Source organism: Phalangium opilio, unplaced genomic scaffold (assembly GCF_054372755.1).
Source record: "Phalangium opilio isolate 3A_F unplaced genomic scaffold, DU_Popi_V2 ptg000105l_1, whole genome shotgun sequence".
Classification (NCBI taxonomy): Eukaryota; Metazoa; Arthropoda; class Arachnida; order Opiliones; family Phalangiidae; genus Phalangium; species Phalangium opilio.
The window spans coordinates 9849167-9993345 of record NW_028324207.1 but is presented as its reverse complement, the minus strand read 5'-3'; the positions used below and the strand labels follow the sequence as shown (position 1 = coordinate 9993345).

Genomic DNA, 144179 nt, shown 5'->3' with positions numbered 1-144179 from the left:
GACGCCAATCGAACAATTTTGATAATGTTATACTCCAGTGAATGCATTTAATTCGATCATGAATGTGCGAAAAGTAAATTTACCCTAATTTAAACGAGAAAGCGTAGAAAATGAAGCTTTTATAGCAATTTATTTACACTAAAGTGATCTTCTGGTGGATGAGGCATTTTGAATTGATTAGTTATTATTAAAGCTCATCTCAAATTTATTAAAAATATTCAATTGAAATTATTATTATTATTAAAGAAATTTTTCATGATACTTTGAGATATATAGACCAATACGAATATTACATGCAGAGAAACAAACTTCCAGAGGCACGCCTCCATAATGGATAATTTCATTAATGTCAGGAGACACCGCTAGAGGCATGACCGAGTTGGCTAGCCTCTCAGATGCAGTGAGCTTGGGCTGCCTCTAGTGCTGTCTTGTGGCGACAGGGAAATTATCCAGTATATAGGCGTGCCCCTGGAAGTTTGTTTCTCTGTAGGTAATATTCGTATTGGTCTATTGAGCTCACTATGAACCTAGCGTCGGAACTTCAGCAGAGTATCCGCCCATTTCTCGGAGTATGATAATGAAGACAGGGAAATACATATTCCTAGTGTCTCTTCTAATTTTTCTAGGATTTAAACTATTAAAAAATTAAATGAGATTAGAAGTTTTTTGGTTATTGCGCAATACATGGTATCGCTGTTTTAAGTTGGGCATAGGCTTTAGATGCCACCTAGTTAGAGCAACAATAATTTCTATTAAAAACGTAACTATCGCAATTTAAAAAGTCAAAAGAAAATACGGCAAAAAAATTAACCTAGAGGTGGCAGCACTGACTGATACCTAACCATAAAAAGCATTCTGGGATTTTTAATGAGTTCCCCGACTATAAGCTACCATAGAAGACGGCTCTGAACACAGATGGAAGTCGAGTGGTATTTTTAAGGCAGCGCCACGCAGCGACCAGTTTTGAAACTTTTTCGACTCAAACCATAGCCATAACATGATCTATGAGTCGAAAAGTTTCGGGACTCTTCCGCTAGGGGCGACGACAATCGATGCCATTAAAAGCACGGGGGTTTCTGCTTCTCATTCAAATTCATCTGTATTTTCAAGCCACATATGAAGAATTGCTATATTTTAATTACCTCTGAGTCTAATTCGAATTCTCGAACTTTTCTTAATTTTTATTGATCAATGGTGAAACCCAAAGTCTGCTTCAAACATTTGCACTGGGTAGAGCCATTATACTTGGGCGTTTTTTAAAAAAAAAACCCTTTCGGAAAAATATTCTTGAGTGATTTGAACCATTTCGTATTTTATCAAAGTATACTGTATGATTTAAGCCTTGGGCTATGATAATACGTAATCGGATGGCCCTTTTTTCCGACGTGATTTTCGCGCGGTGCTTTTTAAAAGATACAAGGTATATTAAATGCCGCCACAAAATGGGGGCTTTTTTTATTCTTGATTTCTCACGCGACGGAGAAAGTTCGTCCCTCGACGTAATAATCAGCGTTAAAACACTTTTTCCATTCTTCGCTTTAACTCTCCGCATTCTTCTTTATAAAACAGACTCAAAACGAAATCGTTTTATGCGTCAAAGGGATGAGCTGCTCAAACCCCGTTTCAAGAAAAATTAATTTCAACCTAGTTTATTTTTTTTTTAATTTTACTCGGAAGAGGTAGGATTTAAATTCAAGTTTGTGCAATAAGCTAAACACGTGATCTGATCCATTCAATTTTAAATTAGCCTGTCAAATACTTCGATTTTAATTTAATGGCAATTAGTGTTAATTCATAACGTTTTTCAGGGTAAAAGAACACGAGTAATTTCTTAAAACCAGGGATAGATTTAATTTTAGAAGTAGGAATGGAGAACAGATCTAGTAATGTGGGCGCGCGTCAAAGTCCCGGACCCCCCTTAATTCCACGGGACGGGACGGGGGGTATGAAAGAAGAGGCGGGAGGGGGGTCATAGCGTCAGAGGTAAAAAAGGAATTACGTCACTATTTTTCACCACCGTCCCCATCAGCAACGTCATCAAAACGTAGTTTAAGTGAGCAGCCAATAAGGTAATTTAAACTTTTCGTTACGTGTTTGTTGGAGGGAGGGGCTCTCTATACTGGGTGGTCTATGAGTCGGAATAACTGTAAATACTAACCGTTCCGATCTCCATTCCTACTTCTAAAATTAAATCTATCCCTGTTAAACCCAACTTCCAAATTTATTTATTTATTTATTTTTACTTTTATTGGAAAGAACATTCCGATTTTCAAATCCCAATTTATCTCACATTTTACCTGCTCAATTTTCACAGGATTTGCAATCACTTAAAACTATCCAACAGTTTATGTCAAAGGGCAACTTAACGACTTCAAATTAATTCGTCATTTGGCCGCTTTTTGATTTCTTTTTCACTTTGAAACGGTAGCAGTCGTACAATATCAAATTGGAATTAAACGGCCCTTAATTATGGTTGAATCAGGAAGCTAGAATATTACGGGTCTAGTCTCTAGAATAGGTCATACCTAATAGGCTTAATAATGGCTAAGGGTTCACGGAACCTACCTTGAGTTAATATTAAAAGTTGTTTGTCGTGTTCATACTCAACAACAAACCACTTCCCTTTAGTGTTACCATAAGTTTGTAAGTGATATGTTCCATAAGTCAACACTTCCTATACTTCGTAATGCTAGAGACTTACAGCTCGAGCTAGTTCGAGAACGACGGATGCGAGAATTGCAGACTACACTCGGTGGTGATTAATTTTGCAGGACTTCCATCTAGGTCCTATTTAGTCTGCATTACTAAGCCTTTGACAACGTCTCCCCAGGCTTCACTTTACCTCGAATCTATGACGTTTCAACTACGTCAACTTCGCGATGTTTCAACTACGTCAACTTCGCGATGTTTCACCTACGTCAACTTCATGACGTTTCTCATGACAAACTCTCAGTAACCAGCGACAAACTTATGGAACACACCTTATGAAATCACTGATTTCAACCTTTATGCAGTTTGGTCAAATTTAAAAATTAGCAAATTGTGACGGCGCATAAAGAGTAAACGTACATACAAACAACCAACAACTTTTCAAAAGACTATCAAAACCTTATACGTTAATCAAAATGCTACTGTACTATCCCTTTAAAGAAATATTATCCCTATTCTTTCACGAATTTTTATTAGAGCCGTAGTTTAGTTGTATAGCTCGCGATGTGTAGAATATAATTTGTATAAACAGATCGGGGTTCTGTTTTGTGATCTTATTATATTGTATAGTGGTCGGTGTTCAACCCCTTTTTCCATTGTGATAAGAGGGCTAAACCGTGTTGTCGGCGCTTTTGCCGCTAATAACAGAACAAGTTCAACATGCACGTACGCGGTTCGCTTGATGGTCTTCAAACTGTATTAGATAATGGTCGAAACGATTTGCCCATTCAACTCTAAATACCCTTTTTTCTCGCCTTCACGCGCTACAGCGTCTATAGTTTACCAATAATAATTATTACTTTTATTTTTATGATCATTCTTAAGTGAAGTTTCGAGAGCATTTTCAATCTTCAAATTTTTCGTCATATTTACGCCATGGCTAAAGTTCACCCGCCAACTAGAATTTAACTTACACGTGAAAAATTACTTAAACGAATTTTGTGATGGGGTTTTCTGGCTTCTAGCACTGGATGTTTGCAACGAAGGTTTTAGCAAGGTTTAACCCGATTCTTGCAAGGTTAAATCCGGATTTTTGCAAGGTTTAACCCGGAATTTGCAAGGTTAAATCCGGATTTTTGCAAGGTTTAACCCGGAACTTGCAAGGTTAAAACCGGATTTTACAAGTTAAACCCGAAATTTGCGAGGTTAAACCCGGATTTTGCAAAGTAAAACCCGATTTTTGCAAGGTTAAAACCGATTTTTGCAAGGTTAAACCCTATTTTTGCAAGGTTTAATCCGATTTTGCTAGGCTTAATCCGATTTTTGCATATTTAACCCCAATTTTGCATGGCATAACCCGAATTTTGCAAGACCAAACCCGAATTTTGCAAGATCTAAAACGAATTTTGCAAGGCCTAACCCGAATTTTGCCCGATAAGTATAGCTCTAGTTACCTCATGGTAATTACACTATTTGAATTATTTGTACTTGTAAAATAATCTTTCAATTATAAAATAATTTTGTCTTGCTAATTAAGATGTCAAACGCGCAGTTCCGAACAAAGCGAAAGTTCAAGGTGAATTACCCGTTCCTCTTTGCTAGTTCATGTTCATAAATCATAAGATAACCCTAGCTTCATATAAAGCTCAATTTAGTTCCAAAAACTAAACCTTTTTCTACAAAATGGTAGTTATCGATGTCTTTTTCGCGCACAGATTAAATTAGAACGTTTTCAGAAAATAAATAACAACCTAACTATTAATTCCTTAAATCCTTTAAATAAATTTAACTGTTTTACATAAAACAAGTTGGGAAAACCAAAATATTACCTCTCCGAGTCAAGAGGTCTACTACTACAAAGTTTTTTACCTAGATATGGAATTATTTCTCTTTTTTGAAGTAAAAATTTACGAAATATTGAAACAGTATTCCAAGCATAGCGAATATACAGTAAAGCAGACGACATTTTACTTCCAATAAGGATAAATCTTGGACACATGGAAATCAGTTAATGGCAAAAAGAACAGGAAATGAAGTCCACGCTTCAGCTGTTTACCCTATATTCTGATAGCTACATTCACAACTGGTTAGCAGTGTAAACACCATCGTCTCGTCTCACCTCAACAATATTCTTAGTTTGCCAACATGAGTGTTAACGTTAAATAATACCAAAGCTAAATTGTAGCTAGACGCACTGATAGTCAATGCGCACCATAAAGAGAATAAAACTCTGTAGCTTAGCCCTACTAATCTAATTGCCACCATCATCTTTTCTTCTATTATAAAATCTTAACCTGATTAATTAAGAGTGTATTTAACTTTCGGCTCACTCTGAACCGTTGATGTCTCTTCATTTCAGACACGAAAATCAAAACCCAAAGCTTACTTCACCTCAGGCCTCAATTATTTACTCTATATTTCACTAAGCTTATTGCAAGTAATACTAGATATGACCACCGGAGTCTAGATCTTAGCTTTATTCATGAAATTACTAAACCAAGGATTATTCTATATACAGATGTAGTATAGCTTAAGTAATATATAAACAGCCATTTCAAATAATAATATTAAAAAACTCTTTGGAATATCAAAATGAAACAGAGCTTTAAAGCTACAAAAGCACTAAATGCATCATAATTACGAAAAATATTTCATCATATTCACTTTATATTAAGGATAAAGGGAATATTATGGTTCTGTAGGATTTCTTTACACATCAAAGCAAAACGAACTTCTAACGCAGCGCACTGCGGCACTAGTGTAATAACGGACGGACAAACACAGACAATAACATAGACTGTTTTTTAACTCTTTCCGTATTAATTTTGAATTGAGAAACAAGATTATCTTAAATATTAAAATAAATATAATTAATATTTAATATTTTCTTCGTTAGTTATTCGCCTTATTGAACGTTACATCGCTTTAAAAAAGAACAATTAAACATTCTTGAGAGACTTGACTAATATTGGCGTTTGAAATGAAGCATACGCCGGTTGCTTCGCCTTACTAAAATAGGTAGTATATAAAGGATTCGAACCGAAGCTGTAGATAAGAACATCGCAATTGCGTGAACCTTGGAGGAAGACCCCTCCATTGGAAGGCTAGACGTTTCTCGTAACCCTAGCCGATCGCCGCGTATGTCTTAACCTTAAGGATGGTGGTGGTGTTAGAAGCCAGGTGTACAGACTGGTGTCCATGTGGGACGGACAAAAACAAGGACCAGAAGATGGTGGTGTTAGAAGCCAGGTGTACAGACTGGTGTCCATGTGGGATGGACAAAAACAAAGACCAGAAGATGGTGGTGTTAGAAGCCAGGTGTACAGACTGGTGTCCATGTGGAATGGACAAAGACGAGAAGGTGGTGGTGTTTAGAAGCCAGTAAGTAGAAACTGGTGTCCATGTGGAATGGGCGAAAGACTAGAAGATGGTGGTGTTTAGAAGCTAGTAAGTTCAGACTGGTGTCCACGTGGGGTGGACAAATGAACAGAGTTGTTAGATAGGCAATGGAGTAATAACCTGTAAGTGGAATACAATTTCCGGGACTGTAAATGCGGTCTGGAAATTGAATACACGTTTGCTCCGATTTGCAAACTGCGAACGCGGTCACGTGGGTGTAACAACGGACAGACGGACAGACAGACGGACAGACAGACAGACAGACAGACACGTCGAAATTAGAACCTCTCCGTGACATACGTCACTCGGAGAGGTAAAAATTGTTATTTCGAAAGAATTTTTGTTAAATATACGATTGAAAAATTACTGGCTCTGATGTACGGCCATATCATTAGACTATGTTAGTTCTAATGGAGCGCCATCTGCGCTAATGCTGATGACCGCTAGGTGACAGTCTCTCTTGGGACATATCAAAGTTACGCGTTAAATGACTACCTAATTTCAAGTGTAATAAATACCTCGTTTACTAATGACCGTGTCATTAATGGTTAACATAAAATACACTACATCATGACAACCACAAGAGAAAAACAACCCCGCTTTATGGTGGCGTGTGGACTTTAAACTCGGCTTCTGTTCACTTTTAAATGAAGGTAATTTCGACGGGGTCCATATATGATCCGTTCGTGATCTACAACAGCATTTTGCGCGTGAGATTTTCACCAGAACTCGTAAATTTAACGTTAAGCGTCTTTTTAACACCTTTTTTGGTTTGGGTAAGAAGCTTGGCCGGTCGAATTAGTCTAGGTATAGTCTAAATTATAGAGCCATAACACCATTGTTCGGTTATGTGCTAATTTACGATGTTAATATATTTTTTATAAACTGGTAATTTTTAACATAAGACTAATGATGGTTGCTATGTAGGGTGTTTGAAAAAAGGGTGCTAGGATCGAAGTACAGTTGGTGTACCTATTGGTGATTTTGAATTACAAATTATCTATGGTATTTTTCAGCAATTAAGGGCTATCGTTTTTCAGTTATGATGAACATAAGTGTTTTATTCATGACCCCCTAATAAAATTAATCAAAAATGTCTTGATTAGAAGTCCTAAAAAGTATCGATAAGACTGAGGTTATCACTTGACTGAAGGATCAGATATTAATTTTTCTTTTTAATTGAAACTTAAAGGCATGCTTAAGAAAGAACAACGTTCCATTACCGTTTTCCGTTGAAATAAATTATTTTACTGGTAATCAATTTCAAAAAATTCAGTTTCTTCAAATTTTTTACTTCAATTTAAGGGGTCTTTCCTAAAACTCTCTGATGATAAATTTTTCTTTAGAATGTTCATTGCGAAAACATTTCTTAGAAATTTCATTTTACACACAAAAAGGCCATACATAGAACCAAGAACTGATATCCAGTTTTTTAGGGAGAAGGTATAAGATGGTTAAGTATTCGCCGAGTGCCATAGTCCCAGTCCCCCTTTCAAAACACAACAAGGGGGGGGGTGTAAATGGAGGCCAGGCTATTTCACTACACTCTCCTCAGTCGGAAAATACACTGTAATTTTCGTACTCATTGGCGTCGACACGTTGACGTGAGGAGTTTTCAAGAACCAATGATACGCTGCTGGTTGTAATTTAGAGGTAGCGGAGAATAACTCCGGAGTCCGGACAGGCTACGTTTGTTTGGATTGCAGAAGATAAAGAGCTGGAAATGAGGAGGCGAATTAATACCTTCTCCCTAATAAACTAGATATCACTTCTTGATAGAGCCATAAGTTTATATAAGATATGTTCCAGAATTGTAACAATACCTACACTTCGTAATGCTAGAGACTTACAGCTCGAGCTAGTTCGAGAAGAATAAACTAGACTCGGTTTCCTGTACTAAGCCTTTGACATCGCCTCACCAGGTATCGCTTTACCTCGAATCTATGACCTACCTCATTCACTTCAAAATTACAAGCTCCAGTTTCTAAGTTACCAGAGATTAACAAACTTATGGACAACATATCTCATAAACTTATGACAGAACCAATCCTACAACTCAACCTTTTTGAAACAACATTGTATTTTTGCCCAGGACACAGAAAAAGTATTTCGGGTCTATTCTTAAACGCTTTTCTAATTTCTTCCTAAGTATTTTTGGGCTTTGAATTACGAGTTTGTTCTTAATCAATGGTATTTTATTGACTTTTTTCCTAATTTTAAATGCGAATCACACTCCTAACTCGGGTAATAGTTAAGATTAATGGGTTTGCAATGCGCGAAATTGTATTGTACTGTGTTATTTGGCGACGCTGAATTTGGTTTGTGCTTAAAAGTACGTTGATTACTCAATTGAGACAACCTTGTCCTTTTTGACGAGGGGCTAGACTCTTTTGAAAAACGATTACTTTTTGTCTTTCGTTTTCATTTCCAAATATAGGCCTCGTTAAGGACGATTTGTGACAATTTTTTGTCGTCTTAGCTTTGTCTATAAAAGGATGTCCTATTATCACCGACTTACTTATGCCAATTTGTTAGAACTATGAACCACATTTTCTTCTAGTTTCAAGAGTTTACAATTGTAAATTGTTTTTTGAATCACAATAATTGGCTGTTTCAAAAAAGGATTGCAATATATATTTTTGGGTTCCTAAGCGTGAGTGTCTACCCCCTCTGTTTCAAAGGACATTTCTACTCATTATAAAGCGATCTGTCATTCTATTGGATAGGGGAACAGTGAAAAACTTGACAACTCTATAAACCTGAGACAACGGCTCTTGCTAAAACCACGCACGTTCTATTGCTGGCACGTCATATCCAAGGAGACCGCCCAAACAAAGCGCCCTCTCGCCAGAGACGGTTCATCGCGATTTAATCAGACATAAGGTGAATAATATACCAAGTTTCAACATCAATTCAATAAAGCCTAACGGAGATATCTTGACCCCGGTTAATATCTAACATAGTTAAAGCAACACGTGGTGACTAAGTGTTTTTTTGTTCATAGAGGCTTAAAAATCCCGATGTTGAGTACAAGTTTCCCAGTCCCAGGCTGGGTCTCTCTGGAACACATTGCCTACTTTCCCGTGATAAATAAATCTTGAACCGAAAATGTAACTTTTATGACATTTTGCAGCAAGTACCACCGTTTACAAGTTATGATTGGAGGGTTTTACGGATGACCCCAGCAATTTGCTCCCCATTCAACCAAATTTATCTGAAAAGGTTTGATTTGGTTACATTACAATAGAGGCTTGCTATTAAACTTGTGATTTGACCATGGTAAGTGTATTGATCAGAGACCTGCAGGGCCGAGTCTTTCAGGCCCGATTTGAGAATGTCCGAAACCCGGCCCGGGTCGAATATATATAGTTGGTTTTCCGGTCCGGCCCGTTACATGCATTAACCAAGCCCGGCCCGGCCCGACACATTGCATGAATTGAACAGGCCCGGCCTGTTACACGTAGTGCAGTTGTAATTTTCATATTTTTTTACATAAAATCAATGAATTGAATTGATATTTGCTTTAGCGTCGTGTATTATTCTTTCTTTTGATAATTGTTCGTCAAATTTGTTCTTAGAAGCTTATACTCATTTAAGTTATCTTTCATTTGAATTTAAGGAGAATTAAGTTCTGAAAATTTTGAAAAATTAAAAAAAAAGCCCGGCCCAGTCCGTTAATTTCCAAATTTGAAAAGCCCGACCCAACCCGGCCCGATAATATTTTCAAATGTGGAAAGGTCGGCCCGTGCAGGACTCTGGTATTGATGGACGCTAGCCAAAATGTTCGGTTTTTAGCCACATCGTAGAATACGATTTGGCGGTTAATTCAAATGTGGGTTTAGATAGAGCTAACATGATGTTAAATGAGCGTTATGCGTTTGATCATTTTGGCATTGCTAAAGGTAATTCGAGGGGGTAATCACTATAATTAAACTCCTCATTCAAAAGTATCTGGGCGTAAGTCCTTGTTAGAAATTTATAAGAAGCGATAAGTGTGCATCGGCATAAGTCTATCGAGGGGATTATCACTAAAACTATCTGTTCTTCGATTCGCCGGAATATTTGAATTACAGCATAACTATATTTATACGCTTATAATTTTATCATTGTTTAGAAGGGCATCGAGGGGCTATTAACTCTGATTCTATGCACGGTACATCATTTAAGCATTGAAAAAGATAGCGCTATTCACTCACTAGGGTAAGGTATAGAGGGGTTCTCCACTCATTAGGGTAGGGTATAGAGGGGTTCTCCACTCATTAGGGTAGGGTATAGAGGGGCTATTCACTCGTACGATGTGGCTACTACTACGAGCCCTTGGGCCGTCTTGTTTGATCATAAAATCGAACATTTTGGCTCTATTCGGTCCAATGGGCCAGCAGCTTAAATTTAACATAACAAACTGATAGACAATGCAAATATTTGATTTAAAATTCATAGAAGTATGCAATTTACGGTGCCGACGTCGCCCCACACAATTATGTGAACCCAGACACGACTAACGTCAACATTTCCGGTATAATAAATCAATTTTAATTTCATTCAAGGTTGTCTCTGCCCCCAAAAATTGTGTGTAATCGTAAAGAGACGCTGTGATGAGATTTAAAAACATGTTTATCATGAATGATTTAAGAAGCGTTCACAGGGCGGTTTACAACAGTGATTTATACTGTTTTTCATATTATAATTCATTGTTCAACAAAGGCTGTGCATGTTACCGAGATTTGAAAACGAAACTTGCTTTTGGGATAAACTTTCACATTTCGAGTAAAAAATTCTTAAATATTATTCAAGATTGACAAAATATATTACTGAAAAATGGGTATTTCACGTGAGTAAGTCTATTATTGGTCTAAAATTAATTTATGGCTGATTGTCTAGTACATGATTCTAGTGAATTTTTTTCTTGTGTAAAACACGGGTCACATTACAATCATATTTTCACCACCAAATTTTGATCATGCCAAATATAGAAGTTATTCAAATTTTTGTTCTTTCAAATTAAAAAATAACATTGAAATTAATGGCTGATAGTCTAGGATAGGATTCTAGCGACCTTTTCCTTGTGTAAAATACAGGTCACATTGCAATCATATTTTCACCACCAAATTTAGATCATGCCAAATATTGAAGTTATTCAAATTTATGTTCATTCAAATTAAAAAATTACATTGAAATTAATGTGTGCTCCCTAAGATAAAGCTTGATACTGCCTCTAATGTATAAGGAAGGTTTACTGATTGAATGTAACTTTTTTCGTATTATGTTTACAGTTTTGAAAAATTTATAATAAGGTAAAAGATATGAACTTTAAAATTTGCTTTGGTGGAAGCCATCTCTGGTAGTGAAAAACCTTAAGAAGCTTAGCATTTGTGAATTGCATTCATACTTTTACCTCTCCGAGTGACGATGACGTCATGGAGAGGTATTACACTGGACGTATCTGTGTGTGTCTGTCACCGCGTTGATAAATCGGAGTAAACGTGTTCGCAGTTTTTGGCTTCTACTTCCATCGTTAGAAGTACGCGGCGATCGGCTAGGGTAAAGAGAAACGTTTAGCCCCTCGCAATGTCAGGGCTTCCACCAAAGGTTCGCGCAATTGCGGCTTTTCTTATCATTTATTGTGAATCAATCGCCTTATATACCCTAAATATTCCAAAAATTGTTAAAGAGGCATACGTTAGAATTGAAACGTCAACAATAGCTATGTTTAAAATGATTTTGGGAATAAAGTTTCTTAAAACGATTTAACGAGAATTAAGCTAAATTACTGGTGATTAAAATAATCAATATCAATTATACTTATTTATTTATAAATTTAATTATTTAAGAAAAACCTCTCAATTGCGTCTCGACTTGGAGAGGTTTATTTTGGTTGCGTCCCAACTTGTTATTATAGCATATTCCACAACAGAAGAACAGTGGATTCTAGGTGAGGGATTTTCAGTCGATGGTCTATTTCCCCCCCCCCCCAGGGAGTACTCCTAAAAAAGCTGTTTAAATTGTTAATTAAATTAGCATTATCTTTCAATATCTTACTGAAATGAAGCGGTCATACGTAAAATACTCCAATCAATTCAAAACTTGTTTCCCCTGTGACAAAATGTCAGAGTAATTTAGACTTCAAACTGTCCATAGCACCTTCCCACTGTACCACCCCTTTAGAATCAACCTCTGTATGTATTACATAAAATAATATTTTTTAACTTACCCTTACTGTAAAATAAGTCTCCGCAAAATAGGGATGTATCACTCCGCGCGTTATAAAAATAAGCCGATCACCTTCACCTCCGGGACAGCTGGAGGCTTGATCAAGTTTTATTTTAAAATAATTTTAAAGAATAACTGAAATTTAGCCGAAGTAGATAGAGACGTTCAGACTCCGAGATATAAATGGATTGATAAAGATTGGTATCAGAGGAAGGGGAAGGGGGGATGATTGGGAAGGAAATGATTATCTTATCGATGGTGATTTCCACGCCGTCGGTCTTGTTTGATCTACAGCGTATGATGGAAAAGGTAAATTTCCACCAGAATTAAACAACAGACGCCAGAAAACAGTTGTTAAACGGCGCGATCCAATCTTCAAGTGGAATTGCAACCAATAGACCCGCCGAGAAATAAGGCGGTGGCACAGGGCAAATGACCACCTTGCTCCAAATGTAAAATGATGTTGGGAAGAATCATGTTACATTGTGGGGTGGCGTAGCGGTTAGCGCTGTCACCTCACAGCAAGAGGATCGCGGGTTCGGTCCCGGACTGTGGCACCGGGTAAAAAACCTGGGAAAAAATCCTTCTGCGTAGAGTTTGCAAGTTCTCTCCCCGCTTGTTAAAAGGAGTTTTCCTCCGCGGTCTAACCCGGTTGGTTTCTCCTTTTCATCAAAACTTGCAGAGGTTAACGGTAATAGTTAGTATAGGGGGCGCTGTAGGTTAGCTGTGGGGCAGAAGGGCTAGCCCCTGCACCCCTCTATGCATAGTAAAGGGAACCACCTGTAAACAAGCCGCAGGCTTAGTGTGGAAATCCCTTCATAGACAAAGCTCAGATTATTATTATTATTATTGTTTTCCTCGCTTTATGCAGTACACTTCTCTCGAACGGAAGTATTACGTAGTTCTGGTAACACTATAGTGAAAATAAGCTTCATTGGAAGTTGATCCGAGGCTGGTTGGGAAGGAGCCATTAAGCCTGCTAAGAACACTGTCCTATCCTCGTAACACTTTAGCTTTGTCTTTAGCACGAGATTAGACATCGTTTAATAAAATTTGAAAGTTGTAAAAAGTTAGCCATTGGTGGTGAAATTCATAAACTCAGGACGCAACCGAATTTAGTACAGACAAGGGTAGGACGTTGTGAGCAATTCACATGAAACTGCGCGATTACCTTTGCCTGTACTATATTGCGTTGCTTTCGACTTTTATGAATTTCACCTTAGTCTTCCAAAGAAAGTTTCATTCTAGACAAGTAACGTGGAATCTGTATCTTCACAGAATTCAATTCAAATCAAAATATTGGTGTTGCATTTCTACTTGAAGATAGACAGCAGTGTTTGCTATCGTGTTATTGTCGGTTCAGTCGTAGTTTACCCTTAGATTTAGTTGCGAAATAGGTGATATTTGAAGCAAATTGCGAGTGACTTTTGGCATTTGAGAATGGCGAAGTGGGAAAAATGGGATGCACGCAAATCGCGGATGCATCATCGGCCTATCAGCTAGCCAAAAAAAGAATCGCGTGAAAATAAGCTTAACGCGCCAAAGGAAGCTAGGCCTAGTGTTCAAATTTAAAGCCGAAAGCCGATGCAATACTTAAAGAGCTACTCAACGCCGTAATAATTAAGCTTTCTTTCTTCCTCAATTTTTACGGCTAATTTAATTGGCTTAGTCATAAGTACACGACCATACGCAAGTCGAATAATGCCTCTATTTATGCTAAGCTACCCGGCGTTGCCCGGGTGTTTTAAAGAAGGAATCAGTGTGTAAGTCAAAAGTATTTGAAATACGTCACAGGTACCACGTGACTCCAAGATTCATAGACTCCACGTGAAGCTATAATTCCCCAAGTGCTAGATTCAAAATAAACCAAAATCTAAGTTACTTTGAACCACGCCTGCCTCCAGTCACGTGTCTCTGACGTATTTCAAATAATATCAGCAATATAATATATCTGCTTGATGTTTTTTGTCAGAAACTATAGCTATTTTTCATGAGTTTCAATTTCATTAAAACGATACTTCATTAGGCGTTAATTATGAAGTGTTAGGGTCCAGGATGAAGTGTTCTTAACAGGCTCAAATGAAGCTATTGAACCTAATAATTTCAACCGCCCTTAACTTACCAAACACTGCCATAATTTACCAATTTAAATAACACCGTAATTTTACAATGGTAATTTACCGCTGTTCATTACCAAACAGTTTCCGAATTTTGGCGCTCTGAGTAAAACTGAATGTGGCAGATATTATAAACACTAGCCCTTTTTACTAAAGAGAGTCCAGTTTTTCCACAATTTCTCATTAATTCACTCTAAACAATTCTAAATTGATCATAATTCAACGTGGTTTAATAGACTAAATACACGTTAAAATAAATTAACATAAACTACCGTCAAAACTTTATTTTTCCCAAAAATTTTAATCGCCAAATTACCATTATAAAAAATTACCATAATTTCGCATATAGGGAGCTGCCAGAAAGGTGTTGCTTAAAATGGCCACTCCCCTTTCCATCAAAATGGCGGAAAACTTCACAGAGGGTAAGGCTAGTTAGGGAAGGCTCCTGATTGGCTATGGGAGGGTCTGACGCTTAGTAGTGGAGATTTCCATCCCTTTGCTTACTCCCTATTATCCGAGTTACTTTAGTGAAAGGTTGGAAAGGTGTGGCTTAAAATGGCTCCTCCCCTTTCCACCAAAATGGCGGCAACTTCACAGAATGAAACCCTAGTTAGGGATGGCTCCTGATTGGCTAAGTGAGGGTCTGATGCTTATTAGGGAAGATTTTCACCCCTTTGAACACTCCCTAAATAATTGTGCATAAAAAGCAAACAAGCAAACCATACCCCCAAAATGGCGGTAGGATCGAAGAACACTGGGTGATTTTGAACGGGGAAGGCTCCTGATTGGGTAAGTGAGGGTCTGACGCTTAGTATAGGAGATTTTCACCCTTTTGCTTACTCCTTATATAATTGTGAATTAAGAGCAAACAAACAAGCAAGCAAAACCATACCCCCAAAATGGCGGTAGGACCGAAGATAACCTCAACGTGGATGAAGTTAAGACATGATACAAGCGAGTACTTGAGTATCCCTTGAAGAGGAGGTCGGTATTGGTGGGAATGTGTATATAACTGTATGCGTAATAAGTGACAATTTATCGATGGTTTAATTTTTGGGCTTCTTGCCTCCCAGCGAAATTTGAATCTTTGTATTATGTAAGAGTTATAATCGCGTGTATCAAATCTCCCTGATGGTCTAAGCTCTTTAATTCCCCACTCGCTATTACATTGATTATCTCACCGTTCAAATCACAGGTGAGAAATTTAATACCTTCCACTGTGAAGAGGCACATTGCCGTATTCTTCAAGCTGCTGGTGCATGGGGTAGGTGGGTGCACGCCAAGTACTATTCGCCAAATACCGAGTAGTTACTTAAGGTTTGTTAGCCCGTGTCTTAATGCCAAAGATACGACTGGACTTAACACTTAACTTTGTGGGTTATCCGCATGAATATTCGTTATTCGGGGAATCACAAGTAGTTGGGATGGATTATTCTGTGTTTGAAGGCGAGTGATATGACTCAATTTAATCTTTAAGATAATTGGTTCTATATATTTCATATTTAGGGAGTCCCGAGCAACTATTACAAGGCGAGCACATATCGTTGGTAATCTTCAAGGGTTGTACTGTTTAACATCGAGAAATTTGGTAACCTTAGCTTGTGTTTGAAGGCCAGTGATATTAGTCTTCGAGTCGATTCAATCCTGAAGATAGTGGGCTCTATATATTCGGTATTCGGGAAATCCCGAGCAACTATTTTACCAAAACCATGGGCCATCACACATCTTCGGTTATCTTAAGGACTTTTTGCATATCCCGAGTAGTTTGAATTCTAGCAATAAGTGTCTATGATTCGGGAAATACTTAGAGAATATTTATCTGAATTATTTCGGACACACACCTTCGGTAATCCCCAAGTACTATTCCCAAATTCACAGATATTTGGCATTCCGGGAATTGCAAAATATTATTTACCTAATTTCACTTATTGTCGATCAAATACCTGTCTATTGACCACTGGGCAAAGTTCACTTTGCATACTGTGCAAATACCTCAACGAAAATTAAAGACTACGATTAACAGATTTAATGTTAAATCTGGTTTAAGGCAAATTACATTAACTTGTCTAATTTGCAGCCTATACTTGGATCTTTTATAGCTATCAAAGATGCATGTACTCTAATTTGTATGAGAGCTAAAAACTTGTGACCCTTTTGATCCGGAAACAATTCCAGAGTAAAATATTTTCTATTTCAAAGCTAGCTTCCACTTCAACGATGTTTTTAAACCAATGACCCTTGACCTTTAGTATAAAATTGTTACAATTAGAGAGAAAAGAACAATCTCTTTCTATTAAAAAATAACTTAAATTGACAAACATAGATAAGCCTCCAAAACATAAGTTTTTTCGTGCATATTTTTTAGAGAAAAATTAACTTTTAGACACAAACCGACAAATTTTCATCAAAAGGAAAGTAGTCGCTAGACATTTCAATGTGAAAATTTTTCAACATCTTTATTTCAAATTTTCTTCAGTATCTAGAAGTTTTTTCTTCGCAATCGCAAAATAAACCATTCAATAATTTATTTCTCACGCGTGAAATTGCTATTTACAATTTCGTGGGAAATTCTACAAAAATGTATCTTTTTCAATTATTTTCATTTCGATTTCTTTCATTAAGTCAATATCATCCATAAGTAACAATATAAGTGTGATACGCTTTTACATTTGTAGTAATTTCTTATAAATTATTTTTGCCAGTTGGGTAAAATCACAGCTCCATTTTCGTATTTCAATGATGCCACGTTTACAATAGACGCTTTGGAACCGTTTACAACCATTTTTTAAAGATCAAAATGTGAAATGTTGCTGTTATTCATGAGAAATTGCAATTTATATTTAGTAAAATGCAATTTATGTTTAGAAAAATGCAAATTATTTTTATAAAAACGCAATTTTTATTTAGAAAAACGCAATTTATACTTAGAAAAATGCAATTTATATTTAGAAAAACGCAATTTATATTTAGAAAAACGCAATTTATAGTTAGAAAAACGCAATTTATAGTTAGAAAAACGCAATTTGTATTTAGAAAAATGCAATTTATATTTAGAAAAATGCAATTATATTTAGAAAAATGCAATTATATATAGAAAAACGCAATTTATATTTAGAAAAATGCAATTTAAATTTAGAAAAACGCAATATATATTTAGAAAAATGCAATTTATATTTATAAACATGCAATTTATATTTAGAAAAATGCAATTTAAAGCCTTTTCAAAACTGCTCATAGTGCTTTCATAATTTGAAGTCCAAACAATCCATCATATCATACTTACTGTCGTTACGTTACTAATCTAAATCCACGGAGTTACGTAATATGAACTGAAACATATCGCAAAAAAAAAATTGATCGTGTATACATTCTGAAAGTGCAGATACGTCGATGGGAAAATATTTGTAAAATTTCTTCTTGGAAATTGTTGAAAATGAAATTCGAAAGTTGAGAAAAATTTTGTTTGCTCGGAGACGTTATGTCTGTTTTGGACGAATGAGCGACCATGCGATTACAAAAACCTTTTGTAAACTTTCTTTTTCGTTTCTTTGCAATATAAACTTTCCGAGTCTCAATTTTATCACCTTTTTTTTCCTATGAACATTATATTATACTTTATTCAATTTCCGATTCGTCCGTCTAATTTTAATTTTTCTACCGCTGGGTGGTTACCAATCTTTTAAATCGAATTATTTTTAACACATTTGATTTGTTATCTTTCGAATCATTCGCGGTCGTTCATGGAAACTATTAAATTTTGGGAATTGGTTACTCCCATTACGATTTGGTTTGCGTACTGTACATCCTTTGATTTTTCACGGCACGGTTGTTGTGGATACGTGGAATTCAATTTATTTCTTTATTTATTTCAAAGTTACCAGAAGTGAGATGAGACTAGAAGTGAAGAGCTCTAGCATTGATAGTAGATCCTGGCACTAGTGAACAAATTTGAGGATTTTATGCCGCTTCCCACGCGCCTACACAACTGAGAAAAAAATTGGTCGAGTCCCAAAAACATTTCCAACCCCTTCCCCTCAACCTAAAGCCGCGGAACACGGACGCGGCTCCTTGAATATAGTTCGGCCGTCTACCACCGCGAGCGTCTCACGTTTTGGAGGGAAAATTCAGAAACCGCTACTAGAGGGCCAACCGTTCTTGTGTTATCAAGAATATTCACTTTCGCCGAGTGAAGAATTTGGTTAGCTCAGTACTTCTGGTCTCATCTCACTTCTGAAGTTACTTATCTCGAGTTTTGTTTGATGTAGGATCGTGTTTTTTGTATCGTTCGATACAGAACATTTATGGCTATTGTACCTCAAAAGAATTAGTCAGGAACTGTTGTTAACTTATAAGTTGTCTTAAAAATAGACTTTAAGTCATTACTCAGGGAAAACATAACACATATGTTTGTACTTATTGCTGATTATCCATCATAATAATGGATCTAGGAGCATTTATTAAGTATTGTTGGATAGAGAAGAGTAAGGGTTATTTTGTGCGGAAAGGATTTCCTTTGTCAAACTGGAGTTACAAAATCTTAAAGTTGGAGTTACTCCTGTTGAACATGATGTAGGCCTACAGGTTTTTATTCAAAGCTTATTATATCTTGCCCTAGTACATGAAGGACCAAGAAATTAGCAGAGCACTGGATAGGCTATAACATCCTGAAAGGTTGAACTGTTGTTTAACTGAGTTTGGACATACTGAAATTGAGATTCAGGTTGTATTTACCATCTGATCCTAATGCTTAGATTTTAATAAAATTTGATAACCTCTAGTTTAGGTGATCTTAAAGGGAGGGTGAAGTGGAAAATTAACTGATTTTTTCATCGATTCTTCTACTAATTATAAGACCATTCAGCATAGTGAAGCATCCAGGATATACCTCCGAATAATTTTAAAATTCAAATTCAGATTTTATGGATAATTTGAAATAAGGACCTCCGACCAATCGCGTAACGCCCTGCCTTTTTGTTAACAAAATTCTCGTGGCACGCTCCATGCCGAATGAAATTCAGAGCGAGATTTGATAAAAGTTGCTCGCGATGTGACAATCGTGACGCGAGACATGGAACTTGCCACGAGAATTTTGTTAACAGAAAGGCAGGGCGTTACGCGATTGGTCGGAGAGGCTTATTTCAAATTATCCTTAAAATCTGAACCTAATTTGAATTTTAAAATCATTCGGAGCTGGTATTTCCTGAATGTTTCACTATGCAGACTGGTCTTAAAATTGGTAAAAAAATCGATAAAAATCACTTGATTTTCTACTTTATTCTCCCTTTTAAGTTTATGCTAAAATTAGAAAAATGCGCTTTTAAAATAATTTTAAGATAATATTGAAAGATTAAGTCTCTTAGTCGATAGCGTCCATCGGCTCGTCGAGAACGCTGGCGTATTTCTTCGGCGGTGACGGCGGGCGCCTCCGCCAATGTGTACTGGTTCCTGACCCGTGAAGAAATTGCCCTTTTAAATCGATGAGTCTTCGACATTTGCCAATTTCGAATGAAACCCCGGTGCTCTCACGACAATATCGACAAATAATAGGGCGAGTTTAGGATTGTATCTTTATTCATTCTCCCAGTGTATTTATTTTTCGATTAGTATAATCAGTAATAATGGCAGTAGCTTTCCCCAACAGGACCTTAACTTGATCTTGCTGTTGTTAATTTTAATAATTTGGAAGGAGGGTGAAGAAATTTTTAGCCTGGTAAAGTTTAAATATCATAATGTTTAATAACTTAACAATATTAATTATGTTAATTATGTAATTTATGAATTAATTTAATATTAACTAATTCTTGAATATAATTGATCAAATATTTAGTATTTTTGAATTTAACTATTATCAAAAGTGGATGAGAGGAAAAGTATGAAAATGGCCAAAAGTCGCGAGTCATCAGAGTTTCGCCGTAGTTGACCGTTTTATTGGCGTAGCTATACTGCTGGGCCTGTTCACTCCCTTAAAATAGGTCTTGTGTTAATTCGCGGTTACACGGTTACCGTCGTCTGCTATTTTGTATGCTAGAATTTCCTCGATTTGTGTTTGTAGTCAGGACAGAGTAGCTGGTAATGTTTTAAAAGGTATTTGAAGGTATAATATGAATTTAAGTATAAGGTTATCGAAGCAATAGAAGAGCACATAAAACTAGATACGTTTAAAACAAATCTCGGTAATTTAGCTATAGCGCGAGCAGCTTGCATCGTGATTCGCGTGATCGAGTGGGTTATGGTTAAACCAAGGAGCATAAATGTCTGAACTACTTTCAGTCGCGAGTTTGCAAGTCCACCAGTCACTAGTAAACTAAATAGTTATTGGCGAAACTTTGATGTCCATGTTTTTTAAGACAGGCCCTTTCCCTCTCATCCACATTTGCTATTATTAAGTTCTTTACGAATTTAATTAAAAAAATATTAATTAATGAACACTTCAAAGATAATTTATACTAATTAACTGGACTGTTATGTAGTTACAGCTGCTGATTCAGCTGTCTTGATGTCCAAAACTTTGCTAAATCTCAATTGAAACATTTTCAAAATAAGGCCTGACCTGGGATAGATTTAATTTTAGATGTAGGAATGGAGAACGGAACGGTTACTATTTACTTCAGTTATTCCTACTCATAGCCCTGCAGTATAGAGCCCCTAGCTCCCTCCAACCAACACGTAACGAAAAGTTCAAATTATCTTATTGGCTGCTCACTTAAACAGCTACGTTCTGATGACGTTGCTGACGGGGACGGTGGCGAAAAATAGTGACGTAATTCCTTTTGTACCTCTGTCGCTATGACCCCGCTCCCGCCTCTTCTTTCATAACCCCCCCCCCCTCCTCTTCGTGGAAGGGGGTCCGGGACTTTGACGCTGTTCTCCATTCCTACTTCTAAAATTTAATCTATCCATGGCATGACCAACTCGCGTTCCATGGCTATTGAGTATTAAACTAAAGACCCTAGAGGCGAAACAAAATTACTTTTTAATCGAAAATTCCTCCTAAAATCATTGATAAACAAAACTTTTTAGGATATAAAATTATGTTTGATTTTAATTTACGATAAGATTAAATGTTTACGTTCACAAAATTGCTACGCGGACCTTGGGTGAAAAAATGTTTAAATTAGTATAGTGGTCAAGGGCAAATATGTGCGCATGAAAATGGTTTCCTACGCTTTTAATGATGTGGTCAGTTAAGATATATATAGATACAGCCAATGACGATCCTTCAGTCAACATAATATATATGAGAAAGTAAAGCGTTATGCCTGACTGGCGAAAATAATATTTGACCACTGGTTATCTACCCAAAAGGCTATTATTTCTACCTGGAAAAATTTAATCATAGATAAAATAATAACGCGGACAACGATGACCACTATTCGAAAACTGTCCCCTGGACTCGGCTCTTAATACATAAAAGTAAGGGACTCCTTTGGATAAAATTTGGGGGCCCCTTTTGGTGGTCTGGACTTTTACATGAAGGCTATAACCTACTGAGCCTGCCCCCTGGTGTCGCCAACGGCTCGAGCTGATCTAGATCTAAAAATGAAGAGGAACAAGTTGGTAAACCAAAATAAACCTCTCCGATTCGAGACGAGGGTTATCTACCCAATTAAGACGTTTTTCTTAAATAATTAAATAAATATAATTGATATTAGTTATTTTAATCAGCAGTAGTTTGCATTAATCCTAGTTAAGTCGTTTTAAGAAACTTAATTCCTAAAATTATTTTAAACATAGCTATTGTTGACGTTTGAATTCTAGCCAATGCCTCTTTAACAATATTTGTAAATTTAGGGTATATAAGTAAATGATAAGAAAAGCCGCAATTGCGTGAGCCTTGCCATTGGGAGGGAGCTAGACGTTTCCCATAACCTTAGCCAATCACCACGTACATCTTAACCCTAACGATAATAATGGAGTAGAGAAACCAACATTGCTTTCTGTGAACGGCGAAGGCGGCCCGGATATCGCGAATACGTTTGCTCCGATTTGCCAACTGCGAAATCGGTAACAGACACACAGACTCGTCCAGTGCAATACCTCTTACTCGGAGAGGTAAACATTTCTCAGAGCGCCACAGACCAGTAAATGAAATACGCTATTTGTAAAGACAACTGCGAAATCGGTAACAGACACACAGACACGTCCAGTGCAATACCTCTTACTCGGAGAGGTAAACATTTCTCAGAGCGCCACAGACCAGTAAATGAAATACGCTATTTGTAAAGACAACTGCGAAATCGGTGACAGACACACAGAAACGTCCAGTGTAATACATCTCACTCGGAGAGGTAAACTTTTCACAGAGGCACCAAACCAGTAAATGAAATACTCTATTTGCAAGGCAATTGCGAAATCGGTGACAGACACACAGACACGTCCAGTGTAATTCCTCTCTGTAGGAGAGGTAAACATTTCTCAGAGCGCTCCAGAACTGTAAATCAAATTAGTTATTTTTAAAAACAGTTGCTATATTGTATCTGCGTCCATAATTTCTTTAGTCTATGGAGGTGGTGTATGGAATCGCTTAACTTTAGTGGATGTGATCTCCGCTTCGGAAACAAATTTCTATTTGACCATTAAGATGGACAAAATCAAATCATTAGCTATTATCGTTTTTTTTTTCTCTCGGACCACGACGTTAATATTCTTTTTAGTGATTTTATATCGTGACTCGATGGATTGAAACGGCAACGTTACTTCCTAGGTCTATAACATTACATTTTTAAAATTTGCATATTCTCTTATAGTAAAATACTTATTTTTCAAATAGAAAGCTTTAGGATATATATTTAATGTCTTTTCGATGGCCTGAAGTCGCAATTAAATCAAGCGTGCAAAAATGACTCAACAAAATGACCCAAAACATAACGTCCAATTTCAATCTTATGTATAGTCCTATATTTGAGAAAGTTGCGTTTTGTTCTTTATGCAAAATTAAGTCACAATTCGTCAGTTTTTCAATTTGATTAAGCAAACTGTATCCGCCGCAACTGTTCGATTACCGGTCGTAAAGGATTGAAGGTAAAGGCCAGGTAAAATAACTGATTATCATTATACCTTAAAAGAAGGACCTTTTTCTAAATATGAAAGGAATTAAATATTAAAATTAAAATAAATAAAAGATGTTTTATTACAAAATTAATTAGCTTTAATTACTCTTAAAAATAGTTATGGACTACTGCGCCATCCACCATTTTTAGTGCCGTCTGCTAAATAGAACCACTTATCCCTGAAGGGATTAGTTGAATTCTCACATGCTGAGAGAGGTAAGGGTAAGGTAGGGCATAGGCCACTTGATCACGAGAGTAAGAGGTTCTGAATAGCAGATGTCGCTAAATCAAAAGGTGGCGCAGTAGTCCTTGATTAATTTTTAAGAGTAATTTAATGCTAATTATTTTGTAATAAGAAATCATTTATTTATTTATTTTTTAATATTTTTCCTTTCATATTTAGAAAAAAGCCGTTTTTTAAGGCATAATGTTATGTTACCTGAACTTTTCCTTTAATAAATATAAAATTCGTTATGCCACCCATGAGCTATTATGTGAAATGGAGAAGAAATTTGAGTGAAAAAAAAAGCTTTTGAAATTTGAAATATGGGGACCTTTTTTATAACACCAAAAACCAGCCAGATATGGTCTGAACAATAGTTTTCCTGCCCTAAAAAGCGAAAAAGTAAAAAAAAATAATTCTGAAATGAACATAAGTTAAAGAAATATAAAAGATATTGTTTAAGTTTGGATACACTTCTGTTTATCATTATAAGTTGTCTATATTTCCAATAAAGTCAGCATATACTGAAATTTTAGTTACTGAAGTGAATTTCAGTTTGTAAGATTTGGAAAAGCCATAAATCATATTTGTAAAACATCAATCGTCATGTTGGAAAAAAATCAATTTACGCATACGTCGTTTAAATTGGAATGAGATTTGTGAACGGGATTTAAATAAACATCATTATATACTTTAAGCGTACCTCTAATATCTTCATGGACTTTCTTTTCGGGTTTAACGTTAAACGATGCCTATTTAATAAACGTAATGGTTCCCGGGGGACGGGGACGTCGAAACGAAGGGGACGAAAAAAGACCAAGGTGTACGATACTCTGTTATGAAAGTTATATGAAGATTAGGTGTTTTTTATTTCATTTAATTCGTAGTATTTCTATTTTTCTAGTATCTTGAAGGGAAGTCGGGGTTTTTGGAAAATGAGTGTGAATATTTGGAAAAGTCAGGGGATTTAGAAAATGGGTGTGAAATGACTGGGAAAAGGCAGGGGATTTTGGAAAATGGGTGTGAAATATGTGGGAAGGTTAGGCAATTTTGGAAAATGGGTGGGAATATCTGGGAAAGCCAGGGAATTTGGATAATGGGTGTGAAATATCTGGGAAGGTTAGGAAATTTTGGAAAATGTGTGTGCATGTCTGGGAAAAGTCGGGGTTTTTGGAAAATGGGTGTGCATGTCTGGGAAAAGTCGGGGTTTTTGGAAAATGGGTGTGCATGTCTGGGAAAAGTCGGGGTTTTTGGAAGATGGGTGTGCATGTCTGGGAAAAGTCGGGGTTTTTGGAAAATGGGTGTGAATATCAGGGAAAAGTCGAAGTATTGGAAATGGGTGTGAAGTATCTGGGAAGGTTAGGGAATTTGGAAAATGGGTGTGAAATGTCTGGGTAAAGTCGGGGTTTTTGGAAAATGGGTGTAAATATCTTGGTAGGTTAGGGAGTTTTGGAAAATGGGTGTAAATATCTTGGTAGGTTAGGGAGTTTTGGAAAATGGCTGTGAAGTATTTGGGAAACGTCAGAGAGTTTTGGAAAATTGGTGTGAAATATCTGAGGAAAGTCGGGGACTTTGGAAAATGGGTGTGAAATATCTGGGAAAGGTCAGGGAATTTTGGAAAATGGGTGTGAATGTCTGGAAAAATTCAGGGAATTTAGAAAAATGGGTGTGAAATATTCGGGAAAGTCAGATAATTTTGGAAAATGAGAGTGAATATCTGGGAAAGTCGGGAAAATTTGGAAAATGTGTGAAAAATATCAGCCAAAACTCATTTATTTATTAGGGGGCTACTTGACCTTAGTTAAATAACCTAAGACGCACCTGTGTGTTTGCTTATCTTCAGGAATTAATGAAATGATCCATTAGCATGGGACTAGTCATTTTTACAAATCGGTGGCAACTGTGTGAAGGCAGAATAATGGAAAAAAATGTACATACATAACCGATCTGTACCAAACTCGCAGCCATAACAGTGATTTGATCTTGCAGGTATGTTAACTAACTTACCCATGCAAATTTGAGAATTTTTAGCTCTAATTTATCCTTTAATGGGAGTAAAAGAGATAATCTTATACATTTGTTAGTGGGTTACCCCTTGTCTGTTGGAATGTTACGGCTAGTCTGGCGTTGTAAGGGCGTTGATTTTTGCTAACCGGTTCCTCTTTGAAAAGCTCCGTACTCACATCTTGGGACTAACAATGTTACGTCCTTCTGGGTAATTCTTCAAAATTTGAAAAAGCTTCAAAGATGTATGTGGAATTAGCTAATTAATTTCTAGAGAGAGATAGAGAGAGGGATCGCGCGGCGAATCTCCCTTAATTATAAGGAACGAAAAAAAAATATTCACCAAAGGGAGCCCGATCAGGAAAAATATAGATTTTCATTTTACAACATTTTATTTGATTTAATAACTTGTTGATTTTTAGTTAGTTAGTTACTTTTTGGTTAGTAGAGTATAAGTGGCATAACATAAATAAGTATGATATGTGCTCAAAGAAATGCACTAATAATCCAGAGGAAATCACGGTTATTTAGCTAGACGTACTGTTTTCAAAATTATGCAAAAATTTCATAAATTAAAAAATTTTTACTGAAGAAATTTTGTTGAAAAAGAAAATTTTTTCAAATAATTAACGTTTTATAATCATGTCTTTTAAACTGAAAATTTCAGTATCTGTTACATCAGGGAACCAATTTTCTACAATTTTTTCTGAAGGAGTGAGTATTGGTGAAAAAACTGGGATTCGTATTTTTTAAAGATAATTTATGTTTTATAAACATGTTTTAAAAACAGAAAATTCTAATATCTGTTACTCCAGGGAACCAATTTTCTACAATTTTTACTGAAGGGGTTTTAGTGAGAAACTGGGATTCGTATTCTTTTTTAAATAATTGATGTTTTATAATCATGTCTTTAAAACTGAAAATTTTAATATCTGTGACTTCAGGCAGTTAATTTTATACAATTATCTTTTGCACTTTTTCGCGTCTTTGTCTACAAAGACGTGTCATACTTAATCTTACGATGTTACTCTTGAGTTCAAATAGAACACTTGGAGTATAAGTATGTTTAAATGTATGGGGAGGCTACTTCGTCCAAACACGCCGTTTCCATTTTCTTAGAGGGAAAGGTGAGAACCCGATTGAAAAGAAACGAGATCGCGTGCATGTGTTTTCTGAAATTCGCGAACCCAAACTCCGCTCGCAAAGTTACATCAAAGAGAATGTACAAAGAGGAGTAGAACGTTAAGTATTATCAGAAGAAAATAGGGGAAGTACGTATTCTTAGCTATTTCGCGAGACGTCACTTTATCGGTTTTTTCGCGCCACTGAATATCCGCTTTTTTTGGCGGGAAACCGCGGATGAATACAAGAAACTATTTTCTTCGAAGGTTCGTCTGCTATCCAGCTGAATGCTGATTTTGTTATGGTACCTGACTTCTTGAATTTACTATGGCCGAGGCTTAACGAGTCACTCGAATTTGGCGAAAATTCTACTTGAATACCTTTAGTTTTGCCTTTAAAACTTGTCTGGCTTTTCTTGTCACTAGTTTCACGATATACTAAATTACACTGGACAGAACTATCCATTTTTAACTCTTAATTGAACGATAACTTTCAATGTCAATCTACCCGGGCGAAAGAAGGACGGAAATCGTCGTCTATACTCTGTAGTTCGGTTTCTCACGGTATGGTGGCGCACCTTCAAAAATTTATATCGGTTCTCTGCCTATCTCTGATTGGCCAATTTAAAGCCATAGCTTGTTTCTGGGAGAGAAGGACGACTTGTACTAGCTAAAGGTACGAATACGTACTTCCCCTATTTTCTTCTGGTATTATAAAGTGACGCTGTCACACGCCCAAAGCTTTAGGGTTCTTGTATCTAGTTCCGGTGAGCAGTCTGAGAAATAGCAGCACACTTCATCTGGTCCAAAACCAGTTTATTAATTGCTTGGACTAGTTTTTTAATTCGAGAAGTGCATGGGCTTACTGGTCCTCGGGACCAGTTTATTAATTGCAAATCTATAGGAGAACAAAGGCTGGGACCAGTCTGTCCGGAGACCAGTTTATTATTTCGGACTCTAGAGGGTCACTGGTCCCAAGGACTAGTTTAAAAAATATCCGTATTTCCCAGACTGCCATTGAGTAACTCGATTCGCGTCGTCTGTTTAGTAGTCTGCTTAAGCAGACTGCGGTATTTTACCTCTTTTAAATTTACTAATCCAAGTTGATCAAGTACTGATTCAAACAGAACTGCTAACCTTTTAATTCTCTCTGCATTTGATTTGGCTCACAAACTGCCTGGCAGCACTGGGAATTAAAACTATTTATATTCATTTATTATTTTCGGAAGCTTTAATTGTAATAGAGATTCAATATAATAATCTGAGCAAAACATTTTCGTCACTTCATTTTTAATTTTTTGATTTTTCTCTAAGACACTTTTGCTCTGGTAACGCTAATACCCGGATCTAAAATGATTCCAGTCTTTAAGCAGACGACATATTCCAATCAATAAGAGGTGTAGCGAATAAGCCCAACACCAGAAACCAACCAATGAGATGTAATTCCCTTAAACATTTTGGCACTTTTTTTAAGCCTTGACTATGACTAAAACTTCCACTTCCCTCGGAATATTCTCTTTGTTTCTATAAATGTATTAACGGACTTCGGTCTTTCTTTACATTGCATTGTGGGCCTTGGTTGGTTTGAGGCGAGAGTGAAAGTCTAATAGTTATTAGATATTATTATATTGCATGCAGTGTGTTTGAGCGGGATTGCGGGCGGCTCGGAGAAAATTACGAGATCACATGCTTCATTACCATTTATTAAAAGTCCACCCGACGCCTACATCATGCCTCGAAAATGAAAAGGAAAACAATATGTCAAAACCCAGTTTAACTTTACGGGGAAAGTCCATCTGTTTCGTTTAAGGAAGGAACTATAAATTGGAAATTTTAATATATTGTATTTATTATTTTACTAAAAGCAAAGGCCTCTCTGCCCATTGGGAAATCCTTATTAGTTTCTGGGCCGCCATTTTGAAAGAGAGCTGTAAATCGAAGCCCAAAAACCATAAGACCCGTCTATAGGAACAGGTTTTTACATTTCTGACCGACCACCATTATTTCAATTGGACAAATCTTTATTGCTGTGTGCCTAATACTTAAGAGTAACGTTCCTGCAAATTTTCAGACTTGTAGGTAAGTACTAAGTACCATGTAGACTCTACTTTTTTAAAACACCGGGCAACGCCGGGTAGCAGGCTATATTGTACATAAACCTCAACCAGGGATAGATTTAATTTAAGAAGTAGGAAAGGAGAACGGTTAGTATTTACTTCAGTCCGACTCATAGACCACCCAGTATACACCTAAAAATAAATTCTTTCAAAATTTACAACGGCCATACGAGTTTCTAAGCCGGGCTTTCACGAATGAGGGGTGATCTTATTGGTTCGCTTAGAAATGCGCAGAGGCAGAATTTTAGTGTCAGAATGTTTTCAGCCAATGAAAAAATGTCACCTTTGAGTTTGTATTTCTGTTCACTAGATGGCGCTTGCTCCATTTTCAATCTGCCCCTTAACGGGCGTATATATATGGCCAGCTTGTTTATTTTATTTTTAGGTCTATAGAGCCCCTCCATCCAACACGTGACGAAAAGTTTAAATTATTTTATTGGCTCAGTTTTAAACTACGTTTTGATGACGTTGCTGGTGGCGAAAAATAGTGACGTAATTCCTTTTGTACCTCTGTCGCTATGACCCCGCTCCCGCCTCTTCTTTCATAACCCCCCCTCTCCGTCCCGTGGAAGGGGGTCCGGGACTTTCACGCGCGCCCAGATTACTAGATCTGTTCTCCATTCCTACTTCTAAAATTAAACCTATCCCTGCCTCTGCTTTCAAATCTATTGAATTACATATTGAATTTAATCTCTTTTATATTACGGCATCGGAGTGAAACATTTTTAAAGCCACCCTGCCGTGAAGCGTTTGACTAAATAAGTTTCGTTTTCAAAATCACTGAAAAGTAAAAGATAAAAAAAAATGATTCGTCGTTTTAACGACATAATAGCTGTCGGAAATTATCAAGATATTAAAATATGCACTCAAAATTCTATTCTGGATAATATGCTCTTTCTATTTGGGCTATTATTTTTCTTTAGAGTGGGTTTTCAACGCCACAATTAGAATACCTTTTTACCTCTCCGAGTGACGATGGCGTTACGGAGAGGTATTACACTGGACGTGTCTGTGTGTTTGTTTGGCCGTCTTTTAAAAAGATTGCCACATATCGAACCCGAAAGACCATTCAGCTCGTCTATAGGTTAAAGGAAACTAGTGTACTAAATATTTGCGAAATCGGTTGAAACGCGCGGACTTTGTAGCATAGAGAAGAATTTTGACATTTCGGGGCGCCATTTTTAAGATGGCGGCTGATTGGGGGGAATCTTTTTAGTACGCGCCTACTACTTACGAGTAACGTTCCTGCAAATTTTCAGCCTTCTAGGGCGAGCGGTTTGGACTGGGCGTTCAATATCAGTCAGTCAGGACTTTGATTAAAACCGAAAATTTTAATATCTGTCACTTCAGCCAATATATTTACTCCACTTTAACTTTTTACGATAACGGTGTTTAATTGTCCATCTGATAAAAAGTTATTTATTTTGCTAATTCAGTGAGAACTAATATGAGTTAAGCCTTGGCGTTTAATGTTGTCGCCAAATGATTGTTTTTATTAATGGTGTCTCGTTTAGCTGCGGCCTGATTTGTATGCAAACGGTGTCGTACCGCTACAATGGCTGGTGCTGAAAAGCCTCCAAACTGCGGCGGCGAGTTTGTGTGTATTTTAACGCGCCAAGTGTATAGTCAGTCGAACACGCAATTATACGCTCGCTTGAGTCTTGACGACGTTGTTTGAAACAGCAAGACGTGTTTGCGGCGGCTCTTTTAATGTCTTCTAGAACTTTACATCATGGATACTTTGTCTCTTAACACCAAGATTTCCTTGTTTTGATTGCCAAATAAATATCTCTAGAATTTCAATGTCTTCATTAGAATTGAAATTGAAACAATTCTTGTCCCATGAATGTACAGTAGCTATAAATTTGGGGGCTTAATCTGGGAAAATTATTTGAAGGTTTTTATAACAAATTAATAACTAAATTTTGCGTAATTGATTCATTGGAATATGTGTAGACGAAAATTAGTGTCAACGTGAAATAATTATTATTATTCTATTTTAAAGATACACAAACTTTTATTGATAAAAAGTACGGAACCGAATTATTGACTATGAGGTCTACAATTGTGGATGAAGGAATTTCACCCGTCTTAAGTTTAGTTTGCTTTTAGTTTTGGTTTGCTTTTAGTCGCCACTACTAAAATTTTGAGTCCAAAATGTTCTATCATATTTTTCCAAATGGAACGCCCCTAAACATGTAATGAACTTCGTTCAGAGTGAATGACCCCTTAAATATTAGTGCTCAAGAAACTGAACTTGAAACGTAAATTTAACGAAGGGATCATCCCTAAAACACTCCAATCCTAGCTTGAATACGGTGGTGACCTTTCTGTGGCAGAATGTCATTGAACATTTTCAACTCAAAAGTCGCCTATTGAGTAGACAGATAATTTATCTAATTTATTTTAGGCCGTGTTTAAAAATATAAAACTATTTTAAATTATCTAATCCTTATAGCAACAATTTTCAAAAGTTCATAAGATAACTGGAGCTTGTCATGAAGTGATTGAGGTAGGTCATAGATTCAGGTAAAGCGACACCTGGTGAGTGAGGCGCTGCTGTCAAAGGGGGCTTAGTAATGCAGACTAAATAGGACCTAGATGGAAGTCCTGCGTGTAAAATTAACCACCGAGTGTAGGACTTCAATTGACTCGCTTCCTTCGTTCTCGAACTAGTTATCTCGAGATGTAAGTCTCTCAGTAGCATTACGAAGTATATTTAGTGTCATACTTTTGAAACATATCTTTTAAACTTATGCAAAAATTGCTACATATTTTCTACAAAAATAATAATATTATTTTGGTTTTTCGATTCCTTACAATTTAATTAGGAAATAAACACGAGGTGTTGTGGGATAGATTGGCGTCCGTGAAGTTTGAAATTACACGGTTGTTCATTGGTTAGAACGAGACCTCGGTTACTAAAACAGAATTGATTTTCCATAAAACTTGGCCAGGTTTTAATAGTAAAAACAAAACAATGGGCAATATAATGAAAATTAGTTTGTTTTTTAAAAAAAATAAAGTGTGATATCAGGCCATCAACTGGTGCCATTATAGAGTGAAAATAAACCTGTATGTGTAAAGCGATAAAAATATTTTAATGGACTTCATGAAGTCATCAGCCATATCTCTCTTCCTCCAACTCCACCACTACTACAGCTGCAATTTGCAAAAGGTAACAACACTTTAATAGTACAACAACGCCTCTATCCTATTTTAAAAAAATAAATAAATTTTCATCAAATTTGGTTTTTTAAAGGTGAAATCTAAGTCACAAAACTTGAACTCACTTTGTCTTTAAAGGGATGTACTATGCGTTATCAAGGAGCGATATCTAGTGTTACTAGGGTGAAGGTATAGAGCTATTTCAGAGGGGGTAATGGCTACGTCACCAATGCTATTTGCCCATAGAGAAAACCCTCACAAAATGTCCGCCCTACACTCAAAGGCAGGCCCAATTTTCGTAGCAGACGAAATTTTTCCCCCACTGAAATAGCTCTATAAGATGCCTAAGTATTGGCGCGCGCCATAGTCCCAGTCCCCCTTTCAAAATACAAGGGGGGACGTAAAAGGAGACCGCCAGGCTATTTCGCTACACTCTCCTCAGTCGGACAAATACAAGTAATTTTCGTACTCATTGGCGTCGCCACGCTGACGTGCACGAGTTTTCAAGAACCAATGAGATGCTGGTTGTAATTTAGAGGCGGCGGGGATTAACTCCGGACTTACGTTTGGACTGGAGATATAGCTGGAAATGTGGCGAATTTATACCTTCTCCCTAATAAACTAGATATCACTTCTTGGCGTATGTAGGGGCGTGTCAAGAACCATATTTTAAAGTAGTACTGTTACTATTACAGTCTCGTGACTGTAAGAGCATAAATTGTACGTGAATATCTTAAATCATATTTATGTTCTTGTCTTTCTTAAATAATTACTATTTAAAATCAAACATAAAATTTACAGAAAAGAATTAACCTATTAACGATTTATAGCGTAACGTATTTTCACCATGGTAATTTACCCTGATAATTACCAGCAATTTTTATAATGATATCTGTAATCTTTGGAAGTAATTAGGGGCCAAACGGTAATTTAATGTTTGAGTAAAGTACATGTACATACTAATTGCGGTAATTTCACATACAGTTAAATATATATGCGCAATTAAAAATTACCAACCCTAATAATTAAAAAGGTCCAAAATTTAAATTTTGATTTATGTATGAATTAAATCTTTTCAATTAGCATTAAATATAAAAGATTAAACCAAGCCAATCAAGCGGTATATACCGAGTGTTCGTTTTCGATTCAATATCACCGTAAGTTTGTCACTGGTTACAAACTGGGGCTTGTCACGAAGTGACGTAGGTCATAGATTCAGGGTAAAGCGACGCCTGGTGAGTCGCTGCTGTCAAAGGCTTAGTAATGCAGACTAAATTGGAATATCAACTGCAACGTTAACCGAATGTAGTCTGCAATTCTTGCTTGTCGTTCTTGAACTAGCTCTCACTAAGAAGTCTCTAGCATTACGAACTTGTATAGTTAGTGTCATATTTATGGAACGGAACATATCACTTATAAACTTATGTTATTGCCCATAGAACCCCCTGTACTTGTTCTACCATCTTTTTGGCGCACCCTGTACATTAGTTTGCCATATTTAATGATGTTAAACCAAATTCAACGTTTGTGTTTTGAAAAGCGATTTTAATCCCCTCTCAAGTATAACATTAGGTAAACCGTATGGGAAAATTTGTAATGGTTAACACGTGTGTCCAGGCGGTGGCACAAGCAGCGCTAATGCCGGGTCGAGCAAAAGAGGGAGGGGGTGGGGAGATTTTGTCATTTGAAAATGTTGAAGGGACAATATATAATTCGAGGGTAAATACTGAGGTTAAACGCGATTTGACTCTTGTGTCCGTTTCTCGTGTTTACAAGCTGCGTGCGTAGCGTTTTACACCAACATTAAAACTTATATGTTTTTCTACTTCGTGTTATACTCACTGTTAAGGACATAAATTTTAAACATTAGCTCTAGGTATGTGTACAGGGTGTTCCTTCCAAAAAGAATGGCAGTACCAAATAGACCAAACCAACAAAAAACCTTTTGAATTTTTGAGTTGAAAGGGATAACCAGATTGGCTTTATTTTGCCATGCGCAGAACCTGTTTTACCCCAAGAGTCAGACTCTAACCCAATAAGAAAAATAAGAGATTTATTTTCGTCGCTGAACGACAGATGGTACTACAGTCAACTTTGTTAGTCACGTGATCCTATCCCTTAGATGGAGACGAGACCAAGCCTACTTGTGTTTATTTGTTGGTTGGGTCTATTACAGTTTAATGATTCTATGGGGAAAAGTTTTGAGTTTTCCATAACATTTTGCAACAAGGGACATCGTTTTAGGGATTACCCATTAAATTTAAGAAAGAAACTTAAACACGGAATGCCATTTTAATTAAGGGGTCACCCCTAAAATAATCTAATGTTCATAGCTTAATTGTGTTAAGGGGGAAAAAATTGGTCATATAAATTATAGATTTTCGACTCAAAATTACTCATAGAGCTTACTTCATTTTGAAACGCCCTGTATAATACTATATATCAAATAACAAAAGAGGTTTAAACGATTACCATGAATTTTTAACGTCAGTTGGGCATAAATAAATAGTGAAAAGGGAATTGCGTGGTTAACATGGTTGCTTGTTGTTATAAGTCATATTAGGATGATGGTCGAATCAGGCTTTATTCTCTATACCTATATTATCGGGAACTATAGCAGAAGTACCCGGTGGTGCCCGGGTGTTTTAACGGGAGTGGTAAAAAATCCACCGTATGCAGTTTGGTAAATCCAATTGGGAAATTTAACAATTTTTCACTTTGCATTTAGATCAAACAAATATACAAACAAAACATTATATAAAATATGATTAAGATTGATAATTTCTCTATTGCTTTACCTAATATAATCTGATTTGTGGTAAGGTATATTTGTTGTTGAACTAAGAGCATATTTCATGGTGTTGCACCTCAGACCAACTAACCATGGACGGTCCAAGCCTTATTAAACCCGCGTGAACAAATAGCAATGCGTTTCACGCGCAATCTATCGCCGATAGGGTTTCGTTCTAAACTTCAGACACATGCCGCTACAGCGCTAGTGTCTATGGTTAGGTGGTCTGAGATTGAACCTAGAGCACCCTTTAATGGTGTCGAACCAAGCGCATACCTTTCTTGGTGTCGAACCAAGAGCACCTTTTGTTGGTGTCGAACCAAGAGCACCCTTTGTTGGTGTCGAACGAGGAGCACCCTTTGTTGGTGTCGAACCAAGAGCAGCCTTTGTTGGTGTCGAACCAAGAGCACCTTTTGTTGGTGTCGAACCAAGAGCACCTTTTGTTGGTGTCGAACCAAGAGCACCCTTTGTTGGTGTCGAACCAGGAGCACCTTTTGTTGGTGTCGAACCAAGAGCACCCTTTGTTGGTGTCGAACCAGGAGCACCCTTTGATGGTGTCGAACCAAGAGCACCCTTTGTTGGTGTCGAACCAAGAGCACCCTTTGTTGGTGTCGAACCAGGAGCACCCTTTGTTGGTGTCAAACCAAGAGCACCCTTTGTTGGTGTCGAACCAAGAGCACCCTTTGTTGATGTCGAACCAGGAGCACCCTTTGTTGGTGTCAAACCAAGAGCACCCTTTGTTGGTGTCGAACCAAGAGCACCCTTTGTTGATGTCGAACCAGGAGCACCCTTTGTTGGTGTCAAACCAAGAGCACCCTTTGTTGGTGTCGAGCCAAGAGCACCTTTATTGGTGTCGAACCAAGAGCACCCTTTATTGGTGTCGAACCAAGAGCACCCGTTTGTTGGTGTCGAACCAAGAGCACCCTTTAATGGTGTCGAACCAAGAGCACCCTTTAATGGTGTCGAACCAAGAGCACCCTTTATAATGTTGAACCAAGCGCATATCTTTCTTGGTGTCGAACCAAGTACATATCTTTCTTGGAGATAACTAAGTGCACCTTAATTTTTTGGTGTTGAACCAAGATCACTTTTCATACGTCTCTTTGAAATGTACATTGAATCAAGATACTTCTAAACCTTATCATAATTACAAGCACAAATGCAAATAACCAACCCATGTAATTAGTTAAAGTAAACTTTGTATTGGGCGATAAATATAATATAAATTCGAAACCGAAATCTATGCACGCATAACCTTTCCCTGAATAGGAAAAACAAACTTCTCACGACTTTTACAAGAAAATACCGGGACCTAAAACACACACGATTTTAACGAAATTCTTGGAGAGTTATTGAAACGGAGCACGAGAGTCAGTGAGTGCGTGCTATAGCGTATGCTTCGAGCTGAGTTTTAGCTCTCAATTTTCTAACCGCTCTCTTTTGTAAACATAGCGTGTAAAACGAAATAGTGGATTGCAAAATTGGAAACGCGAACCAACCTGTCTCCCTTGTACAGATTAGACATAAGCAACATTATTGTTCGAAAGTGACCAAAAATAGGTAAAGAGCTTCTGTCTATTGAGATGGGAATAATTAGTTTGTGGAATTAAATTTTCATGTATTGGTAAAAATAATTTGAACAAAATTAAATGTGGGTTTTCGAACTATTTTGGTTTTGTCTGAGTGTATTTAGTTAATAATAAAGACTTTTAAAATAGTCTGTTGTTTAAGCACCTTAACTAAAGAAATCATTAGATGCGGCTTCAAACAAAGGAAAGATTTTAGTGGGACTGGTAACTAGGGAGCCTTATCTAACGTCTTTGGAGCTACATACCGGAAGTTTCGCCTTAATCCTTACCAGCAGACGATACTGCTTCCCCTCTCCTTTCCAAAAGACTCAATTAAAAAGAACTGAAAAGGAAAATGTAATGAGCTAAATGGCCAGGTGCTTTACTGATTCCATATATGTCATCTTGAAGTCAGACACGAAGTAAGTCAGGGAATTTGGTTTTGGTATAGGAATTTGTCTTGCGATTACGAAAATTCCAATTTTGAACGTTCCAGCGTTGCATGTTACAATAAATAAAATTTCAAATTTTACTTGAAGAGTTAATTTGTATTTAGAACTAGCTGAGTTAGCCGGAGTATTGGTCAGTGTTTTAAGGGAGTCGAAACCTTAAAGAGACTCACACTAAATAATCTGTACCTCCACACACCTTGAAAAATGTGCGTGACAATGTTTTAAGAAAAAACCAATTTTTTTCAATTTCAAAAAAACGATGTTAAATTTGGGGTTTATCATAAGGCCATAGTGTTACGGGGTCTGATGTTACTGATATCAAGCATAATGCAGAATGCTCAAATTGAGAAATTGAAATGTCACTGTGCATAAAGAACATCCAAACAAGCAACCAATTATCTGAAATATATTGCAAAACTGGCACATTTTTTCAGGGTTCAAAAAACCCATGGTTTTATTGAAAAAAAAAATAATCAACCCACCGGGTTTTATTGGGTTTTTTATCTTTGGCTGTTGAGTGAATTGTACAAATTGTCATTCGAAAGTCACTGCTTACTAAAAAGAAGCCTTAAAATGTTTCATAAAAATAATAAATATTATCATAAGTGGATGAGCGAAAAGTATGAAAATGGACAAAAGTCGCGAGTCATCAGAGTTTCGCCGTAGTTGACCGTTTTATTGGCGTAGCTATACTGGACCACTGGTTCACTCCCTTAAAATAGGTCTTGTGTTAATTCCAGTCTTGGAAATAAGGATTTTTTTGAAACTAGTCCTCAGGACCAGTGACCCCCAGCGTCTACAATATTAAACTGGTCCTTGGGACCAGTGACCCTATCCCTAATTTTTTTTACTAATCCTATTGAAAAATTAAGGGAGTATTTCGTTGACGCACAGCCCATTCGATCGGGCTATAGATGCAAAATTATGTCAAAAATCAGAGTTAACTCCGTCATTGGGGGGAACACCGGTTTTTGGTCCTAATTTTGAAAATACTGTTTGAAATCTTTTTAAATTTTAATGAGATTTGCAAAATAATGTTTGGTATTTTTGTGCAAAGTTTTTCTCTTACAAAGCTTTTTGTAACAACATTAAAACGAAAATGAACCATAATTTAATGGCTTAGTCTCAAACAGTTTAAATTTGTTTCCTTCAGCTTCACTGGTTCGAGTCTCTTGAAAATTTAGTGAAAGGCATATTTAAAGGTTTTAAATTATTGTGGAAAATTTCGAACTTTTAAAACGAATAGTCCTTTTCCTAAAATTTCCCTAAGCGACTAAATAGGTTGTAGGATTATGCACAAGCACAATGTTAATGAATTTTTTGGAAGTGAATTGTTTCTTTGAAAACTTTGAAACTTTGCATCATAACTTAAAACCGTTCAATGTGCCTCTCACTAAAATTTCAAGAGATTCTAACAAGTGAAACGGAAAAACTTATTAAACCGTTCCAAGACCAAGCCCTTTAAGTAGGGCTAATTTTCGTTCTAATATTTATACAAAAAAACTATAGAAGGGAAACTTTTTAAAATTTCCAAAACATAGCAAACGTTGTTTTGCACATCACTTTAAAATTTCAAGAGGTTTGCACCAGTAGTTTCAAAATTAGGGCAAAATAACTGTGTTCCTCCCATAGCCGGTCATGTTAAAAGCTGGCTCCATGGATTTTTCGAGCGAAAAAGCTCATAATTACCAACACGCGCTTTTACATAGGAAAAACATTGTGTGAAGCCAAAGCGTGATCGAGTGGGCTGTGGTTGTAGCAAGGAAGGCAATTTAGGCAAGAATGAGAAAATGTCAAGGCTAGGAGACTATATCCATGGAGTAGAAATTTATAATGACTAGAATTTTTAAACTGGTCCCTCCTGAATTTTCATAAAAATTCTCAATTAATAAACTGGTCCCAAGGACCAGTAACCCCCGGATTTTGAATAAAAAAACTGGTCCGAGCAATTAATAAACTGGTTTTTGACCTGTGGACCTGTGCTATTTCCAAGACTGGTTAATTCGCCGTTACGCGGGTACCGTCGTCTGCTATTGTGTATGCTAGAACTTTCTCGATTTGTGTTTGTAGTCAGGACAGAGTAGCTGAGAGTTGCTGGTAATGTTTTAAAAGGTATTTGAAGGTATAATATGGATTTAAGTAAGGTTATCGAAGCAATAAAAGAGCACATAAAACTAGATACGTTTAAAACAAATCTCGGTAATTTAGCTATAGCGCGAGCAGCTTGCGTCGTGATGCGCGTGATCGAGTGGGCTATGGTTAAACCAAGGAGCATAAATGTCTAAACTACTTTCAGTCGCGAGTTTGCAAGTCCATCAGTCACTAGTAAACTAAATAGCTATTGGCGAAACTTTGATGTCCGTGTTTTTTAACACAGGCTCTATGGCCATTGTCATACTTTCCCCTCTCATCCACATTTGATATTATTAAATAATACTTCTGAAGTTCAAACAATAAATATCTTAAACTATCTTCAAAGTGAAATTATTCTAGAATTCAAATTCATCAAAATTGCAGATATTAGTGATGGGTTTTATTTGGTGGGTAAAAACCAATAAAACCCGTGAGGTTTTTTTTTTTGGGCTGGGTTTTTTTTAATACGAACATTGCATTACTTCCTTTCTACACTAAGCCCAACAGTATAAAAATCTATATTATGTTCTTATTGTTTCATTCTTAAAAATGGAAAATGAAAGATGAACATAAAGAACAAACAAATAAGCAAACATCTTACGAAGTATATGAATAAGATTATGTTGCGCACTTGTGACGAGGCTTGATACTTCTGATATAGGTATGCATATCCGTTCGAATAGGTAGCGAGTCCTTAGAGTCCGGACTTATTAAGTGCGCTAATAGCCTCAGTGCCGCTAGGGGGAAGGTAATGTTGGTGGTGGTAGCAGAGAGTGGTTGGTTGGTAATAACTCGGAGCTCAATCTCCTCTCGGCTTTGTTAAATCTCGTAAGTACATGGCGATGTGTGTAATAATCTAAAGCCACTCGCGACTCTAGACTTTTATATTAGAGCGTATTATGCGCGGCATTGCTAACGTAATGGTCTAAGTCTTGGACTATTTAATCGTATGGAGGTTTTACAGCTTGTAATTGCGTTGCGTCTTTGAGTCTTGTACATTTTATGCTTACGAATTTTGGGGTAAATAAAAACATAATTAAAATCCACTGTTTGCATCGTTAAATTTAATTTTATTTTTTATTTTAAAATGAAGACTCATTTGGGTCTCTATAGTAGCTTTAGTATCTTCTAAGGATCTATTGGATGGCGTTTAATAAAATTGCTATGGAACCAGTCAAATTTCACGCAGATATGTAGCTGCGTGAAATTTGTGAGTCGGTACATATAGTAGTATTTGGGAATTTGGTTTTCGTTTAGGTGGCCATTTTCCAAAATGGCCACGGATTTAAATCAAATTCTATACAAGTAGGGTATATGGAATCATTGTTGAAAATGCTATTACGTCATGTTTACTTTTAACTTCTTTATAATCGGCCATTTTATACTCAATATTAAAAACTCAATATTCAAAATCCCAAATTAAGGATGTTAGCGCATCATGACGTTCTTAATTTCTTTATTATTCATCATTTTGTTTCCTAGAAAGCCACAAATATAGAGAGATTTCAGTTGGCTGAGTAGTACGTCACACCCTCCTAAGTCTTGCCAAGGTTCTGGTAGCCATATTGGTGGGTATCAGCTTTCCTTCTGTATTCAACCCACCAGTATGGCCGTGAAAATTATCTCACGGATCTTAGCTTCTCCTCCAACCGAAAGCTCCCTATAAACCTTGGAGGAGAGAGGTGAAATGGAGTAAAAAAAGTCGAGATAGAAATGAAGGCTTGCCATATTTATAACCAGGGAAAAAGATGGGCACTCTCAACTTAAGGCTCTTTCAGACGATCCAACTTTTTGACTCAGCTCGATGGGTCAAAAAGTTGTATCAACTTGACCAACTTTTGAAGGGAAAAGTGAAGTAAATCCTTCCTTTTCACACGACTAAACTTTTACCGAAAAATGGAAATTGATCCAATTTTTCCTAGCCAACTTTTTTGGTGACTCAACTCATCCAGCGTCTATTCACACCATCCAACTACTTGATTCAACTCGAGTTGACACATCAAGCTGAGTCAAAAAGTTGGAGCGTCTGAAAGAGCCTTTAGAAAATAAACAGTTTTGGGAAACACCATAAGTTCATAAGATATGTTCGCCAAAAGTTTGTTAATCTCTGGTTACAAACTGGAGATTGTCACTAAGTGAGTGAGGTAGGTAATAGATTCGAGGTAAAGCGAGGCAGGCCTGGTCAGGCGCTGCTGTCATATTTGGGCTTAGTAAGTTCAGACTAAATAGGAGCTAGATGGAAGTCCTTCAAAATTAACCACCACCGAGTGTAGTCTGCAATTCTCGCTTCCGTCGTTCTCCCTCGAACTAGCTCGATCTGTAAGTCTCTCAGTAAGCAATAATAATTACGAAGTATAGCTTATGTCTTACTTATGGAACATATCTCATAAACTTATCTTAGTATGAAAACGCCGTTAGTTAATTTCACCGTTGCTGTTGCAATATTGGCTCACCCGTAAAAGCTGCTGTGTGTGTTATAGTTATATACTGCATACTTTTATTTAAAATCAATATACGGGGTTCTCTCTGGGGAAAGATTTCCCCCTGTAATCGGTAGCCGCATAGGGGACCATTATACTAGCTGTTATACTCTAACATTACACGCTACACTATACATATATCAGAAGTAGGATGAGACTAGAAGTACTGAGATAACCAAATTCATCACTTGGTTAGCGAAAGTGAATATTCTTGACAAGGCAGCAACGGTTGTCCCTCTGGTGGTAGCGGTTTCTGAATTTTCCCCTCTCCAAAACGCGAGACGCTCGCGGGTGGTGGTAGAAGGGGCCGAACTAGATTCAAGCAGCCCCGGCTTCGTCCGTGTACACCCCCGGCTTCAGCTTCAGGGGAACGGGGGTAGGAAATGTTTTTGGAACTCGACCAATTTTTTCTCTCTAGTGTAGGCGCAGGGATGGAAGCGGCAAATAAAATCCTCAAATTTGTTCACTAGTGCCAGGATCTACTACCCCATGCTAGAGCTCTTAACTTCTAGTCTCATCTTACTTCTGCTAGCTGTTATACGCTAACATTACACGCTAACATTATGCTATATATATAACTTACAAACGATGTAGGTAGTACCAATGTATTTACTACAAAACACACATTAAAATGCAACTAAAACAAAGCAAATTAGATCTGAAGGGCCGGGACAAACACAAATAAAGTTATACGATATACATTCACTGTTATGTTGTGTATACTCGATTGACAAATTGAGAGTGCTTTTCAAACTCAAAGAAGTGGAACACTGCATTTTGAACTTAAAATCATTGTTACGTTAAGGGGCGTCTAAGAGGTGCGGTTTAAGTGGTTTTCATTTCGGTTCCAATATTATTAGTCTGTGTTCGAATCGAAACCAAGTTCGATTAATCGAAAAAAAATCGAACTAGTTCTTGTTGATCGAGCAACAATTTGAAAGCACGATTAATCGCCTATTAAAATGTTTAGGCGATTCAAAATGTTATTGATTTGATTATTCAAAAATGTTTTGGACCTATTCACCTATGATATCATAACTTATCCTATACCATTAAAATCTTGCATTTTTAACCTATCATATATTAAAATATTGCATTTTAACCTATCCTATATTAAAATATTGCATTTTTAACCTATCCTATATTAAAATCTTTTATTTTTAACCAACCCTATAATAAAATCTTATATTTTTAACCTATCCTATATTAAAATCTTGTATTTTTAACCTATACTATATTAATATCTTGTATTTTTAACCGATCCTATATTAATATCTTGTATTTTTAACCGATCCTATATTAATATCTTGTATTTTTAACCTATCCTATATTAATATCTTGTATTTTTAGCCTATTCTATATTAATATCTTGTATTTTTAACCGATCCTACATTAAAATCTTATATTTTTAGCCTATCATAAATTAAAATTTTACATTTTTAACCTTTACTATGTTAAAATCTTATATTTTTAACCTACACTGTAAATTCTATTATTTTTAACCTATCTTATATTAAAAATCTAATATTTTTAACCTATCCTATATTAAAAATCTTATATTTTTAACCTAAGAAATTAAAAACATGGCATATTGAATTCTTTAAGATTTCGCTGTAATGTCAACGTAGCGTGTGTTTTTTGCAAAACGATTTAATTAATGAATTTGTGAGGATTGAAATTTTGCACGTTGCAGTCAGAGTAGTCATTTCAAGTATGTAATGTGCTTACCGCATTTTTTATTTATTTATTTTTTTTTCAGTGTGTACACTTGTTTTTTTAATATGAATTATACGCTAAGTGTTGAAGTAGGCTGAGTACGCGTTACGCTATTGTTCTAAATCATCCTCGTGTTTATGTTAATTTTCAATTTGAAAAAAAAAATATTTTTGCAAACTCTACACATTCTAGTGAAATGTTAAAAGTTATCTCTTGACGAATAGTGGTCAATGTGTTATGTAACAACCCGCTTGAGTGTTAAAAATAACTATTCATTTGACAACACACAATGATGTTTAACCAGGGTTCATACAAACCTAGAAAACCTGGAAAAATCACGGAAATAAATAGTTGACAAAAACCTCAGGGAAAATTCAGCTAAATTTAGAATTCTTAGTAAAATTCAGGGAAATCTGGGATATTTGCGTCAAACAGGGGCCGAGTAATTAAGCAAAATATTGGTAAACATACCCCCCTGCATAGGATTAACATTACACTAAACTTTGGAGGCTCATAACTGTGGTTATATTAGAGATACGGGAATGTCCTTTGATTATGTAATAGTCATAATTACCCCCCCCCCTCCTTCGTTAACATTTGCTCCATAGAATACTCCATGTACGGGAAAAACCTGGAAAATTCAGGGAAGTATATGGGAAAAAACCTGGAAATCTCAGGGAAATTTGTTTTCCAAAAGATGTATGAACCCTGTTTAACACTATCAAAATATTGGTCCTTTTTTGGAAATTATGTCAAGCCATTAAAATTTGATAAGTTTTCAATTGGAAGAAAGAAAATTCCAATCCAGAAAAATGCAAAGTGAAATTTCAACATTTGCTTCTTTTACTTTGGAGTTTGGAAACTCAGCGGGCACTGTTCAACAGCGTAATGATATTAACTGTTAAAACCCCATAGAGAAAAAGTAGTTGCATACACACAATTCCAAGTAAAATTTAGTACACGCTTCGAGATTTGATATGTAAACCTATATGTTTATTTCAATCCTTAAGGTGTTTTACGTGGGAATGGCACGCGATCAAAGGGAAGCGAACTGCAACCCTGGACTTCAATAGACCATTTTAATTTGAATTTAAAATACAACACGCAGCTGTGTTAAGTAAAAACAGACATAAGCTATCGAAGGGGCTCGAGTTCTCCACTGGAATGGTCCATTGGCCCGCATTTCACGCACGATTGTTAGGATTAAAGTTCGCGCCAAGAGGATTATCGAAAGAACCTCAAACGGGAGGATGATAACAATTCTGTATTGGATGCCTTTTTACACCGAAGTTTACTGACTAGAAGCTATCAAAACTAATTAATAGTACCAATCAATTGAAAAAATAGGTTGGGTATAAGATTTGATTTAGTTTTCTCCTATGATTGATTCATACTTCAGCAGCAAAGGGGACAATCTGTTATGTTCGTTAATTAATTTTTAGGAAATAATTATTACCTGAGATAAACAGCGTTGACCGGGTCGAAACGGGAAGACACTATAGACCTATGAAATACCTGAATGATAATGTTGCATTGAAAACTTTACCTTTTCTTTACAACTTCAAAATTAAGTAAACGATGCTTAACTAGGGGTTAATCATAAAGCTACAATGTTATCGAGGGGGGCGGGTCTAAAATATCACGTCCCTAAGAGGCTTATTGGCAAGGGACGAATCTCCAACTCAACCTTGAGAAGACACTCAAGAACTATAGGCTATTTCTAATTTATAAACCGGAATTTACCCTAGTGTTACACTGTTTGTTAGATCATAGTTCCACAAGATATGTTCCATAAGTTAGTCACTGGTCACAAACTGGCGCTTGTCATGAATTGAGGGAGGTAGGTCATAGATTCGAGGTAAAGCAAAGCCTGGTCAGGCGCTGTCCAGGGCTTAGTAATGCAGGCTAAATAGGAACTAGATGGAAGTTCTGCAATACCGAGTGTAGGACTTCAATTCTCGCTTGTCGTTCTTGAACTAGACTGTCAAATTTTTAATGAACGTGAAATATTCGTTTTTCAGTAATATATGGAATATAGATTCCTTACTAAAACCTGGTTATTTTCCATGCTCGATGGCTTCTCGCTAGTTTTGGAGATTTTCCATAACCCACACCTGAGGAGCAAGGGGTTAACTAGAGCTTTCCATAGAGATGGAAAGCAACTGATGTTATCATGAACACGGGAGCAAGGGACTTTACAGTGTAAGCCCTTGCTACCCCTTTTGTATATTTCTTTAGATTTGGTTTGGCTCTCCTACAAGATAATCGAAATTAAGTGTACTATTTTTAAACTTACCCCAACCGGCTTGATTATTATTTAAACTTAGTCAAAAACTAAGTAAATACTTTGTAGCTAAGTTATTAGTTAGCCTGTGGGCATAAAAACACTATCGACCGCTACAATATTATGTAAATTTTGCATACCAACAATATTTATGAATTTATTTTTTACTCGGAACGTAAAATTTCATTTGATATCTTTGTGTTAATTTACTTCTTACGTATTGGCATTGTTTGGAGTAGGGGATGAATCTATAATATGATGTGGTTGGGATTTTATTAAGCCAAAAGATATTTTGTATATTGGGTGTTGTTTCGATTACGCCCTATACACCTCATATTTCATTTTTCTTTAGTTTCAGTTAATACTCATTTGCATGCGCGTATAGACTCTTTGCTCAATCAATTCTTCATTTTAAGTCGTAAATTTTGTGTCAGATTAATTTGGATACTCCCCTAATTACCGTTTTGATTGATAATAAGGACATAGCGGTCTCTTTCAACCTCTTATAGTTAACTCTTTCTATATAAGTAGCTATAGTTAATTGGAAAATGAAAGTTTTCGATTCGAAACATGTTTTAAATAAATGGTATGTGTTCATTTATCTGCCTCTATCATCAACGGATTGAAAGTTTGATTATTGGTTCTTTATTTGAGTAGGGATAGATTTAATTTTGGAAGTAGGAATGGAGAACCGAACGGTTAGAATTTAGCCCACCCAGGATAGAGCCCCTCCCTCCAACACGTACGTAACGAAAAGTTTAAATTATCTTATTGGCTGCTCACTTAAAGGCCGGGAAACGGCGAAAAGGGTTCTTGTCAAACTGAAAACCGTGCATCGAACTAACAATGGGCGACCGTGCTTCAAACTTTTTAGGGGTTCTTGTCAAACTGAAAGCCGTGCAAAGCGGTTCTTGTCAAACTGAAGATAAACAATGGACAGTCTCTTAAATGGGGGATGCACAAAGTCGGGGAAACAAAATTTAAGAGACTGTCCATTGTTTATCTTCAGTTTGACAAGAACCGCTTTGCACGGCTTTCAGTTTGACAAGAACCCCTAAAAAGTTTGAAGCACGGTCGCCCATTGTTAGTTCGATGCACGGTTTTCAGTTTGACAAGAACCCTTTTCGCCGTTTCCCGGCCTTTAAACAGCTACGTTCTGATGACGTTGCTGATGACGGGGACGGTGGCGAAAAATAGTGACGTAATTCCTTTTTACCTCTGTCGCTATGACCCCCCCCCTCTCCGTCCCGTGGAAGGAAGGGGGGTCCGGGACTTTGACGCGTGCCCACATTACTAGATCTGTTCTCCATTCCTACTTCTAAAATTAAATCTATCCCTGATTTCAGCAGAAAGGATATGTTTATAATTTGGAACTATTTCAAATCCATATTGGAAAATGGCGGACTAAAAATTAAGTTGCCTTGTTCTTACCACCATTAACGTCCAATATAAAATACTTCATACTAAAACATTACGAAATTCTCCTTGTTTTTGATACAATATTTCAAATCACTGACATTTTCCTGATGTTATTGAGAAAACTACCTTATAAACTCTCCTGATTTAATGACAATAATAATATAATTCACTGACAAACTTTCCTGACTTCTATTTCAATTTTAAAATTCCCTGAAAAAGTTCTCTTGGTTTCAATGACAATTTTAAAATCCTGAAAAAGTTCTCTTGGTTTCAATGACAATTTTAAAATCCTGAAAAAGTTCTCTTGGTTTCAATGACAATATTAAAATCCCCTGATAAAGTTATCTTGATTTCAATGACAATATTTAAATTCCCTGATAAAGTTCTCTTGGTTTTAATGATAATATTAGAATTCCATGATAAAGTTCTCTTGGTTTCAATGACAATATTAAAATTCCCTGATAAAGTTCTCTTGGTTTCAATAACAATATTAAAATTCCATGATAAAGTTCTCTTGGTTTCAATGACAACATTAAAATTCCCTGATAAAGTTCTCATGGTTTCAATGACAATATTAAAATTCCCTGATAAAGTTCTCTTGGTTTCAATGACAATATTAAAATTCCCTGATAAATTTCTCTTGGTTACAATGACAATATTAAAATTCCCTGATAAAGTTCTCTTGGTTTCAATGACAATATTAAAATTTCCTGATAAAGTTCTCTTGGTTTCAATAACAATATTAAAATTCCATGATAAAGTTCTCTTGGTTTCAATGACAACATTAAAATTCCCTGATAAAGTTCTCATGGTTTCAATGACAATATTAAAATTCCCTGATAAAGTTCTCTTGGTTTCAATGACAATATTAAAATTCCCTGATAAATTTCTCTTGGTTTCAATGACAATATTAAAATTCCCTGATAAAGTTCTCTTGGTTTCAATGACAATATTAAAATTTCCTGATAAAGTTCTCTTGCATTCAAATGACAATACTAAAATTCCCTGATAAAGTTCTGCTGGTTTCAATGACCATATTAAAATTCCCTGATAAAGTTCTGCTGGTTTCAATGACAATATTAAAATTCCCTGATAAAGTTCTGCTGGTTTCAATGACAATATTAAAATTCCCTGACAAAGTTCTCTTGGTTTCAATAACAATATTAAAATTAACGGATAAAGTTCTCTTGGTTTCAATGACAATATTAAAATTCCCTGATAAATTTCTCTTGGTTTCAATGACAATATTAAAATTCCCTGATAAATTTCTCTTGGTTTCAATGACAATATTAAAATTCCCTGATAAAGTTCTCTTGGTTTCAATGACAATATTAAAATTTCCTGATAAAGTTCTCTTGCATTCAAATGACAATACTAAAATTCCCTGATAAAGTTCTGCTGGTTTCAATGACCATATTAAAATTCCCTGATAAAGTTCTGCTGGTTTCAATGACAATATTAAAATTCCCTGATAAAGTTCTGCTGGTTTCAATGACAATATTAAAATTCCCTGATAAAGTTCTGCTGGTTTCAATGACAATATTAAAATTCCCTGATAAAGTTCTGCTGGTTTCAATGACAATATTAAAATTCCCTGACAAAGTTCTCTTGGTTTCAATAACAATATTAAAATTAACGGATAAAGTTCTCTTGGTTTCAATGACAATATTAAAATTCCCTGATAAAGTTCTCTTGATTTCAATGATAATACTAAAATCCCTATTAAAGTTTATCCTTGTCACTCCAATTAAGTTTTTCAAAGTCTGTAGCAACCCTAATAATAAAAATAATAATTAGGCTTAACAGAACACAGTAATGGCAGCTCCAAGTCTCTGCCGTTATAAAAACAAGTACGTGTTGTCACTACTACGTTCTCACCACACAGACTTAAATACATATTTAAGTAAAATTAGCTATCTGACTAATGCAGATCAGAGATAAAAAAATTAATTTGCATATTAAAACAGATGCTGAGAGGGGATTGGGTCGGAAAATTTCAAAAGAGATGAAAAGATCTGTCAGCTTTTCTGATGCGGATGATCCGTCCTCTTAATTTGATATTGAACTTGAATCTCAAAATCTGATGCATGATTAATAAACCAGAAAGATGCCCCACTCCCTCCCTACCTCCCTCCTGTCTTTCTTCGTTTCCCCCATCTGTACAGCATTCCTCCCGAGAGTGTATAAAACAGAGTATAAATAACTAAAACATTCCCAATTTTTTAAGTTTTATCATTTTTTTTTTTTTTTTGCTTTTCTTACGACATTAGTTCTTGGTCGTTCATATAATGACACTACTAGGGGTATTTTAATAGTATTACAACGGTGTAATGGACCTCATTTGTAAGATAAATATGCGTGAAAATGTGAATTCATTGGAGGTTCTTATGCTCATGGCAGACCTATGTTTAAAAGGCCCTTATGTTCATGGGGGCTCTATGTTTGCAAGGTTCATGGGAGACCTATGTTCATGGGGGCTCTATGTTTGCAAGGTTCATGGGAGACCTATGTTTAAAAGGACCTTATGTTAATAGGAGACCTATGTTTGCAAGGACCTTATGTTAATAGGATACCTATGTTTGCTAGGCCCTTGTGTTCATGGGTGACCTATGTTCGTAAGGACCTTGTGTTAATAAGAGCTCTATGTTTGCTAGGCCCTTGTGTTCATGGGAGACCTATGTTCGTAAGGACCTTATGTTAATAAGAGCTCTATGTTTGCAAGGCCCTCGCCGCCCTCATGTTCATGGTAGACCTATGTTTAAATGGCCCTTATGTTCAAGGGAGACCTATGTTTAAAAGACCCTTATGTTCATGGGAGACCTATGTTTAAAAGACCCTTATGTTCATGGGAGGCCTATCTTTAAAAGGCCTTTATGTTCATGGGAGGCCTATGTTTAAAAGGCCCTTATGTTCATGGGAGACCTATGTTTAAAAGGTCCTTTTTTCACTGGAACCCTATGTTCGTAAGGACCTTATGTTAATAGGAACCCTATGTTCGCAAGGCCCTTATGTTAAAGGCCGGGAAACGGCGAGAAGGGTTCTTGTCAAACTGAAAACCGTGCAACGAACTAACAATGGGCGACCGTGCTTCAAACTTTTTAGGGGTTCTTGTCAAACTGAAAGCCGTGCAAAGCGGTTCTTGTCAAACTGAAGATAAACAATGGACAGTCTCTTAAATGGGGGATGCAAAATGCCGGGGAAACAAAATTTAAGAGACTGTCCATTGTTTATCTTCAGTTTGACAAGAACCGCTTTGCACGGCTTTCAGTTTGACAAGAACCCCTAAAAAGTTTGAAGCACGGTCGCCCATTGTTAGTTCGATGCACGGTTTTCAGTTTGACAAGAACCCTTCTCGCCGTTTCCCGGCCTTTAATAGGAGCCCTATGTTCGTAAGGACCTTATGTTCACAGCTGGAAGCATTTGCTGAAAAATAACAATTTTTGTTAACTGCATTTTCCATTTTATAGAAGGTAGGGTTGGTACCGGTAATTGGGAACGATTCTAATTGGGAACCCTTTTTCTTTAAAATTTTGTAACAAATTTTTGGATGGCTCAAATTCCTTTTAAAAGGGCTCAATTTGTAGATTGAATATCGAGGATTACGATAAAAATGGTCCGAATATTGTAGGAATACGTGGATGAAAGATACGGACCAATATACGCACCAACTCGGACTCATCAACTTAAGTTGATGCCAATTTTAGGTGTTTCTTGATACAATACCGTCGGGGAATAAGCTTTAGCGAGAGTTACAATAATCCCACGATAACAAACCTTTAACCATTAGATAGATCACGTTTTTAGCTATAAAATTGATATTAAAATCTCTCGTTTCGATTCGGAATTCGATTCAAAAATAGAGTTGGAAAAAACCAAGTAAAAATTGCAAATGGGAACACGACGTTTCGAGGATAATTAGAATCATTTTTAAGCTATTTTACTAAAAGATTAAACGTAAAAGTGGTGTAAACAAGCTACTTTCGGATAATATTAACTTTAAAATACATCATTGACCCAAAAAATACTCAAATTTCGCGCCTTTAGCAAAGTTTTCAATTTAGCCGTAAGAGGGCCATAGCTACCACTACATATTGGGCGGGAAAACGGCAAACCGAGTCAGCTGTTATGCTAGAGGCGAATAAAATGTGACTTCTCAACAAATTAGTGAGCATTTTGACTCAGGTATTGTTTTTAACTATATTATCCTATTATCACTTATCAAATCTGCGTAAACTTTAATCCAGGTGCATGAATTTAGGCCCTACGTATTGGTAGCTTTTTTCCTAGGGCCTTTTTTATTCCTCCCATTTGATTAGCATTGGTGTTCCCATTTGGGTCCCGCGTTCACTATTTAGAGTCAGGGTGTTCCCATTTACCAGCGATTGTTCACATTTGGGGTCCTCTAAGGGGTTTAGGAAATAGGATATTGTGCAAAATTTAAAAGAGTTAAAGAGCTGAAATCATAGCGAATTGTGTCTAAAGAATCAAATTTCATGTCCTGAAAGTTTCAGGTGTCTAACGTTAGCGCCACGAAAGTTATTCAAAGATTTGTAAAAAGTGTTCCCAATTACCAGTACCAACCCTAGTTGTGGTTTTTGGTGAACCTTAATTATTTTAAAATAAATTTCATTTTAAATTTTGTTAGATAGCGCTTTCTAGTTGTAAGAATGGAATGTTTAAAAGACCACAATAGAGAGATGACGGCCACTTTCAAGATAGCTAATAGGTCAAGACTCAAGAACAGAAATTGCAATCGTTTTAAGGTGAAATTTTGAGAAGAATAGAACTACTTAAATTTAACAATGGCAATAAACTTTTAAGTAAATTATAAAATTTTATATTAAAATGAATTGAAAGTAGATTTTTGAATCTACAGGTAGCGATAGCTGTTGACGAATAATTTCTTAAACTAACAGCGCTTGCGAATTTAACAAGCTCGCCCCACGTGGCCTAAATTTAAAGACGCTTTTGCCTTAGTTTCATTAATGATTTATGAAAATATTATGGTAATTAAAGACCGACACGGTTTTAGTACAAACTTAAAAATTATATTTGAGTAATAATTACAAATTACGAAAATAATTATGAAGTCCGATATAAGAGTAATTAAGAAGGATCAAGAACCCTTGGCTCGAGGGACCCTCTAGATCTTCACAATGAAGAGTGATTGAAATATTATCATTAGCAGTCAGTCAGCGGGCCCTTTTACAGTTAATGACCCAAAAAACCCCGCGTGTTTAATTGGGTTTTACCCACCACAAAAAAACCCACTTAAAAAAACCATCACTAAGATGTTCAATTTTGATGCTAGAATAATTTTATTTGAAAGATTGCTTAAGATATTTGTTTAATATTTGTTGTTTTAACTTTAAAAGTACTTTATTGTTTATCATTTTTAATGAAACCTTTTAAAAACAATTTATTAAGCAGTTTCCTTTGAATGACATCACTCAACTGCTAAAGATAAAAAACCCAAGTACCCAATAAAACCCAAAAAACCCAATAAAACCCAGAAAAAACCCAGAAAAACCCAATAAAACCCAGAAAACCCCAATAAAACCCAGAAAACCCCAATAAAACCCAGAAAAACCCAATAAAACCCAAAAAACCCAGAAAAACCCAAAAAAACCCAATAAAACCCAAAAACCCCAAAAAAACCCAAAAAACCCAATAAAACCCAGAAAAACCCAATAAAACCCGGTGGGCTTGGCTTTTTTTTAAAAAAACCGGATTTTTTTTAACTCTGTTACACTAATTAATAAAGAACTAAAAATTTACTCATAATTTATCAACTCCTGTTACTTAGTATATCACGTAGGGAAAAGCACTTTCTAACTCAGAATTGAATAACACTAATAGTTTTAGAGCGGCAACTCCTTTACAAGTTTGACTTTAAATATCTGTTACCGGTAATAGTTTTATAAATAGTTTTTCCTCATTACGACAAAAATATATTTCATTTTTAATTATAGGGGCTTGTTTATCCATGCAGACGCTGCATAATTTGGGATGTCTTTTGTACAATCTTTATCTTTAATTTGTACTACACTGTTCAATTACTTCACTCTGAACTGACCGTGACATTCTGAATGAAATTGTATACACGGAATATGATGGGGAGTTTTGATTGTAAGGGTAAATATTTGCAAACTTAAATGTACGTTTTATAATGAAAAACTTGCTATAGTAAATTCAGGGCTTTGTCGTTCTTTGGATCTTTGCGTGTAATTCAGATTCTAGTTATTTTCCATCATCCCAGCTTTCAATTAATATGGAAATATGTGACCAAATTGTGAAATAATAGATGAAATCACAAATTAATGTATGAAATCACTAATTAATCTATGAAATCACAAATTAATGTATGAAATCACTAATTAATCTATGAAATCACAAATTAATCTATGAAATCACAAATTAATCTATGAAATCACTAATTAATCTATGAAATCACGGATTAATCTGTTAGTTAAATCACGGATTAATCTATGAGCTTTTTGGCGAAATTTCGAAATCATTTTCGAAACTGCTCAATTTTGTACTAAATTACGGAATCCTTTTCGAAATTGCGCAATTTTGTACTAAATTACGAAATCATTTTCGAAATTGCGCAATTTTGTACTAAATTACGAAATCATTTTCGAAATTGCGCAATTTTGTACTAAATTACGAAATCATTTTCGAAATTGCGCAATTTTGTACTAAATTACGAAATCATTTTCGAAATTGCGCAATTTTGTACTAAATTACGAAATCATTTTCGAAATTGCGCAATTTTGTACTAAACTACAAAGTCGAAAAAGAAATGTACTAATCTTTATAAATGTTTCTAAACTTCAAAAAAAATCACAAAATTTAGGTCGAAATCATGAAATTTACTACAAAATCCCGAGTTTTATGAGAAAAATCACAAAATATATATCGAAATCATGAAATTAACCACAAAATCACGAATTTTATTAGAAAAATCACGAAAGTTATGATAAATCACGAGGTCAAAAAGAAAAATCACTAAATCTCTATAAATATATCTAATCTTTTGGAAAATACAGAAATTAATATCAAAAATCACGAATTTTATGAGAAAAATCTCGAATATTATTAGAAAAAAAAATGACGAAATGTTTGTTGTAATCTCGAAATCCCTTGAGCCTTTTATGTGAATGTCGGTATCGTACTGTTAAAAGTCATAACACGGGGTGTCGCGTCTCCATATACGGTTGCGTTAAACACGCGTTTCCACATATATATATGTCCGTAAGATTAATGGTTTAGAGTCGGTCCCCAACAGAACAAAACTATACCTAGTACTTAAGCGTAGAGGGCTCGAGGTCGGCCGGCATATAGCAACATTAATGTTGTAATTAACCGTGCTAACAACAACTAAAAGAGGTTGTGTACTATTTTATTATGTTCCGCCGATAAATGTAGCCAAATTAAGCTAGGAACTTTAAATAATATGAAGTAGAATCTGCATAGTTAAACAGCAACAACTTGATAAATAAAATAGCTATTATTGGAGATGTGAAATTACCGTAATTTTTAAAAATGGTAATTTACCGGGTAAGTTACGGAAAAATTACCAATTAAAATTTTGAAATTACAAAAATTACCGTAATTTTTTTAACAGGCTTATTACCGCGGTAATTTTGTAATTTACCGGTAAATTACCATTCTGAAATTACGGTAAGATATAAATCTGTAATTTACGCGGTATTTGGTAAATTACCGGTATTTTGAAATTACAAAAATTACCGTAATTTATGGTATTTTATATTTTAACAGGCTTACTACCGCGGTAATTTTGTAATTTACCGGTAAATTACCATTCTGAAATTACGGTAAGATATAAATCTGTAATTTACGCGGTATTTGGCAAATTACCGGTATTTTACCGACTCACATCTCTAGCTGTTACAATTACGCCGCTTTGTGGTGCACTTCTCTCTTAGAAGAGAAGTATTATATACTTCTGATAATTCTAATTAAATTTAGGGGTTACACTTTAATCTTAAATTAAAACTGTCATAGAAGTTACATTTTCACGAGTGGCTAAAAGTGCGCCCCTATTTAGGGTAGAAATTTAATAAAATACGAATATTGTGGGAAAAGGTTACAATAAACAAACTAAATAGCAATAATTTGGAAAAGTTGAAATATTTTGGGTTAAAACATACCCAATTTAGTAATATTTTGGAAAAGGGGGAAATTTACTCCTTCCACTGTACCACCCTTTTTGGATCACCCTGTTTATAAATCACACTTAAAATACTTAAATTACGTAATAAATGAAACGGACTAAAAATGTCAGGTTTGTTTTTAGCGTGTAACTTCGTTTTTATTTGAATCTTCGATCTATACAATTTAACCCCGAGCTATTTACATTAAGGAGAGATTAATTTTCTGCACACTATATTACACTTCTCCCGTACGTTCTGCGCACGCGTGCGCCAGTTCAAATGTAATAATAATATTAATAATAATAATTTTATTTTCGAATGTTTGTTTTAGAATTAAACACGTTTACTTTTTAATAATGGGGAAATTCGGTAGACGAATTTTAATTTTCTGTTTGGATATTTTACTAACTGCCGGCTGTACTTGTACTCTAATGCCTTTGTTTGTTTGAAGTTCAAACGAATTAGCATAAAGTTTTCATTAATTTTCAGTAACGCGCTCACACTACAGACTGTGTAAAAATACTGTCTTCCGGAATAGGGACTTTTAAAATTAATTCAAAGGAATTAAAGATTTTGAAAATAATTCGATCAGAGGATTAAAAAATAGTTCGATCTGGTTTTAGGGGATTTTTTCAAATTAATTCGATAGAATTGAAGAGAATTTTTCAAATTAATTCCATAGAATAATAGAGAATATTTCAAATTAATTCGATTGAATTGAAGAGAATTTTTCAAATTAATTCTATAGAATTATAGAGAATTTTTCAATTAATTTGATAGAATTATACAGAATGTTTCCAATTAATTTGATAGAATTATAGAGAATTTTTCAAATTAATTCGATTGAATTGAAGAGAATTTTTCCAATTAATTCGATCAAACTGTAGCGAATTTTCAAAATAATTCAATCAGATAATTTAGAGGATTAGAAATTAGTTCGATCGGGTTATAAAAGATTAATCAAATTAATTCGATCGGGTTTTAGAAAATTTTTCAAATTAGGAATTTTTTGAAATTAATTATAGAGAAGTTTTCAAATTAATTCGATCAAACTATACAGAATTTTTCAGAAATTAATTTGATCGAATTACGGAAACATTTTCAGAAATTATTTTGATCGAATTATAGAGAATTTTTCAAAATTGAATTTGATCGAATTATAGAGAAATTTTCATACTAATTCAATCGAATTATGAAGAATTTTTCAAAAATGAATTTGATCGAATCATAGAGAATTTTTCAGAAATTAATTTGATCGAATTTTGAGAATTTTTCAAAAATTAATTCGATCGAACTATAGAGAATATTTCAAATTAATTCAATTATATTATAAATTTCATTCCTTAATAACAGAATAACAACTTTCGAATGAGTCCAATAAAAGGAAACTTTAAAAATAGTTCTGCAGGAGATAATAGAAAAATTTCCAAATTAATTGTGGGTAATAGAGCATTTTCAAGTTATTTTTAGTTACAGTTCTTTCGCTCCCAAACTTAATTAATAATTAAAATGAAATGCGAGTTGCAATTAATCATCCGATTTTATAAAAAAGATAAGTCTGATTTGCATAATACATTTTTAAATTAATTTATTTAAAACCAAACCAATGGAGTTAATTTTCCTGAAATTTAAATTATGTTATCTTGAATTTATTACTAATAGGGTCAGTGTGCCTAACTTTGGACAGCTGCAACTTTAGACACTTTTATTATAAAAATCATATTTAATTACTGGATGCATCAAATTGATAATGAAATAGCTTATTTTAAAGCTTAGAATGTGAGGAATTTAGAAAAAAATACTTCAAAGTCGTAGAATAACATCCGACTACGTTACGAGCCAAATTAGCCCACTCCCCAAACTCGTCCATTTAAATTACGGCCAAATTTGACGGGGGTCAACCCTTTGGCCCCGGGAAATAAGGTTTGACGAAAATTAGAGAAATCATACCTGAACAAACTAGAAACCATTCGAAAGAGCAACTTTTTGACTTCATAATCCGTATTTTAAACACTGTCTTACGCGGGAAATTCGACGAAATATTCAGCTTTAAAAACACCTGGGCAAATTTCTAACTTTGGACACTTTCATGCTGGCCGATTTCTCCGTTTGTTAACACTAATTAACTCGCGATATTAGCCTTTTTTAGAGTTTAAAACAATAAGGGACACGTCCTCAGTTTGTTAAAATTGTTACGCGGCAAACAGCGCGCCAAAATTAAAGACTAGAGCAGACGGCGCGATTCTCTCCGCGGTTCGATTCGGATCGGATCTCTCAAAACCGTTACGTAGCGCTACAATAGAACTACAAATTGGCGCCAATTTCAATTCGAAGACTGCGAAGTTTTATTTAACAATTGTGATTCGCCTAATGCGTCCCCAAGTCACCCTTTTTTCGCTGTCCAAAGTTAGGAAGGGGTGTCCAAAGTTAGGAAGGGGGCGTCCAAAGTTACATAGAAGTGTCCAAAGTTGAGCACGAATTCGGCCTTTGGGGAACTCTACTTTGTGAAAAATGTATTCCATTTAAAAAGTTGAAAACTTGTGAGAATGTGTCTTAAGAATGCTTCTCTCCATTGCTTTTTTAATTTTGAGTCTAACATATAAGCAACGGAAGTTATTCAAGGTTATGCAAAAAGTGTCCAAAGTTATGCATACTGACCCTATTTATTTATTCAAACTGTTATAAAAAACCTAATAAAATTATTCAAATTTTTACCAAAAAATCCAGCTGTTTAATTTTGATATGCACCATTGAGAATTACCATTTCGACCTAATTTGCATATTGATTTTATCAATACTAATTTATTCATTTAATTTAGGTTTTAATTTTTATCCTTAAATTTCTGTGATAACTTGAAAATGCTCCATATTAATATTGATAAAATTATTTATATTTCGATCTGATTAACTTTAAGCCTGCATTGATTTAAAAATAAATAAAAAAAACTAAATTAATTATTCGAATTTTAATTTTGAATTTCTGTTTGGGAGGGGTGTAAGTTACGTTCTACACTTTTTATAGGTGACCACATGTCTAAAATTCTTCGCCAGATTAACCGACTTAATAACGTGAAAACCAAAACTGAAACTTGTGATGTGGGTAATTCTTGAACTCCAAATTAACTTTGGATTAAAATGGGAAATTAATTTTATTTATTTATTTTTTCAATATGGATAATTAATTATGTTTGGTTGTCACGTAATTAATCGGTTAATTTTTAATTACCTAAATATGAATAAATAGCCCTCTCTCATTTATGGCGAAGAAATTTTAGTCTTCTGGTTTCTGAATTTTGAATATTTATAATTAGGGATAAACCCATGATGATTTTAATTAAACTTTAATGGCTGAAATTACTTATTTATTATATAATTGAATGGCCAGCTCTACCTGAGTAAAAAATCTCTCCGCTTAGGCCTTGCTTGATGCGTACGGTGATGGACTCAACGCATTTGTGTCCAAAGACAGTTTTCGGTAAGTCCGGCTCCCGCGAGTACGGTGTGTTGCCGTCCCGGGACGTTGGGGGATCTATTTTGACATTGAATCGTCTGAAACGACGTCGAGGGATTGCGCGGACACGTCGCTGGACACACTGTCTACCCTGGCAGGTGGTGAGAAATTATTACAGGCGATTCTTCCACCGGAAGCCGCCAGTCCGAGTAATTGTTGATGATCTAATTGCATCTGCATGCCCGGATGAAACTGATGAGTTCCTTGTAGGAGCGCACTTTGTTTCATGGCAGCAGGATGTAAGGGATGTCCCGCGTGTAAGGCCTGCATGTTAGGCATCCCCATGGATTGTAAAGCCGCGTTTAGAGACGGTGATGCCTTTTGGTGATGGTTATGATGATGGTGGTGCGCCGCCGCGGCCGCCGCGAAAAAGTGTTCGGCACCCATTAGACTCGCGGCCGGGTGTCCGAAGGTGAGCGCCGTCGAGCCGTACGCCGGCCAGCAAGCCGAGGTAACGGGGACGAACGAATTGGCAAAATGGTTGGCTAATGTCCTAGGAACTACGGGTACGGGTTGAGGGATCATCCCTAATTGACTGGTACAACCGCCACTCGACTTGTTCATATTATTACTGTTGTTGTTGTTATTGTTGTTTTCAGGGGCGATTAAGTTCTCGATTGTGAACGGTTGCTTATAAGGTTGCGTTGGACGACCCTCGGACAAAGGTTGAAGGTGACTCGGTGCCGCCGCTAAGGCATTCAGCCTCATTTTGGCTTGTTCTTGTATGGCGTTCTGATTAGCCGTTTCTAATTGCTTCAGTTCAGCCAGGGCCGCCGCCGTGGCGTCTTTGATGGGTTTGGGTAACTTGAAGCGTTTCCTTCGTCGTAGGAAACTACCATTCTCGAACATATCACCGCAGCCCGGATGTAGCGCCCAGTAGCTTCCCTTACCCGGGCGATCGGGCCTTCTCGGGATCTTGATGAAACAGTCGTTAAATGAGAGATTGTGTCTGAGTGAATTCTGCCACCTTTGAGTGTTTTTACGGTAATACGGAAAACGGTCCATAATGAATTTGTAGATGTCCGATAATGTTAACATTTTTTCGGAGGAACTTTGAATAGCCATAAAGGTTAATGAGATGTAAGAGTATGGAGGCTTCTGATCGCCGTACGTATTACGGCCTGGTCTTGGCATGGCCTAGAAGACCCTTTAAAGTCGCGCAGTTCCCAGAACCAGAACGCAAAATGTATTTCAATTTCAAGTTTCTTCTTTTTTTACTTTTGGTCCCGCGAAATACGCCGTAAACAAAATTATTTACTATCCCGTAACTGGCAGGCTGGCGGTTTGGTTGGTACGAGTTTGAACACCAAGAAATACGCTACGCCTCGTGTTCCGCCAAACGCGTACTGATTTAATTTAAGACTCGGGCCTGGGTTGACCCACGCTTGTACAAACGTTACTTAACATATTACGTTCGCGACTCTGACTCTGACTCTTGAGTTATATTTAAAAAGGTAAATATTTAAACAAGGCTTAGGGGGTACTTGCCGTGCGTTATCGTACGCGATGCCGACTACAGCCGAACGGATTCCGGCCGGTCGTAAAATCGGTCTTCGGCGGTAACCTCGACGGTTCCGCGTTAACGTCTCTGTACGTGCGTGCTGAAAAACACTGGAGAATTTTACCGCAATCCTGAATCTCAGGTACGCGTTGTCGAATCCAACCTCCGGAGAGTAACTAGGAGGGGATACTCGCGGAGAGGAAAAAGTCGTGTACGGTTTTTCCGTTCCCCCGTTTTAGTCCTTCTCTCCATTGGATCGCGGAACTCTGCCCATAAACCAATAAAGATTTTTCCCGCCCATGGGATCCGCGTGTATAACACCCTCCAACCAGAGTTCCAGTTTTGGGTTTAGGCGGAGTTTTGCTTGTGTTTTGACAGCATTAAAGATATGTTAGGCGATCGCGGGTGAGACCCCAAATACATTAGAATCCTTAAGACCCTTAACTATACACCGAGTTCACTTCTAAATATTGTTCTTTAATTCCATCCATTTCTTCTTGACTAAGTAGATTTTTTAAAGGGGAGCATCGAGGGGTAAGTCACTCAATGTTGCATGCACTCTTGATAGAATAAGTTGATTCTAACTCAAATACCAAGACGCGCAGACGGGTTAATTCAATTTGGATTTAGATTAATGTTATAATCTTCATCGAATTAGTTAGATTTGTTGCATGGTTTGTTTGTTCATGCAATTAAATAAATAGACAGATTTGTGTGTTCAAAGTTAATTGGGGTGCAATTTATGGGCTCCCCGTGGAACAGGTCTGTTTAAGCTATGAAATACGTAGACAGACTTGTGTGTTCAAAGTTTGGGGTACAATTTACGGGCTCCCCGTGGAACAGGTGTGTTTATGTTATTAAATAAGTAGACAGACTTGTGTGTTCAAAGTTAATTGGGGTACAATTTATGGGCTCCCCATGGAACAGATCATTTTGATTTAATCTCGTTGCATGCGTAATACAAGTGAAATCAGATTTTACTATTGTTTTAACTATATTTAAAAGTAGCGAAGTAAGTCTGAAATTTTTCATACTGAATATATTTCCGTCGGCAGTACAACTACACCTTACTTAAAGGAAAAGTTCAGGGCAAAAATATTATTTATACCTTACAAGAACGGCATTTTTTCAAAATATAAAAAGAGTTAAACATTAAAATTAACATAAATGATCTGTTATTTAGAAGTAATTACCATTTATTATGTCTTAAATTAAAACGCTGACTACTGCATCCTCGCCGTGTTTAGACCAAGGCTTAAGTATTTTAGATCAGTGTATAATTTAATTTAAGTTATTATCAGTTTGTGTGAATATTGAACGGTTACTTAGAGCGGTTTAACCATGCACTACAGAATGAAAAGGGCTTTGATATATTAGGATTTCTGTATTAAGAGCTAGTGATGCCCAACAACACTCAGCTGTACTCTACTTAGAGGTTCATATTTTTAGACAGTGCTTCAACTCTAGGACAATATTGCCAGGTTCTGTTACAATCAAGCTCAAACCTTAGCTACCTAGATACTACCATAAGTTTATAAGTGATATGTTCCCAATAAGTATGACGCTTACAACACTTCGAAATGCTACTGAGAGACTTACAGAGATAACTAGTTCGAGAAGGAGAACGACGGAAGCAAGAATTGAAGTCCCAAGTCTACTCGGTGGTGTTTAATTAATTTTGCATGCAGGACCAAGTTCCATCTAGGTCCTATTTAGTCTGCATTACTAATTAGGCCTTTGACAACAGCGCCTCACTCACCAGGCCTCCCCCGCTTCACTTCCTCGAATCTATGACCTAGTACGTCACTCACTCACTTCAAAATTACAAGCTCCAGTTTCTAAGTTACCAGAGATTGATTAAACAAACTTATGGTGAACATATCTTATAAACTTATGATCTAGGTATAGCTATGTTCAAACAGCTCCGCTTACTTTGCCTTGTATCTCTCCACGATCTATGCTAACTCTTAGCTCACTAACGGTAGTACGGTACCTGTTGAAAATTTTCCATGGAACGCAAAGAAAAACAGAGTTTGATTTGAAGAAAAGGCGGGTTAAAGTTCGAGCAAATAAAAACTAGGTTTAGGCCCCATTATATTTTAAAATCCTACCAGCTAGTTCTAGCTCGACCACCCCTAAAAGTTTTAACGAAAAAATCCAGTACACCCCGTTTACCCGATGAAGCTCAATGATGCTTATCTATGGGTTCTATAGAAATAGCCTACCAAGTTTACATGTATCAATATATGACAGGGAAAAAGGTCAAAAGGTCACTTGTAACTTGGACATTCACTCTCAAGGAGAGAGAGAGAACCGTGTTTTTAGTCGGTAAATAATATAATAAAAACTTTGGGAAAATGAAGTTGGAAGTATTTCGCTAATACCATGGATAAAGAATGCGCGTGAGCTTGAAATTTGTTTTCACGTTATAGGATAGGCAACTCCCTATCTCGGACGACAGCTTATTCTGTATATACTCTAGCTGATACAGCATCAGTTGTCAGCACGCGTAAAGCTAGTTCTCCATGTAACGTAGCTTTGTACGTGCTGTCAAGAGACCAAAAGCTTCAGGATTTAAAATATCCGCGAGTTTTTTTAGCTCGAGTGCATGCACGGACCTCTAGGCCTTAGTTTCAAATACACGTAGTAGGCTGTAAGCAATTTCACATGCTGTATTTGAAACTAAGGCCTAGAGGTCCATGCATGCACTTGAGATAAAAAAACTGGCGGATATTTAACATCCTGAAGTTCCTGAAGTTTTTCGTTCGTCTCTTGTCAGCACGTACAAAGCTAGGTTACATAGAGAACTAGCTTCACGCGTGCTGCCAACCGATGCTGTAACAGCTAGAGTATAAACAGAATAAGCTGTCGTGTGAGATAGGGAGTTGCCTATCCTATGGCGTCGTGAAAACCAATTTCAAGCTCACGCGCATTCTTTATCCATGGTAGTTAAGACAGTCCACGCTATAGTAACGGGCAAATTTTTTGGCTAAATTACTGTTGTGTTCGCACTTGATAGAGAATTCGGAATAATTCTAAGCCATAGTGGTTTATCCCTCGGGTAAAAGCAAGAAGGAGGTACTTATGTGGAGGGAGACTGCGTGTATGGTTAACTGAAGGCGTACGTCTCATCTTAAACAGATCTCAGGGGTTGATTAGAGCCATGCATCAGGATATAGCTTTTAAGCTATGGCTCTGCAAGGCCCGTTCACTTTTGGGGCCGACCACGACTCCACAAAGAACGCCCTCTTATTGCGCTCGCTTAGTTTCGTTGTCTCACGATTGTTTTCCCAAAAAGATCAGTTAATCATTCCTCTAGAGCCTTAATTCCACCCACCTAACTAACTAAGCCCAAGTTCTTATCGACTTCTTAATATTTACGGCAAGCTTCTTAAGTTCCCTTAAATGTATCCAAGGGAGGGTGAAACCAAATTTGTAGTTAATTTAAATAAGTCCAAATTTAAATTAAATATACTAGGATGATGTAAAATATTTAATGAATTAGGTGAACGTTAATTACTGCTTTTTAGATGCCTTATGGAAAAGGGGAATAATTGTATCTGTTATTTACCGTGATTATTATATACTTCGTAAACCTGCACATCATTAACAAAATAATGATTGGTAATTTAGTGCCTAAAATTCAAAATACATGTATTGGTAATTTAGTGGCTAAAATTCAAAATACATATGTATTGGTAATTTAGTGCTTAAAATTCAGAATAAATTTATTGGTAATTTAGCGCCTAAAATTCAAAGTAAATTTATTGGTAAATTAGCATCTAAAAGTCAAAATAAATTTACAGGTAATTTATCGTCGAGAATTTTCAAAGCATTTGTTACCGTTGTGGAGTTAACTAGAGCCGGCATTAACATACTAGTTATAGATTAAAAGATGTTTAATAATTATGGCATTAAAGGTCAAAGTAAATGAACTAGCCAAGGTTATGGAGCATGTATGAGCGTATCCTGATCCCACTAACCTCTCAAATATACACACTTTTGGGGTTACTATTATATCCAGCATTTTCAACTATAAAGTGTAATGATTACAACGTAATCGATTGTTTAACTTGCAACTCTTCAGAATAAATTACCAGCTACAAATTCGTAATTTACTGCAGGAAAATCTCAGATTCATTAACAAAATTATTTGTAATTTCCCAAAAACTAACTGACCAAGCAAATTACCACAGATAGTACGGTAATTAAGAACGATATTTCTTAAATTACCAAGTATGGTAATTATTAAATTACCAATTCAAATACACTCTGTGCCATACATATTCATCGATTTGGTTTCATTTAAGAAAACAATATATTTTTTAAAACCTCGATTCCACATATATATACATACATGAAAATTGAATATTTTTTGATATACTGAATAGATTCATTCTCTCCGCCTTTTTAATGTATAAATTCCCTTGATTACTCGAAGCGGACGTGATATTTTTCATAAAACATAAAAGATACACATATTTTTTCGCATCTTAATTTCGCAAAGCTTTTAAAACGTTATTATTATTATATTTACCAACTTAAATATTTTTCAATTCCCAAACCTATTTATAGTTCTAAAAACGCCCGCGCCCGGGATATTATACTTGATATTTGCATTGCAATCAACCACTATAGCTCGCGATACTGTTACTAACGTAAAAACTGCCCCCAAATATTGACACTTTAATATTAAATTGCCTTTTTACGTTTGCGAACACCTTTTTTCTATCTGTTGTATCATAAGTTGATTACGAAGATAAGTACCCATCGGTGCATGGTTTTTAGTTTACTTTTACGACTTCAGCGCTTCCAAGAGATCGGACGACTAAAATACAAGAGATATTCTTATTAACCACTCTCGTTTCTAATAGAAAAATACACTCGGTCGTGGAGGCAATTTTTAGTTTAGGGTCTATTTTTATAATAGGCCTTTTCTTCCTCTAACTCCAACCTGCATGTGTTATTTTACCCTCATCACACAGTATTTTTTTCACTCCTTACGCTACCGAAGTTTTTAAATTCTGAAAGTGAAACGTGGCTAAGTACAACATGTGACGTACCAAAAAGCATGCTGTGAAATGAGAAACTCGTTCATGTATTGAAGGTTTTGGGGGAGAAAACATGGCGATAGGAGAGACGCTTTCAATAGACCATTTTTGAAAGGGGTCCGCAGTGTCGTCTGCTTTTTATACAGTTATGACTGCTTTGATAGGGCTTCAACGTTACCAGTCCAAAGAGTCCTAATTGCTTGAAGATATAATGTCTTTGGACGAAAAGGTGCTCAAACATTATATTGCATCTAGAACGAGCTGAACTGAACCGAACTACCACAAACACCGAGTTCATACGTTATCACATAAAAAAATTATTGTGCTGTATAAGAAAATCTAAAACATTCTCTATTTCCAATGTAATATACTATTTTTATTTAAAACTCTGTAAGAGTAAATGACAATCAGTCTGCTAATAATATTTTTTGAACTACTTAAGTTTATTTACTTCTACCCTATACTTCGAACTTAATCCAACATCTCTTGTTTCATACTAAGGGTAGACTAGAGGGAAGCCTTCCAAGGCAGAAGTATCTCTTATAATCTAGTTCCAGGTCCATTGGAGTATAGGTGGTATAGATTAATAAAATCTGTCATTGTAGACAAAGACGGGAAAAAGTAAGGGATAAGTGTAGAAAATAAAGTGCCTGAAGTAACAGATATTCAATTTTCACTTTTGGACACATGATTATAAAAAATTCTTATCTTAGTTTTTTTTCACTAAAATTACTTCCATTCAGACATAGCTACTTACATCGGTTCATCTGCTTATGGTCGTATATATCGTTTTAATGAAATTTAATAGCTTATATTCGTGCTATCATTTTCAGTTCCGATCCGGTTGTGGGAAGTATTACTGTTATTCTATTTTATTTTTTTGTGTTTTTTGGTGTATTTTAATGGAGAATGCATTAAGGTGCTTTTTAGAAATCGCGTGAGAAAATATATAGCTGCAAAAGCATTTTATTGTTTTTTGAAACTTTTACTCTGAAACTCAATATAAGTGCTTTTTATCTTCGTTTTTTATGGGAGGATTTTTTAATTTTATTAAAGGGCAAGTATAATGAAATGCTATATTGTCCAGTCGTAGTTTGGTTAGTACAGAAGTAAGATGAGACTAGAAGTACTTAGCTAACCAAATTCTTCACTTGGTTAGCGAAAGTGAATATTCTTGATAAGACACCAACGGTTGTCCCTCTGGTAGCGGTTTCTGAGTTTTCCCTCCAAAACATGAGACGCTCGCGGTGGTAGACGGCCGAACTAGATTCAAGCACCCGCTTCGACGGTGTACACTCCCGGCTTTAGGTTAAGGGGAACGGGGTAGGAAATATTTTTAGAACTCGACCAATTTTTTTTCTCTCTAGTGTAGGCGCGATGGAAGCGGCGAATAAAATCCTCAAATTTATTCACTAGTGCCAGGATCTATTAGTACCAATGCTAGAACACTTTACTTCTAGTCCCTTATCTTACTTCTGGTTTGTATATACATAAGATATGTTCTGTAAGTTTCTCACTGGTTAATGAGAGCTTGTCATGAAGTGACGTAGGTGAAACCAAGGATGATGGGTAATCTAAGAGAAATCGGCCCATTAACTGTGGAACATCTTAGGTCTCGTGGGACTCTAGAAAATAGGGGAGGAATACACGGGAAAATGGAGGGCGGTCTTCCTGAACACTGATTTGTCTAACGTAGATAGCCTGCCATTTTCCCGGTATACGGACTAAATACCCCCAAGACAAAAGACCCCCGGTCATAATCCCCCCATTTTTAAAAACGTACAAAATCCCCCCTCTCTCAAGACAAAATCCCCCGGTCATTTTCCCCCCCATCCAAGTTAAGAGTACAAAATCCCTCCACTATCAAGACAAAATCCCCCCACTCTGTAGACAAAATCCCCCTACTCTCTTGTCAAAATCCCCCTACGCTCTAGACAAAATTCCCCGGTCATAATTCCCGGTTAGGTTATGTTAGGTTAGGTTAGGTTAGGTTAGGTTAGGTTAGGTTAGGTTTGGTTTGGTTTGGTTGGGTTGGGTTGGGTTGGGTTGGGTTGGGTTAGGTTAGGTTAGGTTCGTAATATTTTGGAAATATTGTAACAATGGTACGCCTTTTCCAAAATATTATTTTTTACATTTATTTTCTTCCGAAGAACACAGTTTGGGGGGAATTTGTCCCGGGGCTGGGGGGAATTTGTCCCGGGGCTGGGGGGAATTTGTCCTGGGGCTGGGGGTATTTTGTCTTCGGCATCCATTCGGGGGGAAATTGTCCGGGGGATTTTGTCTCCTACCTGAGGGGATTATGTCCTTTTCTTCTCAAATGGGGGGATTATGTCCGGGGGATTATGTCCAGGGGGGATTATGTCCTACATTCCATTTTCCCGAGTATTCCTCCACTATTTTAACCGTCCCACCAGACCTAAGTCGTTCCACAGTTAGCGTGCCGATTTCCAACCCCATCATCCTTGAAAAAACATCATAAATTCTAGTAAAGCACCTAGTGAGACGCTGTCAAAGGCTTAGGCTTAGTACAGACTAAATAGGAAAATGGACTGCAAAATTAACCGAGTGTAGTCTGCAATTCTCACTTCCGTCGTTCTCCTTCGAACTAGCTCGAGCTGTAAGTCTCTAGCACTACGAAGTATAGGTAGTGTCATACTTATGGAACATATATTATATATAAACTTATGGTTTTATGATTGAAAAACATGACGCAAATTAATTTAAAATATTCTTAAAATGTAGTCATTTTGTGTGTGTAAAATTTGACATTGGAGTTTCGTTGAAGCGGAACCAATACCCTGAAACTTTGCCTTCAAAATCTCGTCATATATTGCATATGTTTCTAACTTTATTTAAAAGTTTTCCCAGAGATTTCTGTAAAATTTTTAAAACCAGGTATTTTTTTTTAATGTTTTCATTAGATCATGAAAGTTTATATTTTTTAAATACGCTTTAGATCTGGGCCGAGGATTAATTAAGAACAAAAGTTTTTACACATTTTTAATTGCTATTTTCATCACGATTTTGAGCTTCGTGATCTTTTGGTGGCCGCGGCAAAAACTTGCACCAAAAGGGCGGTGTTTTAATACGCCATGTTTTGCTTGAAAACGCGTTAAAATATAAATTAACTCTCATAGCATTGACGCTATATGGACATTGTATTTGAAATAATGCATTTTTTATTCTAAATTTATTTTAATATCAAAATATCTCCAAGATAATATTGTTTTCTTGGAAATAAACGTTTGTAAGCTGCATGCCTTAATCCTCTAATCTACTTTTAAATAATACACGTGTTGTAGGTGAGTAAAGTCTGCGATTGTTAAATATTGCGTGAGACGTGATTTGCCAGGTCACGGATCGCAAGGTTTAATAAATACTTGAAATTTGTTAAATGGTACACAATTATATATTTGATCAAAAATAGCATATAATCCTATAATTAATTTGATCAAAAATAGCGTTTAATCCTACAATTAATTTGATCAAAAATAGCATATAATCCTATAAATAATTTGATCAAAAATAGCATATAATCCCATAATTAATTTGATCAAAATTAGCATATAATCCTATAATTAATTTCATCAAAATTGGCATTTAATCCTATAATTAATTTCATCAAAATTAGCATACAATCCATTAATTAATTTCATCAAAATAGTATATAATACCTTAATTAACTTCACCAAAAGTAACATGATCCTTTAGTCTGAAGAAATACTACAAAATTGGTAAAAAAAAGCTTAATTTAATGAACTTTCATAAAAACCACGTTATTCAAAAAAAATTGAAATGAAACCATATAATTTGATAAAGACCAAAACGAAACACAGTTTCAAAGAATAACACGCGTTTCATCCATAGATAAACATATTAATATATATCGTGTCCAAAGTTTGATTCCCACTTAGTCATAATATTTTCTAAATTTTTAGTAACCTCTTAAAATTTGATATAACAAGTGTGAACAAGTCTCTATACACTACAATCCCTCCTAGGGGGTTTAACTCGCATTACATTTAGACAAAACCCTAGGGTATAATAGCATAGGATCAACAATTATTACCTCTCCGAGATGACGATGACGTTACGGAGAGGTATTACACTGGACGTGTCTGTTAACTCGTTAGCAGTAGGCAAAGCGGAGCAAATGTATTCGCAACATCCGGACCGCGTTCGCGGTTCACGGAAAGCAAAATTGGCTTCTACTCCAGTATCATCGTTAGGGTTAAGAAGTACGTGGCGATCGGATAGGTTACAAGAAACGTCTAGCCCCCTCCCAATGGCAGCTAGGGCTTCCATCAAAGGTCCACGCAATTGCGGCTTTTCTTATCATTTACTGTGAATAAATCGCCCAAATTATGTACAGTCGCCGCAATTAAAAACTTTCTCTCTCGCGACGTCTTGTTTCAATCATAAGCCGCAAATTATTGATCTAATACAATGGGTATAAAAAACGTATCTTATATTGTTGTTTCAATAAATTTTTTACTAAGCGTTCTTTTTTGCACTCTCCACTTTCCATTTCCAACTGCTAAATAGGGGGTTTTGAATGATTGGGATGATTTTAAAGAGAAGGTGAACAGTTGAGCATAGCTCGTCCGAATTACCGAATGACATTCCAGTAAAGGGAGAGTGATGTTAATTGCAATTGTCTGAATACACGTCCCCCACGGAATCAATGCCTTGAGCCATATTGCACAAAGATATAATCAACAATTGTGGAATGAAACTTAAAATCTTCCTCCGGTGAAGATATGGCCACGGGTGCGACATTCTGTTCCACTATGGTTCGCAAATGCCAGGGGGTGGAGAAAGAATTCTATCTAGATTAGTGGGCGATTCTTGATGTCAGATTCAACATAAGTCTGCACGAACGTTTGGTTGAAAACGGCGCATTTCGGAGAGAACCATCTAGAATTTCAATGGCCAACCAATTCCCTCAATATGTCACCCATTGAAAACCGCTTGATGGAGGAAATAAAGGTTCACTGAAAAGGAGAATACCCACACTCAAAGTATAGCATGGGTCACAAAGTGGTGCCTACATTTGAGAAAGTGATTGTGTTCATTGTCTTCAACTAATTGGGATTCGCCATAATCAAGATGACGAACCTTTCTCAAGAAACCCTTTATTTACAATGCGAAATTAGTAGGATACTAGAGTTACACTAGTCTTAGCAGTGTATCCGATGGCAAATTATGGTCTAATTGACAATCAATGGAATCTGCTGAGCTGCACGAAGTATTAAATCCTTGAAGGTTAAGTAAGGACGCAATTAATGCAGAGTGTGTATATACTTTATTGAGAAAAACCCAACCAACATAACAAGTTAAATAAAGAATAAAGACACTTTGCTAATTACTATCCAACATTTATTCTTAATTATGAACATGATTAGGATAAATACATTTATACGTTTTCATTTTTAATTTCATTATGCGATTAATATTTGATCATTTTCCCGTTGGCGTTTACAACCTGTTGCATTCTCTGCGGCATTGATGAAAACAGATTGCTTATGTAATCGGGCCGCTCGCCAACCTCTTCCCATGCGGCCTGGATGATGGTGAATAGTTCGTCCTTATCATTGGGAATTATATTGTTCTGGGATACAATCCTTTTCATAATCGCCCAGACGTTTTCGATTGGAGATAAGTCGGGTGAATTTCTTGGCCAGTTCATTACATCTATTTCCGGATGATTCTCATTCAAATACGCCATGGTTGCACGTGACTTGTGTATACTCGAATTATCTTGTTGAAATATAAATTTACCGTCCGGAAAATGATTGTCTACGACATGAGGAAAAAAGGTATGTTCCAATACATCAATATATTTATCGGAATTAAGGTTCCCTTCTATTCGCGCTAAGGTGCCAATTCCATGTTTTGAAATATAACCCCACACTGGCACAGAAAACCGTCCGCTCTTCTGGATTGAATGAATGTTAGCCGCATCATATCGGGTCCCTTTCTCTCTCCACACTCTTACGTGATGGTCCGTAGATGAACAAAATGTTGATTCGTCGCTGATGACAACTTCATTCCATTCGTTCCTCATGTAACGCAACGAGCCCATTGCGTTCATCCTGTGATAATCTTGGCATACTGACTGGTGAATGAGTGAGACAAACTGATAGTCTTTATATAACAATTGAAGGTAAAAAATATATTCTAACACATATTTGTTCTATTTTAAAAATGCCACGAAAAAACCCAAATTGGGTTTTTTCGTGGCATTTTTAAAATATGTGTTGCCTGAATAAAATAGAACAAATATGTGTTAGAATATATTTTTTACCTTAAATTGTTATATAAAGACTATCAGTTTGTCTCACTCTCTCACCAGTCAGTATGCCAAGATTATCACAGGAAGAACGCAATAGGCTCGTTGCGTTACATGAGGCTGGTCGGGGTGTTCCTTTTATTGCGCAGCAACTGGGCTGTTCAAAGCCAACCGTGAGGTCATGGCTAGCCGCTTATGGTGAAAATGGGCGATTGACAGACAAACCAAGACCGGGAACTCCACGCGTTACCACTGCAGAAGAAGACGACGTTATTGCTGCTCTTGTTGTGAATAATCCTACCACCACTGTTCGATCTGTAAAATCCATCATGGAATTGGAAGCGTCGGAAACAACGATTAGAAACCGATTACGTGACGTTGGGCTACACAGTCGTATCGCCGCGGAGAAGCCATATCTCAAACCAGAGCACGAACAAGAACGCCTAGCATTTGCGCGCGCTCACCTTCACTGGAGGAACGAATGGAATGAAGTTGTCATCAGCGACGAATCAACATTTTGTTCATCTACGGACCATCACGTAAGAGTGTGGAGAGAGAAAGGGACCCGATATGATGCGGCTAACATTCATTTAATCCAGAAGAGCGGACGGTTTTCTGTGCCAGTGTGGGGTTATATTTCAAAACATGGAATTGGCACCTTAGCACGAATAGAAGGGAACCTTAATTCCGATAAATATATTGATGTATTGGAACATACCTTTTTTCCTCATGTCGTAGACAATCATTTTCCGGACGGTAAATTTATATTTCAACAAGATAATTCGAGTATACACAAGTCACGTGCAACCATGGCGTATTTGAATGAGAATCATCCGGAAATAGATGTAATGAACTGGCCAAGAAATTCACCCGACTTATCTCCAATCGAAAACGTCTGGGCGATTATGAAAAGGATTGTATCCCAGAACAATATAATTCCCAATGATAAGGACGAACTATTCACCATCATCCAGGCCGCATGGGAAGAGGTTGGCGAGCGGCCCGATTACATAAGCAATCTGTTTTCATCAATGCCGCAGAGAATGCAACAGGTTGTAAACGCCAACGGGAAAATGATCAAATATTAATCGCATAATGAAATTAAAAATGAAAACGTATAAATGTATTTATCCTAATCATGTTCATAATTAAGAATAAATGTTGGATAGTAATTAGCAAAGTGTCTTTATTCTTTATTTAACTTGTTATGTTGGTTGGGTTGTTCTCAATAAAATATATACACACTCTGCATTAATTGCGTCCTTACTTAACCTTCAAGTATTTAATACTTCGTGCAGCTCAGCAGATTCCATTGATTGTCAATTAGACCATAATTTGCCATCGGATACACTGCTAAGACTAGTGTAACTTTAGTATAATACTAATTTTGCATTGTAAATAAAGGGTTTCTTGAGAAAGGTTCGTCATCTTGATTATGGCGAATCCCAATTAGTTGAAGACAATGAACACAACCACTTTCTCAAATGTAGGCACCACTTTGTGACCCATGCTATACTTTGAGTGTGGGTATTCTCCTTTTCAGTGAACCTTTATTTCCTCCATCAAGCGGTTTTCAATGGGTGACATATTGAGGGAATTGGTTGGCCATTGAAATTCTAGATGGTTCTCTCCGAAATGCGCCGTTTTCAACCAAACGTTCGTGCAGACTTATGTTGAATCTGACATCAAGAATCGCCCACTAATCTAGATAGAATTCTCTCTCCACCCCCTGGCATTTGCGAACCATAGTGGAACAGAATGTCGCACCCGTGGCCATATCTTCACCGGAGGAAGATTTTAAGTTTCATTCCACAATTGTTGATTATATCTCTGTGCAATATGGCTCAAGGCATTGATTCCGTGGGGGACGTGTATTCAGACAATTGCAATTAACATCACTCTCCCTTTACTGGAATGTCATTCGGTAATTCGGACGAGCTATGCTCAACTGTTCACCTTCTCTTTAAAATCATCCCAATCATTCAAAACCCCCTATTTAGCAGTTGGAAATGGAAAGTGGAGAGTGCAAAAAAGAACGCTTAGTAAAAAATTTATTGAAACAACAATATAAGATACGTTTTTTATACCCATTGTATCAGATCAATAATTTGCGGCTTATGATTGAAACAAGACGTCGCGAGAGAGAAAGTTTTTAATTGCGGCGACTGTACCCTAAATTTCCAAGAAATAAAAAGGCATACGCTTGAATTCAAAAGCCAACAATAGCTACGTTTAAAATGATTTTAGGAATATAGTTTCTCCAAACGACTTAACTATAATTAAGGTAAAATATTGACGATTAAAATAATTAATATCAATTATATTTATAAAATTATTTAAGAAAAACCTCTTAAGTTTGTAGATAGCCCTGGTCTCGATTGGGAGAGGTAATTTATTTTGGTTTCCCAACTTGTTTTTTCTTGTATTAGCCGCCGCAAGTACACCTAATTATTGTAATCGTTTCTACGTCCCCCTGTGTTTTTTGAAAGCGGCCGCTGTATGCTATAGATGAATGAACGGCGTTTGGTAAAGGTCACGCCCGAAAGAGGCCCTTCTTAGAGCCTAATGGCACCCCACGTTATATCCCCGTGAAGTTTTATAATGCCAATTGTGGGGGCTGTCATTACTGCTTGCTCTCGACCGTTGAGCGCAACGCGGCTCTAATCAGACCCTCCCATTTTATAAGCTTAATTTGTTTCCTTTCTTCATTTTCTTGATTAAAATATTAATTTTTCTCGTCGCGCAAACATAATTAGTCACTATCGTGATATTTTACGACGCCTTTATAGTGTCTCAGCGGTTTGGTCTCCTCGATCCCTTCTTGGTTTATTAGTATTGTGATTGTCCTATGACTTACAGCTCAAGCTAGTTCTAGAACGACAAGCGAGGATTGCAGACTACACTCGGTTATTTTTGCACTCCATCTTCCCATTCAGTCTGTACTTGTTATGAATTTGTGTATATAATTCACGCGAAATAATTAATTTGTAAAATATGTAAAATTTAATGTCAAATTCCATTGTTGAAATCATTCGAAATATTTTGTAAACGCCTATTCAAACCTTAAAAATATAAGAGAAAAACAAAATTCCCAATCCTTTACAATCCAACACCAGTACGAAAACAAAAGTAAATTTATCCTGAAACGCCAAGACTCCTTAAAAATCATTGACGTCATGGGCCAAAAAGCGGTACCCCAAAACTTTCCAAATTGCACCTCGCCCGCGAAGCCACGTAGCGAAAAGCCCCCGTAAGACGGTGACTGTTATAATAGACTTATAATTGACTTCATAAAAAAGCAACTAGACTAGATAAGAACACGATAGAACAAAGGTCATGTTAAAGATGTTATATAAACAGACGTAGGTGTAATCTCACTAGTTAGTATTAGTATGTAGATCGAGACTAAAGTGACTCAATAAACTATGTCGTTATAAAGTGTTGCCTTTGACTTAACTCCGTACCGTAATATGGTGTCAGAAGTTATCGAACCGCGCCCCGCAAGTACCCATTAACCTAACGAAAAATGACGTCGACTTCCTTCAAAAGCCCGGTGACGTCGATGATGCCCTCTATAAAGACTTGGCGAGAAAGGGGGAATGTATCCATTCTTCACCTTAGCTGCATGACCAAAGGGTCTCCACTAAAACTCCTTAGTTTAGTGTAATAAATAATCTTTTTTGTAAATATAACTTAAAGTTTCCACCTCATTTGCACTAATACAAGTCCTTCAGACCTTTAAATTCGCCAAGTCCAAACAAAATATCTACCAACTGTTTCAGTCCGGTAGGTAGATTTCCAAGCCATTAAAAGCTCTTCCAGCCCAGCGCTATTCTTCAGTACTAAGCCTTTGACAGCAGCGCCTCACCAGGCGTCGTTTTACCACGAATCTATGACATACGTCACTTCATGCCAAGCTCTCAGTGACCAATTCGATACGAAAACCGACAAACAAGTAAACAAACTGCGAATAAGATTCGAACTATATCTCGCAGCTCGAGCCAAACCAAGCCGCTCAATAACTATACATATAGCTCTTAATACAGTTTACCATGCACGATGATAGCATTAGGCTTTATTAGGTATTTCCATCATGTAGGCCTACACAGCATTTTTAATTTGGTGTGTTGTTTTAATTGGTAGGACGAGCTAATTAAAGTAAATCCTTTGAATTTTTGGGTTTTTTCTACTGCATGCTATCGTTTTCAAAATGTTTACCGAAACGTGATTTTACGCCTCGAAAGTTTACCCATTTATTTGATTAATTTCTCTATAGTCTATGGATTGCATTGAGGCAACGAAAATATTTGATAATTTTTATAATTTAATGCAGTTTCGGGTTTGTTGCCTTCCTTGTAGGTGGATTTATTTTTTTTATTATGATTACATAAACTTGATAAACACTACTAATTAGTAAATTAGCCCGTAATGTTTTTGGTATAGAGAACCACACGATTTTTAAGTTAAACAAGATGACCCAAGGGCTGGGCCATAATAGTATCAACATAGTTTTCTAAAACTTAATTAGAACACATTAAATAGATAATATATAATGAACAAATCACAAATCTGTTTTTCATTTAACTTTGTTGACAACAAACAGTATTGGCAATGGCATTCATTGAAAACTTTTACTGATCTGTCGTTTGTTTAGCCTTCGTTCAAGGAAAATATCCTACGTCATTAGGCCTATTTATTTTTCGCTTAAATATATTGACAATAAAGAGTTTTTGAAAACGTATTTATGGAAAACTCTTATTAATCTGTTGTCTGTTTATACCTTTTCCATAAAAATACTCTAAACCAGTTTTTCACTTACCTCAATTCGCAACAGTATATTCAAAATACCCTAAAATGGCGGATACAAGGCCCTATTCGTATATATATCACCATAAGTTTATAAGATATGTTCCATAAATAAGTATGACACTTCCTATACTTCGTAATACAGAGAGCTAGTTCGAGAACGGCAAGCGAGAACTAATCTATGATAATAATCTAAGCTTTGTCTAGGACGGGGTTTAAACACTAAGCCTGTGGCTTGTTAACAGGTGGGTCCCTTTACAATGCATAGAGGGGTGCAGGGGGCTAGCACCTATGCCCCCACAGCTAACCTACAGCGCCCTATACTAACTATTACGTTTACCCTGACTACACTCGGTGGTTAATTATTTTTGCAGGACTTCCATCTTGGTCCTATTTAGTCTGCATTACTAAGCCTTTGACAGCAGTGCCTCAACAGAATCTGACCTACCTCACTCACTCACTTCAAAATTACAAGCTCCAGTTTCTAAGTTACCAGAGATTAATTAAACAAACTTATGGAATGAACATATCTTATAAACTTATGCAATACAAGTTCTGTGGCCAGCTATTGCGCCAGCAAATGTACAATCACCATCTCTATTGTAATCATAAATAGAAGTTTGCGTGAGGTTTGGGGGGAGGGCTTCCATTTTTATCGCCTATAGTTATTCAATAGTGTTACGTCAAGAGGGGTTCGGTGTTATACGTCAAGAGCCGGCGGCCCTATTTTTTTGTTGGCACTTAGCCCTGGAGTCAGTTTTGTTCGAGTACAAGAAGGACAACAGCAAAGGGACGTACGTCTGCTTCAATTGGAATAAAAAACTTGAGTTCGATTCGCCACGCGAGCCGAAAAAAATTCGCAAAATCAAAAATACTCGAGTTGAATTGAAGAACCATCGAACGATAAATCGGACACAGGAAACACGCCAAGGGGGCTCGATTTTCAACTCTGAAGCGCTGAATAGTGGCTCTGAGAATTCCATGAGCCATAATCCATCGTTGGGTCCAATGGTTCCTTGCCATCAATATTAACAATAGATTAAAAGGAATAGTGACATTGTATCTCAAATCTAGAGAAAACCTTGCTTTTTTGAGAGTTTAAACTCTTCTGATTCCAAAAATATGCCTGATCAATATTTAAATATGAGAGAAAACACAGAAAAGAAATTTTGGGGGCAAAAGCAAATTTGCGGAGTTGATTTTTGGCCGGTTTTTCTCCTCGATACGTCACTCACGGCATCTCGCGGAAAAGCCGAGTCTACTAATGCCGAGGCGCGAATCTGAATAAAATAGGCTTAACGCGGCGCGGAGACACTAACAGGCTCGTTACGTGAGCGATATCTAGAGAGAAAATGTCTCCTTACTACGTCATCAAACGAAACAAAATTTTAACTGGGCCTTTTTCAAACTGTACAATACTTTGATTGCAATTTTATAAATTGCTACGAAACCAAATAAACATTAAAAAGTAAACATATCATAATAAACTAGAATTTTCAAGGATTTTTTTCGCATTTTAAGTTTGTGGATGACGAAAATTATGGCACTAACACTTTAAGTAGCATTTCTATAACTTGGATTTGATAATGTTAGCCAACTTCCAGCAAAGACCAAGTAGGGATTTGCTTACGATATCTACACTATTCATGTAAGAAAAATAAATAAATAGACCATTGCGCTACCTTTCTTTTAAGGTCTCAAGGATACCCATACAGTTTTCGGACTTCAAAAGACTCCGATTGAATTTTTAAACACTTAGAACTTGCCTTTCAAAATTTTGTAAACACGATTTCACGAGTAGTTTCATATTGGTCTAATCCAAAAAAATTTAGTCATAGCTATCTGTGATTTGATCCTTGTTGCATAAGTTTCATAAGAATGACACATGGTAATGCTAGAGACTTACAGCTCGAGCTAGTTCGAGAACAACAAGCCAGAATTGCAGACTACACTCGGTTAATTTTGCAGTCCATTTTCCTATTTATTCTGTATTACTAAGCCTTTGACAGCGCCTCACCAGGCGTAGCTTTACCTCGAATCTGTGATGTTTCATCTACGTGACTTCATAACAAGCTCTCAGGAACCAGTAACAATGGAGCATATCTTATGAATTTATGCTTGTAGCAGAAGTGAGATGAGACTAGAAGTGAAGGGCTCTAGCATTGGTAATAGATCCTGGCATTAGTGAACAAATTTGAGGATTTTACGCCGCTTCAATCGCGCCTACACTAGAGAGAAAAAAATTGGTCGAGTTCCAAAAATATTTCCTACCCCTTTCCCCTCAACCTAAAGCGGCGAAACACGGACGCGGGTGCTTGAATCTAGTTTGGCCGTCTACCACCACAAGCGTCTCACGTTTTGGAGGGAAAATTCTGAAACCGCCACTAGAGGGCCAACCGTTGGTGTCTTATCAAGAATATTCACTTTCGCCAGTGAAGAATTTGGCTAGCTCAGTACTTCTAGTCTCATCTCACTTCTACTTGTAGGGATATCCTTCAACTCTTGCAAATATACTCATTTTTTAAGCGCGTTGTAAGAAATGCTGATGAAGAGTTATGAGTATGTGGCCCACGAAATATTCCGGACCTGCAATGAGCACCACTCGACGCTTAAACCTCTTCTCACATCATATTGAATTGATATTATTATTTAAACGTGAACGGCCATTTTGAAAATGGGTCCAGGAGCCGATCCTTACGCAGGGGTTACCTTAATGCCATTGTTGCATTGATAGCGAATTGTGGAGGGCCCTACTTACTAACTTGTGCAAATGTATGGGTCCCCTTCAACAGCCCCTCCATCGATGCCTAAGCCCTCTTACCCATAGTATAACATTTGCTTTGTAAACGTCCGATATATTGCAGGCTATCGTTCCCTTTTTAGATATTTTATATAATAAATATTTGTCGGTATGGCCCCCGTTCAAGAGTGCGCCCTTACAACATGCCACTTTTATATTTTCACACCTATTTTGTGGTGTGCGCGCCCATGTTGGACTAGTTCGCGCCTGAAACTTACCCTACATGCTTAACTTTCCTAGTATTGATTATCCGCCCATTGACATCATGGTGCGTTGTTCATCGTGATATCAAGCAGAATGAAAACAGTTTGCTTTCAAAAAGACGTTGCTAGGGTTGAGTTTGACTTAAGATCAAAACTTGCTCGGCTTAAGTCGAGTAACTATACTTGGGATTCGTCAAATAAAGCTTCACATTTACGTCAATATTCTTAATGCTATCTAATTATAATTAATTAACTTTGATTATAAATAAAATTTTAATCAAAATTATCAAAATAATTAGTTTTTCCGGTTTCATTAATTGATTCCTGTAATGTTTTATATAATCTATATCTATATAAATCAAAGTCCTGACTGACTGACTGACTGATAATCAACGTCCAGCCCAAACCGCTTGTCCTAGAAGGCTGGAAATTTGCAGGAACGTTACTAGTAATAAGTGGTAGGCGTGTACTAAGAAAGATATCCCCCCAATCCGCCGCCATATTAAAAAATGGCGACCAGAAATGTAAAAATCATCTTCTCTATACAACAAAGTCCATCCGCAATTTCACAAATATTTAGTGTACTGGTTTCCTTTAACCTATAGACGGACTGGATGCGGTCTTTTGGGTTCGATTTGTCGCCATTTTTTTAAATGGCGGCCAGAAATTTAAAAACCCTTCTTTATGGAATAATGTCCGCGTGAAAAGTAATAAAAAATGCATCCCTAGGGGCTGACGGGCAACGCCGAGTGCCTTCGCTCCTTGGGTGCTTCAAAAATATTAGTCGAATCAGTAAAATCTACCCATTCTTTGTATCATTTAGTTGGAAGTTCTTATTACAAGCGAGCGATGCCGCAGGTAATAGCTTGTTATTTATAAAGTTCGAATCTGTCGTTTTTGTTTATCAGCAATTGATTAGTAATTTATTCAATAAAATTACCATTTTTTAAAATTATATTGATATCACATCTCTAGTTGTAACAATATTGCAAATACAAAATTTCCGACTTTTGGTTTTCACTGAAATAAGAAACAGCTACTTCATGGAACTCATTAAAAATTAAAAGTTTATTTACAAACTAAAAAGTTATTTATTTTGATAGCTTTCGGACCTTGGTCATTCTTCAGCCAAATTTTAATCTACACTAATTTAAATTTAACAAGTAACTCTAAAAAGTTACAATTTAAACACGAAGGATCCAAAATTTAAAATCGATACAAAAAGGCTTCCGAAAGAAGTCAACTTTAAGAAGGACACCTCTCTTTTGTGGCTTCAGCAATTAGTAGGTCCAATATTTTGTTAAAAGAAAACATGCAGAACGGACGTGCATGAGGTAAAAATAAGAAACCATGGGGAATAATTATCGTGTATAGAGAACGCGATAAGAAAAGGCGAGGCGTTGAATTAGCGCCTCCTCGGGGCTATTTTTTGTAGCTCGACGTCTTGTCTTAATGAGTCCGTAGGTACGTGGGACGATGAAATGTTAAATTGCATGCATCTGGCCCATCGGCTCCTCGACTATATGTCGAAACAAACGCCACTCGTAAAAAGTGTCAAGCATATCAATGAGGAACACGAAAAGACACCAAGGTTAGTACAGTTTCAAAGGGAAGGTTAACGCGTACACCTATTAGGACGATTGGATAGGAGAGAGATGACTAACAGGTTATTTGAATATACACTGTAATAGTCCTAGTCTGTAAAATGTGGCCTCTACACGCTCAATGTTTTGCACATATTAAACGGAGAACATCTATGAAATTCATCATCAGCGTCCCTTGCGTGTAATAAGAACTTCCATCAAAATGATGTAAAGAATGGGTAGATTTTACTGATTCGACTAATATTTTTGTAGCCGTACCCTAGGACTAGCGAAGGCACTCGGTGTTGCCCGTCAGCCCTTAGGGATGCATTTTCGGTATTACTTTTCACGCGAACATTATCTTCCTTAAAGAAGGGTTTTTAAATTTCTGGCCGCCATTTAAAAATATGGCGACAAATCGAACCCAAAAGACCGCATTCAGCCCGTCTATAGGTTAAACGAAACCAGTGTACTAATTATTAGTGAAATCGGTTGAAACGCGCGGACTTTGTTGCGTAGAGAAGATTTATTACATTTCTGGGCGCCATTTATTAATATGGCGGCGGATTGGGGGGAAATCTTTCCTAGTACGCGCCTAATACTTATGAGTAACGTTCCTGCAAATTTTCAGCTTTCTAGGGCAAGCGGTTTGGGCTGGGCGTTGATTATCAGTCAGTCAGGATTTTGATTTATATAGATATAGATTGCCAAGACTTTTCACTAATTGTGCATCATGACGTTGAACACCTTAAAACCGTTCTCCATTCCTGCTTCTAAAATTACATCTATCCCTGGTAAAACTACAACATTCTCAATAACCCAGAGTTCTGACTACAGCCCAACCTACCCTGCGTTATCTAACCCACATCTTCTTAAAAAGCACTCAGCTAATACTAATTTGTAGCTAATTTCTCATTGTACAAATTGTTTTAATTGAAGAACCCGCGCTGCAGTTCAGTTTTTGTAAGAAAGAATAATTCCGGTCGACCTTTGAGTCTAGATACAGTTGTTCACCGGAAAAGGAATAATTTAACTTTTTTTAATCTTTAATTTAATAATTGCCACCAGAAAATTTAATTTGGGAAATTTAATCTTTTGAAGGTACCGCGTCTAATTTTAAATTAATTTTAACGTAAGGAAACTTGATTTTCTTAATTGCGTTTAAGTCGCTTTAAATTCGTTGTGCTAACGCCAATTACATTTGCATAAACCTACGAGTAATTTCCCCGGGTTATTTCATAAAATGTAATTCATAAAATTTAATTCAGAATTTTTATTCAAATTAGTTTTTATTGCTTAATATATTTATTTTCGTTGAATGAACGTTAGTTATTTTTAGTTTAAGTAATTTTAATTATTAAACTAGTCACCCCTTTCAACATTAACATTAATTTTAATTGTATTTATTAATGGTAAGTCGCGTAGCTAAATTATTATTTGGTTAATTATGATAAAATATTTCTAATTATATTCTGTAATATAATTATATTTTCGTAGATCCGCTGCACAAAATTTATTTCATTGCAAAATGTTTTATGAATTACGTAGTTTCATATAAAATCATTATCAAAATTAGTTTTGTAAAGTAATTATTAAGATATTGTAATCATATTGGTTAATGAATTAAAATTAATGCAATTACACATAATTAATCAAAACCGAATTTCGTAATATTCAAAAATAAGTTGGGATTTCACATTATTTTCTCGATTATAAACACACAACGTTTTTCGTAATTTTAATCTTTGGATTTGAGCAGGGATAGATTTAATTTTCGAAGTAGGAATGGAGAACGGAACGGTTAGTATTTACTTCAGTTATTCCGACTCATAGACCACCCAGTATAGACCCCCTCCCTCCCTCCTACACGTAACGAAAAGTTTAAATTATCATATTGCTCACTTAAACAGCTACGTTTTGATGACGTTGCTAACTGGGAAGGCGAAAAATACGTAATTCCTCTTTACCTCTGCGCCATCCGCCATTAGTTCAGTGTCGTCTGCTAAATCGAGCCCCTTACCCTAAAGGAATTAATTGAAATCTTAGAAGCTGAGAGAGGTAAGGGTAAGGTAGGGCATAGTCCACTCGATCACGCTCGTACGAGGTTCCCCTGGTTCGGTTTAGCAGACGCCACTGAATGAATGGTGGGTGGCGCAGTAGTCCTTGATTATTTTTAAGACTACTTAAATGCTAATTATTTTGTAATAAGAGATAGTATATTTTTTTTAAATATTTAATTCCTTTTATATTTAATGGCCGTTATTTTAAGGTATAATTAGATATGTTCCCTGGACTGTTCCTTAAGAAAACCAGAAGTGTTCAAACACCAGACTCTATTTTACCCTCGCAATTATTTTTTTAAGAATGTAAATTTTAATAATTTTTTTTGTAAATATCTGTTCCTTCAGTCAAGTGATTAACCTTATTCTTATCGATGCTTCTTAAGTCTTGGCAGGGATAGATTAAATTTTAGAAGTAGGAATGGAGAACAGATCTAGTAATCTGGGCGCGCGTCAAAGTCCCGGACCCCCTTCCACGAGACGGAGGGGGGGGGGGTATGAAAGAAGAAGAGGCGGGAGGGGGGTCATAGCGACAGAGGTAAAAACCGGAATTACGTCACTATTTTTAACCTCCGTCCCCGTCATCAGCAACGTCATCAAAACGTAGCTGTTTAAGCGAGCTACCCAATAAGATAATTTAAACTATTTTCGTTACGTGTTTATTGGAGGGAGGGGCTCTATGAGTAGGACTGAAGTAAATACTAACCGTTCCGTTCTCCATTCCTACTTCTAAAATTAAATCTATCCCCGGTCTTGGTCAATTCAAAAAGAGTCTAATCCACGCTGTAATGCGAACACGAACATTAATTTACGCCTCTCAGATTTCATTTGAGTTTTATACATTTCTTCTCCCCGCATAATATGGAACGAGACTTGCCCTCCTGTGAAGGCTTAACGCGAAAACGTAGGGTATATATTTGAAAAGGTGTTGTTGTACGTTTCTTTGGCGGGAGCTTTGACTTTGGTATTATGGTATTATCAATTCAGGGTAGGTATTGTGTCCGAGGGCCTGATTATTATCATCCCATCGCCATGCAAAGATACGTTTTGTAAAGGAGCGCAGATGTGTGAGCTCAATGTAGTGTACAACTACAAACACCTCGAAAATCGGGCGCGAGAATTCAAGCTCAATGCGCTCCGCATCGATCGCCATCAATACTGAGAGGGTATGGGCAGTTCTTCATCCCGTGTGTAACGGTTAAAGCGGGAGTTGCTGTTAGACCGTGTAAATAATTTTATCATAAGTTGCTAAGAAACTGTGTCAGCCTTGTTGAGATTTTAGGTTCCTATTCGTCAGATTTAGCAGACGACAGTGTATTGCATAGTATACGGAATGCGGGTTAAATGTCAGCTAAAGAGTTTTGTGGATAAGACTATGGGAAACAAATTTTCTTAATGAAGTACCTATGGAAGGTGTGTTAGTTTTGGTTAGGTTAGGTTTTGTTAGGGTTAAGTTTAGTTAGGGGTCATTCCGTTTGAGTTATTTGAGGAAAACACATGTGATTTTCCCTCCCCATACTTGCAAGATCTTACCTCTAAGGAACGCTATACTATTTCGCACACTTATCATGTTAGTTTCTTGTAAAACAATTTGAAACCATATTAAAGGTCTTTAAAGATGTTTCAACTTTTTAACACATTTGGTCATTGAGACTGGTTACAAATCCAAGTAGACCACTACATTAAAACCAACGCACAAGAGAGGGGCCGCCATATTAGGATAGTTTCCTTACGCCATGAGGAATCGCCAGATGGAGCTCGATTCACTACATTTGGGAGGCTAGGCGAATCGTGCTGCCTCAAGAAGTTGGTCCAGCCATCTGGGCTTCGATTTTCATGGAAAGATTTATCAACTTACAGAAGTATTATTAAACTTATGCTATAACTAAAGCAGCTCTCGAGGATGATAAGAGGGTTGGGGTTTTTGAATGTGCGGTGCAAAATTCCCTTTGAATGATATCGATGAAAATGGGTCCGAGAGATATCGCGGACGTAGCGGCGTTGTACCCAATGTGTTGAAAGTGGAAGAATTATTATCAGGTTTACATTTCGGGCTAAGAATGTCCGGTTTTTTATTGTGAGTGTGTGCGTGTCACGATTGTCCTCCAGGAGAGTACCTTGACTCCCTTGGTCCCCTTATAATAGTGACACCAAAAGTCCATAAGTTGAAGTGAAGTACGCATTTTCTTCAATGAAGACAAAGCTGAGGTGCTCTGAAGCATTTTGGGTGTTAATTTGTAGATCTGGATCTAGATAAGTTCAATCTTTTTTGTTCTCGACCCAAGTTTCGCTATAGCATTTACTGATCTGTATAAAAATACAGACGAGTACGGATGGGATAATATACCCTTTTCAAAAAGTTAAGGGGGGGGGGTCAGTATCGTCTGCTTGATATTGGGTTAAAACGGAACAACCGGTTTGTTGAACCAATTAAAGACCTTATAAGTCTAAAGTCCTTTTGTTTGAAGTCATATCTGAGGTCTTCAACAAGGTGATCAAACATAAGACTACTTAACCCCGACTAGGCCTATTGGAAAGGGTGCATTTCTAGCTAAATAACTTGTACAGGTAGCAGCGGAAAACACACTTGATTTTTTAACCTGCGAGAAATAGGCGCGCTAACTGTGGAACGGCTTAGGTTGGGTGGGACGCAAAAAATGGGGGAGGAACACTCGGACTCAATTATAATTGGTTCTTCTGTAGCCCTTGGGGAGAGTCAGGGAAATAAGGATATTTTTTAAACTAGTACTTGGGACCAGTAACCCCTAAGTGTCCGAAATAATAAACTGGTCTCCGGAGTGGTCCCCGGCTTTGTTTTCCTATAGATTTTCAATTAATAAAGTGGTCCCGAGGACTAGTAACCCGTTCACTTCTTGAATTTAAAAACTAGTCCAAGCAATTAATAAACTGGTTTTGAACCAGAGGAAGTGTGCTGCTATTTCACAGAATACTTCAGGACCAATTACAATTGAGTCCGACTATTCCTACCCCATTTTGTTGCGTCCCACCCAACCTGAGGCGTTACACAGTCAGCTCGCCAACAGACCTAACCAACAAATAAATAAATAAATAAACAAGTTGGCTGGGTCTTGTCCCCATCAAAGGGATAGGATCACGTGACCAACAAGGTTGCCTGTAGCACCATCTGTCGTTGAGGGACGAAAATAAATAAATAAATTTTTTTCTGATTGGACAAGTCTCGACAGAGTCTGACTGACTCTTGGGGTGAAACAGGTTCTGCGCATGGCAAAAATCGAGCCAATCAGGTTATCCTATATCACCTCAAAACATGAGAACGTAATCTGAGCCGTTATAAAAATTCAAAAGATTAGTTGCTTGGGTTATTGCTAATAACTTCAACTGATGGACTTCTGGTATTAGAGGTTGATTTTATACATTTCCTGGGCCTTGCCATGATACCGGTGATGCGAGTAATTTCTTCCCAAATTCTTTTGTTGTGGGTTTCGTATCAAATCTCTTGGAGTTGAATGTGATGTGATGTGAACACTCTTGAGTCTCGATGTATGGACACTCTGAAGATGAAATTTCGAGTGTTGTTATGATACACTTATATCCTGGTTATTCTCTCCAGGCTGGAAGATGCTAACACTTTGATAAGTGTTATTTTTAGATGCGAGTTTCTTTATCTTTATATTGTGTATTCGTTCTATGTTCGTGTGTGGTTTATTTCAAACGTGGAACATGATTTGTTTGTTGTGTTATGAAATTTTAAACTTTTAGTTTTTTTTAACTTGAATAGAAATTATTTTGTAAGAAAGGTTTGAATCATTTTAATCTTTAGAAGATGGAATAATTATTTTATGTGGGAAATATGCCTGTACTACTTTTATTGCTACTGTGTATTCAATTCATCCGAGTCAGCTTTAGTGAATTTAAACTAAAATTATAGACTGATATCATGTTTGAAATTAATTGTCTGATTTCTACATAACTTCATATGATTTTCAAAAGTTTCAATTTGGTTTAGCGCGAGTCTAGTCCTCATGTATGTACAACCATAGTTCGGTCTAATTTGAAAATATTTAAACTTATGTATAAAGTTAAATCAGCATGTTAGAAATGAACACTGTAGTTTGTTAGGTCTAGTTTGAAAAGCACTTAATGTCTACTGAAATGGTTTTTGTGATTTTGTGTGAGTTTTTTCATCAAAAATTCAGTATTTTCATCAAAAATTCAGTATTTTCATCAAAAATTCAATATTTTCTTCAAAAATTCGGTATTTTCATCAAAAATTCAATATTTTCTTCAAAAATTCAATATTTTCTTCAAAAATTCGGTATTTTCATCAAAAATTCCGAATTTTTCATCAAATATCGAGTGTTTACATCAAAAGTCAGATTTTTCATCAAAAATTTAGTGCTTTCATCAAAAATCAGTTTTTGCATGAAAAATCAGTTTTTTCATCAAAAATCGAGTGTTTTCATCAAATATCGAGTGTTATCATCAAAATGCCGAGTGTTATCATCAAAATTCGAGTGTTTTCATCAAAAATTCAGTATTTTCATCAAAATTATAGTGTTTTCATCAAAAGTGAGTGTTTTCATCAAAATTTTAGTGTTTTCTTCAAAAATCATGTTATTTCTTCAAAGATTAAGTGATTTTTTTTTATTAATTCGAAGATACTGTCATTAATTTTCAGATTTTGCTATTTCTTCCAAATTTGGCCATGAAACTGATTTAATTTCGTGCAAATATCAAACCCCCCGATCTGTAGAACTTCTCCGAACATCGGTACACTTAGCTACCCAAGTTTGAGAAACAGAGTTTAAACTCTAAAACCCTGTTCTATTTTGACAGTTGTTAATACCTACATTTTTCATTACCTTGTTTACAAAGAAACTCTCCAATGCATGCAGCTGTGTAAAGAAAGCTTACAGCCAACCCTTAAACCTCTCTCTTGCCTCGTAGCTAATTCCAATCCTAAATTGTCCTCCACATTCTGACGCCTTTCTACACAAAGGTCACGAAAGTGGCTTCTCACCTCTGTCCTACATGGCCCGGGCATGACCCCATCCTTGAGAAAGAAAAATCTACCTTGGCCATTGATACCCCGAAGTCAAACACCTGAAAAATGAACCACAAAGGCAAGAACCTTTCTTTACTCTGCGAACCAAGAAATCCATCGTGAATAAAAACAATTCTTCATGAATGTTGTTGAAGGACTTGACTTTCTATAAGGCGAAATTGAAGTATTTTAGGAAATCGTTTGACTTGATCTTTATTCATTTATTTGATTAACCAAAATTAATTAGTAACACCAACACCAGGGAAATCAAGTTTCAGTTCTTGGGGCGAAGTCGAACCCCTAACCCATTAAGCCTATTAGCTTTATAAATAACCCCTAACATAAGTTTATAAGTGATATGTTCCTTCCATAAGTATGACGACACTACCTATACTTCGTAATGCTACTGAGAGACTTACAGCTCGAGATAACTACACTCGGTGGGTGGTTAATTTTGCATGCAGGACCAAGTCCATCTAGGTCCTATTTAGTCTGCATTTCTAATTAGGCCTTTGACAGCAGCGCCTTACGCACCAGGCCTCCCTCGCTTTACCTCCCTGAATCTATGACCTACCTCACTCACTCACTTCAAAATTACAAGCTCCAGTTTCTAAGTTACCAGTGAGAAACTTATGGAATGAACATATCTTATGAACTTATGCCCTAATCATTATTATTGAAAATGAAAGTTGGGAAAAACTGCAATGGTGGGCGGGGCTAAACACTGTTTAGTTTGTTTGTTTCTACACATAGTCCCTTAAAACAAACACCTAGGTAACGCCAATTGGCTTAGTCCGTCTTTTTTATTGCATACCATTTTTTTAATTTCTAATAAAAAACCGAAATTAGTTTAATTATAACATTTAAAATCATTAGTATTCTGGTCCTATGAACACGTACCAAATTTCTAAATTCATATTGAACAAATATTTGTGAGAATGAAGATGCTACTGACCGTCAATATTCATGAATTCGGTACAATAAATTCATGACCTGTACCTACACCATCCTTTCACGGGGATGGTCAGAGAAGCCGCAAAACTCACTTTAGCGTTGTTTGCATCTGATAGGCGTGGTTTGTTGACGGTCCGGACTTCTTCAGGGTGTCCAAGACGGAAAAGCGAACGCACCTGCAAAATTCCAAAGGAGAATCATGGGAAAAAGTTTGCAAAGATTTACTTTGACTTTAGAATATAGAATTGTAAGCGCATTCTTTTTATTATGGCTTGGTCGTCCGTCGTTTTATAAACGTTTGCACGTGCAAATAGTTTTCAAAGTCCATTTTTGGTTTCTTGACTCGATTCTTTGTTGATAGAATCTGCTTGGAACCGAGGGGCTAGTCATTCGCCAAAATTTTGTACACTTGATTACTGATTTCTGAATTTTTATGGGAATTCCGATGATTACTGAATGAATTCCTTGATATCTGTGATTACGATTCTTTTCGGTGATTTCCAAAATCTTTTCGCTGATTTCCAAAATCTTTTCGCTGATTTCCAAAATCTTTACTCTGATTTCCAAAATCTTTACTCTGATTTCCAAAATCTTTACTCTGATTTCCAAAATCTTTACTCTGATTTCCAAAATCTTTACTCTGATTTCCAAAATCTTTACTCTGATTTCCAAAATCTTTACTCTGATTTCCAAAATCTTTACTCTGATTTCCAAAATCTTTACACTGATTTCCATAATCTATACACTGATTTCCATAATCTTTACACTGATTTCCCGTTATTGCCGCGGATTACTCGTGATTCCTGTTGGAATTCCAATGAATTCCGGTGATTTTTTAGTGAATGCCGTGATTACCACTGGATTCTTCGTGAATTTCGATGAATGCAGTGATTATTTCTATTTCAACTGATCACGATTTTCATTTTGAATTTTCGAATTCATCGATTGATTATGCGTGACTATTTCACGAAAGGCGTGATTACCGAGGTGATTGCGAAAGATCAAGTGATTATGTCTGATTTTCTCAAGATTTCACGTGATTTCCAGTGATTATCGGAGATTTCTGATTATCTTTGATTACCCACAACAATTAATGATTTTGATTACTGATTATTTTCAAAGAATTCTAGAAATCAAGTAATCGGATTCTGCGGTTTTGTACACCTGATTATTCAAGTGACCAACCCCTCGCATGGAACACTCCGTACCATCTATCTATACACAAAAGGTTTATGATGGAATTCATGTGAAACGTGATTTTTCACGCTCTTTACCTAGCCTAGATTTACCTTTCTTCAAACTGACGATGCTCGCATTATTGACGTGTGATTTGGGAAGCCTTTCACGAGGCTTAAAAGATTATAGTCTTAATTGCATAGAAAGAAGCCAACACACAGTGTCGAGGAGGCCATCTTGCCAAAAACCACCATTAGAGGCTAGCCACCTGCGTGCGGTGAACTTGGGCTCCATCTGGTGTTGCCTCTTGGCGATATGAAGATAACCTTAGATGGCGGGTCTCCTCCCTGTGTGTTGGTTTCTCTGCATGTAATTACTTAATGGAATTGTCTATATGCACGTTAATCTAAAGATTTACGTTGATCTTGGTATTTTTGGCGTTTGGGAGTAGCACACATTGAATTGCTTGTATTCGAAATGTTTGGCTACTCGATATGTCACAGTTTTTGAAAATTAACGTAATTTTACACCATAGCCAGCCCTCTTTAATTCTGAAACAGACCCGCATAATCCTACTCAGTTAACAATAATACACTTTGCTAAAAAAATACCATAACATATTATTTCGGGAGAAAAACCATTCTGTAAAATCCTGTTATATCTGAAAATAGCATATAAAATCCTGTTATATCTGAAAATAGCATATAAAATCCTGTTATATCTGAAAATATGATATGAAATCCTGTGTATCTGAAAATATGATATGAAATCCTGTTATATCTGAAAATATGATATGAAATCCTGTGTATCTGAAAATATGATATGAAATCCTGTGTATCTGAAAATATGATATGAAATCCTGTTATATCTGTAAATAGCATATAAAATCCTTGTTATATCAGAAAATAGCATGTAAAATCCTGTTATATCTAAAAATATGACATGAAATCCTGTTATATCTGAAAATAGCATATAAAATCCTGTCATATCTGAAAATATGATATGAAATCCTGTTATATCTGAAAATAGCATATAAAATCCTTGTTATATAAGAAAATAGCATGTAAAATCCTGTTATATCTGAAAAAATATCATATAAAATCCTGTTATATCTGAAAATATCATATAAAATCCTGTTATATCTGACAATATCATATAAAATCCTTGTTATATCTGAAAATATCATGTAAAATCCTGTTATATCTGACAATAACATAAAGTCGTGTTATATCTGAAAATAACATAAAATCCTGTTACATCTGAAAATATCATATAAAATCCTTATCTGTGACCGTTAAAAAAAAGAATTTCCATTCATGAAGCAAATTATGGATATAGTAAAATTATCAATTAAAGAAACTTAAAATAATTTCTTAGATTTTTTTATAACTACTTTCAAAAACTAATTCAGACATTTAGGCGCTTGGCAAGTTTAATTTTTCGGCCGTATGAAAGTACTAGCTAACATAAAGGAAAGGTCAGGAAATAATTTAGGTCGTCGAGGTCAGTGGAGGTCACCTCGAATTAGAAATATATAACTTTAGGCTGCGATGTTTTCTTAATGAGCATCGCGAAATTAGCCTAATTGCGTTTTGTGGGCAATTAACAGAATGTAAGCGAGGAAATTAAATAAAAAACTTGTAGTTTCGGAGGATTTGAATTTGGTTTTGTCTCGAAAACATTTTATGGTAATATCCCGAGGGTTTTGTTAAGTTTTAATTCTAGTTTTAAGGTAAGAGGTTTTAAATAATAATATTAATCACCGTTTTGCAGCATTGAGCGTGTAAGTATCGCCTCCGGTTAAATAATTAAGGGTTCCCGAATTATAAAAACAACCATTTTCATTTTGATAATGCCGTGTCGTGAGAAACAATAAAGGCGGTGCTAGAACAACACATTTCATTTAACGACAGAACCGAATACGGTCAAGGTGGATCGCCCCCAAAGGGATACTGCATGCCTAAAGATTTAACAATTCTATAACGCCTAACATTGTGAAAATTAAAGTAAGCAAATCTAAAGCGATAGCTCCTGGTTCAAACTAGATAAATAGTAATTTAATCAAAATGTGAAAATAGACTAATTCAATTCTTGTGTTATTTCCCTCGCGATAAAAAGCGCCGCTAGAGGCAGTGCGAGTCGGCTAGCCTCCTGTCTGACTTTGCTTTTAATTAGCCTTATTCCTGATCAGCGCCACCTACCCATAGCGGCGACTTTGAGAACTACTGTAATCGGCAAGCCAACCAGATGTCGCTAAAATCTGGTGATGTCACTGACCGGCACCCTCGGCCCGGGGTCTGACCAAAAATTAGCCCGATTAAAACTTGTTGAAGTTAATTTCAGCGTCATTGTTTGAATTAAATTATGAAATAGGACTAATTCGGGCTTCAAACTTCTTTTTCGACGATATCCAACACTTACCTAAAGGTAAAAACTATTTTATGGCGTTTTTGGAGCTTTTAAAGTAGCGCTATTCGCTAAGCCTTGGCGTGCTGCTTTAGATAAAATAAAGCGGGCTAATTTTTGGTCAGACCCCAGCCGAGAGTGCCCGTCAGTGATGTCACTGCGACATCTGGAGTGGTTGGCTTGCCCATTACAGTAGTTCTCAAAGTCGCCGGCCGCTATGGGTAGGTGGCGCTGATAGACTCTCTTTCTCTTTTTGTCTTCCATTAAAAATTAAATGAAAGATTGATAAGCTACCATCCCTTTGCCATAAGACTCTAAGAGAAGGCTCGGGATTCCTCTGTTAAGACTAAGGCCAAATTTGTTCGCCTAGCTCGATGCCGGCGTCTATAGAGAGTAATTATAACGTGGGTTCGTCTTTGATAGTGGGCTGAACCCCGGCTCCTCGGCTGCTACTCCTGGCTGATAATTCAGCGTCTTCTATAACAGTTTGTCTAAAGGTACGAGGAGCGAACCACTCGTCAAATCAGGTGTTCAAAAGTCGGGTTTAAAATACAGTCTGGTCTTTGCCCACCTTATTTTCTCTTGGGGGAACCAGTTTGACTGGAGGTGAAAAGATGGTGTGACATGCTAGGCAGCAGCATAAGTCACCCACTATGCTTTAGTTTATTTGGGCCTAAGATTGCAGCGCCATCTTTCGCGTACCCCAGTTTTTAGCCACATTGTATGTATGAACAATAAAAAAACCTGGCTATTTTGTCCACTAGATGCCACCTGAGGAGTCGGCCCACGCTAACGCGAAGTATGCTGGGTGTTTTGAACTGCCAATCATGGGTGCAAGACCTCTCTGTAATGGGTATAGGCTTTTCGCCTCCAGTCAAGCTGGTTCCTCCAAGGTTTTCTTAAGACAGATAAACATCCGCTATGTTGATCATACAAAGACGTCAGATATGCCTTCAAACAAAATCACTATGCTGGACTGGTAACTTTGAAGTTCTACATTTAATTAAAGTCTTTGTATCCACATAGCTTAACCCTTATAACAAGCAGACGAAATACCCTCCGCCCTTTTGAAACGCTATACATTATTTAAAGTCCCAATGAAGTCTTAAACCCCATTTTAGCAAAATGTGAACTTCTCTATTCAAATTAGCGGCGATAAATCAAAGCATCAAATATTTTCATTTAAAACTGACTTTGGTCTAGATCGGCTTTAACAGCACGAGGAGCAGATATATAAATCGTCTAAATATCAACTTTCCTTTTCAAAATTTTTTGTTGCTGACGTCATTACAAAATAAATCAACCAAACCACTTCTAATGATAATTACCCTAGTGTTACTAATATGAAGCGTGCAATTTTGTCAATGAAATTATGAAATTAAAGAAAACCAACAAACAGCTTTCTGAAACAAATACAGGGTGTTTCTGACAGAAATTAAGTGAGTGTTCTTTGGACGATTTTGGGTCGAAAATGTTCACTTCAATGACATAAGATTGAAGTGTTGTTAAATTAAAGTCAGTATGAAGTCTTATCAAGAGGCGATATCTAGTTTACTAGGGAGAATGTTTAAGATGCCTAAGTATTGGCGCGCGCCATAGTTCCAGTCCCCCTTTCAAAATACTAGGGGGGACGTAAAAGGAGGCCGGGCTATTTCGCTAGCTACACTCTCCTCAGTCGGAAAATACAACAGTAATTTTCGTACTCATTGGCGTCGCCACACTGACGTGAGGAGTTTTCAAGAACCAATGAGATGCTGCAGCTGGTTGTCATTTAGAGGCAGAAGGGGGATTAACTTCGTCCGGACAGGCTACGTTTGTTTGGACTGCTGGAGATAAAGAGCTAGATTATAAATGTGGAGGCGAATTTATACCTTCTCCCTAGTAAACTAGATATCACTTCTTGGTATTTTCTAAGAAAGCAGTAGCCCCGTTAGAATTAACGTTGTCTTTCAGTTTCTTCATTATATTTAAGGTGTATTTTCTGGAGAATGTATTTGAAGCCGCTGTAAAAAATCTTTGTCGAGGTGTTTGTGGTGTGCCCCTCGGTGTAAAGGCTGGATTGGCTGTAGGCGACATAACGCGGCGCACGCATCGTAATATTTCATCTATCTTCTGGCAATAATAATCAAGATATCAAAATATATCTCGCCCCGGAGCTATAACCGATAGCCTTGCAATTCATTTTCAGCTTCTGCGAATATGCATCCCATACATTATAAAAACACCTTATCCCTCTATTGCGGTAGTTTAATTTTAATTTGGGTATAAAATCCGTTTATGTTCAAGGCGGGGATTTTTAATCGCCTCTACTAAGTATTAAAGAGACACTTAAACACATCAAGTCATCAATAAAAAATAATAATGTTTTGCCTAACGAATTAGAAAAAATGTTCGGACTTAAATTTTCATATTCTTATTGAATTGTAAACATGTAACATAAGTTTATTAGAATGTCCCATAAGTATGACCTTTCGTAATGCTAGAGAATGAATTAAAGAGAGCTAGTTCGAGACCGACAAGTGAGAATTGAAGTCCTACACTCGGTGGAGGTTAATTTTGCATGCAGGACTTCCATCTAGGTCCTATTTAGTCTGCATTACTAAGCCTTTGACAGCAGCGCCTCACCAGGCCTCCCTTGCTCGCTTTACCCTGAATCTATGACCTACCTCACTGACTTCATGATGAGCTTCAGTTTGTAACCAGTGACAGACTCATAGAACATATCTCATGAACTTAAGATATAATAATAAACATTTCAAATTGGAACTACATGTGACATTAACATTGGGATGGCGTCAGATTTGAGCTAATGGATGTAGAGAAAAGCTCCGCTTCAATAATTTTCCTCCACGTCTTGGTGCATGGTCATTCTTACTGAAGGACACGACCTTGTTTCAATGAAAACAATGGTCGAAACAATTCGATGATCGGATCGGATTTCCTACGATTGTTCAAATCAAATCGAAATATTTATTCATGATTCTCTCTATTCGAAGTTTGCCGCGAATTCACGCCGTTTCGTGTGAATACAAATAACGGAAAATACAATGTATTTTATTTTTCTTTCTTTTAATGTCGATGCGTGTAAGAAAATACTTATTTCTAATTATGCCATACTCAAAGTTACCTTGGAATTTGATATTATTCCGAAGGAAAACCTTGCAGAGTTCGTGAACCTGCTCTGTACAGGGTGGAAACTTTCGTAGGAACTAGTAGAGAAATTAAATAAATGGAAGAAACCGCGAGTCCATAAAAACATCGGTGTTTTTTTTTTTCAGAACTGCTGTTTTAGAAATAGCTTCTGCGGTTTTGGGACATTGCAGTTATTGCCCTGAGTTTTGAACCGTTCTTAACCCTACAGTTTACATTGCCTATTAAGTACACAAGATCATCATACGTAAACCTAACCTTACCTGACCTGACCTAATAATATTCGGTTTGGAATTACAATACCTAAACTGGCCCTAATTCTACTTGGGTTCAAATAACCAAGCCAAGCCAAACCAAACCAAACCTAACCTAACCTAACCTAACCAAACCTAACCTAACCTAACCTAACCAAACCTAACCAAACCAAACCTAACCTAAACTAACCAAACCAAACCTAACCTAACTTAACCTAACCACACCTAACCTAACCACACCTACACCATCATAAACAACTTTCGGTTGTACTTGCTGGCGGACAAATAACTAAAGCTTACTGTAACGAGTTTTGAACACTGTTGCCTAGGGTATAGATATGGTAGGGCCAGATGTCGCTACAGTCGTAACGCGCAATATTTCAAACTCGTTCGCAAAACAACACATCTAAACTCGCTAATGTGTAGCAAGCTTTAGGAAAGAGTAGAAAAAGTCGATGAAGTTGTTCAGCGTGGAAAGTTGATCACAACTCAGATTACCTAACCATGGACATGCAAAGTCGTGTTAAACTCGCATTAACAAATTGTAATACGTCGCACGCGTCTACTACCTGCAATTTATCGCCGAATTTTACTATGATTTGGCGATGAACTTGCTACATCCGTAGCCACAACGCTAGTGTCAGGCGTTGCTCTAAGCAATCCTGGCTTCCTATTCAGTTGCCTGTCCATGCTTAGGTGGTCTGATGGTCTGGGATCATACCTTCTTTAACATAACCGATCTCTTTGTTACGCGTACTGAACGTCCATGCGCGGTGTCGACTGAAAACCGTAAACCACAGAATGACAACATGAACGCTGGATCTCCAAAGGGACCGGAAAACCCCAACCTTCCACTGTACAAACCTAGTCCTCTCTGGCATAGCATCGGGGGAAAGGATGGGGCTGTGAATTTGGGAACACTCAAGGCCATTAGGTATTTTGTCATTCTTCATAAACCAATTGAAAAATGTTTTAACAACCTTGGTTGCACCCGGATTTTTTTTAACAAAGCAAACGTGCTATAGAGAAAAATCTATCCTGTTTACCAGTCCCTTCAGAGACCCAGAGTCCATGGTATGACAAGCTTCGAATTTTACCAAGTCTTTTTCTCTTTATAGGGAGCTAACAGTTCTGACCGTGAAATGTCACACCCTTCTATCTCTTACTGGAATTTCATCCCCCCTAACGGTTGGAAACAGTATTCTACGCCCAAAAATGCCAACCAGAGAGGGGTGTACTGCGTGACGTCAGACTATCTCTTCCCCCTAGCCAGTTGTTTGCTCCCTATTGGCGCCTAGTAGAGGTTTGCCCTCATAACAACAAGGCTAAGACTAGACTAGTCGAAGTTGTAGAAGGTTTCCACCCTGTATATAGTGTCGGAATTGGGAGGGGGGATATAAATTTTAATATGGTATATGGGTTTAATATTGGAATTAATCTATAATCCTGACGGTGGCGTGTCCGTCCGGGGGAACCAATTTCAACGTCAATTCGCAGTTTGCCCAATCGATCATAACCCCCCCCCCCAATCCACCACACCTAAATGAATGAATGCCTTTGAGGGGGGGGGGAAGGAAGAAGTAGAGTTATCGGAATAATGAAGCTATATAGACTCCAAAAGGGGGGGGGCTTCTAGTTTAAAACAACAGTTTCTGGAAGAACTCTGTGCCGAAGCCTGCTAAGCGTAATTTCAATGGACGACTTACGTGAAGGACTGTCACGAACTAGGCCTAGTTGCAGCGTAAGTTCGTAAGATACCCTGGCCATAAGTTCGTAAGATATGTTGGCCATAGGTTCATAAGATATGTTGGCCATAAGTTCATAAGATATGTTGGTCATAAGTTCACAAGATATGTTGGTCATAAGTTCACAAGATATGTTGGCCATAAGTTCACAAGATATGTTGGCCATAAGTTCGTAAGATATGTTGGCCATAAGTTCGTAAGATATGTTGGCCATAAGTTCGTAAGATATGTTGGCCATAAGTTCATAAGATATGTTGGCCATAAGTTCATAAGATATGTCGGCCATAAGTTCATAAGATATGTTCATTCCATAAGTTCATAAGATATGTCGGCCATAAGTTCATAAGATATGTTCATTCCATAAGTTCATAAGATATGTCGGCCATAAGTTCATAAGATATGTTCATTCCATAAGTTCATAAGATATGTTCATTCCATAAGTTCATAAGATATGTTCATTCCATAAGTTCATAAGATATGTCGGCCATAAGTTCATAAGATATGTTCATTCCATAAGTTCATAAGATATGTTCATTCCATAAGTTCATAAGATATGTTCATTCCATAAGTTCATAAGATATGTTCATTCCATAAGTTCATAAGATATGTTGGCCATAAGTTCATAAGACATGTTGGCCATAAGCTTATAAGATATGTTGGCCATAAGTTCATAAGATATGTTGGCCATAAGTTCATAAGACATGTTGGCCATAAGCTTATAAGATATATTGGCCATTAGTTTGACACTAGTTACTAAGAGCTTATCATGAAGTGACGTAGGTGAAACGTCATAGATTCTTTGTTTATTTCTACATAAGTAACAAGAATAAGTACGACAATCTAGGAATATTTTGAGTAGAAGATAATTTCACCGAACTCAACTAGCCAATCAAAACTAGCTTTTGTAGATTCGACCCCTGGTGGAGCTGAGCCAATGGGTGTCTACATAAATTCATAAGATATGTTTGCCATAAGTTTGTCACAAATTACAAACTGGAGCTTGTCATGAAGTGAGTGAGTGAGGTCATAGATTCAGGGTAAAAGTGACGCCTGGTACGGTGCTGTCAAAGACTTAGTACAGAAAGATGGAAGTCCTGCAAAATTAACCACCACCGAGTGTAGTCTGCAATTCTCGCTTCCGTCGTTCTCGAACTAGTTATCTCGAGCTGTAAGTCTCTCAGTAGCATTACGAAGCATAGGAAGAGTCATACTTATGGAACATTTCTTATTAACTTATACTAATATGTAGCCTACAGTCCGCTATTCTTCATGTAAGCCTAATCTATTTAGGCCTATACTGACATTTTAATACCGCTAAAATATCAGATCAAGGCCCCCTGAATAATTCGTTCATGGTATGGTTCTGAAAATAGGAAAAAAAATGTTAGTACTTGGCGGGTTGCCGGTGCTACAACTCAATTACCGCGTGCGAAAGAGCTCACTGGTCAAGCTTGGGGTTTCGTGCCACAGCTCGAGAGCCCTTGTTTAAATAAAATTAAGTATTCATTTGCCTACATTATAAATTATAACGCACGCCTTGAGCGTAATTGTCTATCAGCCTGCGCCGTAAATGTCATATAATTATGCTAATTACTCTTATCAAATTGCAAATCATTTCTCACTGCTTATTCATTCTATACAATGTCCACTTCCGTTGGATTTGTTTTTTCAAATTCCATCGCTTTAGGTGTTTTCACACTAGTGCATGGAATGTTTAATGATGTAGCAATCTGACGATAAATGCTACTTTCAAATTATTTTACCAATTAAGAAAAATAAATCCAAGGATGATTTCACTGTTCGATGGAATGGGAATAGGTTATTTTTAATTTCATTTCCGAAAGATTTATTGAGGCGCTCGTGTACTCTGACGATAAATGTCAAAAAAGTAGAAGTTCAGGTAACAAAACATTATGCCATCTAGGCCTAGTAAACTAGATATCGCTTCTTGATTACATCTTAAAATAACGTCATTTTTCAAAATATAAAACGAAAAAATATAAAAAAATTAATTATCTCTTATTGCAGAATAATTAGTACACTTAATTAGCCTTAAAAATAATCAAGGACTACTGCGCCACCCGCCATTAATGAAGTGGCGTCTGCTAAAGCGAACTTCTTACCCCTGCCTCTCTCAGCCAATCCCATCGGAAAAGTGATTCGATTTAGCAGACACCTCAAAAAAGATTTCTTACTGAGAAATATGAAAGCTTTTTCTTGAATAATTAAGTAAAAACAATTGGTATTATTTATTAATTAACCTTAATTATATTTAAATCGTTAATTTGATGAAACGTTATTCCTAACGTCATTTTAAACATAACTATTCATGAAATTTGGTTTATAGCGTATACATTTTTCACGATTTTTGTAAATTATGAAGCGATTGGTCTCCAGTGAATGATAAGAAAGGTGAAGCGCAATTGCTTGAACGTTTGGTGAAAGACCTGCCATTGAACTGATCTGATTTGACCGTAACCCTAACGATGATAATGGAGTAGAAGCCAATGTTGCAGATTGGTGTATGTTTAATGCACGGAAGACCAGTTGATGGTGCATGGTGTTGTTAGAAGCCAATGAGTATTCATTCTAGATGTCTTGCTTTAATTTGCACTAAAGCTTTTGATAATTTTACTGTAGGGTCAAATGACACCTGACCTTTTCAAGGTAAACTATAACCTTAAAAACGCAGCGCATGCACCTAAACCCTTTTAAATATTCAGGATTAGAAACCTTTATTCGTTCTTGATATTCACGAATGCATTAATTCTTGTCGGTCTGTTTTGAGTGATTAGCCCTCTCGAATCTAATTGTTTATACACAATAGTACCTAGCTTTATATTAATAAATTCGTAGTGCTCAAATAATTCCACCATATAAATATTTATCGATACAACGATTGAATATCAAATAGTATAAAACAAGTTGGGAAAACCAAAATATTACCTCTCCGAGTCAAGAGGTCTACTACTACAAAGTTATTTACCTAGATATGGAATTATTTCTCTTTTTTGAAGTAAAAATTTTCGAAATATTGAAGCAGTATTCCAAGCATAAAGAATATACAGTAAAGCAGACGACATTTTACATCCAATAAGGATAAATCTTGGACCCATGGAAATCAGTTAATGGCAAAAAGAACAGGAAATGAAGTCTACGCTTCAGCTGTTTACCCTATATTCTGATAGCTACATTCACAACTGGTTAGCAGTGTAAACACCATCGTCTCGTCTCACCTAAACAATATTCTTAGTTTGCCAACATGAGTGTTAACGTTAAATAATTAACTTATGATAATACCAAAGCTAAATTGTAGCTAGACGCACTGATAGTCAATGCGCACCATAAAGAGAATAAAAACTCTGTAGCTAAGCCCTACTAATCTAATTGCCAACATGATATTTTCTTCTATTATAAAATCTTAACCTGATTATTTAAGAGTGTATTTAACTTTCGGCTCACTCTGAACCGTTCATGTCTCTTCATTTCAGACACGAAAATCAAAACCCAAAGTTTACATCACCTCAGGCCTCAATTATTTACTCTATATTTCACTAAGCTTATTGCAAATAGTACTAGATATACCCGCCGGAGTCTAGTTCTTAGCTTTCTTCATAAAATTACTAAACCAAGGATTATTCTATATACAGATGTAGTATAGCTTTAGTAATTTATAAACAGCCATTTCAAATAATAATATTAGTAAAACTCTTTGGAATATTAAAATGAAACAGAGCTTTAAAGCTACAAAAGCACTAAATGCATCATAATTACGAAAAATATTTCATCATATTCACTTTATATTAAGGATAAAGGGAATATTATGGTTCTGTAGGATTTCTTTACACATCAAAACAAAACGAACTTCTAACGCAGCGCACTGCGGCACTAGTGTAATAACGGACGGACACACACAGACAATAACATAGACTGCTTTTTAACTCTTTCCGTATTAATTTTGAATTGAGAAACAAGATTATCTTAAATATTAAAATAAATATAATTAATATTTAATATTTTCTTCGTTAGATATTCGCCTTATTGAACGTTACATCGTTTTAAAAAAGAACAATTAAACATTCTTGAGAGACCTGACTAATATTGGCGTTTGAAATGAAGCATACGCCCGTTGCGTCGCCTTACTCAAATAGGTAGTATATAAGGGTTTCGAATCGCAGCTATGGATAAGAACATCGCAATTGCGTGAACCTTGGCGGAAGACCCCGTCAATGGAAGGCTAGACGTTTCTCGTAACCCTAGCCGATCGCCGCGTATGTCTTAACCTTAAGGATGATGGTGGTGTTAGAAGCCAGGTGTGCAGACTGGTGTCCATGTGGGATGGACAAAGAATTGAAGATGGTGGTGTTTAGAAGCCAGTAAGTACAGACTGGTGTCCATGTGGGATGGACAAAGAATAGAAGATGGTGGTGTTTAGAAGCCAGTAAGTACAGACTGGTGTCAATGTGGAATGGACAAAGACGAGAAGGTGGTGGTGTTTAGAAGCCAGTAAGTACAGACTGGTGTCCGTCCATGTGGAATGGGCGAAAAACTAGAAGATGGTGGTGTTTAGAAGCCAATAAGTTCAGACTAGTGTCCATGTGGGGTGGACAAATGAACAGAGTTGTTAAACAGGCAATGGAGTAATAGCCTGTAAGTCGAATACAATTTCCGGGACTGTAAATGCGGTCTGGAAATTGAATATACGTTTGCTCCGATTTGCAAACTGCGAACGCGGTCACGTGGGTGTAACAACGGACAGACAGACACACAGACAGACACACAGACACACAGACACGTCGAAATTAGAACCTCTCCGTGACATACGTCACTCGGAGAGGTAAAAAGTAAGAGAGTATTTGGAATTGTTAATGGGCTACCGACAAATATAGCTCGGTCATAATGTACTCCGTGGTTTAGCTATTCGAGTGAAGAAAGCTGCTGTAGCAGAAGTAAAACAAGTTGGGAAAACCAAAATATTACCTCTCCGAGTCAAGAGGTCTACTACTACAAACTTATTTACCCAGATATGGAGTTATTTCACTTTTTTGAAGTAAAAATTTACGAAATATTGAAGTAGTATTCCAAACATAGCAAACAGTAAAGTAGACGACATTTTACATCCAATAAGGATAAATCTTGGACACATGGAAATCAGTCAATGGGGAAAAGAACAGGAAATGAAGTCTACGCTTCAGCTGTTTACCCTATATTCTGGTAGCTACATTCACAACTGGTTTTCAGTGTAAACACAATCGTCTCGTCTCACCTCAACAATATTCTTAGTTTGCCAACACGAATGTTAACGTTAAATAACACCAAAGCTAAATTATACCCAGACGCACTAATAGTCATAGCGCACCGTAAAGAGAATAAAAAGTCTGTAGCTACTCGTTTACCACTAGCCCTTTTACTAATCTAATTGCCACCATGATCTTTTCTTCTATTATAAAATCTTTACCTGATTATTTAAGAGTGTATTTAACTTTCGGCTCACTCTGAACCGTTAATGTCTCTTCATTTCAGACACGAAAATCAAAGCCAAAAGTTTACTTCACTTCAGGCCTCAATAATTTACACTTTGTTTCACTAAGCCTATTGCGGATAATACTTGTTTTACCCGCCGGAGTCTAGGTCTTAGGTTTCTTCATGAAGTCACTAAACCAAGGATTATTCTATATACAGATGTCGTATAGCTTAAGTAATATATAAACAGCCATTTCAAATAACAATATTAAAAAAAATCTTTGGAATATCAAAATGAAACAGAGCTTTAAAGCTACAAAACTACTAAATGCATCATAATTACGAAAAATACTTCCACATATTCACTTTATATTATGTAAAAAGGGAATATTAAGGTTCTGTATGATTTCTTAACACATCAACACAAGGCTAACTGCTAACGCGACGCACTAGTGTAACAACGGACGGACACACACAGACAAAAAAATAAGCTGCTTTTTAACTCTTTCCGTATTAATTTTGAGATGAGAAACAAGATTATCTTAAATATTAAAATAAATATAATTAATATTAAATATTTTCTTCGTCAGTTGTTTGCCTTATTGAACGTTACATCGTTTTGATATAGAACAATTAAACATTCTAGAGAGACTTGACTAATATTGGCGTTTGAAATGAAGCATACGCCGGTTGCTTCGACTTACTCAAATAGGTAGTATATAAGGGATTCGAATCGCGGCTGTAGATAAGAACATCGCAATTGCGTGAACCTTGGAGGAAGACCCCTCCATTGGAAGGCTAGACGTTTCTCGTAACCCTAGCCGATCGCCGCGTATGTCTTAACCTTAAGGATGTTGGTGGTGTTAGAAGCCAGGTGTACAGACTGGTGTCCATGTGGGATGGACAAAAACAAAGACCAGAAGATGGTTGTGTTAGAAACCAGGTGTACAGACTGGTGTCCATGTGGGATGGACAAAAACAAAGACCAGAAGATAGTGGTGTTAGAAGCCAGGTGTACAGACTGGTGTCCATGTGGAATGGGCGAAAGACTAGAAGATGGTGGTGTTTAGAAGCTAGAAAGTTCAGACTGGTGTCCATGTGGGGTGGACAAATGAACAGTTGTTAGACAGACAATGGAGTTATAGCCTGTAAGTGGAATACAATTTCCGGGACTGTAAATGCGGTCTGGAAATTGAATACACGTTTGCTCCGATCTGCAAACTGCGAACGCGGTCACGTGGGTATAACAACGGACAGACAGACAGACAGACAGACAGACAGACAGACAGACAGACAGACAGACAGACAGACAGACAGACAGACACGTCGAATTTAGAACCTCTCCGTGACATACGTCACTCGGAGAGGTAATAAGGGACTAGAAGTAAAGAGCTCTAGCATTGGTAGTAGATCCTGGCAATAGTTAACGAATTTGAGGATTTTATTCGCCGCTTCCATCGCGAGTGTCTACACTAGAGAGAGAGAGAAAAAAATTGGTCGAGTTCCAAAAACATTTCCTACCCCCGTTCCCCTCAACCTAAAGCCGCGGAACACGGACGAAGTGGGTGCTTGAATCTAGTTCGGCCCCCGTCTACCGCCACCCGAGAGCGTCTCACGTTTTGGAGGGAAAATTGAGAAACCGCTACCAGAGGGTCAACCGTTGGTGTCTTATCAAGAATATTTAATCACTTTCACCAAGTGAAGAATTTGGTTTCCTTTATACTTCTAGTCACTTATCTTACTTCTGGTTCTACTCAGGTCTTTAAAAGAAAAACACCCGCTTAGTTAGTGGAAAAATTCCACATCCACGCACGCATACGCGTAGCTAAACAACTACATTATATTATTAAAATAAAAAAATGTATTATTATGATTCCATAAAACCTTGGTTGGTAGCGAAAAAAACTTGTGTTTTAAGCCTTTGGTAGTATAACCAGAAGTAGAATAAGGAGCTAGAAGTATCGAGCTAACCAAATTCTTCACTTGGCGAAAGTGAATTAATATTCTTGATAACACACCAACGGTTGGCCCTCTAGTAGCGGTTTCTCAATTTTACCCTCCCTCCAAAACGTGAGACGCTCTCGGGTGGCGGTAGACGGGGGCCGAACTAGATTCAAGCAGCACCCGCTTCGTCCGTCTACACCCCCGGCTTTAGCTAAGTTGAGGGGAACGGGGGTAGGAAACCGTTTTTGGAACTCGACCAATTTTTATCCCTCTCTCTCTCTCTAGTGTAGACACTCGCGATGGAAGCGGTGGCTTAAAATCCTCAAATTTGTTCACTAGTGCCAGGATCTACTACCAATGCAAGAGCTCTTTACTTCTAGTCCCTTATTCTACTTCTGGTATAACTGTTATACACTTTTTCGTTTTTCCATAGTGGGCACAGTGTCGTTCCTATTACGGCCGTCAACTTGGATGATTAATGAGGTATATACACCCCTATTTTTTGCAGAACCATATGATTATATGTGAGTATATATATTTTTTTTGTTCATAACGACATCTCACTAGCAAACTCTAATTACTTCTACACTTTTTTTATTCATCAACCAATTTTTTGTCCCGTTTGATGGGCAAACAATGGATAAAACTACGCTGCTGTGTTTTGTGTAAAACGAACGTCCCATTGTCGTGTTTTCTATTACCACTGTGTGTGATGGCAATTAGAACACAAATATCATGCAAAGACACGAGAAGAAAAAGTGTATTTAAGATTTCGTTTGTAGGTCATGGAGTATTAATTGTTAGGGATGGAAGGGGCCCCATGCAGCATTGTCTGTTTGATATTGGGTATGTGTGTCCAAAGACGTTAAAGAGGGCTTCAAATTTGTCAGTCCACCAATTTTTTACATCAGTGTGATGGAGAATGAGCTATGGATTTTTTTCAGAAAGATTGAAAGGCTTTAAATCAATCCACACTGATCTCACCTCAGGCTCAAGATGAGCGATTTTGAGTCTAAAATGTAAGTTCTATTATAATTTGCCCACCTTATAAAGACACCTCCTAAACATGTTATAACTCTAGTCTATCTATATCTATATCTATATCTATATAAATCAAAGTCCTGACTGATAATCAACACCCAGCCCAAACCGCTTGCCATAGAAGGCTGAAAATTTGCAGCAACGTTACTCGTAAGTAGTAGGCGCCTACTTGGAAAGATTTCCCCCCAATCCGCCGCCGCCATCTTAATAAATGGCGCCCAGAAATGTAAAAAATCTTCTCTACGCAACAAAGTCCGCGCGTTTCAACCGATTTCAAAAGTATTTAGTACACTGGTTTCTTTTAACCTATAGACGGGCTGAATGCGGTCTTTTGGGTTCGATTTGTTGCCATCTTTTTAAATGGCGGTCAAAAAATTAAAAACCCTTATATATGGAGTAATGTCAGCGTGAAAAAATGCATCCCTAGGGGCTGACGGGCAACGCCGAGTGCCTTAATTCGCTCCTAGGGTGCGACCAAAATATTAGTCATCAGAAAAACTACCCATTCTTTATATCATTTTGATGGAAGTTACGCGAGCGACGCCGCGGGTAACAGCTAGTCCTAGGATAAAACCACCACAGAGTGATTAGGTTAGGTAAAATAAATACAAACTTGACACATAGTCTCAAGTAGGGACTTTTAAAAGATGTATCCAGTCTTGATGGGAAAAAATAAGCCGGGAGAAGAACGGATCCCCACCCTCTTACTGTTAGTCCTCGCTCCTTACTTGTTTACTATACCCTTGAAAAAACCCGACAACCAGAACTTTTCAACTTGACAAGGGTTGAAGGATCAAACATTTTTCTACCCGGGCAATTTTGAAAAGGCAATTTCTGGTATCGGGGCGGTGACCTGATCCTCCAACGCACACCCCTAATTTTTGATAATTGTTAAAGAGGCATACGCTAGAATTCAAACGTCAAAAATAGCTATGTTTAAATTGATTTTAGGACTAACGTTTCATAAAACGACTTAACTTGAACTAAGCTAAAATACTGGTGATTAAAATGAATGTAGGACATAATCCCCCCTGGACATAATCCCCCGGACATAATCCCCCGGACATAATCCCCCCATTAGAGAAGAAAAAGACATAATCCCCTCAGGTAGGAGACAAAATCCCCCGGACAATTTCCCCCGAATGGATGATGAAGACAAAATACCCCCAGCCCTAGGACAAATTCCCCCCAGCCCTAGGACAAATTCCCCCCAGCCCCAGGACACATTCCCCCCAATAAATGTAAAAAATAACATTTTGGAAAAGGCATACCTTTGTTGGTCGCTAATATATTTTGGAAAAGGTGGCAGCTAATTAATAGGAGAATATTTTAGAAAAGGTGCCTGCTAATTAATAGGAGAATATTTTGGAAAAGGTGCCAACTAATTAATAGGAGAATATTTTGGAAATGGTGCCAGCTAATTAATAGGAGAATATTTTGGAAAAGATGCCAGCTAATTAATAGGAGAATATTTTGGAAAAGGTGCCAGCTAAATAATAGGATTATATTTTGGAAAAGGTGCCAGCTAATTTATAGGAGAATATTTTGGAAAAGGTGCCAGCTAATTAATAGAAGAATATTTTGGAAAAGGTGCCAGCTAATTAATAGGAGAATATTTTGGAAAAGGTGCCAGCTAATTAATAGGAGAATATTTTGGAAAAGGTGCCAGCTAATTAATAGGAGAATATTTTGGAAAAGGTGCCAGCTAATTAATAGGAGAATATTTTGGAAAAGGTGCCAGCTAATTAATAGGAGAATATTTTGGAAAAAGTGCCAGCTAATTAATAGGAGAATATTTTGGAAAAGGTGCCAGCTAATTAATAGGAGAATATTTTGGAAAGGTGCCAGCTAATTAATAGGAGAATATTTTGGAAAAGATGCCAGCTAATTAATAGGAGAATATTTTGGAAAAGGTGCCAGCTAAATAATAGGAGAATATTTTGGAAAAGGTGCCAGCTAATTTATAGGAGAATATTTTGGAAAAGGTGCCAGCTAATTAATAGAAGAATATTTTGGAAAAGGTGCCAGCTAATTAATAGGAGAATATTTTGGAAAAGGTGCCAGCTAATTAATAGGAGAATATTTTGGAAAAGGTGCCAGCTAATTAATAGGAGAATATTTTGGAAAAGGTGCCAGCTAATTAATAGGAGAATATTTTGGAAAAGGTGCCAGCTAATTAATAGGAGAATATTTTGGAAAAGGTGCCAGCTAATTAATAGGAGAATATTTTGGAAAAGGTGCCAGCTAATTAATAGGAGAATATTTTGGAAAAGGTGCCAGCTAATTAATAGGAGAATATTTTGGAAAAAGTGCCAGCTAATTAATAGGAGAATATTTTGGAAAAGGTGCCAGCTAATTAATAGGAGAATATTTTGGAAAGGTGCCAGCTAATTAATAGGAGAATATTTTGGAAAAGGTGCCAGCTAATTAATAGGAGAATATTTTGGAAAAGGTGCCAGCTAATTAATAGGAGAGTATTTTGGAAAGGTGCCAGCTAATTAATAGGAGAATATTTTGGAAAAGGTGCCAGCTATTTAATAGGAGAATATTTTGGAAAAGGTGCCAGCTAATTAATAGGAAAATATTTTGGAAAAGGTGCCAGCTAATTAATTAACTACGCCACCAGATCGCTGAGGCTTCCAGTGTTTTAGATAATATTGATATTGTATTTTTTATTGTCGGGGGATTATGACCGGGGAATTTGTCTAGAGCGTGGGGGATTTTGTCTAGAGGGTGGGTAGATTTTGTCTAGAGTGTGGGGGATTTTGTCTAGAGGGTGGGGGGATTTTGTCTAGAGGGTGGGGGGATTTTGTCTAGAGGGTGGGGGGATTTTGTACTCTTCACTACGATGGGGGGAAAATGACCGGGGGATTTTGTCTTGAGAGAGGGGGGATTTTGTACGTTTTTAAAAATGGGGGGATTATGACCGGGGGTCTTTTGTCTTGGGGGTATTTAGTCCGTATACCGATTAAAATAGTTAATATCAATTATATTTTATTTAATTATTTAAGAAAACCCTCTTAAGTGGGTAGATAGCCCCCGTCTCGACGCGGAGAGGTTTATTTTTGGTTTCTCAACTTGTTGATATCTTTATGTGCGTGGTCACTTTGTCGCCTGACTGATGTACTCAAAATACTTGCTGAAGAAATTCCCTCACCTTAATTCACTTTAAAAGCGTTTGCTTATTATCCTTCTCTCTCTCTCTCTCCGTTGCTGTTCAGTTTTCGTTTTTACTCTTTTTGTACAGAATGTGTATGAAACTGTTGCGCCATCTGTGGGTAATATTAGACGATGTTCTGTAGCGTGGTTGTTCTATCGGTTCCGCTTGTCTTAATAGAAAACAAGCGTTAAGCTTATTTCCAACCCCTCTCTTCCCTTCCCCTCCTTTCCTCTCGTTTTCCCAAAATTAACGTCTTACCTATATAGAGGATGAAAATGATCAGTTCTGCTCTAAACACAGCCAATGTCGTTACGTATACCCCATTAAAGGGAAGGTGAAATAATATTGTTTATATATTTACGCAATTTTAAACTATAACCCTACGGTCAAAAGGTTTTGGTTGATGATATTGTACACTGACTGTAGCAACGTTTTCAAAAGTTTTCGAAGTTGCTAGTGCACGATTTTAAATACATGACACAATCTAAGCTTTTTGTCTACGAAGGGATTTCCACACTAAGCCTTTGTGGCTTATTTACAGGTGGGTCCCTTTACATTGCATAGAGGGGTGGTGGCTAGCCCCTATGCCACAGCTAACCTACAGCGCCCCCTATACTAACTATTACCGTTAACCTCAGCAAGTTTTGATGGAAAGGAGAAACCGGGTTAGACCGCGTAGGAAAACTCCTTTTAACAAGCGGGGATCGAGAACTTGCAAACTCTACGCGGAAGGATTCGAACCCGGGATCCTCTTGCTGCGAGGCGAAAGCGCTAGCCGCTACGCCACCCCACTAAAGCATTTAAGCAGTATAGCTTTCAAATCAACATTTTACTCAGAATACGTGTTCGTCTGTTCCGCAATTGAATTTTGCCCTATTCTTAGTTTCATTTCACCCTCACTTCAATCTAAAGTTCCTCCCACCCGCTCCCCCGAAATATTACCAATATATACTTTAATGGAGTCAATATTTTGGCCTGATAGCTTTCTCTCTCTATTTTTTTATGGCCATGCCGTGTTATGATTAATAACTGTAACTGGATATAATAGCCAAACTATATATATGGCATCCAACGAGTTTTCGAGGTTTTGCATGGTTGCCACTAAAGCTAAAAAAGAAACCGCCGATAGGGGGAGCTCGGAATGGCGTTATTGGAATATTGTACGCAACATTAACTTTTTATCTTTTTACATAGCGAATATAAATGAGAGGGGAAACCCAATAGGCGTGACATTTAAGTTACTATCCTTTTCGCCGCATTGTCACGCTTGCCCCTGAAAGGCGAGCTTCACCCCAAGATAACTTCGTGGAGTCACTAGAAGCTGGGGCGGATTGACACATAATGTTGAATATTGGTTGAAAGAAAGTAGTGTAGAGCTACTGATTTGATTATTGCATAAGGAGCTGTGTTATGCAGTTATGAATGATGTGGAAATTTTTATGAGTCGACAAATAAGATTTGCATAGAGATATTTCGGGGTTTATTTTTCTTCTTATTTTTCTGTTTCAATATTTGAATGGGGTAATTAAAATTTGTTAAGCGCGCGGTAAGCACATGGACTAAGTATTTTCTTGCGTGGCGATTAAAACATCGAAAAAGTGTTCAAAACACAGATTATATGTTCAAAACACCGATTATATGTTCAAAACATCGATAGTATGTTCAAAACATCGATAGGGTGTTTAAACATCGATAGGGTGTTTAAACACCGATTACATGTTCAAAACACCGATTATATGTTCAAAACATCGATAGGATGTTCAAACATCGATAGGGTGTTTAAACACCTATTACATGTTCGAAACACCGATTATATGTTCAAAGCATCGATAGGATGTTCAAAACACCGATATAATGTTCAAAACACCGATAAAAATGTTCAAAACACCGATAAAAATGTTCAAAACACCGATAAAAATGTTCAAAACACCGATAAAAATGTTCAAAACCCCCATAAAAATGTTAAAAACACCCATAAAAATGTTCAAAACACCCATAAAAATGTTCAAAACACCCATAAAACTGTTCAAAACGCCGTTAAATGTTAAAAAACACTGAAAAAATGTCCAGAACTACGTAAGAATGTTCAAAATCAAGTAAAATACCAGAACCACTGTCCGAAGCGAGGAAAAAATTTACAAGGAGACATCTTTCGAACCACGATAAAATCCATAACTCCGAGTACATCACACGATAACATTCCTCGAACAACTTAAATTTTAGGATAAAATCCATAAAACCCAGATAAAACATGAAGAACCTGACATGTACGAATGAACTGGATGAAAGATTATAAAAGACTTTGTTTACTTTTATACATTGCAATTGGTCAAAGGTAAAACTTTTAATTAATCAATGAAATCTGAAAACATTTTGAATTTTTAAAATCATTCAGAAAGAGTTCCTCGATATTTGACATAAAAATTTATTAAAATCACTTGATAATTAAGTCTCCCTTTAAAGTCTACTGTACAAATAAAGGTTTAATTATTCTAGAAGAAATTTCCAACGCATGCTCTGTGGATTATAGGTTACTTCTTTCTACAATCTTTGAGGTCGAGTCTATTGGATTATGATTGGCTGTTACGAGGGAGAGATTCCTTGATCAATATTTTTCCAGAAGCCCTCCGTGTGTGTATGGATGTTCAGGATAAAGCGGGAGTGTATGAGGTTGCTAAATGAGCCGTAACTTATCAAAGGCGTTCTACCGTGAAATTATCTAGCTCCAGTACTCATTATTATAGGCCTAGCATCTTCTCCTCTTGAGCCTCCGTTCTCTCCTCATCCTTATAGGCCTACGTACTTCATCATCCTACATTCCCCGCGTTATCATTATGTAAAAGCGCTGCTACTCAATCCCGCTTTTCAAAAGGACGAGTCTCACAAGTAGAGATGTGGATATTTTGTACTGACTGACCCACTATGTTCTTTTCTAATACTAGCTGTTATCCGCGGCGTTGCTCGAGTGTAATAAGAACTTGATAGAAGAAGAAATGATATAAAGAATGGGTGGGAGATTTTACTGATCATGACTAATACTTTTGAAGCGGTACCCTATAGGAGCGCAGGCACTCGGCCTTGCCCGTCAGCCCCTAGGGTTGCATTTTTTTTATTACTTTTCACGCGGACATTATCTTTCATAAAGAAGGGTTTTTAAGTTTTTGGCAGCCATTTAAAAAGATGGCAACAAATCGAACCCAAAAGACCGCATTCAGCCCGTCTATAGGTTAAATGAAACCAGTGTACTAAATATTTGCGAAATCAGTTGAAACGCGCGAACTTTGTTGCGTAGAGAAGATTTTTTTTCCATTTCTGGGCGCCATTTATTAAGATGGCGGTGGATTGGAAAAAATCTTTCTTAGTACACGCCTACTACTTACGAGTAACGTTCCGGTCAATTTTCAGCCTTCTAGGGCAAGCGGTTTGGGTTGTGCGTTGATTATCAGTCAATCAGGACTTTGATTTATATATATCTAATATTGTATGTGCTGGCAACAAATAGTATTTAAACCTTACTTATGGTTGTTGTAACAGACTAAATAAGCAAAGTATTATCTTATGGAAGAATTTTTGGTTTTGGATATGGTTAACCCATTACATTAAACAAGGTGATGAATGGAGAGTTGTGAAAATGAAAGAGCAGTTTCAATTTAGAATTGGGTCATTGTTACTCGATAGATCATTATATGTATACCAAATTAGAAATGTATTCATCTTCTTTTTTATGCAAAGGCCTGATGGATTAGCTGATTAATAAAAAGGCTAATAAGCCAAAACCCTTGATTGCTTTAATTTGGAAGCCGAACACTGTAGCTTTATTTGCGTTCTCACGATCATTTCTCTTAAATTGTAGTCCATAAGTTTATAAGGTATGTTTCATAAGTCTGACACTGCATATACTTCGTATTACTTGAGACTTACAGCTCGAGCTAGATCGAGAACGACGGAAGCGAGTCAATTGAAGTCCTACACTCGGTGGTTAATTTTTGCCGGACTTCCATCTAGTCCTATTTAGTCTGTACTAAGCCTTTGACAGCGCCTCACCAGGCGTCGCTTTACCTCGAATCTATGACGTTTCACGTACGTCACTTCATGACAAGCTCTCATTAACCAGTGACAAACTTGAGCACACTTCTACCTTTACAAGTACACTTTTGCTAGAAAGATTCTCATTTATGTTCTTAGATTGGAAGTTATTGAAATTGTCTAAACAAGATGGGCAGGCTGGTATGTTTACCCCACATTTTATTTTTGGAGCCAATGTTTGGGAACCCGTACCTCCAAAACTAAATGTTTTAGACCCCATGTTCTGTGACACTTTTCACTCAGTCTGACTCAAAGATCGCACCCTTCAACCCTTGGCCCACGAATCAAGAATTTTAAAGACGAAAGTAGTATAATTGGACGGAAACATATTTTTGGTGTGAGACTTGTTCTTTGAAAAAGTAGCTCTTAAACTTTGGGGATGGGATGTGATGTGTTGGGAATGCGGTTGGGTTAGCCATCATTTACAAGGCTAATAAAGCTCGTGGAGAGGGACTTTATTTTTGAAGCACGCTATATTATACGCTATATTATCCTTGTGTCTAGATCCCAGTTAACCCCCGAGTTGACCTTTGCTGTTGGGGTTAAAACGAGAGTACTATTACCTACACCCAACTCCTTCCCATAGTGGTTATAAACTATTTTGACACGCAGCTTTAATTCGGGTTTCACGCAAGTTGTTTTAGAAATATATGCTATACAAGCTCCGTTTCTAAATTACCAATTACAATTTTTGTAGAATTTCAATACAAGTTTTATGGTTTTTTTTTGGAATTTAAGGTTTAGTATGTTGTCAGGGATAGATTTAATTTTAGAAGTATGAATGGAGAACGGTTAGTATTTACTTCAGTCCGACTCATGGCCCACCCAATATAGAGCCCTTCCCTCCAACACGTCACGAAAAGTTTAAATTATCTTCTTGGCTCACTTAAACTACGTTTTGATGACGTTGCTGACGGGGACGGCGAAAAATACGAATTCCTTTTTACCTCTGTCGCTATGACCCGCCTCTTCTTTCATACCCCCCTCCGTCCCGTGGAAGGGGGTCCAGGACTTTGACGCGCGCCCACATTACTAGATCTGTTCTCCATTCCTTCTTCTAAAATTAAATCTATCCCTGATGTAGTTCAAAAATATACTACTTGTTAAATGAAATCGTTGTCAAATTTTGCACCGTATTAACAGGTAAATTAAACAGCTTAAGTTACAGTATTTTATTAATTTTCGTGGTAAAACTGCAGTGTTTTTAATTTAGCATGGTATAATTACAATGTTTGTGTAATATCCATACTGAAAATGAAGGTTTTTTTGCTAAATATATCGAAAACTGTCAAAACACAGCTAAAAATATCCCTTACGTACAAAATATAAATTCATTTAGAGAAATAAATTCTTACATCAAGTGTTTGTCTATTTGATTACTTCAATTCTCCATTAAAATCTGATTTATTATTGTAGTCATATTAATACTCGGAGGTAGGCCCATATTGCGTTTCTCTTAAACGAAATTTGTATCTTGTTTGTTCAATATAGTGAAAACAATACGTAATCCACTCAATATAGTTAAAAGATTGTATGTACGCTGGAAAATACATATTTCTCGTTATACTAAATATTGGAAATCGAACTCTCCTAAACCGCTACGCTACCACCACTCGGCTTCTAGTTTACTTAATGCAAGTCAGGAGTTAATACTGAGTTTATCTCTCTATGTTCTATCAAGTCCCCGCCACGAATTGCAAAATTTATCATTGCCATCGAAGATGTGGCAAAGGTACCAGGCGTTTCTATGTAGACACAGACTAAATAGTCTATGGACCCTGCATGATGTGATTCTTGAATGGGATGCACAATGATTTGTGTATAGGGGCTTACCTTTCATCAAATAGTGCAATGTAATAGTTAGTATAGGGGGCGCTGTAGGTTATCTGTGGCAGCATAGAGGCTAGCCCTCTGCACCCCTCTATGCAATGTAAAGGGACCCACCTGTAAACAAGCCACAGGCTTAGTATGGAAATCCCTTCATAGGCAAAGCTTAGATTATTATTATTATTATTATTATTGTTAAATTGTCATCGACATTTTCGTTGAATCAATCCGCCGAATCCTTAAAAGCTTCTGCGTTTCAACAGACGAAAGACACTCACGTGGCATTGCCCAATCACTACTCCAGAAAATAGTAACACTACCACTTCAAAATATAGTTATTGAGACGCATCACAATAAAGCATTGCACATCCCATTTAGAAACTGAACGTTTTTACCAATTTTAAATTTAAGTAAAACTATGCTTAATTAGGGGTTTAATTCGTAAAACGTTCATAAGATATGTTGTCCATAAGTTTGTCACTGGTTACAAACTGGAGCTTGTCATGAAGTGAGTGAGGTAGGTCATAGATTCAAGGTAAAGCAATGCCTGGTGAGGCGCTGCTGTCAAAGGCTTAGTATAGATAAATAAAAAATTTACTGCAAACCCGCGTGTAGTAACTTCTCGTTTGTCGTTCTCGAACTAGCTCGAGCTGTAAGTCCCTAGCATTACGAAGTATAGGTAGGGTCACTTATAAAACATATGTTATAAACTTTTGGGGCCTTAATTTTGAATGTTCATTACAGGCTCAACCACCAAACCACTTCTAATGAAGCTCAAATTGCACAACTGTGAAATTAACGAATTGTAACTGTACATAAAGAAACAAATACTGTATACAAGACACTCACTCAATTTTATAAACTCCTGATATTTATGATATGATATCATTTCTTCTATTAGAGAAATGACGTTTACACAAGACCGTTGCCACAGTCAAGTACTTAGGGAACATGCGTTTGTTTGCCCAGTTTGCGTGTTACCTTAATATGGACAAGGAGACTTCTATATACATATAAATATGCATCGTATGTCTTAACATGTGCACTTAATCTTGTCCTTTATAAGGTTTCATACTATTATACGCGAGGGGTTCGACATTTACACGAAATCCCGAACGCTTCTCGCGAAATTTTTCACACACAATCTTGAAATCTTTCGCAAAAATCGCGAAATCAAAGAAGAAATCACAATATCTTTGGCAAAAATCGCGAAATCAAAGAAGAAGTCACAATATCTTTGACGAAATCTCGAAATCAAAGAATAAATCACAATATCTTTGGCAAAAATCGCGAAATCAAAGAAGAAATCACAATATCTTTGACGAAATCTCGAAATCTAAGAATAAATCACGAAATCTTTGGCGAAATCGTGAAATCAAGGAAGAAATCACAAAATCTTTGGCGAAATCGCAAAATCAAGAAGAAATCACGAAATCTTTGACGAAATCGCAAAATCAAGAAGAAATCGAGAAATCTTTGAGGAAATCGCGAAATCAAAGAAGAAATCACGAAATCTTTGAGGAAATCGCGAAATCAAAGAAGAAATCACGAAATCTTTGACGAAATCGCAAAATCAAAGAAGAAATCACGAAATCTTTGAGGAAATCGCGAAATCAAAGAAGAAATCACGAAATCTTTGAGGAAATCGCAAAATCAAAGAAGAAATCACAAAATCTTTAATGAAAACACGTTATCTTTCTTGAAATCGCGAAAGCATAAAATTCCGTACGCTTTTTTTGGGGAAACTTCGAACCCCTCGATTATACGGGACAAGACCAACCAACGTTTACTCGCAAATATCTTTAATACAAATATATAAATATATCTTTTAACATATAGAGCCGAAGGTATGTACAAGCATTGTACTAATATTTTAAGTAGGTAAGCTTCTTATTTGTTATCTATACTGTTTTCTTACGTGTCCTTTTCGTTTAACTTAACCAAAATAGGAAGCTATCGTGGGTAAACATGAATTGTAGTGAACTAATAGTTCCTAGCACTAAAATATTGCCTTTATGGTAATAGCTGTTCAGGGAGAATCGAAATTTTGCTTTTTGATAACGGTCGATATTCAGCAGAGGGGCTGATCACCTTTGAGGTTATCTGTAAAACGGCTACGTAATGTTTGGATGACGCCACGATTACGCAGTGCACGTTGAGTCAAGGAGGATGTATAAGAGAGGAGACACCTTCTGCAAAAGGGGGAGGTAAAAAAAACGAAGGAAATACCGCATACAATGGTGCGCAACTTTGACGCGCAAGGCTTTGGTAAAGGCGCACGCGCGTTGTTAGAAACGAGAGATATTCAAAATTATAAACAAGCTCATGAGGCTAGAGCAAGGAGGCTTGAAAACACGCATGCGCGAGAATGTACGCTAGCTCTCTTGCCGTTGGGGAAGCGGTAACCAAGGTAACCGGGAAACGACACAGTACCGTTTTAGGAACGGGGGACTATGCGCATTTTTTTCTGACTCTAGTCGTCTCCTCTCTTATACGTTCTCCTTGGTTGAGCTTACACCAAGATCACCCAGTCTTCGATGAGGTTACGCCAGGTTTACGCTGACGTTATGCTAATATTACACAATTTATGTTGGGAGTACGTTAAGATTACACGAGATATATCAAGATTTACGTAATCAGTTTTTGAGCCGCGTGAACACCATTTACGCAAAGAATTCATTCGATGGCTACTTAATGAGGATTATTCACTTATGCTATAGTTAAATAGTTCTTTTCCACAATTAAAAACAATTAATTTCTGTATTAGCTACGGTATATTCTCTAAGTTCATATAATCCCTGCCTCATACCAAGGCGTTAGAAGAAGTATCTTCCAGATTGGTCACCGGATATTAAGGTTTCCACCATGTACTACCTTAGAAACTGCGAAAGTTAAAGAGGGTTCAAATCATCAGATGCGAAGCTTGATTGAAAGAATTAATGAAGTCGGAGATTTGAATAAATCGATTTATCGCCAAGTCATTTGTACCCTTGTGCCCATTTAAAGGCAATTAATGATTCGTTCAAATTAATATTAACTTTCAAAAGTTAAATAATAAGCAGAGTATTCCACTTACCATCACTCTCCGTAATACTAAATTTTATAAACGTGTTGTTCCCTATCATCATAAGTTTATAAGATATGTTCCGTAAGTATGACACTACCTATACTTCGTAATGCAAGGGATTTACTGAGAGCTGATTCGAGAACGATACACTCAATTGTCGTGAACTGACGTAGGTGAAACGTCATAGATTCTCGTTCTAACGTTGCCTGGTGAAGCCCTGACAATGGCTTAGCACAAACTAAATAGGACGATGGACTGCAAAACCGCGTGTACTCAATTCTCGCTTATCGTTCTCGTAGTTATTATCATACTAAGAGCACACTAAAGGGAAGGCTTTCACGACATTAGTGTCTCACATACTTTAAAAGTAGGTAGGGGTGAGATGGATTATAGGTTACAGTGGGACAGACCAGTCCTCCATAGATCCTATTTAGACATGTAAATTTATGGTTTTACCAGGGATAGATTTAATTTTAGAAGTAGGAATGGAAAACGGTTAGTATTTACTTCAGTTAGTCCGACTCATAGACCACCCAGTATAGAGCCCCTCCCTCCAAAACGTAACGAAAAGTTTAAATTATCTTGTTGGCTCCCTTAAACTACGTTTTGATGACGTTGCTGGCGGGGACGGCGAAAAATACGTAATTTTTTTTTACCTCTGTCGCTATGACCCGGCCGCCTCTTCTTTCATTCCTCCCTCCGTCCCGTGGAAAGGGGTCCTGGAATTTGACGCGCGCCCAGATTACTAGATCTGTTCTCCATTCCTACTTCCTAAATTAAATCTATGCCTGGTTTTGCTAATTAGAAACATAGCTTGAAGTATTTTTTGAGTGCATGTCACACTTATGGTTGCTATGTTGCTAATTATATTAATACTTGATTAACGCTTCCTTTCGTTTCTCCTGCCACTTTCGGGTTTTTTTCTTCACCATCAGGAATTAGCATCACGTTTCTGATTTCTTGATTAAAAAAATTGTCTCTTTTTAATCTAACACTCGATATATTTATAGACCAGGTATTTATTTTCAAATTAAAGAAGCGGTGAAACGACAGCGCTGAATTTAATACTCTAGTTTTAACTTGCCTCGAATTTGAGTACTTTAGTTTAATTATGGCTAAATTAGGTTATTCGCGTTCACACTATTGTTTTTACACTTTGAAACCATTTTCAAGTAGACCTGTGCCAGCATTCGAGAAGCAGTTTTTGTCAAAGGCTCGACATGATTTCGAGCCTTGGCTAAAGCTTGAGACCAAGGCTTAGGGTTATGGAGCTAAAATCTGTGGGCGGTGAGACAGACTGCGAAACCGAGTGTAGTCAATTCTTGCTTTTCGTTCTCGAACTAAGTCTCTTGCATTACAAAGTATAGGTAGTGTCATACTTACGCAACATATCTTATAAACTTATGAACAGACTGAAAAGCTTGCAGTTCTGTTTGATTCAGTGATTGTACTGCTCCAAACCTGAGATGATCCCCCAAATTACTGACAACAATGAAGGTCAGGTAAAGTTATCCCCTTTAGTGCGAACTGTCTATCAGAGGATAAAAATACTAAGACTTAACCATAAATAAATTAGAAACCAAAATAAACCGTTTTCTGATTTTGAGGTTCACAGCATTGCAGCCTCTCTTTAAATCTATAGCCAGTTCACCGTTTTCATCCCGATTTGTATTTCGATCACGATTTGAAGATTCCTGCCCCCCTCCCTCCCCCATTTCTCTCCCGCTTAAATTGTGGCCTCTGGCGGGCAGGTATGATACGATGGCCTCGGGCCAGCAAGCGAAATTATGGTCGGCATCTCTTTAGAGGCGAGCTCTCGGACGGCCTTTCTTCTCTCAACTCGCCACCAGGCTGCGCTGTTTCTATCTCGTACCAGGTAAGACCAAGGTAAGACTGACTGGGCCGCTCGGCGTGAGGTGTCCGTGTAAAATATCGCGCCCGAAATCATCTCGGAACTCGCCCAAATTTCACGCGCGGCACTCTTTATGCTCCCGCCACAACCAAAACACCTTATTAACCCGAGGTTATAAAAGCAATATTTAATAATTTGAAAATATGGTGGAAATGGCTTGGAATTCAGAACACATCAACAAATCGATGCTCTCTGCAAATATTAACGAAGGAACTTGCCTGTGGCTTCCAGCAATTTCGCTCTGTAGAGAGGTACATCTGCAGAGAAAAACTAGGGCGCCAGTTTCATCTGCAGAGATAAACTAGGGCGCCAGCTTCATCTGCAGAGATAAACTAGGGCGCCAGCTTCATCTGCAGAGATAAACTACGGCGCCAGTTTCATCTGCAGAGATAAACTACGGCGCCAGTTTCATCTGCAGAGATAAACTACGGCGCCAGTTTCATCTGCAGAGATAAACTACGGCGCCAGTTTCATCTGCAGAGATAAACTAGGGCGCCAGTTTCATCTGCAGAGATAAACTAGGGCGTCAGCTTCATCTGCAGAGATAAACTAGGGCGCCAGTTTCATCTGCAGGGATAAACTAGGGCGCCAGTTTCATCTGCAAAGATAAACTAGGGCGCCAGTTTAATCTGCAGAGAAAAACTAGGGCGCCAGTTTCATCTGCAGAGATAAACTAGGGCGCCAGCTTCATCTGCAGAGATAAACTAGGGCGCCAGCTTCATCTGCAGAGATAAACTAGGGCGCCAGCTTCATCTGCAGAGATAAACTACGGCGCCAGTTTCATCTGCAGAGATAAACTAGGGCGCCAATTTCATCTGCAGAGATAAACTAGGGCGCCAGTTTCATCTGCAGAGATAAACTAGGGCGTCAGCTTCATCTGCAGAGATAAACTAGGGCGCCAGTTTCATCTGCAGTGTAAACTAGGGCGCCAGTTTCATCTGCAGAGATAAACTAGGGCGCCAGTTTCATCTGCAAAGATAAACTAGGGCGCCAGTTTAATCTGCAGAGATAAACTAGGGCGCCAGTTTCATCTGCAGAGATAAACTGGAATGTAAGGCTCATGCTCCTTTTTGTTTGCTGTCCCACTCATCAAATTTCAGGTGGGCATCGCACAATGCTAGGGTGAATTCCATAACTGTTTGGTATTTACTAAATCCTCAGCAATCAAATAGGCACAAACCTTGATTGTCTTGACGTGGGACAAAACTCCACAAGCGCATGCATGCGCCTTGGAAAATAGTTGAGCAGCGCTAATAGAGTAATGATGAGGGAACTATTTATCGCGTATGTGATTCGGTTTAGTAACTTTGTGCACTCCAAATGTAAAATTGTGTTGGGAGGAATCATATTAAAATTATCCCGCTTTGTGGTAGGACTACACTTCTCTTGGAGAGGTTTATTTTGGCTTCCCAACTTGTTTTTCTACATCGTTTTTCCTATACATAAAAACGCATTTTTTAGCCACATCGTAGGATGGACATCTACGATGAGGCTCTTAGTTTGACCTGCCCTGTTGTTGTAGTAGTAGCAGTAGGGGTGTCACAGTCCTGCCTTTGGCAGTATCAAATTTTTCGTTCGTCATTTTTGAACGTCGAGGGAAAATATTTTCTTTCTAGTTAACGTTACAGTTCACAGGTGGAGTTTCAAACTTAATACAGGGAAGAAATTATTTCTTTAACTTTTCTTCCTCCACGGAGAATCGAACCGCGGACCCTTCACTTGCCAGGCCAGTACTATACAGCCTCGCCTAACATCGCTTTTTAAGAAACGGTCTCGAATAAAGCGCTATACTCGGAGAGAGAGGTTTGTCTCAAGCACGGTCCCCTTCTCTCTCTCTATCTCTTCAACTAGGAGTCATGATCTTATCCGAGGCCAGGAGATATAACTTCGCGGTTGGAGAGGCAAAAGCATATTAAATAAAGTTTTTATCACTGTTTAGGGTAGGGCATCGAGGGGCTATTCACTCTGATTTTATGCACGGTAAATCATTTAAGCATTGTAAAAGATAGCGTTATTCACTCATTAGGGTAAGGTATAGAGGGGTTATCCACTCATTAGGGTAGGTATAGAGGGGCTATTCACTCGTACGATGTGGCTACTATTACGAGCCCTTGGGTTGTCTTGTTCTCCTTTAAAATCCTATAATCCCGAAAAAAATTCCTATTTATCCTATAAGGAATTTAAATTCTTGGCTTAGCTCCCTGGTGTTCCCCTTGGGCCCCAGTCCCCTGGGAAAAATAATGATTGGTGCCCCTGTCTCAGTTCAGTCAGGGATAGATTTAATTTTAGAAGTAGGAATGGAGAACAGAGTAATGTGGGCGCGCTTCAAAGTCCCGGACCCCCTTCCACGGGACGGAGGGGGGGTATGAAAGAAAAGGCGGGAGGGTCTTAACGACAGAGGTACAAAAGCAATTACGTCACTATTTTTCGCCGTCCCCATCAGCAACGTCATCAAAACGTAGTTTAAGTGAGCCAATAAGATAATTTAAACTTTTCGTTACTTGTTGGTTATAGGGAGGGGCTATCTACTGGGTGCTATGAGTCGGAATAACTGAAGTAAATACTAACCGTAAATACTCCATTCCTACTTCTAAAATTAAATCTATCCCTGGTTCAGTTCAAGACGTAAACACAAAACAATTACAACCAACACAAAACGGAAAATTAAACAAGTGCAGTTTTGCGAACTTCAAAATAACCATCTTCTCTTTGACTGTAAAAGTGTTTTAAGATATAAATAAGCCGGTGGGAAAAAAGGGGGGAAAATAATTTGATCTCTTTGACTCTTTCTTAAAATCTCTATTCTCTTTTCTGAGTCTTGAAGATTAGAATCTTTCCGCTCCGAGTAACTTAGGATAAAACTCGTTTCTCCTTAAATATATACATTCAATTTTAAAATATTTTCATTTCTTTTACACATTACACAACTATGTATCTATATACAGTCAGAGGAGTAAGCGTAACCAAAATTTATCTTAGATTATACTCGCTCCGCTAAACAATGCAACGGTCTCCGAGGAATGCAGCTAGCGCATGCGTATGATGGCTTGCTCTAGAGACGCCGAGAGAGGGATGTGGTTTATCTTTGCATCCCACCCACAATTTTCACCAGATGACCGAAGCCGAAAGAGTCCCGTGTTCTACAACGAAAAGTAAACTCCCCCTGTTGTCAGTCCTATGAAGTTTAACGAGAGGTAACATACTTAAAGCACAAGATCAAACTTAATTTGTCTGTACTCAATTTTTAGCTACGTGTGGTTGTGGTTATGTAAAACCCAGACTAGCTATTGCGATACTGCTTTGTGTGTGGGTGTGTGTGTTTGTTTGTTTGTTGGTGGAGCCCGGGTTCACGGAAGACAAGCATGTCTACCACCTTGGAGCTCGTAATGTAAAACTATTGGCAAAGGACAGGGTCAAACTATCTAGAATCAATTTCTGTACTCATTTTTAAGCTACGTGTGGTTATGTATAGTACCTAGACTAGCTATTAGAGACTGTTTTTGTGTGTTTGTTTGTTGGTGGAAGATAAACGTGTCTAGAAAAGGATTAAGGCAAGATCCACTACAACTTTTGAGCTCGTAATGTGACTAATTGCGAGAACACAGAGTTAAACTTAATCTGTCTAGAAACAATTTCTGAACTCATTTTTTTAGCTACGTGTGGTAATGTAGAAACCGGACTAGCTATTGTGATACTTTTTTGAGTGTGTGTTTGTTTGTTGGTTGGTTGGTGGATCATGGGTTTACGGAAGACTAGCAAGGCTAGAGAAAGATTTTTTACTTGGCGAAAATAAAAAAAAATTAGCAACTAAATCATTTAGGGAAGTGGAATCATTTCGTCTTCTTAAACGATCTGAAATCCCCCCAAAAAATAATGAACACGTGTTATTGTGTTCTTGGCCTGACTTGAATATTTATTAAATGAAAAATTCCATATTTTCTAACTGCCTCGCTAAAATTCTTTGTTATATCCATTATTGTAGATGGTTAGCCCTCGAGGGCCCAATTTGGCTCTCGTGTGATTTGGGAATTGTAAGGAATCGTGTCGAAGCCATGGGTCTCGATTGCTCGGAGCGACGAAAACATTAAATATTCACGCTAGTACCCTTTTGGTTGTCAGTGACTATTAACGTGCCATTAAGCCTCGGCTACAACGAGGAAGTAACCACTCAATGCGAGCTGAAGTTGCTAAGGTATATTGAAAAAAATTGTGCTGAAAAAACGCGTAAAATCGCTAAATGAAATTGAAATAACGTTATATAAGGACTAAATTCGAGTACTGGTTCACCCCTCTATCTTTTACATTGTCACGTCATTTAATAAACGCTCCAATTTGGCGTTAGCTCCTAAATCGTATCGTGATATTGGAAACATTTGGAAATCGTGGCCCAGTATTCTGATATTAAATTTTTTTATATGTGAAGGGGGGGAGGCTTTGAATACCCATAATGCCCCTGGGAAATGAAGAGAATAATGCCCCTGTTTTTGAGGCGCAATGTGAAATATGAAATACGTGCTCTGCGCCCTAATGTGCTCCGCCCATCAATTTTGAGGACCAAGTTAGATACATCCTACTACTACCCATGCAATGGATCGACTCTGATGAACCATTGGTGTTTAACAGTCAAGAGAACGTGAAGGAGGTCACCTCTCCAATGACCCCAAAAGATATTTAACCGAAGAAATCTATAAATATTTCATTAAATCACCTTTGAAAGTATGGAGCTAATACTTTAGACATACAGTATTGGATATTGTTAAAACTCACCGGGTCGTTTTGATAATGACAAAATCGCACTGAATGCTGTTAAGTGTCACTAAATCGCGCTGGACTTTGTTAAGTGTCTTTGAATTGCACGGAACGTTGTTAACTAAGAGTCACTAAAGTTCACTGAACGTTTTTTATTAAGTGTCACTCAACATCACTGAATGGGCGTTGTTGAATCATCTTGGCCCTCATAAAACACTGGATAAATCGCACTGATGTTGTTAAAAGTCACTAAATCGCACTAGACTTTGTTAAATGTCACAAAATTGCACTGAGCGTTGTAAATTAAGTTTCACTCAATTTCACTGACCCCAATATAACACTGGATAAATCTCACTGGCCCTAATAAAATACTAGTTAAATCTCACTGGCCTCTTTATGACAGGATAAATATTACAGACCCGAATTAACGCTGGTCGTTAAACCTCACTAGCCCTCATAGAAGGATAATTGAAATCTCACTGGTGATTAAAAATAACAATATTTAAATCTCACTGGTGATTAAAAAAAACTATATTTAAATCTCACTGGCGATTAAAAAACAATATTTAAATCTCACAGGTGATTAAAAAACCATATTTAAATTTCACTGATATTTAAAAACAATATTTAATCTCACTGATATTTATAAAACAATATTTAAACCACACTGATAATAAAAACACAGTATTTAAATCTCACTGATATTTAAAAAACAATATTTAAATCTCACTAGCAAATAAAAAACCATATTTAAATCTCACTTGCAAATAAAAAACCATATTTAAACCTCACTTGCAAATAAAAAACCATATTTAAATCGCAATGGTCCGAATAAAAAAATTTAAATCTCAATTTCCCTAATAAAAATATATAAATCTCACTGGTCCTAATGAAACCCTGGTTAAATCATAAATCTCCTTAAATTAGAACCCTGGTTAAATCATAAATCTCCTTAAATTAAAACCCTCGTTAAATGTAGTTTAATCATCTTCTGCAAACGCATTAATAAACATTCGATCAATTGCACTGAACCTGATTGAATTCCATTGAAATCGAAGAGTTTGAATCTCACTGTACTTTTTAATGAATGTGGTTCCAACTGCACCATTCTCCCCTAAATCAAAACCCATCAATTGAAAACCGAGGCGTTAAATAGCCGAACGTGATTCCTGATACCAAATCCGCCCAACGTGTTGGGGTTGACACCCCTAGCGTGCATTTTTCTCATCTAGACACGTGCGTTGTAAGGCGAAGTTAGCGCAGTTTTTGACCTTCTCTGACTGCAAAATGTAACAGAAAGATTTAACCAGAAGTAAGATGAGACTAGAAGTACTGAGCTAACCAAATTCTTCACTTGGCGAAAGTGAATATTCTTGATAACACACCAACGTTTGGCCCTCTGGTAGCGGTTTCTGAATTTTCTCTCCAAAACGTGAGACCAAAGAGAGTATAGGGGAGGAGTGGAAAGAGGGGCAAAACTTGTCTCGCTTTTCTACCGCGCATCTTCAATGCGCAGTACCGAGGCATTTCCGTTTGAGACATTAAATGGTATCGTAGGTGGCGCTATTGAGCCGGAAACTCCCTCGTACCGCTAGCCTTGCCGCTAGTATAATTTAAGCGAGACATAACTATTTACGCTTGTGGAGCGGGGGAGCTTCCACTCCTCCCTTATATTCTCTGTGGTGAGACGCTCGCGGGCGGTGGTAGACCGAACTAGATTTCAGCACCCGCGTCCGTGATCCGCGGCTTTAGGTTGAGGGGAAGGGGGTAGGAAATTTCTTTGGAACTCGACCAATTTTTTTTCTCTCTAGTGTAGGCGCGATGGAAGCGGTGGCATAAAATCCTCAAATTTGTTCACTAGTGCCAGGATCTACTACCAATGCTAGAGCTCTTTACTTCTAGTCTCATCTTACTTCTGATTTAACGTACCTACATTTAGATATAAAAGACAGCGACATATTATTAATATAATTACACCTTTGAAAATCAGCTTTCGTGAAAAAAGAGAAGTTGAGTAGAATAAAAAACTTTCGGAAAGTCAAAAGTCCCGAAACTAGTAATTAAAATCTTTTTTTTTTCCTGAATTTATTTTTTTTTGTTAAAGTTTCTCTTTGGAGTGTAACATTTAAAGAAATACATTTAAACATTTATGACTACCTTTCCGAATACGGACTGATGACCGGAAAACTAAATCTTTTTTCTAATTTTTTTTTTTTTAAATAATTTTTGAATTATGGAAAAAAGAACTCCATCACCAAAATCGTCACAACTGCCGACTTATATAAAGGGAAATTGAAATACTATATATTTGTTTCATATTTATTATCTCTTATCATAAGTTAATAAGATATGTTCCATAAGTATGACACTAAATATAGTTCATAATGGTAGAGCCTTACAGCTCGAGCTAGTTCGAGAACGACGGAAGCGAGAATTGAAGTCCAACACTCGGTTTTGCAGTTCATCTTCGTATTTAGTCTGTATTACCAAGAAGTGATATCTAGTTTACTAGGGAGAAGGTATAAATTGGCCAAACTTACAGCTTTATCTCCAGTCCAAACGTAGGTCCGGAGTTGATCCCCACCTCTAAATTACAACCAGCATCTCAATGGTTCTTGAAAACTCAAGTCAGCGCAACGCTAATGACGAAAATTATATTTTCCGACTGAGGAGAGTGTAGCGAAATAGCCCGGCCTCCTTTTACGTCCCCCCCCCCCTAGTATTTTGATAGGGGGACTGGGACTATGGCGCGAATACTTAGGCATCTTATACCTTCTCCCTAATAAACTAGATATCACTTCTTGGTATTACTAAGCCTTTGACAGCAGCGCCTCACCAGGCGTCGCTTTACCCCTAATCTATGACCTACCTCATTCACTTCATGACAAGCTCTCAGTAACCAGAGACAAATTTATGGCCAACATATCTTATGAACTTATGCTCTTATTTATATTCTGAAAGTCGTTCGTTTATAGCTTCTTTGTGAACAGCAATATATTTACTTCCCAGTTTGACTGACCAAACTGCACGCTTGATATTGATTAGTTAAATTAGGAATGTTATGCTTAATATTTGAAGTGGTTTGCTTTAGCAATTAAACCTGTAAAAAACGTCCTATTCCACACCCCTTTATGATTAACAAGCATTGTTTTATTAAATTTGAAAGGTGTTTGTTCTAAAACAAAAACATGATGCTGGTATTTCATTTACTATCTAAAACCATAACTCATACCGGTTTCGTGGTCCTTGAACTACTCATTCAAGGCCATGTATCTTTGAAAGTAAATACAAATTGGGAAACCAATTAAACCTCTCCGAGTCGAGACGAGACAAGGACTATTTACTCAATTAAGAGGTTTTTGTTAAATAATTTAATAAATGTAATTGATATTACTTATTTTAATCGTCAGTAATTTACCTTAATTCTAGTTAAATCGTTTTAAGAAACGTTATTCCTATAATCATTTTAAACATAGCTATTGTCTAAGTTTAAATTCTAGCGTATGCCTCTTTAACAATTTTTGGAAATTTAGGGTATATAAGTTGGCTGATTTCCGATAACGGGTAATTACGTGAACCTTTGGTGGAAGCCCGGTCAGTGGGAGGCTAGACGTTTCTCGTGACCTATAGCCGATCGCAACGTACGATGGTTATGCAGTTGAAACCAATATTACTTTCTGTGAACTGCGAACACGCTTGCTCCGATTTGCTAACTGCAAACGCGGTGATAGACATACAGAGACGTCCAGTGTAATACCTCTCCGTGACATCTTAGTCACTCAGAGAGGTAAAAAATGCATGCTTTCCCGTCCATTTCATTCTCCCTTTAGAGTGTCTTTGCTGAGAGGGAGTTAGTGTTTGTAGAAGATAAAGGCGGCTGTGGCGTAGATGAGCAAACTCGGTCCGATACGATTGTCAATCTGCTAGGCGACACGACACGACGCGAAGACCGGATAGAGGAGGCGTTCCCGAGTTTCTTCCTGCCTAGAATCATTAGTTTACGCAACGTTCCGCGTTCATTTTCATTATACTTTATTGTATTTTCTATTTTCAAAGCCGCTTTTACTATTTGAGCTTTTTTTAACTCTTCTAATCATCTACGGATAATCCATTAGTCCGCTTTGCATTGTTAACCATTACCATTCGTTCGTGAAAAAGTTGGTTTATTTCATCTTAAATGAAAGTTTCAGGCCAGATTTATCATATGCTTATTGGAAAGAGAATAATTAATAGTACATAATTCATATGTGAAGAACTCAGACAAATCTCCCACGAGTGTTACTAATATCAACTCGAAAGTCCACCACTAAATTTGGTCAGATTTGCAAATGTCATGTGGTAGTACTCAAAGTGCAAACATACAAAGAACTTTCTGAAATATAAGTTTACTAGCTGAATTTCTATCAAAATGATATAAGGAATGGGTAGATTTTACTGATGACTAATATTTTTGTAGCACCCTAGGAGCGAAGGCACTCGGCGTTGCCCGTCAGCCCCTAGGGATGCATTTATTATTACTTTTCATGCGGACATTATTCCATAAAGAAGGCTTTTTAAATTCCTGGCCGCCATTTTAAAAGATGGCAACAAATCGAACCCGAGAGACCATTCAGCCCGTCTATAGGTTTAAGGAAACCGGTGTACTAAATATTTGTGAAATCGGTTGAAACGCGCGGACTTTTTTGCATAGAGAAGATTTTGTTACATTTCTGGACGCCATTTATTAAGATGGCGGCGGATTGGAAAAATCTTTCCTAGTACGCGCCTAATACTTATGAGTAACGTTCCTGCAAATTTTCAGCCTTCTAGGGCAAGCGGTTTGGGCTGGGCGTTAATTATCAGTCAGTCAATCAGGACTTTGATTTATATAGATATAGATTTGCAAGCTTCGTATAATAGTGAATGATATTGCATGCATTTAATTAAACGCTTACAACAATTAACTTTAAACGTATTTATAATTAAGGACCCTATCATTAATAATTAACGGAAATTTATTCCACTTTAATGAATTCTTGTAACAGTCGAAATTACTTTGTTAAATGATAAAATAAAACTTCGATTACGAATGATATTTTTATTCATTTAGGGCGGATTTATTTTCGCCTTCAAGTGACTATTGTATTGTTGCCTCTCACTGGCGCCTTTATAGTTATATAGAATTGTATTAGATAACTTTAATCGTCTTGACCCCATTGTTAGTTTCCACCTTACTAATTAGCACAATCGAGTCTGCACGCCATCTATTATCTTTCTCTTTACCATGCAGTTCCATGACGTTGTCTCTTGGTAAATGCTCTCTCAAAATTGCCCTCCACCTGTTTTTCTAACTACACTATTAGAGCTCTTTCAGACGATCCAACTTTTTGACTCAGCTCGATGGGTCAAAAAGTTGTATCAACTTGCCCAACTTTTGAAGGGAAAAGTGTAGTAAATCCTTCCTATTCACACGACTAAACTTTTACCGCCAAATGGAACTTTGAAAGCGCCACCTACCTTGGCACTTACGAAATAACCCGCGAAATAGGCTTTTTTTGATTGGCTGGAGAAATGAACTTAAAAAGCTGAGTCAGCAAAAATTGGATCACTGATCCAATTTTTCCTAGTTGATTCAGCTCGAGTTGACCCATCAAACTGAGTCAAAAAGTTGGATCGTCTGAAAGAGCCTTAATTACTAACCAACCCGGCGTTATATCCCCCCAAAGGAAAACATCTGCATGATCTTTCAAATTCATTGAAACTATGCCTATTTAGGGGTTGCAATATGTCATGGCTCTAGAATAGTGCCATCTTTTCAACCTTAAAGGAACTGTAAAGAAGGCATCGGTGGGTGCGTAAACATTATTTGAAATACGTCATAGACACTTACAAAGGGACTTGGTTCAAAGAAATTTACTCCGTTTGATTTCAAAAATTTGCATTACGGGGAATGGGCTCTGCAATCTCGCGAAAAACATTGACTACGTGTCCAGTCCCACTCCGTGTGTAGTCTGTTGATCTTGGGTTCACGTGGTGCCATTACCTGTGACGTATTTCATACAATTTTGCAAGTGACTAAACTAATATAGACAGTCAGCCAAAAATGATTATTTGTAGACCCCAATAATAGACATAATGAACTACCACGTACCCCTGTGTCATATACTTTTGATTGCGTCAATTTTGGTCTAAGAACCCAATAGACAAGTTTCTGTAGAGATGGTGGAGACTGTGTATCCATCTCAGTACTGGGATGACACTGAGCTAAGAGATAGAAGGGTATGACGTTTGCATACGTAGTAGTGCCATTACTCTATTCAAAAGTACATCTGAAAATGTCACGACACAGTGTTGGGGAAACACACTGCCCCTAAGCTCACTGTGATAGAGGTGGTCAAAAATTACTACTATTCTCCTGGTCTGGTTTAGCACGCTACTCCGGAATCTGTGCATGGGTGCCCATCAATAACTCGGTGTTCTGTCTAAATTGCTCTCGTGAAAAATGTCCCACTGGGATTTCGTGTTTACCGTTTCACTTTATGGAAGGTAAGGTATGGAATGCTCGTGGTATTGAATGGGGTCGTAATAAGGCTCGCCCCGTCAATTTTGGCGCTTTACCTTTGGCGGCAGCTTTTGAAGATTGACCACGAGCGTCTCATAGGTAAGTTTTCAGTCTGACCTTCTCGAGTTAAAACGCGGAAGCGCTATGGATAGAGCAACTGGAGCCCTCTACCTTCAAGAATTATTGAAAGAGGTGTTTCATGCGGAGAATTCAGCATTGAGCAGCTGAGTTCGTTCATCGGAGAAGCCCTAAGCTTAGAGCGTTTATTTTCGAATTACTAATAGTTTCATGTTGCTAGAACATTTTGCACCATATCTCACCTTTTTTGGAGACCCTTTTGCACCATTTCTCCGCTTAAGCAGCATTTCTCTTTTTATTTTGGGATAATATTTTGCACCATTTCTAAGGGTTTTCTTGAAAGAACTTTGCAGAATTTTCTCACATTCTTTACAAAACCCTGTAACCCTATGCATCATGTCACTTAATTTGTTCTTTGGAAACCGCCTGCAACACTCCTCTTTGTTCTTAAGTAAAACACCTGCAACATATCTCTTAGCTTTCTATGGGAAACCCGCCACACATTTTGTCACGTATTTTGTGAAACCCTTTTTGCACAATTTCTCAGTAATGTTTAATATTTCTGCGTATTTTGAGTAACCCGTGCAGGATTTGCAATGGAGAAGGTAATAGATAGTGTCAATCTCCGCGATATTCTGAAGGGTGAATGTCGTTCCCCTTGGAAATGCAATGGTCTAACCCAAATGATTGAAACTGCGCGAGTTTGGAAAACGGTACAACTAAAACCAAATCACTAGCTCTCGGTAGGACCGAAGAAACGAAGATTAAAAACTGCAAGGAAGATGTTCAGCGCCGTTTAGAACGCGTAGACCATTCGATTTGAATCGATGCTTGGATCGAAAAAAATTAGTATCAGAAAATGTTCTAATAATAAAAGTGAAATAAAAAGGCGCTTATACAGTCAATCAATACACCCTCGAGTTATTTTTTTATCCGAGGGGTCTTTTATACCAATCTATCATTTGGTTAAAGGCCGTCTTCACAAAGGAATCGCAAAATAGTTTGACACATTCACAAAGCGTTCCTATAGACGATCATTAAGCCTTGGTTCTGTCTAAAGGGGGAATGTAACAAACATTTCGCTCCTCTTTTTATTTCCTTTTTTTCCATTGCCCTTCAAGCTTTTGGGTGTGAATTTTTCCACAATTCTTTAACACGCTCGCGGGTCTCTCGCCACGGGATATCCCAATCGACTTCAATAGACATTTTTGCGCCTCTACAAGAATAAGAAACGCCACCACCGAAACGAGATGGTCAGTGCTTCAACCACTGTTTCGTCTCTAATGCAAGATGGACCATTGAGTTGAGAAGAGTACCACTAGAGTGGCCTTTCATCCGCTAGGATATAAGACCCAATTATCTATATCACGCGCTTGTGGCGCCATCCCGGTGCAACCAAGGGAACTAAAAGAAAAGGCGGGAAATTTGACTGACTTCAAGAATACATTTCTTATCTATAGGCTTCGAGATGGCGACGCCATCGCGTGATAAACTTGGTAGCTGTCCGTCCGTCCTAATGTTTTCAAAAGTGTCCTACGTACCCCAATAGGCAGGTTAACGCAAAGGCCACTCTAGTGGTATTTTTCTCAACTCAATGAGATGGACTGTAACAATAAACTAAATCCCGCGTTTTTCCAATGGCATCGCCTGTCGTCGCTCCTAGCGGGATAGTCACGAAACTTTTCGACTCCTAGATCATGTTATGGCTATTGTTTGAGTCGCAAAAGTTTCAATGTTGGTCGTGGCGTGGCGCTAGAGAGGTGCTGCCCTAAAAAAACTACGCTCCGTATCTCCATTCCAGTCCATCTGTGTTTAATGGTCTTAGATCAGGCATATTTTATGGGAAACTTAAAGGCTCTTTCAGACGATCCAACTTTTTGACTCAGCTTGATGGGTCAACTAGAGTTGAATCAACTAGTTGGATCGTGTGAATAGACGTTGGATGAGTTGAGTCACCAAAAAAGTTGGCTAGGAAAAATTGGATCAGTGATCCAATTTTTTGCTGACTCAACTTTTTAAGTTCATTTCTCCAGCCAATCAAAATGAATTACAAAAAAAGCCTTTTTGGCGGGTTATTTCGTAAGTGCCAAGGTAGAGGGCGCTTAAAAAGTTCCATTTGGCGGTAAAGTTTTAGTCGTGTGAAAAGGAAGGATTTACTACACTTTTCCCTTCAAAAGTGGGGCAAGTTGATACAACTTTTTGAGTCAAAAAGTTGGATCGTCTGAAAGAGCCTTAACCTTCTTTACGACTTTTAATTTGAATCAAACGATGTTTAATTAGGGGCTAGTCATAAAGCTAAAATTTTATGATGGGGTCTAGAATAAGACGTCTTTAACAAGCTAATAGCTAAGGGTTCACTTACTTCCCAACCTGGAGGAGAACAAAGCCACTTCTAAACCTTCCCCTGGTGTTGTTGTCAACGACGCCCTTTGATCAAACTTCGTCTGCAAAGAGAACAAAATCGATGGAAACCTATACATAGTTTACAGGAATGGAGGAGGATTCCTACCATTACCACAAGGAGACCAGGCGACTTAGAGCGTAAAATCGTCTGCTATTTTACGTTCTAATGTTGAAATTCATAAACGTCGGACGCAACGCAATTTAGTACAGGCAAAGGCAGGGCTTCGTGCGCAAACGTCCTGATTCTGCTTCACTTCAGTTTTCGGTCCAAAAATAAACCTACGAACCACTTTTGTAACGCTAACAAGAAACGGACTCTAACAGCTGTATCTTACAACACGTAGAACTACTTCTACTTAACAAAACAACAAAATAGTTTCACTTATAATATTTATGGGCGAACCCAATAAACGGCATCATCTTTGAGAATTTCAAGAAACGTAGCTATAGCTATCTTTGGGTCTATTCTTTAACTAACCCGGGCCGTGTGTAGGTTGTTCCTATAGCTGTTTCGGTTCTCCTCCTCCCCCCCCCAATGTGAGTTTGCATTGTGAATCTATTTTTCTTTCTCGGCTTTCTCCATTCACACTCTTTTGATCCCTAAAATGATGATTCGAACATCACCCGAAAAATACGAGCGATGAAAGAAACACGTTTTCTTTAATCTACATTTTTCTCATATGTTTTTTTTTCTTTTCTTTTTCTTTTGGTGTTTTCTTTTCATGGAGCGTTTTTTCGAGTGTGTTTTTAAGCTTCCAATTCGAGCTCAATTTCTATTCCTAACACACCCTGTTTATGTTCAAGGATTACTGACATGTCACTGACTAATTCCTGTTTTCATAAGTTCATGTTCATTCCATAAGTTTGTCACTGGTAACTTAGAAACTGGAGCTTGTCATGAAGTGAGTGAGGTAGGTCATAGCAAGGAGGATAATATGGAGGGCCGACTTAGTATAATTTTAGGAAAGTGACTGGTAGCCCTGCTTACGTTAGTGGCCCCTGGTTCATCTGCGGAAAACTAACGTTTTGTCGTCTGCAACATATTCGGTCCGCCATCGCGATTCGCCAAAAGAAATATCCCCCTACCTCACCCCCCCCGCCAAACCAATAGTTTTCCGTAAATGAACCAGGTGTCAGCAGGATCGAACTCCAAAAATCACTTAACACCCCCCAAAGGCTAAGTCGGCCCTCCATATTATCCTCCTTGGTCATAGATTCGAGGTAAAGCAACATACGCCTGGTCAGGCGCTGTCAAAGGCTTAGTAATGCAGACTAAATAGGATTAGATGGAAGTTCTGCAAAATTAACCGCCGAGCATCGTGGGAAATAAGACCAGTTTAAAAATTGCCTGGTCCAGATTAAAAATTAAATCGGAAGGGGGTCAGAGCTCCACGGGACCACTAAGAAAATTGAAGGGTAATCAGAGTCCAGATATTAACTCAAATGTATTTTAATTATCCACTTCTTTAGTTTAGCATACGACTTGCCCTGGTCAATGGTCAAGGACCAGTTTATTTATTTCAGGGCAAGGGGGTCGCTGGCCCAATGTCCAGTTTTAAAAAAATTCTTATTTCCCACCTTGCCACCGAGTGTAGTCTGCAATTTTCGCTTCCGTCGTTCTCGACCTAGCTCGAGCTGTATGTCTCTCAGTAGCATTACGAAGTATAGGTAGTGTCATACTTATGGAAGGAACATATCTTATAAACTTATGCTTTTTTTGTAAAAAAAAGTGGAATATATTAAGAAAATTATTTATTTGGCTTGAAAAATCGCAGTCAACCGAAGGTATGATGGCTATCACTATTTAGTCTCAACTCTTGGTCTAAACATGAGTCCTCTAATTTATCTTGCAGGAAGATTATTTATAATTTAAAATAAAACCGTTTTAACCCAGGCTTTTAACCCTAGTTAGAACCGTTCCAGCTGGTTCTTGCCAAACCTGATATCAATACAGGCATCATTTAACAAATAATTTTGAAACAATAAAATTAATAAAAATGAGAAACTTAGAACCCCGAACTTATAAATTTGTAATTAATGTTAAAAACTGTGAAGCCGAGGCTTAAGAGTCAATCGAAGTCAAGTTACCTGATACGGGGTGGAACAGATCAAACAAGCACTTATTTTGAGTGTTTCTGAACCGCGGACGGTAAAATAATCGGAATGAATTATTTCAGGCCTATGCTATCCACCGAGTATGACCACGGCGACACTGTGTTTAAAGCTAGGAATAAGAAAGAAGGATATCATTTCACGAGTAGGTATTGCACGGCGACATGTTAATCATGGCAAATGACGCTGCATCATTGTAAGAAGAAACGCTTATGTTTGTCCTATGTTGGTAGCATTATTTGACTGATTTGACGTAACAACTGTTTGACTCAACACAAGTTGGCTGAGCTGAAATTGACCCGATAGCTATCTTACTAATAAATAACCCAAAACGTTAAAAACACATTGAAATAATGTAACCAATATCTATATCTATATAAATCAAAGTCCTGACTGACTGGCTGATAATCAACGCCCAGCCCAAACCGCTTGCCCTAGAAGGCTGAAAATTTGCAGGAACGTTACTCGTAAGTAGTAGGCGAGTAAGAAACATTGTTCCAATCCGCCGCCATCTTAATAAATGGCGCCCAAAAATGTAAAACAATCTTCTCTACGCAATAAAGTCCGCGCGTTTCAACCGATTTCGCAAATATTAAGTACACTGGTTTTCTTGAACTAATAGACGTGTTGAATGGTCTTTCGGGTTCGATTTGTTGCCATCTTTTTAAATGGCGGCCAAATACTTAAAAACCCTTCTTTATGGAATAATTTCCGCTTGAAAAGCAGTAAAAAATGCATCCCTAGGGGCTGAAGGGCAACGCCGAGTGCCTTCGCTCGTAGGGTGCTACAAAAATATTAGTCAACAGTAAAATGTACCCATTCTTTATATCATTTTGATGAAAGTTCTTATTACTTTAAAACTGGAGATTTTTAAACTTGAGCTTTACGTCTTTTTTAAACTTAAATTTGAAAGTGTCCGCTTTTCATTTTCCCTTTAAATTGAGGGGGGGGCTAACATTTTGATGCCTAGTTGTCCCTATTATCAGCATCATGCTTTGAAATTACTTGGGGCTTACCTTGTTGGGGAAAAAAACATAACTATTTAAACTAGACGAGTTTCCTTTGAATCGGGATCGAGAAAGATTTGCTTTACTCGAAAATACTTTCGCTTTCTCTCTTTGGAATCTATATATTCTCTTGAATGAATGAAACCCGGATATACCTGGACCGTAATTAATTGTTCAAGGGGACGAATTAGGGGAATACACCCCCTCCCCCACCAAACACCAATTTCTATAGTCCGAGAGGGTATCCAACATGCCTGAGAGGAGACTAGTGTAGATGTAGGAGTAATCTTTTTAACCATAACTCTTGACTCTGTACCCCATCGACGGCAACAAAGTCCTCTAAACATTCTCGGTTAACGGTAATAGTTAGTATAGGGCGCTGTCGGTTAGCTGTGGCATAGGGACTAGCCACCACCCCTCTATGCATTGTAAAGGCGTTAGATAAGTGGCAATAAGTCGCAAGATGACTTGGTCCAATTAGCTAGCTGAACTTCTCAGTACTTTGGCGGGGTCGTACGATTTTGTCGCCCTCTGTGTCTTAAAAATAGAATCTTTAAATCTCACCCAAAAGAATATCATTTCATTGCCACTTTTGTACTTCTGTTCATTGGGAAAGTGCCACTTTATTACATGTGTTCATTGGGAAGTGCCACTTTTGTACTTCTGTTCATTGTGAAAGTGCCACAGTTGTACATTTGTTCAATGGGATTAATTTGTTCATTGGACCATTTTTAATAACCCTATATGGGATTCTGCCTAATTGGACATGAACCATTAAATCAATTCCCCAATCGATCGCCACCTCATGTTCTTACAACGACATACAAGATTTCTGTAACCAGTCCGTGTAAAAATTAGTGACCGTCCTTAGGAAATTCATCATTCGAGGCTAAAACAAGTGACGAATTAGGACATATAATGTTAGGTAAAACATACTGTTGTTTGAGAAGTGTTTAGTCCCAATTGACGTTTAGTTAGTTGATTGAAATTTTACAATCGTTTGGCCTCGGCCGACTGGTGTTTGGTCAAATGAAAGAAACCGTTAAAATGGGTTTTTTTTCCCATTTGACCGAATAACCAGTCGATGTAAACCTTGCGATTAGCAAACGATAATCAGAATAGTTGGACACTATTCGCAGCTAGGGTCTTCTAATTCATATTACTTTCTCTTGTGATACCGCTCCGAGTCCAAAATACACGTAGCACTAAAATAAATGTTTTGAGTACCCTCAACTGAAACCTTTGCACAATTTGCAGTTAGTGAGCAGTCCCTCGTTGCATTTTTTCCTTTTCCTTTTAGCGGTTTGCCTTTTTATGATTTCCTTTTAGATTGGTTTGATTTATTAAATGGTTCGAGTTAATTCATCTTCGAAATATTAATTGAATATTCAAGATAAACGCCTTTTTCTCTCTCTCTCTCTCAACCCCTACTGTTAAAAACGAGATCTATATTATTTCTCACATTAAATTTTATTACTTGAAGAGAAAGTATACCTCCTAAATTTTAAATAAAGTGAATAATTCTCTACGAAGTTCCTAATAGCATTACTTATGCCTTCTTTTCTGAACATGAAAGTAAGAACTAGGCCTCACTTTTCCTTGAATTTTAGAAAGGCTTTTTCACGAGTGTAGCGATTTGACGGCTTTTGTTGCAATTTCAAAAGCCTGTCAAATTTTCCGTCAAGATATTTTTTTTGCCAAAATGATTTTCCACGGATTTTAATTGTTTGATTATTTTATTGAATCTTCAAAGAGTTTTGATTCTTTTTAAATTTTTCTTTTCGTTTTGGCGAATATTTCTTCTCATGGGAATTCTATTAATTATTAAATTGATTTAATAGTTTTTCAGCGTTCGTTTTAAAAAATTAATAATTGAAAAATGTTAGCGAAATTGCCAACTGATAAAGTCAGAAGAGGGCGTTGAAATATTTCTATAATTACGGTGCATTGAGAGTATTGAAAAATTCTCCATGGTGGTAAAAAGTGGGTATTTATCACCATCTGTTTTAATTTTTGTGCATTAATATATTTCGTTTTCAATGTATTTATGCATTTGATAAATATTTTTGGACCTTGGAAATGAACTAGGACGTTGCAATGTTAGTTTCTTAGAGACAATTACGTTACTTGTTGCATTATCTTTAAACTAGCTGTACTTCCATCAAAATGATATAAAGAATGGGTAAATTTTACTGGTGACTAATATTTTTGTAGCACCGTAGGAGCGAAGGCACTCGGCGTTGCTCATCAGCCCTAGGGATGCATTTTTTATTACTTTTCACGCGGTCATTATTCCATAAGGAAGGGTTTTTAAATTTTTGGCCGCCATATAAAAATATGGCAACAAGTCGAATCCTAAAGACCGCATTCAGCCCGTCTATAGGTTAAAGGAAACCAGTGTACTAAATATTTGCGAAATCGGTTGAAACTCGTGGACTTTGTTGCATATAGAAGATTTATTTACATTTCTGGGCGCCATTTTTTAAGATGGCGGCGTATTGCAGGAAATCTTTCTTATTACGCGCCTACTACTTACGAGTAACGTTCCTGCAAATTTTCAGCCTTCCAGGGCAAGCGGTTTGAGCTGGGCGTTGATTATCAATCTGTCAGTCAGAACCTCTCAGTAAGTCTCTAGCATTACGAAGTATAGTTAGTTTCATACTTATGGAACATATCTTATAAACTTATGTAACTAATAGTAATAATATGATTTAACATGCAACTTATATGAATAATGCTCGGGTACGGATAATGTCATGTCGAGCTCTCGTTTGATGGTTGGTTAAATATGTTAACAACGATTCAAATCACGACAACGATCGAGTTAGTATATGGAGTTGGGATCAATTGGTGATGTTTCATATTTTACTAGTGACTTCGTTCCCAAATTTTGAAAATAACTCAAACCACCAAATCACTTCTAGTGAACCTTAAAAATATCAAGCATTCGGATTGGTCAACCAAATTGGCAAATGAACGAACTCTGACTGTGATTAAGGAACAAACATTCAAAGAAACAAACGTAGAACTTTCTCAAATGGATAAAAAAAAATTAAGATACATCGTAATACAAACTTTCATATTTATTGGTCCGTAATATTTAATAATCTGTGCTCCCTAGAAAGATAATTTACACACGTACACGGACTTGAATGTCTTTTTCTGAGTGGGGGGGGGGGGGTAAGTTTAGATAGCAATTTATTACGGTCTTCTCTCTGTTTTGACAGATTTGAGTTTAAAAATATGACATTTTTTGGGGATAAGAACAGAAATAAGATCATCATTTGCTGTAATAAAAAATCCGTATGGCGTCGTGGAACTTTTACGCCTCATAACTCCGAAGCGACGCCCCAGCTTCTAAAAATTTGACTTCCAGGAAAGATGCTTTTTCAGGGGGAACTCTACGCCTTGGTTTAAGGCCCTCGGAACCATCCTAGCGTTAAGACCTATACACTTTTTGAGCCACAAAACGAGATCACATCGTGGAAAAATTAACTACGAATGTTTCGTCTTTCGTTCATATTGTATTGTATTTCGGAAACGCTGTGTCGCGACACATATCATAAATTGGACTCATAGAGATAAGATCATAAACTGGACTCATAGAGATAAGATCATAAATTGGATTCATAGAGATAAGATCATAAACTGGACTCATAGAGATAAGATCATAAATTGGACTCATAGAGATAATATCATAAATTGAAATCATGAAGGTATCAAAAATTGGACTCATAAAGATATCAAAAATTGGACTCATAAAGATATCATAAATTGTATCTTAAATATGTGTATGCTAAGCCTATAATTGGCCTACAAATAGTTATTGGCTCACGTTCCCCATGAATCTAGTCTAGTAACATTGATTAACACTGATGCAATTTCAACACACATTGGTCGCAAAGATGGAATTTGTACAAAACAAATTTAGTAAATCTACCGTTCCGTAGCCACCCACAAAAGAGTTCGACTGTTGTGGGTACCTGGCAAATGAGGCTATCAGGGCTACGAGAGGGTTGATATATTCGCCAAAAGAGTTACTGAAACCAAGTTCTTGGACCGATCCTGCAGTGCCCATCCCCTCTCATATCATTCGCCAGTAGATTCAAACCGAATTTCTGCATCTGAGACTCGAAATGGATGGGCACATGACAAACCAAGGAGTTTATGTAGGGTTCCTGTTGGGAACTGCTTGCACTCACCAAGAACAAAATCAGACTTGTCACCAGCATTCTTACTGGACACTGCCTGGTCAACAAGCATCTGCCCTTATGAGCATTGCTGTGTCACATCCTCTGCAGCTGCTACTTTCTCGCTGCTCTCAGGTGTGAGCATTTTGATGGGCATCATCTCCTGAAACCAAAGCAGTTTCCTTTTCCCTCTGTGAATCGAGGGACTAAGTTCTTTGCAGTGTAACTAGTTTTAGGCGCACAAAATACCAAGGTTGCAGTGCAACGTACCACCCCCTCTAACAATACATAAAACCAGAAGTAGGATGAGACTAGAAGTAAAGAGCTCTAGCATTGGCAATAGATCCAGGCACTAGTGAACAAATTTGAGGATTTTATGCCGCTTCCATCGCGCCTACACTAGAGAGAAAAAAAATTGGTCGACTTCCAAAGAACATTTCCTACCCCCGTTCCCCTCAAGCTAAAGCCGGGGGTGTACACGGACGAAGCGGGTGCTGCTTGAATCTAGTTCGGCCCCCGTCTACCGCCACCCGAGAGCGTCTCACGTTTTGGAGTCTTGGAGAGAGAAAATTCAGAAACCGCTACCAGAGGGCCAACCGTTGGTGTCTTATCAAGAATATTTAATCACTTTCGCCAAGTGAAGAATTCAATTTGGTCACCTCAATACTTCTAGTCCCTTATCCTACTTCTGATAAAACCATACCTTCTTTCCTTAATTTCTCCAAGGACTCGGGAGTATTACTCGGATCTGGTGAAATGGCATCCAAAAACGGAGGGTACAAAAAGAACATAAACTTTTTTGGGAACGAGGTATGGTTGGTTGGATGGGTGGGCGGATGGGTATACATTGCATTCTACGCTAATATTTTCCTGGAAATTCCTCTTCACCCTCTGGAACCGGGACAGAATGTCGTATGGTACGCGAGGACACTGGGAAGTGGTGGGTGGGACGAGTGTCGGCCATACTCGGGTCTTTTGTGAAAAAGCGCTCAGTGAGAGAGTTAACGGTTTCCTCGCGACAACAAGAAAATTCTAACGTTGACTCGAGGTGCGATGGATCGCCATTCACTCCGCGGGAAAACTTAGTAACTCCATTTAGAAATGAAATTTAAAACTATCGTTAATATTGTGTTTTAAAAGGCTTTTTCAAACAATGCAACTTTTTATTCAAATAGATGAGTCAAAACGTTGAGTCCACAAAAATTGGTCAGTGATTAATTTTTAATTTGGTGATTCAACTTGTAATCCAACTTCTGTTCACACAACCCAACTAGTTTACTCAACTCAAGTTGACTGATCTAAATGATTCAAAACGTTGTATCGTCTGAAATTCCATTACTGGAACAAAAATGGACAAAATGTTGTAATTAAAAAAGTAACATAACATTATCAATTTTAAGGAGCTAATTTGATTATATCTGCATTTGAAATAAGTACGCAATTTGCAAACCTTACAATTTTCAATTTCAATAAAATGATGCTTATCATGGGGTTCATAATGAGGCTAAAATATGTCTAGAATAGAAGTTCTTCGCCACTTTAATGGGGAGAACTGAACCAAACCTCAACCACTAGTACATGTTACTAACTTACTGATATCAGTCACGCAGTTTGGTCAAATTTTGAAGTTAACCATTTGAACTGTGCATAAAGACTGGGCCTGGTTACACAATTTTGCACCTGTGGTCTGAGACAAAAAGAAGTGGCAAATGTTGCAAGTGGGGAATAGTTTAACTCAATGGGCCCCCAACAAGCCTTGCGCCGGTGGCCAGTGCGCCTTCACCGCGCCCCCTTCATCCGGCCCTGCATAAATAACAAACTATTAACTTTCTGAACAGTAAAAACTTTAGGATTATCTTACTCCGGTATTGAAGAATAGGTTTCGTAACAGTCACAACAACTTTGCAGTTAGACCGAAAAGAATGAGTTGATGATGAAAATAATGGTGAGAGGGGGAGGTTGGAGAAGTCATCTTGGCGGAAGAGGTTTTTGGAATTCTCCTCCGGGTAGGGAATCTATGTAAGAAAAGCTTATAACAAGGGTGCTGATGGATGCCCGCTTCCTGTCCTCCAAATTCCACGCGGATCCTCCTCCAAGCTAGGCTATATAGTCGCCCTGTGACACTATTAACAATCAACACCCCCGTCTTTCTTTACACCACCACCATGGCTCTTAATGGGGTTACGCGGACCCCACTTTGGCAAAAGACTCTTATCCTTTCAAAGGAATAGTCTCACGGCTCTCCCTGCCATATTCAGGTAGCTATATGCTGAAGACACATATTTAAATACATTTTACAGGTGTGAATCAAGGCCTTTCGTAGTACACCGCTATGATATTTAGGACCAATTCTTCATCTCTTTAACTTATTTTCAAAATCAACCAATCAGCGCTCTATTATTACGTTAGTTTTTCACCCTAGAAAATAGTGAATTCGAATTTTGAGGAATTAACATGGAAATGCGTTAGAATATTCTTGGTTATTTCAGAAGTATATAATACTTCTCTTTGAGAGAAGTGTACTGCACAAAGCTAGGTAATTGTAACATGATTCTTCCCAACATCATTTTACATTTGGAGTGCACAAGGTTACTAAACCGAATCACATACGCGATAAATAGTTCCCTCATCATTACTCTATTAGCGCTTAACTATTTGCCAAGGCGCATGCATGCGCTTGTGAATTTTTGTCCCCAGTCAAGACAATCAAGGTTTGTGGGTTGATTGCTGAGGATTTAGTACCAAGCAGTTATAAAATTCACCCCACAGTGCGATGCCAATCTGAATTAAGTTTGATGAGCAGGAGAGCAAACCAAAAGGGTGGGCCTGGGAAGAATCATGTTACATAACTAAGGTATCAATAGGATACAGAGTGTCATCCTCCTTCCATTATCCCCTTCTGGTTATAGTTAGCTCGTGGGTGAACCTCCTACAACCTAGTCGGCGAGATTTGCTCTTATTTGTATTTGAGAGTGGACTGCAAAGGTAATGAGAGAGTCC

General features: G+C 37.2%; 1 protein-coding gene and 5 long non-coding RNA genes across 8 annotated transcripts; 2 read left to right on the top strand and 4 right to left on the bottom strand.

The window, feature by feature from the left end:
* Positions 1 to 41830: 41830 nt before the first annotated feature.
* LOC149629897 (uncharacterized) lies at positions 41831 to 128035 on the top strand. The gene is made up of 2 exons (XR_016374402.1): positions 41831 to 41905; positions 126665 to 128035. It is a non-coding gene; the product is annotated as an uncharacterized LOC149629897 (long non-coding RNA).
* On the bottom strand, positions 57748 to 60313 carry LOC149629900 (uncharacterized). Its single transcript, XM_089851598.1, has one exon. The coding sequence runs from the start codon at positions 59724 to 59726 to the stop codon at positions 58611 to 58613; it is 1116 nt and encodes a 371-aa protein (XP_089707724.1). The 5' UTR covers positions 59727 to 60313; the 3' UTR covers positions 57748 to 58610.
* Positions 60438 to 128035, top strand: LOC149629896 (uncharacterized). 2 transcript variants are annotated; one of them, XR_016374385.1, is made up of 10 exons: positions 60438 to 60627; positions 105440 to 105530; positions 105730 to 105852; positions 105951 to 106025; positions 112742 to 112815; positions 112886 to 113076; positions 115865 to 115952; positions 116022 to 116967; positions 123079 to 123293; positions 124082 to 128035. It is a non-coding gene; the product is annotated as an uncharacterized LOC149629896 (long non-coding RNA). The 2 variants fall into 2 exon arrangements; XR_016374386.1 differs by lacking the exons at positions 60438 to 60627; positions 105440 to 105530; positions 105730 to 105852; ... (3 more) ...; positions 115865 to 115952; positions 116022 to 116967 and adding an exon at positions 121022 to 122131 and having other exon boundaries at positions 122163 to 123293.
* Positions 85547 to 124993, bottom strand: LOC149629899 (uncharacterized). Of its 2 annotated transcripts, none has more exons than XR_016374391.1 (3): positions 124867 to 124993; positions 88870 to 89044; positions 85547 to 87973 (listed from the first exon to the last, which is right to left on the bottom strand). It is a non-coding gene; the product is annotated as an uncharacterized LOC149629899 (long non-coding RNA). The 2 variants fall into 2 exon arrangements; XR_016374390.1 differs by having other exon boundaries at positions 86640 to 87973; positions 88961 to 89044.
* Positions 125829 to 126287, bottom strand: LOC149629898 (uncharacterized). Its single transcript, XR_016374388.1, has 3 exons — positions 126191 to 126287; positions 126025 to 126128; positions 125829 to 125962 (listed from the first exon to the last, which is right to left on the bottom strand). It is a non-coding gene; the product is annotated as an uncharacterized LOC149629898 (long non-coding RNA).
* Positions 126644 to 137237, bottom strand: LOC149629895 (uncharacterized). The gene is made up of 4 exons (XR_016374392.1): positions 135959 to 137237; positions 133983 to 134149; positions 133830 to 133911; positions 126644 to 126777 (listed from the first exon to the last, which is right to left on the bottom strand). It is a non-coding gene; the product is annotated as an uncharacterized LOC149629895 (long non-coding RNA).
* Between the last annotated feature and the right edge of the window lie 6942 nt (positions 137238 to 144179).

What these genes read in the sequence shown, in the direction of transcription:
- LOC149629900 (XM_089851598.1), bottom strand. Translation starts at nt 59,726, where the DNA reads ATGCCAAGACCAGGCCGTAATACGTACGGCGATCAGAAGCCTCCATAC.